At 35.9% G+C, this 140166-nt stretch overlaps 1 protein-coding gene across 2 annotated transcripts; it reads right to left on the bottom strand.

Annotated features, from left to right (window-relative positions):
- Positions 1 to 66693: 66693 nt before the first annotated feature.
- LOC120414943 (spondin-1) lies at positions 66694 to 139656 on the bottom strand. 2 transcript variants are annotated; one of them, XM_052707459.1, is made up of 7 exons: positions 139588 to 139656; positions 126291 to 126482; positions 80873 to 81181; positions 68507 to 70008; positions 68126 to 68447; positions 67901 to 68065; positions 66694 to 67838 (listed from the first exon to the last, which is right to left on the bottom strand). In XM_052707459.1, the coding sequence occupies exons 3-7, from the start codon at positions 81090 to 81092 to the stop codon at positions 67312 to 67314; spliced, it is 2736 nt and encodes a 911-aa protein (XP_052563419.1). In that variant the 5' UTR covers positions 81093 to 81181; positions 126291 to 126482; positions 139588 to 139656; the 3' UTR covers positions 66694 to 67311. The 2 variants fall into 2 exon arrangements, with proteins under 2 accessions (XP_052563419.1, XP_039432209.1); XM_039576275.2 differs by lacking the exons at positions 126291 to 126482; positions 139588 to 139656 and having other exon boundaries at positions 66694 to 67620; positions 67684 to 67838.
- Between the last annotated feature and the right edge of the window lie 510 nt (positions 139657 to 140166).

Below are 140166 nucleotides of genomic sequence, written 5' to 3'. Positions count from 1 at the left end.
AAAGTTAAAAAGTTCTTGAATTTTTTTGTAAACTTTTCGAAAAATATTACTTATGACACAAACTATATTTTGTAGATTTTATTATTTCTTTTTTATGAATAGAAGTCCTAAGGAATACCTACAATTTTTCCAAATATAGCGAATTGATAGGAAAATCAATCAAATTAGGCTTCATCCAAAAAGTACGTCACGCTAAAATCAGCCAAAATTTACCCCCCCCCCTTTGTCACGCTTTCCCTATACTTATAACACCCAATGTCACACTTTCTCAGACCCTCCCTCCCCCCTAGAGCGTGACATACTTTATGGATGACGCCTTATTCGCTCTACAGCATTGCCTTGGCTTTCTCGATTGCGAGATTCCTACTCGAAACTAAGTGTCCGAAGGCTTGATTGTTGAGGCAATTGCAACCCTCTTTTTACACCTAAACTTCCATCCACCCCGGGATTCGCTCTGACGACCTTTGGATTGTGAGTCCAACTGCCTACCAGCGACTCCACCGAGGCAGGACCCAGGGAGACGACTCCTACACCTGGATTGCCACCAGGACCTTCTGGGATCGAACCCAGGCCGACTGGGTGAGAGGCAACCACGCTTACCCCTTCACCACGGGTTCCGAAAATCAGTTGTCAGCAATTTATTTAACACCTTAAAGGCCTGCTGCAAACATTTTTTGAAAACTTTGAAGGATAAACTCTTAGACAGGATAAACTAGTGATGCAAAATGCCTTCTTTTGCCATAAAAAATAACACACATAGTTCTATCCTAATCAAAAATACAAAAAAAAAACATGTAAATTCCTCATTGTTGGGAGAAGAAATGTATAATATAAAGCATATTATTTAAAATATTTACCTTAGTTCATCTTTTTCAATGTTTTAAACTGTTTCCCATAAAGGACGCACAGGTCAAATTAAGCATCAGCCATTTATAATTTTTCACTATCAGCATTTTTTTATTCAAGATGTCAAAATTTATAAAAAATTCTGAACAGAATGAAAGCAGATATTGTTGAACAATTGTTTTAATAAGTCAATTCTCAATCAATTTTAATTTTATCAATTCTGATTTAGTTTCCTAAAACTTGGAAATCTCATGTCAAATTAAGTTTAAAGAATTCAAATTATGTTTCAATATAATATTATATTCTTTTTCGAAAACTTTTGTTAAAATGGAAATGATTTTGCACAGGTTCGTTGAACAATACAAAAAATATGTTTAGTTCCTAAAAATAACCTTGAAAAAATTTAAAAAAAAAAAATAACAAATGACCACCCACGTTTTCATCCCCCAAAGCTCCCACACCGGTTATTAGACCTTTCAAGAGCGATGAACTTTATGACTCCCGGCACCTCCGAGTTGCTCATTTGGATTTCATGCGAAAAACCACCCACCCAAGTGAAATGCCTCCAAAAGAACACCGGAAATAAGCCTCCCCTCACGTCGTCCCACCCCCAAAGCCAGTGGGCACTCTCCAAAAAGTGACGAAAAACGGTCGTTTTCTGTCAAAAGAACAAACGAAAGGTCCTCACTTTGGTCGGGCAAGGTGCAATTAAATTTTAATTGAAAGTTTTCCTTTTTTTTGGCGGGCCCGGCCTCTCATTTGCTTTCACTGCTTTGAATTTTGCTTAAATTGCCCGGCTCCGAGTTGATTTGGTTGTGTTTCTAATTTAGCTGGGGGTTTGTCCTCGCAGCCACCTCTCCGTAATGAGGTGGTCTTCTTCTATTTCCTGTAGGGCAAAAGATTTTACTGCGGAAAAGTGCTGCTCGCTCTGGCTGTGGGTGGGAAATGGAAATTGATGTAATTTAGAGTCTTATTGACAAACTTTAGTTGACGGTGCTTGAAGTGAAACATTTTTGACATTCTGATAGTTTGGTTAAATCAGAAGTTTTAGTTTGTTGTTGAAATAGTTTGTTTTTTTTTCATTAAAAATTAAGAGATTTGCCAGTTATAATTTTCAGAAATTTACTCAATTTAATAAAATCACAATTTGATTATTTTAAACTTCTTATTAATTTAAGAAAAAATGTTTTAATGAATTTATTTTGGAGGTTTCGCCTTTGCCTAGTCATCATCTTCATTTTAAAGTCGAATCCGCTCAATATTCATAACAATCTAATTATGGTGGGAGGACCCGTTGGCAAAGAACATAAACACGGTTGAGCTGGTGCTGATCCGATGTTGACTTTGTAAAACGACACCTCCCGCTTTTCCCCCTGCCAACACCTCTGTGCTCCTGTTGGATACTTTCACCCCTTTAGCAAAATGGACACCATACACGTGCCTGCTCTGGAGAAGGGTTTCGAAAAGGTTTAGGTAAAATTCTTTGAGATTTTTTCCTTTTGCAAATTTTCACTCCAGAAAATTTGAAAATATCAAAAAGTAATTTTAAGACCCTTCAAAATCCCCTTCCAGAATCGATGGGAATGGAGTCATCTGGCCAACTCACCCCGTGCTGGAACCATCATGGCCGAGGTGCTTCCGGGGAAAATGTAGATTAGTTTAATTACGCACGTTGTCACCTGCCGGCTTACCGGCATCAGCAGCGCGCATCGGAGTGTTAGAAAGCTTCAGGACTTAATTTCTACACATAACCAACCGGCAGTGCAGGCCCCGTTTCGGGACGGCCCGTTAAACGTAGGACATTTATGTAAATGAGTTTATAATTTAATTTGTCGGCCTGGATAGAACTAGGAGCAGCTTCCCGCGTGGTTCAATAGCCTGGGAGAGAGTTTGGAAAATTGGTCGGGTGAATATGGATGGTACTTGAAAGTTAACCTGTATTGTTATGCAATTAGAGGCAGTTATTTTAAATTAGCGAATGGGTTATTTTATTTAAAAAACACCACACCGTAGTGAAGTACAAGCATGGCCATTTAGAATACTGGGAAGCTTTTTTTTGGAAATAACAAAAAAATCAATTGTTAGAATAACTTACCTAATCACTTCATAGCTCGTTTTATTGGGCTCAAATTATAAAACAATCTCAAAAGTTGGTGAGATTTCTGTTTATCAAGTTTGTACGTCTGTAAAAATAATGCTTATCAAAAATTATCTTTGCTTTTGAAAATTGTAATAACCCTTGTATAATTTAAAACAAAAAATTAATAAAAATTAAACGATAATCAATCTCAGCTAAGTTATTCTCACGCTTAACTATAATTTTTTCATGAAGTCCTTCATAGCAAAACATGAACCTTTAAAGCTAATGAGAAGTAATCAATTAACAAATTCTCGCAGCAATTCATTGAAAAAAAAAAAAAAACAAATTATAACTTATTCAAGTCAAAGTTCCTTTCAGCTGTGTTACATCATTATTTTTTAGCAAATTTATTGCAATTAAAATTGGAAAAGAGAAAAAAATAATTGGGAAAACGCACTTAAAATTATGATTATGTGTCAACGTTGTTTGTGAATGTGTTGGAATTTGAAAATAAGTAAAATTTAACAAACTTCTGTAATCGAATGAAAAATAAATAGAATATATCTTCAGGGATTTTCTCTTATCAGATTCGGGACATCTTTGGCATTTTCCATTTTGCCTTCCTCGCTGAGGTCAGGCTTTAATCCTGTTCGAAAAATAGTTGTTCATAAGTGGAAAAGCATACCACATTTCGCTTCGTTTGATATCCATATTGCACAGCTTGAAAGTTTGAGTATTTTCGAAAAAAATCCGTTAATTTGTGAAAATATTAGTTTTTTTTTCAAAAAAAAAAACCTCTAATAGATTGAAAAAGCATACAAAATTTCGATTCGTTTGATATCAATGCTTGATATTTTGAAAATTTCAGTATTTTCGAAAAAATACGGTAATTTGTGAAATTTTTATACATCTTCAGAAAAAAAAAATATTTATGTGACAAGGCCAACCAAATTTCGCTTCGTTTGATACCCATATTGCATATTTAGAAAATTTTAGTATTTTCAAAAAAATACTGTAATCTGTGAAAATTTTAGTATTTTCCAAAAAAAAATCTCTTAAAAAAGTAAGAAAAGCATACACAATTTTCAAAATATGCAATATGGGTATTAGGATGTAACAAAAATGACTTTTTGGCGGGCATTCAAGGGTTTGTTCCGGTGGGCATACTAATCCCAAATCCAAAATATGAGCTTGATTGGACGTAACAGGAGCTGGCGCTCCGCCCTTCAATTTTAAATGGGATTTAACCCGTAAAAAAAGATTTTTTCAAAAATGACACTTTTTGAGGCATTTTGGCCACCAATGCGTTTACCAAAAACATCACTGGCGTCTTGGCCAGATCCTTGCGCATCTTTTGGTATATATAACATTGACATTTGGAGCACCCTGGAGCTCGGTACAGGCCTTCAAAGTTTGGCATTTTCTTCGAAAAATCGGCCCCGGCAAAATCAAATGGCGTCTAGGGCGTCGCGAGGCGCGACGCATATCTTTTTTGCCGGGACCGATTTTTCGAAAAAATGCCAAACTTTGAAGGCCTGTACCGAGCTCCAGGGTGCTCCAATTCTGGACATGTCATATTAAGGGAAATTGAATGTTGTTTTCGAATCTACATTGACCCACGTGTTTTTTAAACTTTGCAGGGTTATTTTTAGATTGTAATTATATTCTACAAAGTTGTAGAGCAGACAATTACTAAAAAAAATGATATTTAAATACCTCTTTTATCGCAAGTTCAAAAATGGAAGGGGTCTTACCGCCCCTCCGTCACGAGATATCAAAAAACGGACCTCGGATTCGTGATCAGGGACAAAAGTTACCCCTTAGAACAAAGTTTTACGCAAATCGAAGAGGGGTCGGGGCAACTTTTCCCGATTTCGTGTGAGTTGGTAGAGAATTGCCCATATTTATGCGACAAGGGAAAGCAAATTAAGCTTTGTTTGATACCCATTTTGCATATTTTGAAAATTTGAGTATTTTCGAAAAAATGCGGTGAATTGTGAAAATTTAAGCATTTTCAAAAAAAAATTTCTAATAAAGTGAATAAACATACAAAATTTTGATTCGTTTTACACCCATATTTGATTTTTTGAAAATTTGAGTATTTTTTGAAAAAATAAGTTAATTTTGAATATTTTAGAATTTAAAAAAACTCTAATAAAGTGAAAAATCATGCAAAATTTCGCTTCGTTTGATACTTATATTGCAAATTATGAAAAATTGAGTACTCTCGAAAAAAAAACGGTAGTTTGTGAAAACTTTAGTATTTTCAAAAAAAAAAAAAAACTCTTATAAAGAGAAAAAAGCATACACAATTTCGCTTCGTTTTAGTATGGAAAATTTAAGCATTTTCAAAAAAAAAAAATCTCTAGTAAAATGAATAAACATACAAAATTTTGATTCGTTTGATACCCATATTGCATTTTTTTGAAAATTTGAGTATGTTTTGAAAAAAAATACGGCAATTTGTGAAAATTTAAGTATTTAAAAAAAACTCTAATAAAGTGAAAAATCATACAAAATTTCGCTTCATTTGATACCCATATGGCAAATTGGAAAATTTGAGCAATGGTTTCTCTAAAATGAAAGATGTTATATTAAATTAAAAAAAAAAAAAAAACCCTTCTGGGTTATTGCAGATTCGAAAGTACATTTTACCTTGAGAATGTCATCAAATCGGACGTCAATTTTTACACATTTGTCTGTTGACAAGAACAAGTTTGTACCGCCCGTGTGGATCAATCGGACTACGCACTGGACTCACAATTCAGAGGTCGAATCAAGCGGCGGGCGCTCTAAAATTCTTTGTGTAAATATGGGTATTCGGCGCCGCCGCTCCGTGCCATACTTTCATACACTTATGGTACGTTCGTTTGAACAGCCAGTGCGGCACTGAGTGCCACACTCGTCGGTGCCAGTTTTGGTTCAAACGAACATTCTTTTTCAGTGTGCATGGAACTCGCATGAAACTGAAAAAAATATCGAGTGCGGCACTAGAGTTTCAGTTCCAAGATGGCAGCGAAACTCGTGCGGAACTAGCGCGAGTTTCTTCAAACAAACACTTTGACAACTCTAAGTGCGGCACTCAGTGCGGAACTAGCCCTCAAACGAACGTACCAATAGGAGCCCAGGGCGGCGAAGTCCTTGTAGATAAAAAGGAAGACACTAGTGGTTGGTACTAGCAATGGTGGTCGACAGCTATAAAGTCAACTTCGTTTTTTTCTGTTGGCAAGAAATTCCAATTTCTTCACGGTAGCACTGAAATGGGTGCTGAAAAGTTTAACTTTTCAACACTAGTTTCGAAAAGTAACCATTTTTTTTTGTTTTGAACGATGAAATTACTAACCACATTAATGTTTGACATAAAATTCCATTAGAGAAGCGTTTTTCGAAATTGCAAAAAATGTTGTAAGCAACTCGTTGCAAAAATTGATTTTTTCAGCACTCATCGTATTTATCCAACTCGGTAAACCTCGTTGGATAAATGTACGACACGTGCTGAAAAAATCTTCTTTTTGCAACTTGTTGCATAAACTACTATTCTAATATTTTTGTTGGAATTGCTCGAAAACTACCCAAATGTTTGAAAATCTCCACATCAAACACTGTAGCATGTCAATAAGATTCCCTCGAACAAGAGACACTGTTGGATGACCTGTTTTTGCTAAATCGTTGTTTTTGAGCATAATTTTAGTTCCATTTGACCCAATGTCACCCCTTCTAAGGGGTGAGATTGGGCCAATTTTCAAACTGTTGGCATTTAAGGTAGGGTTCATCAAAATCCACCATATTTTGGGAAAATGTTAGTAAACTATCTAAGAACAAATCTACGTTGAAAGATTTTCGCTGTTATTGAAATTGTTTTTGTTATTAAGAAATTACGAGAGGTGTATCGTTTTTTGACCCATAGTCACCCCCACTGACGGAATTATTTCCTTATACTTCTCAACTACAAATTGAGCAGCAGATGCTAATTACTCGCTAAAGTGATTATAGTCCTTCACTTGAGAGCCAACTCAATCTCAAATCGGAAGGATAATTTATCAGTAATTATCATTTCACTGGTTCACTGCAGCAGCCCCACCATACGCAGCTCTCAACAAGATTAAAGGGCACATCTGCTTGGCTGGCAAATAAATTCAATCAGCAGTCGGTCGTATTGATCGATGTGGATTGGGGTTCGAGGTCTCAAGATGAACCTCCAGGCCAAGAGGTCAGGGGGTGTGAGAATGCGATAAAGGATTGAATATTGAGTGACGGACTACCGCGCGTCGAGAGTTTATTATCCTCGAGTGATTTATTGCTGATCGGGGCCTGGATGAACTTAATGATCTAATCAATAAAGTGTGGCAGCCAACGTGCCAACAGCAGACATTGACTGTGGGGGGAGGACGAGGAGGACGTTCCCGGAAGGAACAAAGCGGAAGTTTGTTGCGGCAAAAGGATTAGCACGCTGATGAAACTGCCAAGCTGAGGTAAGGGTAGAACCATCTATGTCCGACTGTCTTCTATTGTTGGCACACTTTGAGGAAAATGTGCTCATAAAATAAGTCAATCAAAATTAAAGTGAAATAATAAAAAAGGTTCATACAAAAACATATTCATTAAGAAGATTGACATTTCCACCCTAGTTCCTGTGAATACACGTACAAACATAGTTTAGATGCTAAGGGTATTAAAATCTTGGCGATGGCTTATCGACTCCTCACGGTTGTTGGCTGTGAATTGAACGTAATGATGGTGTTTGAATAATTTAAAGATGAGTGGCGCGTGCAAAGTTTGAGGATTAGTTTGGAAATTTGTAAACCAACAGGAGCTATCGTGTCTGACAATTTTCATGGAAATGGGTTATTGCTGATTTAAAGTTTTCGAGAAAGGACAAGGGAAGGCAGCGTTACAAACGAACGACGATTATTGACTTTACTGATTTTTCGTTTTGAAGATCTAGTTATATTTTTAGGAAATACAATCAAAAAAAAAAAAAAAAATCCTGCGATAAAAAAATCGAGATAGAAAACATCTCCTGATTTTTTTAATGGCTTAGAACATTTCTAACATTTTTTGCTTCCGAACTTATGAAAATTGAAAATTTGTTTCCTTCATTGCTCTTATTTTTCTGCACAGAATCTGCAGCAGCCCGTTCCCATACTTTTATGTGCCAAAAGTTACTTTTCTCTCAGGGCAAAACCGTGCCCGTACTTTGCTGCAGGTAGTCTCCTCTCTCTTTTGCTGGGTATCTCTCTCTTTTTTGATCTCTTGCAGAACTTCTGCAAAAGAGAGAGTTGCAGAAAAGTACGGGGATGCGTTGCAAAAAAGTTTCCATTGTTTGCTGCAAAATTCTGCAGTAGCTTCAACAATTTTGCAATTCGGCGGGTACGCGATTTGATGCTTTTTTTTAATCACAAGTTTTCTGCTCCAGTGCAATTATAGCTCAAATTAGGAATTTTTCTAGTACTTTTGTACCCGACCCTTTCCGATTTCAATGAAACTTTGTAGGCATGTTATCCTAGGCTTATATAAGCCATTTTTTTATGTGGAGCTAGTTGCACTCGACAATTACATTTGAGATGGGAGTATGTTATTCAAAAAATTTTGTAATTCGTAATTTAAAACATTACTTTTAGGGAATTGGACGAGCTTTCTGAAAAAAAAAAATACACTGATAGAAAAATACACACCACTTCTTCGAGATTAATTGATTTTTACATTTTGAAGTTAAATTTGAAGGTGATCTCACGATGTCACGCCTAAGATATTACAATAAACAATAAAACGAAAAATGCAAAATGCTGTCAAATACCAACTTATGGGAAATTGGACGAGCTTTTCGGTAAAAATCTTTACGAGGCTGAAAAATCAAGTCTGTCATATAGTCTTATCTTGGGCATTTCTAAATGTTTGTCTTGAATTTCAATATTCAAAGTTGTTTGTTTCAAAAGTAGAGCGTCCAATTTCCCGGGGGTACTAATTTCCCGGGAAACGGGAAATTTTCAGCCAATTTCCCGGGAAATCCCGGGAAATTTTAAATTTAAAATTGTTTTAAATTGTTATGATCTTGGTTTTAATTAATATTTTGCTACAAAATTTTATAGGACATCAACATTAATGGTTTAAATAAGTGTGAAGATCAATTAGCAGCTTGACTGCATGTAAAAAATCATTCGACTACAAGAAAATGTATTTTGTATTTTGTATTTTTTTGATGAGATTTTTTTTTTATTCAAAACTGTGAGTAAAATTAATCCATAATCCACAATCATAAAAATGCATAATCATGCACAAATTATTTTTTTCATGACAAATACTGCACAGAAAAAAATATGTAAATTTCACCGTCATGTAAACTTTGTTTTCAATGTAAATGTGGTTTATGTAAAATTTAAATCACATGTAAAATGCTAAATCAGATGTAAACAGCGATCATGTAAAAACTAATTGCATGTAATTGGTAAATCTCATGTAAATAAATATTAATTTGCTGAGAGCTGTCGAAATGTAAACCTCAAAAACGTGTAAAAGTCAAATCTAATGTAAAATAATCGATAATGCTTAATGTAATGGAATGAAATCATGTAAATTTTCATTCCATTTGTTGATTTGACAGAAGCCAAAAACAAATCATTTCATTTCGATTCTGATCGGACAAGGATCGCGCGTTGTTTTTGTAGTTAGATTTTATTGTTTCATTAAATCAGGCAAAACAATGTTAACGGGCTAATGTGATTATGTAAACAAAGTGTCTATCATACTCACGTTAGAGTATGTTTACATTCGGAATGAGCAGAATAGACTCTTTGTTTACAAACTCACATTGGCCCGTTTACACCATTTTGCTTGAAATATTTTGGAGCTTATTGCAAACAGAATGCACATTTTAGTGCAATTAAGTGCAGACTGCAACAAACTTTCGTGGAAAAATCTGCAGAATGTAGATTTCCGCTTTTTGTAGTCAATGTTCATGTCCACAATCTTAAAAATTTCCCTATCCTCCTTTACCGAACCTACCACCAGCAGCCGCTTCTGTATTTTCTGGGTCGCGGACGTGTGCGGGCCACGAGCGGAAAAAGAACTGACGATGGCTCGGGCACTCGGTGTCACCTGGGGTCGCAACTGGACATTCGGCATCGCGGAGGATTTGAAGTTGCGTCCTGGGTTTGAAGGTCCGCTGCTGCTTGTCGGAATATTGTTGCGGGAGGATAGATTTGTCAAGTGCTTCTTGTAATCTCTTTTGGAATATAAGGCTCCAATCAATAAATGATTCCACTGAAAAAAGGTTAGTAAAATAAAATGTCTGAAAAACAGTTTTAAACATTTTCTTACAATTTCCACAACTAATTTTGTAATGTTCTTTACAGGAATTCTCGAAGATGACTCACACGAAAAATCGGAGTAAAACATTCTGGCGCTTTCACTGACAACAGCGCAAGCCCGTGCAGCAAAAGTTTAGAAATTAAATTTTGACTACACTGTGAATCAGCATCAAACTTTCTCCTGGTCGATTTTACACAATTGTAAAGGATTTTGGAGTTGAACTTGGATAACAATTGGGTCCTAAAATGAAGCTTAGATTGCTGATATTATTATTTACAGCGATAAAGCTTATTTTTCTGAGTACAATGACCCTTTGTAAGACCACAAAGAGTTTAAAATGGATTTTGAAATCAATTTTGAACAATTAATCTCGTGGTCCTTCTTGACAGAAAAGCTCTTACTTGACAGCTCGTTCCAAGGGGACCATAGTTGATCCATCGAAAAAATGTTGTCTTGTCAAAAAATGTTTTTGCTTTAAAATGAAAAAAAGTGATCAGAAATGGTTTTTGATCGTGTTTTTTACCGTTGTTCATAAAAATTTACATAGGGCTTTAGTACCCAATTTTCATGTTATCCAAGTTGAACACGATTGTCTGATACGAGAGTACAATTTTAAACTGAAAAAAGCGAAAATGTGTTTTTAGTTTTTAGTGCACGTCCGTGCCAGCAAATTTCAAATGTCAGCTGTTAAACTTACAAATAATAAACTAAAGTGATTGTTTGTAAGAATTTGATCCGTCCCTTAAAAGATTAGTTTACTTTAATATTATCGATTCCATTTCCAGCTTTTTCTGATGGTCACGAGTGATTTCTCTCTCTCTCTCTCGCAAACTTAACGTTTGGGGGTCAAGCTTTCCGTGAAACGAAAGGTAAGTTTTTTTTATTCATTATTTGACCACCAAAACTTAAGTAATTTTCAAGAATGGCGTAGATTAAGGTGGAAACCAAACACGAGGACAATTACTCGACTCGAGTCAGCGCAGGCACCGAGTCGATGTTTCCGGCCTGTTCTAGTTCGGAACGACCAACGTTAGAAATATTTTGCTTCCCATTGATTGCATTCTTCTGCCTCATCTGGATCGCGGACTTGTGCAGAACACGCAGAAGATCGATGATTAGAGATCGGCCACCTACTGCTTCGGCAAGGCATCGTGGAGGATCTTGTAGCTGCGCGGAGCAAGACTGAAAAGGCTGGGTCGAGGGCTGGGTTTTTGGCTCCGCTGCAGGCTGCCAGCAGATGCTTCTCGTAAGGCTTTTAAGGTGATATTTCTGCGAAGTATCACTTTTTTTTAAATACTTAACAGGTTTGCTCAAAAAGTCTGTAACCTTGACACATAAGTTAATATAGAATAAATCAGCATTCGGTATCTAAAAACATTCAGAAATTTTTTTTTTGCATATCAGAATTATAAAAAATAATAGAGCATTATATTTTAGGAAATTATTAAATAATGACCATTTTTAAAAGTCTGTGGAACACAAACAAGTCTGTCAAAATCTCTAATCTGTACATTCGACATCCCTAGATTGATCCCCCAGCACAGGCCCTTGCAGCAAAAGTTCAGATACCCAATTTTGACTACGCCTATGTGTATTATCTGGCAGAAAAGGAACGCAAAGCAAAATGTCAAAAACAAAAAAAAATCTATCAGATACAAACAAACAGAAAGTAAATAAAAGAAATTTGTCCGCTTAAATCGTGCCTGGTCGCTACCTTTTTCAACAGCAGAGTGATGTCCATCGGACCGCGATTGCGAGGTGCTCGAGTCTACCTGTTGAAACACCTGGTGTAGTTCCCAGACTGTAAAAAGGAGGAACTGATCCGCCACGGTGTCCAGACACTGCAAGACAACCAACCGAACGAGTTCGAGCTAAGTAACAAGGGTAATGTTTTGAAAAAGGACTAATTATTAGGAAGGAGTAGGCGGCTGCTGCTAGGGGCCGGAACTAGTGGTGGACAACAACCAACGGACATTGCCCAGTTGGGTGGCGGAGACTCTCTTGAGTCTGCCGGAGCAAGTTCACCGCGCTCGGAGGTAAGTTCCATTTGTTCTTTGCAATCCACTAACCAGAATTTAAAACTCACTTTTGTTCATTTTAGGTTTTTGTGTTAGCACGGAGACGCATGCAAGTTGTTGATGTTCACGTTCATGTCGCGTATGTGTGCCTTGGCCATGGCCAATATTGAAGTCAGAGTATCGGACATCCGTGGCCGTGGCATCTTTATCCCTGCGAGACTCGCAGACCAATGCCAAGTACATCAAGAACCCCGAGAGGCTGGTTGTTATTGGCGTGATCATCTTTAAGTTTTCGATTCTCAATTGCAAATTTGACGTTGGTCCACCGATGACTTTGCAAAACAATCAACTAGTAAGTAGAACTGTGGCATGCTATTTAGTCAGTTTGTTATTAATATTTTAGATTTTCAATTCTCTATAACTTATCATAACTGCAAAATTTCAAATCCTGTTGTAGCTTAATTGCAAGACTAACATTTTGTTTACAGTGAAACATAAATCTTCTAAATGAAACAGTTTTAATCTTTTGAACTGTTGGGGGAGTGTTCTAATCCTTGAGTTTGTGAATTATATTAGAAAAGCAATCTGTGCTAGCTAGCGATCTTCTTAAATACAAATCTGATGTTTTTTGAAGGTCCAATAAACATTTTGTTTTTGCCTTTTGAGTGTTTTGAATATCCCTGACACCAGGCGGTTAGAAAAACACCCAAAAAGCAAAAAAAAAAGTTTATTGGATTAAAAAAAAACTCAAGAAATATTGCTCCGTTGGATTTAGAATCCGATTTTAAAAACGGATTTTTGATCCAGCGGAGCAAAAAAATTTTTTTTGCTTTGGTAAATTTACATTATTTTCGATGGAAATTTACACGATTTCAACAAATTTTCATTGGAAGCATTTACAATGAAAAACATGTAAATTTCCGATGAAATCAATGTAAATCTACATCATTTATCATGATACCTTTTGGTACATGATAAATGATGTAAATCTACATGAATATTTTTTTCTGTGTGGTTTCAACTCTTGAACAAATGGTAAAACTTTTTAGTGTTGGTTTTACTCCAAACAACCCAATGTTTTAAAATATTTGAAGCAAGCTATGAATATTTTTTTTTGCATTTTTTGAGAACAAACAATACAAAGTAATTTTTCATTGATTTTTTTTGCGATTTAAATAAATTAACATCATTCCACAAAAAGTCTTCTATTTTTTCACATTTAACCCTCTAACATCTGTAGTTGCACCTTTTTGCACAAATTCGATTTTCATCTCATTTGATCATGGTAAACAAAAACAAATTTGGAGGTAAGGAGTTAACATTGTTTTGATGAAATAACATGAATCTATTAAAAAATTACCTAATTGTAATAATTTAATATTCATTAAGCAAAATCCATTCCCAGGTTATTTCATATTTATTTTTAAATTAACTATCGTAATTTTTAGCAAAAAACACATTTTTCAAAAAATCATAACTCCACGTTATTTCAACTGATTTTAGTTGTCTTGAACGCAAATAAAAGGTGATAAGTTGTTCTTTGTAGGAAAATAGTCTAAGAGCGAAAAATGTATCCTCACATTTGAAAAGGTCGAATGAAAGTTTAATATGCCGTTTTGACGGTGTCTGGACCAAAGAGCCCATTTATGCAAATATGTTTATCGGATTCCTTGGACAATTTTACGTAACATACTCATTTTGTAATTAAAAGTCCCAACTTGTGGTATCCAAACAAGTATAGGTTATCGCTAAAATGATAAAGTTATCGCAGTTTTGATGATTTATTTTTTTTCGTCATTTTCGTGATCACAATTTTTTTTTTCAAAAAATCATATCTTGGAATCTTATTTTTGAGTATGTTACGTAAAATTTTCCAAGGAATCCTGTAAACACATTTTCAGATATAGGCTCTTTGGTCCAGACACCGTAAAAACGCATTGATCTTTCGAAGCTGATGAAAAGCTTTTAATTATTTCGCTTGCTTTCGCATTTCACGTGAGTTAAAATTTAACCCGTTCTGTTTCTTTGATTAAGAAAAAAGGTTTAACATTTAATATTCATGCATGCCAAGTCTGAACTATAATTTTCATGCAGTAGATTTTTTCGGGCACAATTTCACACACACACACACACCCACAACGACAAACACACACTTGCTCACAATGCAGCACGCCGCCGTATGAAAAATACAATTTCCACGCGGTTTCACAATGACTTTATAAGACTTCGGGGTGGGCCCGGGTAATAAATTATGCACGTTGCACAATTTATTCCACGCGCCAGTGCAGTTTTCGCGCGGTGCAGTTGCACATTTTATGAGTTGTGAGCACAAGTCCCAAAGTGGGGTACTTGTGCGTGAGTGTGAGTAAATTTTTGTTTTTTTTTATTTCTCATTTTCTCTTTTTTCGGAGTCAGTTTTAACGGGGTTGATGTGATGAATTTTTCATGTATCAATAATTTTATCTGGTGGCCCAATTGGACGAGAATTATGTTATAATGAAATTTTCGACTCGTTGCGCCCAAATTGGCTTCGTGTCGCGATTCTTGTGATGGGGGGAAAAATGCGAGAAAAGCTTTTTTCCCCCGCAGATTATTTGATCAGTGCCACTTTGTCAGATTTCAGTCAGAAATTGATATAATGAATAAAATTGTCAATTTTGTGACACTTTTCAATGCGTTATTATAAAGTTTTCAAAAATCGATACCAATTTTAACCATTTGTTCATCGCCTCAGCCAACGATACGTTCTAGTTTAATTTTCTGCTATCGCGAATATTTAATCTACCGTCGCGCGGGAAGTTTTCCAACACCGCAAGCAGCGGGAAAACTGTGAATGGGGTTAAAGAAATGCTTTCAATATCGACTTGCTCAAGCCACGACGGAAAGCTTCTCCTTTCCCCAGTGCACACACACTTGTATGCTCTGAACCACATTACTCCATGTCGTCGATGGAAATTAAATGATAACATTTATCTTTTAACTGTAGCTTTGCGTCTTGCGCAAAAATCGCGCTTTTACACAGAAAAAAAAACCGTTATCTGCTTTTTTTCAATGTGATTATTTTAAATGTAATTATAAATTTTGTTTCATTTATGAAAATATGCCCTAAAAAATTTCTTTTTTTTCTCAGTGTATATCTTACAAAAATACGCATCAGAATGTGACACCCGTTGCCAATTTTCGTCGTAATCGAAAGTGGGAAAAGCTTCCGAACCGCAACATACTACCTATACCAAAAAGGCGACAAGAAGCGTTTCTTCTTGGTTGACGTGCTTTTTCCTTCCGAGAACCTACGACTGTGGCTTTGAAAATGAAATCAGGTCTTGGGTTCCAATATATATAATTCTGATTATTTGATTCTTGATGGAAATAGTAAGGATTATTTTTGAAACTTATTACAAATTGTGATTTTTCACGATTTCAGGTGACCTTTCGTCTGTTGTGTGCTATCTTGTGAATGCGACCTTATTGGTCGAAAATTAGTTCATGGTGAACTCGAAGTGTTCTGGACTTGCGCGAATGTCCGTGGATGAAAGGGAATGATATGTGGACTTTAATAGACTTGGACATTGTTGGTAGCACTGCTCTGACTGACAGTTCTATCATGACACTTTGGTAGACCGGCTCTTAACCCATAATAGACACTACAGTATGGCCCATAAAAAAATGCGACATGTGCATTTTTTCACAGAAAAAATGGTGCCATTCTTAAATTTATTTAACAATCTGATTTTTTATGTATTATGGTGTTAGTTTAGTATGTTTTGAAGATATCGTCATGATAATTTTTTTGCAGTTCACCAAAACTGTGTACAGGCGGTCTACAACTATGAATGTGTTTTTGGAACAATATTTACCCTAATTAAATAATTTATATTTCAAAAACGAAACAGTTTAAAATATCCAACAATGTACCGAAAGCATCATTAGAAGTCCTTCTTAAATACGCCCAATCAAGAAAGTTTTTTTTAATTTTGTTAAAATTGGTAATTTGTGTGAAAAATTACATTTTGGTTATTATTTTGTGTGATTCTGTCAAAATAAATCAATAACTTAAAACCGTTGTCGATGGCTCAAAAGCGTGCCCAGCGGCTCTATATTGTTAAAAGTCATATCAGAGCATCTGTTAGTATCAATTACCATCATTAGTAGCATTTGTTTTTTTCGTTGAAACATTGCAGGCTCCAAAAAATACCAAAAATTGATGCATTTTCAGAATCGGGATATTTTTGAAAAGTTCACTATTTTACTATAACTGGTAAATAGAAAGCGTAAAATTCGGTGGAACTTACTCTTACAACTCTCAAAAACAGTAACCTTGAAGGCTGTATACTTTTTAGTCCATAAAAATACCATAGGGTATTTTAACCATTAGTGGACCCCCTAGTAGAGCCGAAGCACATTTTTCCCAAATTTTCATTATTTTAAGCACTTTTTCATAACCCTTTGTACAAAACAATGAAAACTGAAGTCTTTTGAACAATTTTGACTATTTGTTTTATCAGTTATTTGTTTTTGAGCAGAAAAATAGTCAATTGAAAAAAAAAGTTTTTTTGCCTGTTGTGGACCCCCTTTTCCTATAGTGGACCCGGGTCCATAATCCGATTGTGGACCCGGGTCCACTATAGGCAAACTGTTATTTTTATATCAAATTTAACCGATATTTGATGTTTTGATGCACGGTGTAGGTCTAATGATAGATATAATGAATAAAAGATGGATTTTGCTCACTTTTCATCATAAAAAAATATTTTTTGTTAACAAATTTGGCTTTAAACAACAAAAAACCAAACAGACATTTAAACACATTTATTTCCGAAAAGATCAGAGAAAACGTCTCAAAAACCACTGTAAACATAAAAATAATTTAAAAAAAGTAATCTTGATGCAAATTTTTCCATATTAATTACATAAATGGTTGACCGAAACTAAACAATAGAATTGTTTACAGTTGCTGATAAAACCACGCATGTTTATTGGAAAAAAATGTTTTGTTATTGATTTATTATTATAAAATATCAAACTGCAATTATGGTGCTTCAGTTAAGTACAATTAACTATAGTTTTGATTAATTATAAATTATTACGGCTTCAGCATTATTGGTACTTTTAACATGAAAACAGCTATATTTATACTCATAATTGAAAAAATATGCGTTTAGGTTGATAACAACAAGCATTTATTGTATGTTTTAGAGAAACTTTTGCTTGAATACACAGTATTCATCATTTTTGAAGGTTTAATTAACAGGGGTCCACTTTTGGAAAAGTTTGGATTTTCGTTGTCCTATATTGGACTCCCCTGATTTTTGCTAGAAAATTGCATTTCTTCGCTTTATTTTAGTAAATATCCTTAAACTTACATTACTTCGACTTGCTGAAGTTAAATAATCAGTCAAAAAATGATTGGATGGTTAATTCAATCATAAAATATAAATGCAGTTTTGTTGTGAAAATGCTAGTGGCCATGGCTGATTTCAGATGTCGAACTCAAAACACTTATTTTGGTGAAAAGGACAATTCAATGTCAGTCAACATTGTTCTAAATGATGCTGAACATGCCAAATAAAAGATTTGTAGACAACAACACGCTTGAAATTGTGATTTTATTGAATTTTCCATTAAAAACCCTTCAGAGGGTCCACTATAGGAAAGGGGTCCACTAATGGATAACGTACCCTAATAGGCTATCCAGATCGACCAACATGAAAAAAGTATGTTTTTCTTTATATGGCCTGGGCGTAGAGCAAATTGGAAAATTATAAATTTCAATGAGCTGTAACTTATTTTATGCTAAGGGAATGGTTTTAAAGGCATTGATTGTTTGTTTTGAACCTATTTAACATGTACACATGCTACATACATCATAAATAGTAAAAATAGTCCCGATTTACACCTATTAACAATGTCGCATTTTTTTATGGGCCATACTGTACACCTGCAAGGTACTTTAAACCGATTTCAAAATGGTCGTGCTATCTTGTGACACGTCATAATTTGTTTTGAAGTTTTTTGAAATCTTCTTGAACATATTTTTTGAAAGACTGACTGGGATGAAAACCATTATTGAAATTTGAATAAGATCAATATTTAGAAAAAAAAACCTTGCTTGGCTAAAAAAGTTCTCTCTTTAGAAATATCACAAAATATATTTTTATTGGTAGTTACCATTTGAAAAAAAAAATAATTATTTTATCTGAAGTCCGTACTCATAATAACTGATAATCGATTTTTTGTCCATTCGACTAATTCTTTGTCAGATTTGATGTCAAAAACAGGAAAAATATAAAAAATACAAAAAACACAATTCGGTTATCCGATGATTTAAAAAAAAAAAAAATGGATAATCGAAACATCGGATAATCAAGCCTGGACATAATTTTAAACCAAATCATTACTTGTAAAATTACTAGACCGATTCTTCGGCTCCTTTTAAAAAAAAATCTCAAGTTTTTTTCAGCGTTTTGGTGGTGGTGGCAAAATAAAAGAAGACACCCCCAATGGAACCCAACATATATGGATAGATAATTGATTTTACTACATACAAATATCATGTAGGATGAACTATATAGTATCTGTGCTTCTCCTCAAATGAAAATGTAGCATTTCTTTGCGTGACGGGGCAACGAAAGGAGCAGATTTATGAAAAAAACTCCTCTCCTATTCAATGGCTTGCAGACCATATTTGGTCAATATTTTTGGATTTTAAGGTAAGAAAACGCATTCAAAGCACATTGGAATTATTAGCATAGCATAGCATAGCATTGGTGTCTACCCGTAGCTGCTACTTCGTTATTGACCAGGACCCCAAAACATTGCTCCGTGGACCACAGATGAAAAGTAGGAACCAATCATCACCCCTTCGCAATTCAAAGGTCCCTATCGTGCTGATCAATACCGACGCCGGCCACGACCAGAGGTAAGACACGGGGAAGTGGACGGGAATGTTAGCCGATACCTGAGTGATGTGACCGCTAAATCAGCTGCGTCTCCGACAAAGTATCACATGAGTTTTGAGGGGTTAGTAAGATGGGTATGAGGTCAGGATTCACTGTGGTAGGTGATGCGACCATAAGCAATTTGTTTATCGGTTGAAATTTTAAAAATCTTAGGCAGCCGGCTGCGGAAAGATAGCTAACTAGGGAATTAAATATAGTATTAATTCGACCGCGATTCTCCAGAAATTCTCCGTCGGCGTGCCTTCCGATCAACGGTGATGTAGGAAGGGCTTCATTCATTAAAATTATTTAATATCATAAGCCTTAAAACAAATTCGTCGACGTGCCTTCCGATCCTCGATGATATGGAAAGGACTTAATCCAGCAATACGACTTGCTTGTCTCAAAAATATGTACGTTTTTATTTAAAAAAAAACTATAAAAAGAGAACAACACAAAAAAACTCATCTGCCAACGAACGCGAGTGAAAAAAAAAAACAATGAAAAAAAAGAAGATAAAAAAACAGAACTGCACGTCCCGAAAAGCACCACACTACTGATGCCATTATTTAATTATAATGACCAATCACCCCATGCACTCGAACAGCGACACAAAAGAGACGGAAAATAACACGAAAAAACAGGACTGCGCGTCACACAGGCACCGCACTACTCATTCAAAGCACATTGGAATTATTGAATCAACATAAAAATGAAATCTTCCATTTAAAAAATCACATTGAAAATTGAAAAAAGTGACATTTTGGTGTAGATTCGCTAAGAATCGGTTACTAAGAAGACATTTCTTCGAATTTTCCAAATTTCATAGCATTGCACTTGTGTCAAATTTCACGGCCCTAGGCAAATATTACGAATTACACGGTTTCTGCGAAGTCGCAAAAAATCTCTAGAGCTAGTCTTGAGCTATAAGCCAACCAATTATCACAGGATAGCTCACCTTAGGCGTCATCCATAAAGTATGTCACGCTAAAATCGGCCAAAATTAACCCCCCCTCCCCCCTATGTCACACTTTGTCACGCTGGCTCTGACCCCCCTTAGAAAGTACGTCACGTTTTGTCGGACCCCCCCCCCCTCCGCACTATCTTGTTTTTTGTACAATTTAACACAGTAAAAAAATCATGGTAATATTACATCTGGGAAGGGGTATATCTTTTATGTCAGAAAAAGGGTGTAATTTTACCTCTGAAAATGAGTAATTTTACCACTTTTCTGGTGTAATGACACTTTTTGAGTCTAAATTGAGGTAAATTTACATCAATAAATCTGTAAAATTCAACTTTCAGAAATCACAGCTTCGAAATTTACACATTTTTTTACTGTGTGGCATGATTTATAAAAAGGATGATTTTGAAATTCGGAATTCATTCGAAAATGTTTTTAATTTTTACAGGTTGCGTTTGGATTTTTTAAATTTTGTTCAATGTTGTAGTGATGAAAATCACCATCACAGTTTTTTGAAGCATAGTAATCTATCATCAAAAACTCTGTTTCATAAAGCCTTGAATCGTGTTTCATTTATGAGTATAAGTTATCAAACAATCAATTTTTAAAGCTATATTCAAAAAAAAGTTCAATATTAAATAAATAGTCTAGCGTGACGTCACAGTCTCACGTACCCCCCCTCTCCCCCTTGTCACACTTTGTCACACTTGCGACAACCCCCCCTCCCCCCCTAGAGCGTGACGTACTTTATGGATGACGCCTTAGCTTGCAGCCCAAATATGCAAAATCGTTTAGGCCGTCCCAAATATTTTTTTGAAGTTTTCAACATATTTTTAAACGAGCCCAAATATGCTAAATATGATTGTTAATGCAGAAAAAGACATTTTAGATAGTTCTCATTTGCTTAGACTTCTATTTCTTTGAACATAAGTTTTGGAAAAAATATTTTTTATCCCCTGAAGGAGGAGGAAGGGGGGTGAGGGGCGACACAAACTTTGAAAAATATCGGCAACGGCCGTATTTTAAAAATGCGTTATTTTAATCTGCAAAACTCAAAAATGTAAATAACCGTTGAAGCTTTTTTAGTTTCTAGATTTTTTGACATTTTTGTCAATATAAGAGTCACGATTTGGTGGTTGAACTTTTTGTGGTTGACAACAATAGTAATTTCAAAATGGAAATAACGGTATTGAATTGATTTCACTGTTATTATTTATTATTATTATTTATTGTGTGTAATTCTCTTCCAACTCACACGAAATCGGGAAAAGTTGCCCGACCCCTCTTCGATTTGCGTGAAACTTTGTCCTTAGGGGTAATTTTTGTCCCTGATCACAAATCCGAGATCCGTTTTTTGATATCTCGTGACGGAGGGGCGGTACGGCTCCTTTCATTTTTGAACATGCGAAAAAGAGGTGTTTTTCAATAACGAGCAGCCTGAAACGGTGATGAGATATAAATTTGGTGTCAAAGGGACTTTTATGTAAAATTAGACGCCCGACTTGATGGCGTACTCAGAATTCCTAAAAAAACGTATTTTTCATCGAAAAAGCTCTGAAAAAGTTTTAAAAACACTGCCATTTTCCATTACTTGACTGTAAAAAATGTTGGAACATGTCATTTTTAGGGAAATTTATTGTACTTTTCGTATCTACATTGACTTAGAAGGGTCATTTTTTCATTTAGAAGAAAATTTTTCATTTTAAAATTTCATGTTTTTTCTAACTTTGCAGGGTTATTTTTTAGAGTGTAATAATGTTCTACAAAGTTGTAGAGCAGACAAATGCAAAAAAAATGATGTATAAACATAAGGGGTTAGCTTATAAACATCATGAATTATCACGGTTTTACGAAAAAAAAGTTGATAAAAAAGAGAGGTCGGGGCAACTGCTGTGTGAGTTGGCGGAGAATTACCCTTATTTCATTTATTTCAATAATTCCTCATATATCAATAAAATGTCGATACATTTTGGTTTACTGTAACAGATGGTAGACATTCATTTACTGTTTTCAATCACATTTAAACATGTGAAATTTTCAATTAGATTGAATTTTAAACAAAATATTTGTGTCATGTAATTGAGATCAATGTATGGACAAATAGTGAGTTTATGTTAACAAAAAATAGGTTTTCTAAATGGGTCCACGGGCCATACCTGAATTAGCATTTCAAAAAACATGTATAAAAATATGAAATAAAAAAAACTGTTTTTAATTTGTAATACAAAATATTTTTTGTCAGAGTGTACCTTTTTTGTTCTTAATCGTCCAAACCATATCCTATAATTTTACCCAAGCCAAAGATTTTTTAATTTTTTTTGAGATTCAGATAGAGAACATGATACACGATTTTTGGCATTGTGAGAAAACATAAGTGCAAAAAACCTAAATTTTAAAATTTGGTACAGAAAGTTCAATTTGAAACACAAATATTTTCAAACGGGTTTAATATGGCTGTTTAAATTCTGTTGTACACAGTTTTAAATTTTCTTTAAGATCAATAGGTGTCTCTATTTGATTTAAAACAAAAAAAATGCAACGAAAATCTTTCTATTGAGAGTATTCCTCAAATTATTTCTTAAGTCCGCTTTTTGATTATAATAGAGGGAAAACTGTTGAATTAATATTAACTATCAAATTATTTGGCGCTACAAGCTTTCTATGGAAATTTCTTGTAATAATATTTTAACATTGCAGTGAAATAATAAAACTTATACAAAATTTTACAATTTTCCCTGGATTTTTTGTTGAAAACATTCAGTTTCTCTGGATTTTGAAATTTGACGCCTAGATACAGATTTTCGAATATTTCCAACAAAACATTCCTCATCTAAATTAATTCCTCGGCGGGAACATTCCCTCCCCTAAATATCGCAAAACTATAAATAACCCACAGAACATTATTACGACAGTGGGTTTCTGCTTAAACCCGGAATGAGTTTAATATCCAAAGCCAAAGCAGCAAATCGCTCCAGGAATGCAGAAATGTATCTGGAAAATGTTTCGTGTGCAAAAAAGTGAGGCGAATCCCACAACAACACCTCCCTGCCCTCTTCCTCTGGTTGGTGCACGACGGGAAGCCATCTTTTGCAGCTGTCAGCATGACTTACGATTGCTTGCTGGCAGCAGCGGTCGGCCAGGGCAGCCAGCATTTTCCATTAGCTGCACTTGCACCCAGTCGGTGTTGTGCTCTCTTGGCATTGCTTTTGTTTATTTTCATGTTTTTTTTAGAGATTCTGAACCCGTTAATTTTAAATCATATGAATTAAAAACAGTTGATGATTTATTTTAAATTATACGAACCCTTGGTATTTGTGCATTTTGACATTTGGCGATTGCGTCAAAATTGAATAACATCAACGACTTGTTGGCTTGCAACACCAAGCGTGTTGTACCTATATTCGGACTGCTTGATGTTGTTGTGGGCGAGAGATCGAGATGCCTTTCAAGTCCAGCTGTTGGCAGCAATTTGTTGGCATGTCGAACACACCCCCCGTTTCGAAAAGAATGCTTCCGCCGGGGGGTAGGGGAATGCACACTTATTTTAAATTGTTGAAATTTGGGTTTAATTATTTTGAAATGAATCAAAACCCATAAAATTTAAAAAAAATAAAGTATTTTTCACGAAATAAACTTTGTTCATTTTTAAATGACACAACATTTGAAGGTTCCAGAATTGTACTAGAGGAGAAATCCGCGCACGACATCCCGGAGCTAGCCCAGAGAGCAGATAAATTTCAATTAAAGTTTTGAGAGAAAAACTTTTCCAGAATACCAAACCTGGGAATCTGCTGCAGACAGTCGGACAGACAGTCAGACAGCCAGACGAAAGACGGGAAGAATAGAGTCCCAGGGGGCAGCTAATTCCCATTTTTCATCGGTTTTGACTTGTCTGCGGAAAAGGCGAGAAACTGAGCACAAAAAAGAAGGAACCAGACAAATATCTCTTTACCAGTTTTACGTGACGTGTTTGTTTGTCAACGCTTTTGTGTGGAAAATTCGCGGAGAGAGATATTTTTGTTTTCAAATTTTCAAGTGTTGGAGTAAATTTTCTTTTCTTTTGAGAATGTGATTGCTAAAAAATATTTGAAAAGCGTGCCACTGATACACAGTTAACACTCTTTAAATTGCATTTGTGATTTTTACTTTAAATTACTAATTAAAGACACTCGACTTTGCACATAAATGTTCGGTAACCAGTGTGATAAGTACATACATTAACAAAGACAGAGAGAAACTGAAAATTGCCAATTCATCATTTCAATGCTGCGGTGTCCCATGATGAATATAAATACAGGTGAGCTTTCTGGGTTTCAGGAAATAAAACGGAAAATTAAAAAAAAGATCTCCATTGAATGAAGGCAAACCGAAATCCCACAAAAGCCATTTGCCCGCAAACGAGATCCCACACACCCACTCTCATTTGGCCACACACTCATTCACTACCGCATTTCTGATGTTGGTACACGGGTTTTTACACCCGGGTGTGATGAATAGAGGTTTTTTTTTATTCTTTTTGTGACATTTTCCCAACAAGCTGAACCGGTGTTGGGTGAAATTGTAAAACTGGCACCATAAAAGCGTGGAAATAAAACCGCACCATTTTGGTCCCGTGAAAGAGGAGTACTATCTCCTGATCAGTGGGGTTGGTTTTTAATGAATCCGTAGAGAGTATCAGTGTAATTGATTCACGTGGGTTTGCGCTGCGATGTGTGGAATTGATTTCGATTGCAGAAATGAAGGGGTTCTGCAGATCAATTAGGTATGATAATATCTCAGATTACTGTGTGGGAGTTTCATTTCAAAGGTTTTTTTTAGTTTGATGCATTGATTTAATTTTCCCTGTTATTGTTTTTTTTGATCAAATAAACATCGTATTTGTATTTTTTTACTCTTTCCATACATTGACAAAAAATATCATGATAGATTTGTATAAAACTATGTGAAGCGTTCACAAAGATCAAAGAAGCCATTTGTACATTGGTCCGTCTGTTCAATACTCCACACAGTTTTTGTCATTGTTCATACAAAATGGTTTGTATGTATTCGAAAATCTGTTTCCAGGAAGGTATCTCCGGATAGACTGTTTTTAAATATTTAATGGTATTAAAAATTTATTCAACAAAAAATTAATTATATTTTAAACAAAAATCTGATTTGTAATCAAGAGAAAATTTTTCAATCAAGTCCAAAACCCCCGATTTTTTCAACACTCAAACCATTTGATTTTTTAGGGATTTTGTAAGATTAATTGATTAATTCTTTCTCAAATTATAATGGATTTTTGAGAAAAAAAAAAACAGGTTGGGAACAGTAAATAATGACGTAACAAAAAAAAAAAAAGGAAGTAAAAAAATGGGTTATTTACCACAGCAGTTGCTCCGACCGTTTTCAAAACTCTGCCATTTTACGTTACTCAACTACATTTTGGAACATGGAACATTAGGGTGGAATCGAAAATTGATTTTTTCAGCAACACATTTTTTGAGTCCCTTTTAGGGTTCCAAAAAACCTTCCAAATTATGGGAGCGATTGATTAAGCCCACGATTGGCGCAAAGCGAATGAAATTTGTATGGAAATTACTATGGGAAAATTTGCATTTTCACATTTTTCAATTCACAGAATTCGTGTTTTATTATTTTATGAAACTAACACCGTAAAAGTATAGCCCTGGATGTCCTTAACAACTTTCTCGAAGACAGTATGTATTCCTAACAAAAGTTACAGAGCGTTAAAGAGAGACTTTTCTTACTACTAGGTATAAATCTTATTTTTTGCCAACACTGCCAAGTCAAGCGGAAACTTTTTAATACTCTGTATCTTTTTTGCGACGCACTTTAGCACCATACTGTCTTTGGGAGAGTTGTTCGGGACATGCTGGGCTATTCTTCTGCGGTGTTAGTTTCATAAAAGAATAAAACATGAATTTTGTAAATTCAAAAATGTGAAAATGCAAGTTTTCCCATAGTAATTTCTTTACAAATTTCATTCGCTTTGCGCCATTCGTGGGCTTAACCAATCGCTACCAAATGTTGGGGGGTTGTTTGGGACCCCAAAAGGGACCCAGCAAATGTGTTGCTGATTGGATTTTTATCATTTTCAATTTTACCATATAACTAGATTCCACCCTAGTGTAACAATGGTCTACAAAGTTGTAAAGGAGACAATTATAAAAATTTTGACGAGTTATCGCGATTTTTTGAAGTTTTGAAAAAGTTACTTTTTGCGTTTCTATTTATTTCGTCTGTCTGTCGTGGGTGACGATGAACGGCCATGATCAACGACGACCAACTTTTTCCACGCTTTTTGCCTTCCTCACTGAGGTAAGGCTATAATCCTGCTCTAAAAATGAACTTTTTATTAAAAGCTCAAAGACCCACCTTCATGTATACATATCGACTCAGAATCGAAAACTGAACAAATGTCTGTGTGTGTGTATGTGTGTGTGTATGTGTGTGTGTATGTGTGTGTATGTATGTATGTGACTAAAATTCTCACTGAGTTTTCTCAGCACTGGCTGAACCGATTTTGATCAAACCAGTTGCAATCGACTTGGTTTAGGGTCCCATACATCGCTATTGAATTGTTTGAAGTTTCGATAACTAGTTCAAAAGTTATGTATAAAAATGTGTTTTCACATATATCCGGATCTCATTTTAATGCATGTAAACGATGTCCGGATCCATCATCTGACCCATCGTTGGTTAGGTAATTGAAAGACCTATCCAACGAGTCTACAACATTGAAGATCTGGCAACCCTGTCTCGAGTTATGACCACTTAAGTGATATTTATGTACTTTTTTGAAGCCGGATCTCACTTAAATGCATGTAATCGATGTCCGGATCCATCATCCGACCCATCGTTGGTTAGGTAATTGAAAGTCCTTTCCAACGAGTCCACAACATTGAAGATCTGGCAACCCTGTCTCGAGTTATGACCACTTAAGTGATATTTATGTACTTTTTTGAAGCCGGATCTCACTTAAATGTATGTAAACGATGTCCGGATCCATCTTCCAACCCATCGTTGTTTAGGTAATTGAAAGACCTTTCCAAAGAGTCCACAACATTGAAGATCTGGCAAACCTGTCTCGAGTTATTACCACATAAGTGATATTTATGTACTTTTTTGAAGCCGGATCTCACTTAAATGCATGTAAACGATGTCCGGATCCATCATCCAACCTATCGTTGGTTAGGTTATTGAAAGACCTTTCCAACGAGTCCACAACATTGAAGATCTGGCAACCCTGTCTTGAGTTATGACCACTTAAGAGATATTTATGTACTTTTTTGAAGCCGGATCTCACTTAAATGTATGTAAACGATGTCCGGATCCATCTTCCAACCCATCGTTGGTTAGGAAATTGAAAGACCTTTCCAAAGAGTCCACAACATTGAAGATCTGGCAAACCTGTCTCGAGTTATGACCACTTAAGTGATATTTATGTACTTTTTTGAAGCCGGATCTCACTTAAATGTATGTAAACGATGTCCGGATCCATCATCCAACCCATCGTTGGTTAGGTAATTGAAAGACCTTTCCAACGAGTCCACAACATTGAAGATCTGGCAACCCTGTCTTGAGTTATGACCACTTAAGTGATATTTATGTACTTTTTTGAAGCCGGATCTCAATTAAATGTATGTAAACGATGTCCGGATCCATCATCCGACCCATCGTTGGTCAGGTAATTGAAAGACCTTTCCAACGAGTCCACAACATTGAAGATCTGGCAACCCTGTCTCGAGTTATGACCTCCTAAGAGATATTTATGTACTTTTTTGAAGCCGGATCTCACTTAAATGTATGTAAACGATGTCCGGATCCATCTTCCAACCCATCGTTGGTTAGGTTATTGAAAGACCTTTCCAAAGAGTCCACAACATTGAAGATCTGGCAAACCTGTCTCGAGTTATGACCACTTAAGTGATATTTATGTACTTTTTTGAAGCCGGATCTCACTTAAATGCATGTAATCGATGTCCGGATCCATCATCCGACCCATCGTTGGTTAGGTAATTGAAAGTCCTTTCCAACGAGTCCACAACATTGAAGATCTGGCAACCCTGTCTCGAGTTATGACCACTTAAGTGATATTTATGTACTTTTTTGAAGCCGGATCTCACATAAATGTATGTAAACGATGTCCGGATCCATCTTCCAACCCATCGTTGGTTAGGTAATTGAAAGACCTTTCCAAAGAGTCCACAACATTGAAGATCTGGCAATCCTGTCTCGAGTTATTACCACATAAGTGATATTTATGTACTTTTTTGAAGCCGGATCTCACTTAAATGTATGTAAACGATGTCCGGATCCATCATCCAACCTATCGTTGGTTAGGTAATTGAAAGACCTTTCCAACGAGTCCACAACATTGAAGATCTGGCAACCCTGTCTCGAGTTATGACCACCTAAGAGATATTTATGTACTTTTTTGAAGCCGGATCTCACTTAAATGTATGTAAACGATGTCCGGATCCATCTTCCAACCCATCGTTGGTTAGGTTATTGAAAGACCTTTCCAAAGAGTCCACAACATTGAAGATCTGGCAAACCTGTCTCGAGTTATGACCACTTAAGTGATATTTATGTACTTTTTTGAAGCCGGATCTCACTTAAATGTATGTACACGATGTCTGGATCCAACATCCAACCCATCGTTGGTTAGGTAATTGAAAGTCCTTTCCAACGAGTCCACAACATTGAAGATCTGGCAACCCTGTCTCGAGTTATGACCACTTAAGTGATATTTATGTACTTTTTTGAAGCCGGATCTCATTTTAATGTATGTAAATGATGTCCGGATCCATCATCCGACGCACCGTTGGTTAGGTAATTGAAAGTCCTTTCCAACGAGTCCTTAACATTGAAGATCTGGCAACACTGTCTCGAGTTATGACCACTTAAGTGATATTTATGTACTTTTTTGAAGCCGGATCTCACTTAAATGTATGTAAACGATGTCTGGATCCAACATCCGACCCATCGTTGGTTAGGTAATTGAAAGACCTTTCCAATGAGTCCAGTATTTTTCTAGATCTAAAAAATATCTGAAATATTTGTCCAAACCACGCATATTACCCATTGTTGGTAAAAAGTGAGGAAGGCATCAACCACATAGATGGATTAAGTTAGTTTTTTTTCGTAAAATCGCGATTCATGATGTTTATAAGCAAACCCCTTTTATTTATATATCAACTTTTTTGTAATTGTCTACTCTACAACTTTGTAGAACCTTTCCCTTAAAATGACAAGTTTCATTTTTTTTACAGTTTAGTAACGAAAAATGGCAGAGATTTTATTTTTTTCAAGAAAAATACTTTTTTTTCGGACTTTTGAGTACGCCATCAAATCGGGCGTCCAATTTCACATAAAAGTCCCTTTCAAGCTGCAAATTATTGAAACACTCCGCTTTTTTAGCATCTTCAAAAATGAAAGGGATCGGGGCATTTTTTCCGATTTCGTCTGAGTTGGTAGAGAATTACCCCTTTTCAAATGTTGTGGTTGATTATAAAACAAAATAAAATTGTGAAAGTTCATCTGAAATCGTTGCATTATTGCAATTTGGGTACGATTTTGAAATCTTTTTTTTTAATGTCACAGCTCTACGATCCAACCTAGTAACGAAGGTCAAAATTTTAGAATACAATTTGTTTAAAACTTCTAAAACAACCTGTTTTTAATGAAAATTTCAAATATTTTCTCATCTAATTGTTCAACAAGTCTGTTGTTGCTCTTTCACTTAGGAATAAAAACTTTTAGCTGCACAGAGCATCTCCTAATGAATAGAAAACTTGTCTCAAAAAGCTGCCAAACGCAAACATTGCTTGTGTCCTTTCTAAACTGCTTTTCAAACCCATTTCAAGTGGTCACCAGACCTCAAGCCAAATACCAGCATCGTCCCGGTCCCGAGCGTTTCCGGATGGTTGCCTTCATCGGGTGTACTTAATGGTCAAATTTATCCACATTGCATCATTCGGTGACCGGTCCTTCGGACGTCCGCAATGTCCACAATGTGCAAGTTGTGCACTTTTTTTGTGCTCATTCCACAGCAGGGACAGATAATCCCACAGCACTTTATTCTGTCGGTAGGATTATTTATATCACTTACTTTGCAAGATTCACCTCACATCCAACTGCTCCACTCAAAACGCCCACTTTTCACTCCCCTCCCAAAGCGGATATAACTTCCGGGGTTTCCAGCCTTACTGTTTTGTCTGCCAACGCATTAAACAGTTTGTTAGAATCCACTTGAAAGGAGGTTAAACGCCTTTTTTGAAGCTTCCGTAAATAACTGTGGTCAGTTGTTATATTTTAATGCACTTTACATTATTTTCAAATTTAAATTTATTAGCTATTCTTTCTGTTCTTTGTATTCTTTCAACATGATTTCAAGTGCAAACTAACAAATTAAAATTGAAATTGAGTCCTCGTTGTCGTGCTATCTTGTCGCACGTGCATTTTGGGCCAAATTAATTTACGAAAGCCATTTCGTTCAGCTCTCCTTCTGACCTTCAAAGATCCCCAATATTCGATATCAATCTTGAGAATTTCAACAAAAACAAAAAAAACTCCGTGCATTGTGGTCACTCTCAAATTGAAAGAAGTTTCAATTTGGTCGTGCTATCTTGACACACCCTGAACATTGCTGTAAGTACTGGTCAAAGGGATTTCAGGTCTGAATGCGTTTGACACACGTACATCATGAAGGAAGTCAAACAAAATGTGTTTGTTATTGTTTACATTGCGCGCTGCTTTGTTTATTCAATGTCAAACATTAAAACGCGTTTTTTTTTCGAAACGTCAAAAAGCGACGTGCGCCAGGAAAGCACGACAACGTCCAAGTACAAATTCTAAACTTCAATAAATTTCGCAAAATACGACATTATTTTTTATGCAAGATGCCTATTTTCTAAAAGTTTTCAAAGTTTTTCTTCCCTGAGATAGATGCCATTTTTTACATGCTCCTCTGTAAAAGCTCTCGCAAAGTGCCGGGACCAACCCCTCCGGAGGTGGAAATTAATTTTCATTTAAATGTGTTCCCTCGGTGGAAAGTTCGTACTTGCAAAATATGGGCAGTAAGGGGTAGGGGGCGGATGACCGCCCCCACCAGAATGAGCGATAACAAAATGCCAAGCCCATGGTTTATACCAGATTTATAAAGATTAGCGCCAAATCGTCCCCTCAGCGAGCGAGGGTGGGCTGGGCATTGGCTTTGGAGGCTGGACTTTATGGGCTTGGCATCAGTGCCTTAATCTATTATTAGCGAAGCGCTTTTAATAGTGTGCTTTATGGGTTTGTAGGTACCAACAGGACACGCAAACGGCTGTGTCCACATTGAACAACAACATGGCGCGTGGAATTTGAATAATTTATGCGGTGTTTTGTTGGCGTTAATTTGCCCAAAAAAGCAGGATTGCATTTTCTTTGACACGAAATGTGGATGAAATGGGACTGCCTTTTACAGTGATATAGCACATTTTTACATAAATAAATAAAAAAATACCGTTAACCTGAGGGAGTTCTCATGAAATCGCTTTTAACCCACATACAATGAAACCAACTTTCAATGGAAAAATAGCATATTAAAAATACTTCAAGTGAAGGCATCTTTTCCAACTCCAAAGAGCAAAGTTTTATTCGCATCAGAATAACAAAAACAAACAACCCTAAAAAAATCCGCAGCAAAAATGTATACCAGTTTATATTCACCGGAAAATTCCAAATTCCACACACGTCTCCCATCTCGACTAAATCAAAACGCAGAACCCCTCGAGAAAAGAAAGTCTAAAGAACCCTCAAGTGTATGTGTGTGCGCGCGCGCAAATAAGTCGAAAGCTGTTCGGATCATAAAATTTTAACTTTTCCCACTTTCATCGGGTCGAATAAAACCCAAGAAGCTGTTTCGGTTGCAAAATCCTCAACTCTCAACGCAAAGAAAAAAAAAATAGGGAAAAGTTTTGTTTAGTTTTTCATCCCCTTTTGTCAACTTTGCTAGACGAAACGAAATTTGCACGCGCAACCCGAAAGGTTCAAGTCTTGGGAAAAAGTCGTAAAACTCGGTGCTTCTGCCTGGGAAACCCAATTTGGTGCTCGCACAAAAACTAGAAGTGAAATTCTCGTTTTTTTTTCTGCGAAAGTTTTCCTAGCCAAAAGTGCCTTTCGTCTTTATGATACACACACTTGGGAAGGTTTGGGTGCACCACCACCACCGTCAGTTCGACTTCATAGCGCTGCGCGTTGTTTGCGGGGGTGAGATATCATATTGAATAGAAATTTTGTGACTTTTGGTAACAGAAGGCGACGGGGGGTACTTAAATGTTGAGTAAGTAACACCGAATGCGATAGTGGATACAGTTCGTTGCTCATTTTGAGGTAAAACATCCTCAAAAGCCATTATCTGATGACGATTGTGTAGTGGTAAGCGTGCGGTTCGCGTTTCTTGAGACGACTAATGTTTCATCTCACCTTCTGTCGGATGGGTTCAGTTAGGTTAGGTACTCGATTAAGCAAATCTGTTCTACACCCAAATGAAAAAAAAATCAAGATCTGCACAGCACAAAATCCGATGGTAGAATCGCATGCTAAAGCACCTTCGTCAAAAAGACATTAAACATTACACACTACATGTACAATTTTTGTAAACATAAAAAAGAGTTGCTACCGACGGGAATCAAACCCAGCACCAACATTGACGACTGTCGCCTCAGCACACTTGGCCATCAGAGCGATGAAAATGAAAAGGAAAAGTTTCTTAATATTTCCCCAAATTTACGAGCAATGTCTCGAATGTCATATGCTTTTGGCCAGTTCGTTCGGTTTTTTTTCTGGCCAAAACTATATGACATCGCGCTTTTGGTGCGATCCCTCTAAAATTCAAACCGCTGAAACGTTTTTTTGTTGTGAACGAATTTGGCTAAAATTTGGGGAAATATTAAAAAAACTATTATCCGGGACCGTGGTGTAGGGGTAAGCGCGGTTGCCTCTCACCCAGTCGGCTTGGGTTCGATCCCAGACGGTCCCGGTGTCATTTTTCGAGACGAGATCTGCCTGACCACGCCTTCCGTCGGACGGGGAAGTAAATGTTGGCCCCGGTCTAACCTAGAGGGTTAGGTCTCCCTGGGTCGATCCAATGCGCACCTTGGGGACAGAATTGACAACCCTAATTCCTTCTAGAATTTGTTCATTGGACCATCCCCTACACACCTGTCTTTATTCCGAGTGAATTCATGTTGACCCCAGACCTGTAGGAACGATTGATCGAAAAGCATAAAAATCCCATAGTAATTTGCATGTAAACTTTGAACCGCTGGGGACAGGCCAATTCTCAACCAAATGGACTGATATTTGGCATGAGAGTCTCTTTGGGTATCCTCTACTAGGGGTTTGCCTGATTCTGAGAACTTTTTTGTTTGGGTGAAACACCCTAATGCTCATGCTGAAACGAGTACAAAAAGATGAGAGATCATTAAACTTGATAAAGATGCAGTGAAAGAAGAATACTATTGGAATCAATTTGTCAAGGGGAAATCAAGGAAGAAAAATATGAAGACAAGCTTTACAAACTCAATAAATCATAAAATCATTTTTTTTTCAAATGAAGAAAATAATTACAAAAAAAACAACCAGTTATTTTGAAAAAAAAAAATGTGATGAAAAAAGTGGTTTAAAAATTTAAATTTGTTAAAAACACTGATTGATTGATGATTTGGTGTTCATTGCACTTCATGTCTCATTTATTTTATTTTAATAATTTTAGATTATTTCAATTAAAAATAGGAATATGTGAGGAGTTCAATGTTTGATGTTTTATATTTTAAATATATAACTAAATTTTCGTAATATTTTTTTTAATTTATTAATTCGTATTTGCAAGTCAACAAATCGTCAGCTGTGTGCTATCTTGTGACATATACCATTTTGGTCGAAAATGAGTTAATGGTGACGTTTTGCTATACTTAACAAACACTACAAGATGTTTTAACCCGATTTTGGAAACTCGCTTCCGTTTCCCGGATATCGCAATACACACTTGTGACATAGACCAATTTAATATCAAAATGATCGTGCACACTTGTGACACGTCATGCATGTTGTTGGAAAATGTGGAATTTTTTTCTTGATTTGTTTTACACACATATTTTCTAAAGGCAATGCAACCTTTTGTTTTTGAAAATATACTGATTAAGTTGGTTAAATTATTGATAATTGAATAATGCCGTCATAAGTGCAGTGCTTCTGGGGACGCGCAGTCCTGTTTTTTCGCGAAAATTTTCGTCTCTTTTGTGTCGCTGTTTGTGTTCAGATTATGTTCCACCAGTGCAAGCGGATGGTTGTTTATGTGCAAAGTGAAGAAAAAAATCAGGATTGTGCCTGCAAGAATGCTGAGTGAAGGGACGCGTTGGTTGGGGGAAATTATTCAATTATGGTTGTGTTTGTGTGCAAAGTGAAAAAAAGCAAAAAAAATGAAAAAAAAGAAAAAAAACAAATCAGGATTGTAAGATGGATTTTTGAGGTGTTCGTTTTGTGCTGTATTCGGGATCGTGAAAATCAGGAGTGAGTCACGCTGTAGTTATAAAACAAGATCGATCTTGAAAATTATTCATATTAATCGGTGAGTTATTGTGTGCTTCAAGCCCTTGTGTTGAAAAGACCTTCCCATAGCTCCGTAGCTCGGAGGGCTCGACGTCGGTTGTTTGTGTGTTAAGCCCTCTCCATAGCATCGTAGCTCGAGAGGCAACGAAAATCAATACCTTATTTAGCTAACAGAAAGAAGATCGGAAGGCACTTGATGATTGAGTTCGTCGCGTCTATTACGTAACAAATTCATGAACTAAATGATTATATAATTAAAAATCAGACTACGCTATCATTGCAGCATTGCGTTTAACACCTCATTTTAAAAATAAATATTATTTGGTTTAATCTTTCCACAGCCGGCTGTCTAAGATTAAACCATTTCATTAAAAAATTAACAACAGTTAAACGGGAAATGTCTCATCCGCAGCATCCGATTGTATGCCTTGAGAATAAAATATAATACCTTTCAACAAACACTATGATTTTGGGTCGCATCATCATCTTTTATGATGGATCCTGACTAAAAACCCTATCCTACTAACAAGTTTTCAGGTTCCTGGCGCTTGTGGGGTGTAAGCACAGAGTAAATCAGCTGCCCTAGTAGCAACCTGCGCTAACTAACATTCCTGTCCCTTAAAATCGAGATCTACAAACTGACATGGCGGGCGCCACTGGTGGCCAATGACTGTTACCTATTCGCAACTGATCTAGTTTTGGCAATCATGGTGTTTTATCTTTTCAGCGCATTCATACATGCTGTTGATAAGGGAAATACCACTTGATAGTCGATGTCTATGATCAGTAGTGCTGAAAGGATATTACGGTTCTGTTCAGCAACGGAGAAGGACACCCATGGGTGGTCTCTCATGCTCATGCTCATGCTCATGCTGATTAAGTCGGTTAAATTATTGATTTAAGCCTATTTTAGTTTGTATGGGAATTCGGTGCACATTTGTGACACGTAGTACAATTTTACTTTCGAAACACACTTGTGACACGTGCTTTTCAGATTTTTGTTTACATTATTTACTGTATCTTTTAACTGGTGTAACCAAATTAGTTGAACCTTGGAGCGTTTGTTAAGCGATAGTATACGAACCGATTGCTTCAAAAAGTTTGGCTCTATCATTCATAGTTTTGAAATTATTTACCAACAAACTTTAAAAATCGATTTTCTCGAAAAGTACTAAATGGACGTTGTCACAAGATAGCACACAACTGACGAAATGTGGGTTGGAATTTGATCTTTATCAGTTACAATATATGCAAACAATTTGGTTATGGGAAGACATTTCGTAGAATTGTTTGTACAATAAAAGCAAAGCAGACCATATGATATCTGTATGTGGTCAATTAAAAAAAGGAATATGTGAGGAGTTCAATGATTGATGTTTTATATTTTAAATATTTAATCAAATTTTCGTAATAATTTTTTTTTAATTTATTGCTTAAATATCAGATTTGTTTTTAATTTTTTTAAAATATTAAATGCATTCATTTCACGCTCAAGCAAAATTGTGTCCAATCTGTCTCTCCCTAAAACAATTACGAAAAAGCTTTACCTTTAGCTTTCAAAGTTCACTCTCGCGGTCCCATTAAAACTAAAAGTGTCCACAAATATCCGGACAAAACTAGACCCCACCCAGCCGTCCCAGCATGATTGCCAAAAACCCTTCAAATATCGCTTCGCTTCCTGGAAAGTTTCTGCAACCGGTCGGTCGGGTCCCATCGTGGATAACATCACCCCGGCCAAACGTGTCAAGTGTCGCCAGAAAAGTGCCCGACAGGATAAATGCCATCCTGATAAAGGACCGTTTCTCCATTCTGCGCGGGGCCATTTGGCCGGCCAATCCCGCCTTGGAGAACTGCTGCTCGGTTTGAAATATGTACGATTGCTTCCGGTCGTCGGACGCAATTTTGGACGCTGCCATGGCCACAACGCCCCCCTCGCTTTGTCCGGCCATCACACGCGCCGTGAGGGTTTGATCTCTGTCGAATGACCTGGCAGGGGTATAGAGTGCAGCATGCGACCGGATTCATATCTAACGGCTTTTTGGGGCGGTCTGGCACGGCCCGTCGTTGACAATCCGGAACAATTGCCATCGCGACAGGTAGCGGTATGCTCGGATGGATAACGATGATATCGTTCCGGTATCTGCCTTGGCCTCTGACCCCCCCTAGGGTGTGGTTGACCGGTAGTGCATGTGGTCTCGATGGAGCTGGGATGGCATCGTCAAATGAACGCAGCGCAGGGTAAAGGAAGGGGCTCATGTTGGTTTTTAGAGACGCCTCGTTAGTGTATGATTGAAATTGGCCCAACACAACTGGGGATGAGTTTTAAGAGGGAAGCTAGTGGATTCATTTAATATTTGCTATGCACTTCGGTAGATGACAGTTTTCCCGAAACTGTTTCATTTTAAACTTTTGTGCACCTACGTTTTTTTTAATTTGGAGTACGCCATCAAATCGGGCGTCCAATTTTACATGAAAGTCCTTTTGACACCAAGACAACTGATTTCGTGTGAGTTGGTAGAGAATTCCCACCTACAATTCACAGGGATTTTCTATGGGAAAACTGTTGATTTATACAAAATGGCATAAATTGATTTTATGAAAAAAAAAAAAACTTTAAAATTTACCAACAGTACTGTTGCATCGCTTGAAATGCAAGTCAACAAATGTGGGTTGGAATTTAATCATTATCTGATATATGATAACAATTTGGCTATGGGAAGACATTTCGTAGAATTGTTTGTACAATAAAAGCAAAACAGACCATATGATACCTGTATGTGGTCTAGTGGTTCAGTGGGCGAACTGAAAAATTGTTGGCACTTGATGACCACTTGCCTACATGACTTCAGTGTTTTGATGTTGATCGACAATAAATACCGCTTACTCAGTTTGTAGCCAGGAATGCAAACATTCAGAGCGTAAACAAATTATTCCCGGTGGTTTCGTGTTGCAGGACTTTGGAATCGAGTCATATTTCAAACAACTCCGTCTCCGAGCTGACTCCGAATCCAACTCCAGCCTACCAACTCTAGCCGACTCCGACTCTGACTCTGACTCCAGCTTCCAACAAATTGTTAACTCTGACTCTGACTCCGGCTCCACAACGTGATTGCCTGTTTTGAAGAAATTTTATGTAGAAAAATTTGTAAGATAATTTCGATTTGTTTACTCATCCTCAAATTAACATTTAATTTATTGAAAAAATAATAAATATTTAGTTTGTTATTTTATGAGCTATAAACATCAGGGTGACAATAAAAAATCGACTTCAGGGATACCCTCAGACTCAGTTCTCCTGCTGTGCTCTTGTGTGACGGACGTGTGGCAGCCGCGCGCTCGCGGCCTTGTTTACATTTGGAGGTGTCGTGTTTTGCGGGTCAAAAGTGCCGATAGTGGCCGTCGAGCGTAAACAAATTATTCCCGGTGGTTTCGTGTTGCAGGACTTTGGAATCGAGTCATATTTCAAACAACTCCGTCTCCGAGCTGACTCCGAATCCAACTCCAGCCTACCAACTCTAGCCGACTCCGACTCTGACTCTGACTCCAGCTTCCAACAAATTGTTAACTCTGACTCTGACTCCGGCTCCACAACGTGATTGCCTGTTTTGAAGAAATTTTAAGTAGAAAAATTTGTAAGATAATTTCGATTTGTTTACTCATCCTCAAATTAACATTTAATTTATTGAAAAAATAATAAATATTTAGTTTGTTATTTTATGAGCTATAAACATCAGGGTGACAATAAAAAATCGACTTCAGGGATACCCTCAGACTCAGTTCTCCTGCTGTGCTCTTGTGTGACGGACGTGTGGCAGCCGCGCGCTCGCGGCCTTGTTTACATTTGGAGGTGTCGTGTTTTGCGGGTCAAAAGTGCCGATAGTGGCCGTCGTGGTGCTTTCGGTTGACTTTCCGCCCCAACATTCCGAGGAATGGAGGCGAACGAGCGCAAAAGGAAGAAAAAGGACGATAGCAATGTGGAGTAGAATCTGCTCAACAACAACAAGTTCAGCCCGCTAGCGGAAAACAACAACAATGCCAGCCCAGCAGGAGGAGTGGACGTCCCGGCGGTTCCAGCACCCGGCCAGTCGGCAAGTAAACAAAAGCAACCACCTTTGGTGGTGAAGAACACCACTGATTTTTACAAGCTCGTGGCAATAGTGGAAAGTTGTGAATTTGGTTTCGACCCGATTTACAAACTAACCCGATTTGGAACCAAGGTGACCTGCTTCTCTGTCAATGATTTTGACAAGTTGCAAGAGCTCCTCAAGAAGAAGAAAGTGGAATTCTACACCCACGGCCGAAGAAGCGAACGATTTCACCGGGTCGTTCTTCGTGGTTTACCTGATGAACTGGAACCGGATGAGGTCAAGTACCTACTGAAGAGGGATCTCAAGCTGGACGCGCTGGAGGTGCATGTCATCAAGCGGAAGGAAAAGTCCACCGTGGACGAAACTCCGTACATTGTGGTCTTCCCCAAGGGATACACCAATCTGAAGAAGCTCTCTACAATGAAAGTTATGGCAACAACTATACTCTGGTGGGAGGCCTACCGGAACAAGCGGCCGAACGTGACCCAGTGCAGGAACTGCCTGCAGCTGGGTCATGGAACCAGGAACTGTCACCTCAAGGGGAGGCGCAACAACTGTGGGGGTCCTCACAAGACGGACGAGCGGTGTGCCAACTGCTCTGGAGCCCATGAAGCCACGGACCGCAGCTGCCCCAAGCGTGCGGACTTAATCCAGAGGCGCCAGCAGGCGGTGAAACCGAAACCGCCGGCAAGGAAGGCGGAGAAGCAGAGTTCAGCAGTTCCGGCGTTCACGCCGGCGGAGTTCCCTCCGCTGCCGGGCGCAGTTCCGGACGTGAAGCCAAAGGATCGCCCTCGACCCGCAGGAAGCAGTCAACAAAATAAACGGACCTAATAAAAATAAGTTATGAATAAAAAAAAAAGATACCCTCAGACTCAATCTTTTAGGCAAAAATACCTGTTCCAATTTTGAGCCAAATCGGTTAAGGTTTAAGGGTCGCTTTTTGAGCATGAGCATGAGCATGGTTGACTGCCAATGAGCTGCTACTCCGTTATTGACAGATCAGCTGAAGTTAAACAATGAATCAAAAATGATCAGTGGGAGCCAACCATTCGTTCACTGTTTAACCCCTGAAGACCCCGACTTTATTAGTCAATACCGGCGCCCTCCCAAGAAGCCTGCAGTTCAACAAAAGGGAGGAATGTTAGTCCGATAGTTGAAGTTGCAGACTCATCAAGCACATAGTTTTTCGCTATATACTTGTTGATACCGCTTGAGACCGTTGAATCCACAGCATCTCCTTCAAGCATCACGTGATTATTTTTTTTTTGGGTTAGTAGGATAAGGTATTGGCTTTTCGATGCCTCCCGAGCTACGATGCTATGGGGAGGACTTTCATAACAAACCCGTCGGCGAGCCTTCCGAGCAACGATGCTATGAGAAGGTCTTTCTAATTAGCACACCAAAACACTCGCGCACAGGTATTTAAATACTGAATAAATGTAATTTTTCATCACGATTACCCAGACGACATTGATGATATGGGAAGGACTTTTTCACAGTCATTTACAGTAACACTTAAACTTATTTTAATGCAACTATTCACACGACGTCGTGCCTCCCGATCAACGATGATGTAGGAAGGACTTGAGCAAGCCAATCAGGATGAAACACGAAATAAAATTCTCTTCTTTTCACACACAATGCCACATAATTGACCGCGCGTCGCCACCCAACTAATTGAACTGATTTTTTTTCTGCTTGTGGGCAAGCCAACCAGGATGAAACACGAAATAAAATTCTTTTCTTTTCACACACAATGCCACATAATTGACCTCGCGTCACCACCCAACAAATTGAACTGATTTTTTTTCTGCTTGTGGGCAAGCCAACCAGGATGAAACACGAAATAAAATTCTTTTCTTTTCACACACAATGCCACATAATTGACCTCGCGTCACCACCCAACAAATTGAACTGATTTTTTTCTGCTTGTGGGCAAGCCAACCAGGATGAAACACGAAATAAAATTCTTTTCTTTTCACACACAATGCCACATAATTGACCTCGCGTCACCACCCAACAAATTGAACTGATTTTTTTTCTGCTTGTGGGCAAGCCAACCAGGATGAAACACGAAATAAAATTCTCTTCTTTTCACACACAATGCCACATAATTGACCGCGCGTCACCACCCAACTAATTGAACTGATTTTTTTCTGCTTGTGGGCAAGCCAACCAGGATGAAACACGAAATAAAATTCTTTTCTTTTCACACACAATGCCACATAATTGACCTCGCGTCACCACCCAACAAATTGAACTGATTTTTTTTCTGCTTGTGGGCAAGCCAACCAGGATGAAACACGAAATAAAATTCTCTTCTTTTCACACACAATGCCACATAATTGACCGCGCGTCACCACCCAACTAATTGAACTGATTTTTTTCTGCTTGTGGGCAAGCCAACCAGGATGAAACACGAAATAAAATTCTTTTCTTTTCACACACAATGCCACATAATTGACCTCGCGTCACCACCCAACAAATTGAACTGATTTTTTTTTCTGCTTGTGGGCAAGCCAACCAGGATGAAACACGAAATAAAATTCTTTTCTTTTCACACACAATGCCACATAATTGACCTCGCGTCACCACCCAACAAATTGAACTCTTAAGGTTTAAGGGTCGCTTTTTATCGTAAAAGTCTATATGGGGAAAATCGCAAAAATCTAAGCAGAAAAACATCGCTTCAGTATTCTTCTGTCAGGTGGTGCAGGTCTCGCCCAAAATTGTCCAAGATTATTGTAGGCAATTCAATTCCCTACAACTTTGCCGAAGGGTGCAAAACAATCCGAGCTGATCCTGATTTGTTTTTTTTTTGAAAAAGTATTTTCTTATATACTTGCATCGCATCGCTAATAACACATTAGGATCAACTCGGATCACAGTTACTTATCATTGCCAAAAGAATCGAGTGAGAGGGTATCCCTGATGTCGATTTTTTTATTGTCACCCTAGTGTACATACATTAAAAAATTAGGGTTTTAATTTCCATGCCATATGACTTTTTTTGTTTTATAAAAGTTAAACAAATCTTTACGTAAATCGCCAAATAACAGCGTTTAAACTTCACCTATCCCAACAGTATAAACTTCACAGAAAAAAATATGTGAATTTACACCGCACGTAATTGCTGTTTCTTATGTAAACTCACTCAATGTAATGTTGAAATATGATGTAATGAGCAAAAAGTAATGGAAATTACTCCGATGTAAATCTAAATCTAATGTAAATCATGAATCTAATGGAAACGTTGAGCATGGAAACTTAAATCTGATGAATTTCTACCCGCGTTCGGCTTCCTGTAAATTCCTATTTAATGTAAATCATATATCCAATGTATTTCTGCCAAACGTTGACTTCAAAACTACCCGAACTAAAAATAGTTATGTTTGGTTCTCTTTCTATCGCTCTCATACTTCGCTGGCTCACTGCCTGTGCCTCGACCTGAACAAGTTGATGCTTTAGCCGCTCGTTTATAAAATGCGAAGATGGCTCAGTCGGCAGCGGGTAGCAGCAGTAACACCGAACATCCTACCCGTCGTCCGTTCGATTCCAGTCCAGCATTATTCCACTTGACCGTCGACGAGAAAGCGTCCCCTACCTGTGAAACAACTTTTTAAAATCAGAATTTCCTTTTGCTGCCCGCTTCAATCATTTTAAAATAGAACATAGGCCACACCCTTTTCCTACTGCAATCCAAGTCGAGCTTCTCATTCTCATTGGCCAATCAGAATTAGTTGATTTGAACTAATGTAAATTCCAAAACTAATGTAAATTCCAAAACTAATGTAAATTTTCAAAACTAATGTAAATTTCCAATGAATCTAATGTAAATTTCCAATGGACCTAATGGAAATATACATCATTTATCATGATACCTTTTGGTACATGATAAATAATGTAAATTTACAGAAATATTTTTTTCTGTGTTCTATTAACCCAACTTTTGATTAACTTCCTGATTAAAAGTTCGAGTCACGTGTGGTTGTCCCAAACCCCAAACCGCATTCGAGGGTGTGCTGTCAAACAGAAAACGAGATTTCCCACATATGCCATCAGCAATTTCCACCACTCTTTTTTCCGATTCGTGCATTGAGTTCAGCCAACCCCAAGGACCAATCGCAACCCGCAAAAGGCAAAAGTTTTTCCTCGCCCCTATATCAAACTGCCATCATCTTTATCATTATCGTCACCGTGAGGAAAATGGGTGGGCGAGGGGGAGATCGTCCCTTGAGACAAAACTACGACCGATTCTGCCAAAGTTCCCCCCCATCTGTCGACCTACCCCCCACATTGGGGCAATAATTTTTCACGAGCTTCGCACAAAAGCTCGCCCTTTCCCAAAGGGTAAAACTTTTGCGCTCTCGTCACACTTTATCGGCAAAAGTTTCGCCCGCCTTTTTCCACACACACACACACACACAGCTTTTGTGTGCCATTTGTGTGATTTCGCCTGCTTTGGAAGGGATGGCTTGACGATAGCATTTTCGCTAATTTTAGAAGCTAATTAACCATCCAACCAGGCTCCATTGTATGCCGAATTTGGACAATGCTGCACTCTGGTCAGCGGTTGCGTACTCGAAAATTTCCCGAGACGAAATGCGTTGAAATCGTTGAATTTGATTCGCTTTGTTTGTTGGTGTAATGCTCTGTTGATACAATTGTAAATAATGTCGGTATCTAAAAAAATGTTTTAAATTTGCTATAGATTTTTTTTACAGTTTTGGTTTATCAAGTTGAGGTGTTACTTTTGGTCGGTTACTGTAGAAGTAGAATTAGAGTTGTTTTTGCTGACATTTTTTCTTAAATCCAATTTCTATTAAAAGCATCAAGCGAGCACACAAGTGACGAGTTTTAGTCTAAAACCTCATTAGCGAGAGTCGTGGAAATGCTTGTAATTAGTTCGTTGGGTTGGCTTTCCGTTGGGTGCATACCAACTCATCAAGTTTCAAAATACGACGCAGAAATAACATGGTGCACAGTGGATCCAGGTGTGTGTGTGTGTGTGCAACCAACCAAACGGGACCACGCGGTCGCTTCTTACAAATTGAGTTGTTTCCATGTATTTTTAGCTCTCATTCTATACATGCAAATAACTCGCATAGGCATTTGGAAGGTGTTAGCTCTGCCGAGCTTTGGTGACCCATTTCTACGCTGGCTAGCCGAGCGCGAGGTACTTCAGCTTTGTCGACAAGCCCCGCCCTGAAGAACGTTTGGACCAATCGGATTCAAACGTTATTTAGAACTTCCGAACCCTTGTCAAATGGACAGGGACCCAGCGCGTATATAGTTGATGGTGGTAACAGTATTTCTAATTCCAGTCATAGCTCACCAAGTCGCGATGGCCTAGTGGTTAGCATTTTTGCTTACCAATCCAAAGGACGGGGGATCGAACCCCGACTCGAGCAACTTTGATTTTTCGTACATGTTCAGAGTTTCAAGATTTATATTTCCTATACTTTTCTCGTTGGGAGCAGATGGGAATCGAACCCAGGACCATTCGCTTACAAAGCGAACACCGTAACCAGTCAGCCACGGCCGCTCCTTAGGTGCACAGTGGATCCAGGTGTGACAAAAATAAAAAAATGAAAGTTAAATTTCAGTAGTGTTAGTATTTTTCTATTTTTTCTCATACCTTCAAAAACACTTTCCCAAATTTTGAGCAAGATTAGATGGAATTTGAATTTTTGGCGACTTTGAGAGTGCAGACATTTTTGTTATTTCTAGTAGCTGGAACTTCAAAATTCGCAAAAAATATTTTTTCTTAAAACTTGCATAACTTAGTCAATTTTAAACCAAATTTGATTCTTTTGGCTGCATTCAAAAGGTATTTAAAAGTTGTTTATTGTACTGTTCTTGGAACTTTGATTGACCCCTCCCCTCTTTTAAGCTATTCAAACGAAAGAAAGCATTAACTATTTTCAAGATTTTTTCGAATTTCAACTCTTCAGGAACAATTTTGTACGGGTGTGACCAAAGTCTCAGTTTCTGTCATGAAATTTAATGTACTTTTAGACTGTGTATAGCAAATTTTGCTCATACTTGCTCGAAAGATCAAAATTTGTATGTTTCTAAAAAAAGTCAAAGTGGAACTACTCTACTCTATTCACGAATCGGATCAAAAAGTCATATATTGCAATCGCCTTATGATTTTTCATCATTTTCAAGAATTCAACAAATGTACTAAAATAATAATTGATTCAGGATTTTTTAGTATACCAAGATTCCCCCCCCCCCACTCTCCGTCGTCTTTTTTTATGACTTGGTTAAATATTCCTGTTGGAATGACTGAAAACTTCAAGGAAAACTTCAACGGCGAAAATACTTTCTATCGTAAAATTTTACATGTGCTTGTGTGCTATCTTGTGACCCGTCTGCTGAAAAAGATAGGGCGTGTCACAAGATAGCACACAAGCTACGATGTGTATCTGCGTGGAGAATTATTGGAACATAGTTAATGAGCAATTGCAAACATTTTAATGAATACCGTCATCAGGGTGACATTGGGTCTGGTGGGTGAGATACAGTCATACAAAATTGCTAAAATTTGTATGACCCAATCTCAACCCCAGGCATAATGTCACCCCTGATGACGGTACATACTTTTTTTTTGGTACGATAGATTTTCATTTTTTCATTTTTTTTCAACTGTTCCAAAAAATCTTCCTAAGAGCAGTTTTTACCTTACCTATTTTTATGTATAGCTTAGTACATAAAAAGCAGAGCAGACCTTGGATCTAGTCGTGGATGAAGAGAAGAGGAAAGATGGGAAATTAAAAAAATAAAATTGAAATCTTTATTCTCAACTTTATAAATTAGAATGTATCATAAATTATTTCAATTAATAACTCTACTGCAAAAAAGTTAATGATTTATTAATTTTGTAGGTAGAATATTAGAAAGGGGAAGGAGATAAAAACTTGAAATCAAATTTTCGTTGGCCTCAACACAAACCTAGAGTTTTTTCGAAGGTGCTTTTATTTATATTGTTTCACCTTTAAAAAACTCTAGAAATTTCTTCTGATCTTTTTCTACCTAAACTACAGATACTACTAAAATTAAAATGCTATAATAATCTCATAGAAGCCAAATAACACTTTTCCTCAAATACCCAAATTTTGGAACACCCTATTAACTGGACCACCCTAACGTTACTACTGAACTGACCCTGATCAACTTTTCGGAAGATAACAAAGCTGTTATTTAAAAGTGTGGTATCTGCGAATTTTGTTTAACAAAATTTCAGTTATGGATCATTGTGATATGGTACCACCCTAACATTTTATTTATTAAGATTTACACACACACACAAAATCAAAATTCCAAGCTACTATTGATATAAAAAATACAATTTCAGCAATTAAAAAAATATTGAAAAAATAATAATTTATGAACATTTAGATTTAGATTTAGATTTTATTTCATGAAAAAATAAATGTATTTTTTGAGTTCAGCTTCTGAAAATCACCCTAATATGACATATTTGATAGAATATCTGAAATTTTTTAATTTTGTCACACCATTGTTCGGAGAGGATCCACTGTGTGGTGGTTTGTTGAGAGTGAACAGTGTTCTGTGCTGTTTGCGAAGGGCCTTCGACAGATCGGAAATTTGAAACAAATGATGGTGGCTGACGATAATGTATTTTTTGGGTTATTTTGTATGGTTAAAAAGGGTGTACTGTACAAAGTATTCTTTCATCCAAAATATTGAATTTTATAATAGATAAGGAAACCTAAACATAATTTCTTACACAAAAATATTTCTACTATCTGATGGAATGTTACCATTTTTTACAATACTTATATAGCAGTTTATAGTTAAAGCAAATTTTGAAACTAAAGTTCTCTATAATTTGAAAAGATTTATTTAATAAACATTTGGACATCGAGCACCTTAATATTAATACAACTGAGCAATTCTCTGAGTTCGCAGTTATTCATTTTTAAAAATTAGTGCTCAGGTTTGCCCACTTTTGAAAAAAAATATTTTGGAAAAGCAGAGAAAATTCTCTATATTATGCTTTTTTGAACTTTGTTGATACGACCAAGATACGACCCTCAGTTGCTGAGATATTGTCATGCAAAGGTTTAAAAACAGGAAAATTTACGTTTTCTAAGTTTCACCCAAACAACCCATTATTTTCAAATGCCGATATCTCAGCAACTAATGCTCAGATTTACAATGTTAAAATATAAAACAATTCGTAAAATTTCCCGATCTTTTCGAAAATAATATTGTCAAAAAAATTAAATCAAGACTAACATTTCAAAAAGGCCAAACATTCAATATTACGCCCTTTTAAAAGATACAGATTTTTGAATTATAATTATAAATAATAAATTATTTTTGTATGGACAGCTGCCAAATTTGTATGGTAAATTATATGGACAAACTAATGATGCATATTGGCTTCTTTGGGCATACCGAAAGCACCAAAATAGTTCCAGCCGGATAAAAAATACATGAAAACGTTATTTAATTTTGGTGCCTTCCTCAAATTTAAAGGGTGCTATCAAAAATAGACACAAAAGGGCAGTGTTTTTCAGTGTTTTATCAATTTGACTCATTATTCATACCACTAGATTGGGTAGTCAGATCTTCATATTGCAGGGCACTTATGTGCTTACAACTTATGATAGGGTAGTCAGATCTCCAATCCAATTCGTGCTCGTTGGAAAGGTCTTTTAATTACCTATCCAAAGATAGGTCGTATGATATATTTGGACAACGTTTTCATCAAAATATCTGAGCTCTGGCCTCCAAAAAGTGGATAAATAACACTTAAGTGCATATAACTTTTGATAGGGTTGCTAGATCTTCGATGTTTTTAACGCGTTGGAAAGGTCTTTTGATTACCTATCCAACGACAGGTCGCACGATAGATCCGCACATCGTTTTTATCAATATTTTCGAGATCCGGCCTCCAAAGAGTGCATAAATAACACTTAAGTGCTTATAACTTTTGATAGGGTTGTCAGATCTTCAATGTCTTGGACGCGTTGGAAAGGTCTTTTGGTTACCTATTAAACGATAGGTCGCATGAAAGATCCGGACAACGTTTTCATCAAAATATCTGAGATCCCGCCTCCAAAAAGTGCATAAACAACACTTAAGTGCTAATAACCTTGTATAGGGTTATCAGATCTTTAGTGTTTTGGACTGGGGCGGGTCTCGTGGCGCAGGGGTAGCGGCTTCGGCTGCCGATCCCGATGATGCTATGAGACGCGGGTTCGATTCCCGCCTTATCCACTGAGCTTCTATCGGATGGTGAAGTAAAACGTCGGTCCCGGTTTCTCCTGTCTCGTCAGAGGCGCTGGAGCAGAAATCCCACGTTAGAGGAAGGCCATGCCCCGGGGGGCGTAGTGCCAATAGTTTCGTTTTTTCGTGTTTTGGACTCGTTAGAAAGGTCTTTCAAATACCTTTCTAAAAATGTATAGCATTACGGCCTTTCTTACAAAAACCACCCTTTTTTTATTCTTGCGAACTTTAGTCAAAATCGTTTTTTAGCTTAACTTTTGAAGTACTTTACTCAACATAATGGTATGAAAATATGACCTATGGGAGCTATAGACAGATCTAAAAACACAGATCCGGACAAAATCGGTCAAGCCAGTTTCGAGAAAAGTGAGTGAGAAAAAAAATCTACGTCCATCCACACACACATGTCTGCAGACATTTGCTCAGAATTTGATTCTGAGTCGATAGGTATACGTGAAGGTGGGTCTACGAGGTCTATTTAAGACGTTCAGTTTTCGAGTGATTTTAAAGCCTTTCCTCAGTGAGGTGAGGAAGGCAAAACGGTTGACCGAAATCTCAGAGAATTGTTCTTAAGACAAATACTCTTAAGAAAAATGTTCTTAAGACAAATGTTAAAGGATTCAGGAATACCAAAATTTGTTATTGATACCAGACAAAGGTATTATTACGCATTTACCATGTTATTTACCCATGTTCGGGTCATCTGAAGGCTTTGGAAGAATATCACTTCGGATAATTGAATCTTCGAATAAACAAATAAAAAAATCTGTGTCTTATTTTTAGTTGGCTAACTTCGGTAAGACCCCTAAATTACTCAAAAGTGATTTTAAATCTGTAAATCCAAGATGGCGGCCAAAATGGCAGTAATAAAATGATGAGCAAATGCATGTGCTTACTGATAATCAATCACTCAATTTTTTTTATATGGGGTCGCAGTTTTTTGTTCATATTTCGATTATCCAAAGTTTCATATAAACCATTGGATAATCGAGCTTTTGATAACCGAAACTTCGGATGGTCGAGTTTGGACTGTTACAATACTTCATCCTAATGGGACAAATTGGACAAATTATAATGATCCAAAACGACTTTGTGGTCATGAAAAATCAAAAATGTATCAAAGAATTGTTTTCAAGAACAATCAAATTCTTCTGCAATCTTGCCATCGAACATTTGTTTGAAATATGGCCAAACATTGTCATAATCGTTTCAAAGGTTACCTTTGCTCGACATTGCCCCCATAACCCTTCGCTATAAATCGCGACAGCCGCAGATCGAATTCGATATAACCCAATCAATTCGAGGCAAACAATTCCGCCAAAGGTTCAACAACAAATCAAACGAAACTTTTGCGCTCGCTCTCGATATTTGCACAGAGTCCTTTTCCTGCAATAGCAGGGCGATGGTGGAGGGGTATGTTTTAACAATGTTCAAGTTTTTTTTATGTTCGTCCCAACCCTCAACAATACCTGAATATCTGAGTGAGAAACCAGGGGGAAAACTTCTTCCCTGCCAAGATTGATGGCCCTCGAAATGGAGCAACTTTTCGGTTCGTTCTGGACAGAAAAGAAGAAAAAAAAACATCGAGATTTTCATCGGACTGAACATTTTATCAATCAGGACGCGCCGCGTATCTTCAGGGGGTGTGAAACTAGAAAAATACTTTAAATGTAGGTGGGATGTGAAAATTTATGCGGAACAACGAGTGTGGGTGGCAAGTTTCCACTTTGCTGCTTGGGGTAGGGGAAAACTTTTCTCTCTGGATACACTTCATTAGCAGTGTTTGATTGGATGTTCCGTCGTTCGCTTTGTTTTAAATTAGCAGGAAAAGTTCGTTGAGTGCTTTATTGATTTGGAATGTTTTATGTTCCCGGGAAAATCTGGAAGTTGTTGATTCTTGTGAATTGATATTTGTGTCATCTGAGAAAACTTTTGTGCGATAATTAAAAAAGGGAAAAATGTGTTATTTCATTTTCCGATTCAGGTTGACCTCAATATGCCACCAAAATGGACAATTTAATCGTTAAACGCGTCACATCTTACCCAAATAGCCTTGCCGAAGGCAATAAAGACGACCCTTGCACACACACAGAAAAAAAAGTCAGATGAATTTCGCCCCATGGTTTCCCACTTATTTTTGCCCCATTTTGCAATCCCAGAACCGAAACCATCGCCATCCATCGTGGGCAAGGGAAAGTGCTTTATGTAGGTTATCAGTGCCACCCGCATTCGGTGACCCGGGGACTGAACCGGCCACACCGGATGGGACGAAATAAAAATTTTAATGAAAAAATAAACCCTTTTACGAACGGTCAGTTTGATGGCTGGGTCATTTGGTGAATGTGGTCGAATTTAATTGAACTTCATGGAAAAAGGTTGTTTTAACGATATTTGAAAACAGGTTTGATTGGTTTGCATTTTATTCAAAAGAAATTAAGGCAAAACTCAAATTATGGATTGTTGGGCGTTTCAGTTGCACAGTTTTTTGTCGTAGCAGAATTGCACAAAATTTCATCAAAAAACTTTAAATTACATTTGTACCAGCCTTCACGACTTTTTGCAAATTTTGAATTTAGAAACCACAGATATTTAAAAAGACATAAACACCTTTCGAAAAAAAAAATCATATTTAGCAAACTTTTGGTAGTATCACAACTGTAGTAATGTAGAAAAGCCATTTGTTGAATGTTGATGCTTTATTTTTTAATCGGCTAGAATTGTAAAATTTTGTTTTTTTGGCCCCCTTTCGACTAAAAAAATTAAAAAAAATCTTGCCTTATTTTTTTACAATTAACATTTTTTTATTGCTGGATACAAAAATTATATTTCTTCTTTTACATTCGTATCTCTGGTAACAGGTTTATTTTGAAACAGTTACCCAATTTTTAGACAAATTCTATTCAATTCAGTTCAGTTCCTAAACTCGACAGATTGCTTGCAATCGACCTATTTATCGTCAGCAATACGCAGAAAATCGTAAATTACTGTATTTTCCTTTAAATTATGGTTCATACCTATAAGCCAAAGAGTACACCCAACTGATTCTCCAAACATTTTTCAAACAAAAAAAAACTTTTAGGCTTTCTTAATTTTTTAGAAAACTGGAAATACATTTTCTTTCCTATTTTCAAAATGTTATTATTCTTGTTCAGCCAAAATCGAAATTTAAATAGAACGTTTGAATAGAGTTAAATCAAATTCAGTAAATATTACCAGGAAACGCTTTCCAATAATTAACGTGAAAAATAATTGCAACATACACTCGTGATTTCACACTGTTCCGAGAAGTGATTTTTATTCGTAAGTAAGGCCGTTGCAAATATTTTTTGAAGTTTATGTCCCTCGACTCTGATCAAAGTTGAAGGGTGGGGTTAAAAAAAGTTTAAAAATTGAAATTACAGGCCACGGTGTCAACATTTTAGCGAAAAAAGTGTTTCAATCATTAATTTCCAAAATTTTTTAGCACTGACGAAAATTTTATTTTTGCTTTGCGGTTTTATGAAAGTTTTTAAACGAGCCCAAACATGCTAAATATGATTATCAATGCACAAAAAGTCATTTTAGATTAGAGCAATTCTCTGAAATTTCGGTCTTGCGATTTTTTTTGTATTTTTAATTTAGCTGAAAAAATTTTGGTGCCTTCGGCATACCCAAATTAGACATATTGCATCATTAGTTTGTCCAAATAATTTTACTTAAAAAAATTTCAGCAGCCCATTCAAATTTTTTTTTTGAAAATTCAAAAATATCTATCTTTTGAAAGAATTTTTTAATCGATTTTTTGTCTTCGGCAAAGTTGTAGGTATGGATAAGGACAAGACTAAAAAAATATACACGGTAAATTTTTTTTGGTGATTTTTAAATTCACTTTTTGTCTCTCAAACTTGATTAGCAAAAAAGCACTATTTTTCTGATATGTTTTAGGGGACATCAAATGCCTGCTTTTTAGAAATTTCCAGAATGAATGTTCGAATCAATTCAATCAAAGTACTTTAGTAAAATTTTGGTAAAGTGCATCGTTTTCAAGTTAGAGCCATTTTTAGGTAACTTTTTTTTTAAATAGTCGCGGTGTTTCATTTTTTTTTAAATTAGTGCACATGTTTGCCCACTTTTGAAAAAATATTTTTTTGAGAGGCTCAGAAAATTCTCTATATACAGTCATCCCACATATTCGGAACGGTTTCCAGATTGGCCAATGTTCAAAAAATCATAGCAAATCGATAATTGAACTTAATGATTCGTTTCTACCTTTATTTGAAAGCTTTTCTTGCGATCTTTCGAATGCTGTATCGAACATCTGCAATTTTTTACTTTTATATGAAGTTTTTGAAGAATTGCATTGACCCTTGAAATCTACAAATTCGGAACACTTTTTTCTTACGAATGTAAACAAACTTTGGATCTCTCCAGGAGTACATATTTATTACCAAATAATGATTTCACACACTGAAACCAATGAAACTTAGGCTAAGTGATGTTTTTTACATGGTTTGATAACTTTTTTTTGTGAAAATATCAGTTAAATTCTGGTGTTCCACAATTGTGGGAGGCACAATAACATCCCACAATTATGGAACAAGCCATTTGGAGGCAGTGTTTTGATGCTATGGATAAAATAGTCTTAAAATTAAGTTTTCTTGTTAAAAAAGTACTACTTTTACTAGTGAAATAGCATGAGAATGTCCAAAAAAAGGTCCTAAAAATAGAAGGGTTGAGAGAAAAGCTGCATTTGTCGTGCTATTGACAAATTATCACAGAAGTGTTCCGAATTTGTGGGTGTTCCGAATATGTGGGGTGACTGTATTGCTTTTTCGATTTTTGTTGATACGACCCTCAGTTGCTGTGATATTGCCATGCTAAGATTTTGAAACAGGAAATTTGTTGTTTTTTAAGTTTCAACCAAACAACCCACCATTTTCTAATGTTGATATCTCAGCAAATAATGATTCGATTTTCAATATTAAAATATGAAACATTCGTGAAATTTTCCGATCTTTTCGAAAACAATCTTTTTTAAATCAAGTTCAACATGTGAAAAGGGCGTAATATGAAATGCCTGGTTCTTTTGAAATGTTAGTCTTGATTAAAAAAAAATTGTTTTCGAAAATATCTGAAAATTTCATGAATGTTTCATATTCAACATTGAAAATTGGACCACCAGTAGCTATCGAGATATCAACATTAGAAAATAGTGGGTTGTTTGAGTGAGACTTAGAAAACATCAATTTTTCTGTTTTCAAATCTTTGCATGGCAATATCTCAGCAATTAAGGAGTTGTATCAACAATGTTCAAAAAAGCAAAATATAGAGTATGTGTCAGCTTTTCAAAAATATTTTTTTCAAAAGTGGGCAAACATGGGCACTTAATTCAAAAAAATAGTAACTGGGACTATTTTCAAGAAAATTACCTGACAATGGCTATTACTTGAAAACGGTGCACTTTATCAAAAAATCACTAGAGTACTTTTTGATTGCAATTTCGATTCAACATCGAAAAATTAAGTTGAACCGGCTCCGTGGCTTAATGGTTACGGCTTCTGCCTCACAAGCAGAAGGTTCAGGGATCAAATCCCGGCCGGTACCTTTGAAATTTGGAATCAGGAATTTGAACTTTGAATATGAACAAAAACGAAAATGAATCAGGTGGGATTCGAACTCACACCTCTGGATTGGTGGTCTGGGACGCTAAGCAGTCGGCCATCAGAAGGTTTACACTCTAGCAGTGAATTGATCCGTAGTGTTGAAACATGTTATCTTCTCATATTAAATACGCGCTGATCCCTGATTTGCCTGACGGGATTGGAAGTCTAAATATAGATCGAGTTTCCTTCAGGTGCTTGCTTCTATGTTTAGGCGGGGCCGAACAATGCCCAGCGACCTCGGAATTGGACCGCAAGGAGCTCTGTCATTCTGAAACGGGTCGTTGGAAGCAGCGCGAGGGCTATCACCACCTAATACCCGGGACTGAGATAAATTGTATCAGCATTCGGCATATACAAAGTCTGATACAAACTATACTTTCCCATAATTTCGCTACCGGTTAGCGGGTATTGGATTGGACCACACACACACACAACATCGAAAAATTAAGTTGAAAAATTTCTGCGACCAATTTTCTGATTTTTGTAAAAATCAGAATTGATACGAAATCCATAACTTGGTTGATGTTCTTTTTACCCATTCTGCAAATTTCTGAAAAGTTAGCATTTGATGTCCCCTTAAACATATCAAAAAAAAAATTAGCTACAAATTTGCCGAAGACAACAAATCAACAAAAAAATCCTTCAAAAAATAAAGATTTTGAATTATCATACATCATTTTTGTATGGCCAGCTGCCAAATTTGTATGGAAAATTTTATGAACAAACTAATGATGCAAAATGGCTTCTTTGGGCATACCTAAGGCACCAAAAAAGTTACAGCCAGATTAAAAAAACATATTAAAATTAAACTTAAAAAAGACCGATTTCGTAGAGAACTGCTCATTATTCTCAGTTGATTTGACTCATATTTCCACCGAAAAATTTTTTTTTGTCCTCCGATTTTTCGGACCAAGTTTGAAGAAGGGGGGCGAAATAAACTTTGAAAAATATTTGCAACGGACTAAATTGTAATAATAACACTCAAACAAGTACTAACAGTATTACGCTTGCGGTTGTCAATGGGAGCAGGTAATCACAATGTCGAATTCAGCGAATCGATGATAATTTAAGTTTTGCTATAATTTTCATGAAAGCTGTCATAACAATAGCATTCCCGGTGAAGTGGAAGTTATGTTGACCGGTTCATTGGTATCTTGTTCTGGCATTTTAAAATATGCTTTGTTCAGACATTAAGCATGTTAACGAGTTTTGCGACTTTTTTTTTAATACTGTGCAGAGCTGTGTGAAACTTTTGTTTGTTTTGTCCTAACTCGAATATCAATCGGCATTTTTTCACATCACTGATTGACATATTCATTATCAAAGTACATCCCATTAATGCATCCTCGATGAACATGACAAAATTGGCTTAATTGAAACATCACATTTCAGCACCCCCCACCCCTCCAAAATGCCATCAACATTAATAATAGCCAATTAAAGGGTGGGCTTTTCGCGTGCTCAACAATCGGATTAGTGTCCAGCCCCAACCATCATAAATTGCTTTTTGGATGTCCAAAGCCTGCCTCCGCCCTGCATAATTGCTGGGCCTGACCAACTCATCAAATTCCGCCAAACGACACGGCAACGGAACATTAATCATCATTCCGCGATGCTCTTCAGCCAGGTGTGTTGTTACACGTGTACCCGACCACGCGTGGGCAGATGATGGCAGGTGGAAATCAATTAGGCAGAGCTGGGAACACTGTTTCCTCTCATCTCCGCTGCTGATGGGTACCTGTTCTCCGGAATCGCGCTTTTCGCGTTGGCAGCCAACCACAAACAGCGCATCTGCTGCTCGGCAATTTGTGGTTTTGTAATTGGGGTTGGAAAACATGATTTTCCATTGTTTGGAGCCCTGGTTTGGGCTTCCTGGTGGGGCCGTGATTGAGATTTAATAAAAAGTGAGGTTTTTATGGATGGGAAAATTACAAGAAAATTATGACATCGTAATTATTGAATTTTTTGGGAATGTAGTCAATAATGCACATTATCTATGCATTGTGTTTCAACAAGTTGAAACGCATGCTACAATTAGGCCAACATTCTGATGTGGGTTGGTGAAATCCTCCCAATCACAGGAATTCAAGTGGTGCTTCAATGATACTCTAGCGGTCAATCGACCCAATGCAAACAAAAATGCCTTAAATCTATGCACCGAACTCTGGGAGTTCTGTTGCAGAAAAGCTTTGCTTTTCGAAGTCCAAAAAGAAACATAAAAGTTTCTGAAAAGCCTAACTTTTTTGAGTTTATATTGATACGTGAATCATAGTAGTTCAGCCGTATTTTTTTTCTATTTTCAGAGAACTTCTCCAAAACTCATCCTTCACATGCCGTCTACACGGAGAAAAAAGAGTTCCCAAAATCGTGAACAAGCGTTCGTGAAAATGGGAACCACAAACAAAGTGTTCAAATCTCATGGTACGATTTTGAAAAACTTACCATGGCATTTGAACACTTTGTTCGTGGTTCCCATTTTCATGAACGCTTGTTCACGATTTTGGGAACTCGATTGTCTCCGTGTAAACTGGACTCATTTCGTTGCCATTTGCACTCCATCAGCTGCCACCATCACGAGTTCGCCCGTTCACTCGGATTCTAATTTACTGAACGACCACATGGTTTTAAAGTGGCTTCCCTGCAGGTCCGAAAATGTTTACTCTGGCCTGCGGTTCCCCGAGTTTGTCTTTGATCCGCCCCCTTGTTGAGCCTAGGTTGGGTCCATCATGAAACTTCCGCACAGGTTTATGCCCGTCCACCTTTCGGTTGAGCTTCCAACAGGCGAAAAGTGTAGGTACTCGTCTGCTACAGTGTGATCCCCGGGGAACCACCATTAAGCTGCGAGGGAATGATTTCCGGAGAAATTGGGATTTTAGCTGCGAGGAAAATGCACTTTCGAGACTGAGAACTAGGTCAACCTGGACGGGCATGACTCATTGCCGCGTGCCGTTGCGTGTTACCATATGATAATTCTCGGTAATCCGTTGAATTAGGGATCCCCCAGGGGGAGCCTTTTAGGCGGTGGTTGTTCCCGACTCGAGTGTTGTGTTACCGAGAATCAATTTAGCATCAAATAGTATTAGGCTTGGCATCACGGACATGATGTAGTGCGGCTTAATTTTCACTACCTATCCCAATTTCTTGGTATACGGTGTACCAATATTGAAACTTTGTTATCCTAGGTTTAAATAAGCCATTATTGTGTTCATGGAGCCAATTGCACTCGAAAACTACTTTTAAGAAGGGCGTTATTCAAAAATGTATTTTATATTGGGTAATTCTCCACCAACTCACACGAAATCGGAAAAAGTTGCCCCGACCCCTCTTCGATTTTCATGAAACTTTGCTCTACGGGGTAATTTTGGTCCCTGATCACGAATCCGAGGTCCATTTTTCGATATCTCGTGACGGTAGGGCGGTACGACCCCTTTCATTTTTCTGGTTTTTTACTAAGACACGTTTTTCGGTGATAGCTCGCAACCGTGAAGAGATAGAAATTTGGTGTCAAAGGGACTTTTGTGTAAAATTAGACGCCCGATTTGATGGCGTACTTAAAATTCCGAAAAAAACGTAATTTTCATAAAAAAGGAAAAAAAATAGTTTTAAAATCGCTGCCATTTCCCTTTACTCAACTGTCAAAAATCGAGAGACATGTCATTTTATGGGAAATTTAATGTACTTTTCGAATATGAAATAACCCAGAAGGGTATTTTTTTCATTTAGAACAAAATTTTTCATTTTGAAATTACGTGTTTTTTCTAACTTTACAGGGTTACACAGAACAGAAAACATAAATAAAAATTTTGATATATAGACATAAGGGGTTTGCATGTATTCTTCCATTCTGAGCAACTTTGCCTAAGAGCACAAAGCTCTATCTTCAAACGGGAAGTTTCTAGAGCATTTCAGGAATCAACAAAATAATTAAATTTATTCCTGAAATATTTCAGCAAAAACTTGTTTCTTCTTTTACAACCACTAGATCATTTTGTACATTTTTGAGCCCTTCTAGACAATTGTAGAGCTTGTCAAAATGAACATTTTTATTCTTGAAAAATGAATTTTGGTCAATTCTATCAAAAGTTATGAGCAAAAAACGATTTAAAAATGCTCATTTTCAAATTGAGATTATTTAAGTTAAACGAAAAAGACCCCCGAGATATTTTCAGCAAATGTACTCTAAAATGTGTACTTTCAGATGCTTCTAAGAGCGAGGTCAAACTCCACCACCTTTTCGAGTTATTCACATTTCAAAATGGCGTCTTTTTCGTCGTATTTTGGCTATAACTTTCGGTTCAAAGGTCCGATTTTTGCTCTCTTGGAAGAAAAATGTGTGTTTTGATAAGCTCTACAAATGTCTAGAAGGCACCAACTCGCTGTGACTTAAGCCTGAGTTGATAAATTCAAAAAACTCAATTTTTCATAAACACTTCAACCTAAATTACAAAAATGGCTCTAGAAACTTCCCATTTGAAGATAGAGCTTTGTGCTCTTGAGCAAAGTTGCTCAGAATGGTGTTCTCTACAACTTTTCTGAAGACACAAAAGTGCTATCTCGTCATCCCGCCGAAATAAAATTTCTGAACCACCCTAAAGTTTGGACCACCCTAATGCCCACCATACCAAAAGATGCCCCTATTGACCCTGATCATTTGTCCCCAAGACACCAAAGCTCTAAATCTTAACGTGTGGCCGCTATCAATTATGTCACGCTAGATTTCGGTTTCGGACCACTGTGCAATGGTCAATACGCACACTGCGATGTAAAATTGTCTGGAAAATCGAAACCCACTATCGGTTTTCGAAAATTTTGAAGTTTAGACCGCTTTTCAAAACAGTTATAGTAAATGATTTTAGTCTTTTTTATAAGAGACTTGCCATCCTGAATTTTTCGTGAGTCTTTTTGTAACATCTTGGGCTATTTCCCTAAAAAAATTTGCGAGAAAAATTGTGACATAACTTTTAAAATCTCATGGAAGTGACGTGTATTTTTCTTTCCGTGTTTTTTTTCAGAAAGCTTGTCTAGATTCTTACAAGTTTGTCTCTGATAGCCCGGGAGCATGTTGAAAGCTCCCATACAAACTGAGCGTACCTTGTTTTGTGGGCCCAGTGGGCCTAAGATGGCGGCCTTCGATATTATCTAGCCAAACTTTTGAAAATGGCGAATAGTTTAAATACATATAGTTTTTGCCTTGTTTTGGCTTAAAACGACAAAATAAGCATTTTGGAATTATTTTCTTTAAAGACATATTCAGAAATACGCCACGTTCAAATATTAGTCTAGAACAGTTGAAGTGAGCATGCCGCAAAAGTCGTCACGAAAATAAAATTCCTATGCAAATTTTGAGTTGCGTATTTGTTGGGCAGACTCCGACGAGGCCCACTTGCCACCTGTCGGTAAATACGCGCAACTCACGAAAGCTGTCATCTTAGGGTCGGGTTGATTTTTAATTACAAAATAACAACAAAGGAAGTTGTTGTCTTCTTATTCCAAAATTGTCAATCTTACGGATCCAATCCTGCATGAGGTTGTAAAAACAGTCAAACTTTGTTGTAAAATATTTTGTAGATAGTAATACTAAAATGTATGTAGCAAAAATCCTGCTGCAAAAACCTCAGGGCGATGTGCAGCTTTTGAAAATGAATCATACGTGAAAATTGCGGATCTTTTGGAGAAAAATATTAGCAAATTTTAAAGTCAATTCGGATATTTGAAAGGGCTTTTTCATTATTCTTGAATGACAAATTATGATAATATTGTTATCAGAAAGACAGAGAACAATTTACGTATTTTTTTTTTAATTTTAAAACGGTTGAGGTATCGGAGCAATTATTGTTCTGCTTTAACTGGCAGTCTAAATGTTAAAAGCATGACTTCAAATAGACTGCAATGAATCGATTTTCTTCTTCAGCAAATGATAGGGCCGCTTCCATGTCAAGATTAATTGCTCCAATGTACTGGGACCAGGTGCGTTCACCAGAGAACTGCCTTTCATCTTGATGTCGGTCACTTGCTCTGTGATTTATAAATAATTAACATTCTTCTTCGTTCCTGACCGTCCGACCAGCAAATCCTTCTCGGTATGTCCTGAAAGCCCTCCAGGTCTCCCAGAGAGTTCTTCTTGGCTTTGATCGAGTGCGGTGCTGTAATTGAATGCAATCACGGCCCATATATTCCAGCCCCCGATATCAGCTCAGCTGCTGCACTTGACAATCTTCCCTCATACATACCTTGACCGCAAATCATTCCGGATTGCAATCTGGGTCAGTTGCACTGTTGGGAAACGATGCTCGTAGATCTGTGAAAGTGGCTTGCTACCATTCACTCTGAAGTAATTTCTTAGACAAACAGAGGTGAGTCTCAAGCTAAATATTGAAATCGAAATACACGTATTAAACTTGGGTTAAAATTGATGCCATGTAATCTAAATTAGTTTCTTCACTTTTTGTGCACGGTAGGTCAGCCAATCACAGGACGGAATAAACCAAGATGACGAAGGAGTTTCTCCATGGTCGACAGCGCAAACAGCCGGAAGGCACTTGAATTTGTAACCAACCTCTCTGATCTTATTCATTTGCCAACCTACGGTCCAGTCCGTTTGAGAGAGTGTTGAATGGAGTGACGGACGTCTTGTCAGCCGGGGAATGAAATGTAGTAGGATCCTTGTAGCGAGTTGGAAGCTCGGTCAAGATTAGGTACCTTTGGAAAGGAGTGCGTTTAAATTGCTCCTTGATAATCATGGACTTTGAAGATTCCGAAGGAGCTTGTGGTTGTTGACTTTCGCTAAGGGCTATTCAGTGGTAGAGATTGAGTGTTGACGGTCTGAGATATTTACATGGATAATTTGAGCTGAATATTGCGAGCGTTATTTGCTTGGCAAATAATGATAGCGTTTTAATTAATTCCTACAAAATTATTAAGAACCTAAGATTATTTAATTTGTTTGCAAAACAAAAATACCGCTATGTTCGATTTCAAAGCAAACAATTTTCTCATATTTATCAAAAGACTACACACTTGTTTGATATCTACTACCAAAAATTCCTCCAACATAAGACAACTTTTCAAAGCTCCCCTTTCAATCACAAAAAGGCTGATCCAATAAAGGCGGTGGAAAACTTTCAAGAGACGGTAATATTTATTCAATATTCCGCTTCATCATCAATCCAAGTTGATCGGGTGTTGTTATCGTCATCCTCGTCGAAGAAAAGCCCCTCTCACGTTTGATTGGAAAAGTTTATCTCTTGAAAGGTTGGGCTGAGTGGAAAAGAAGGCTTCTTTCGGACGTGGGCTCTTCCCCACCAGCGATCTGTAAGTTTGTAGGGAGGTGAACTTGATAACCTTACAAGTGGCGCTGTATTTAGTGTGATTAGCCGATGTTTACTTAAAAAAATTTCTTTACATTTCAAACTTTGAAAGTCCTCATTTTCATTAGATGTTTGCAGGTGTTCTTAATTTTATTCAACATCGCAATTAATAGCTGCTTCACTCATATTAAACATGATGATATTGATCGACTTCTTACTATAACGGATCCAATTATTTTGAAACCAACCTGGCATATACATTTATAACAAAACAAAACCTTACCTGAGCATTTTGACGAAACCACCGTTCAATTACAGGAGCACGGGATGAATATTACATGTTGATTTTCCACGAACCATATTTCATTATTTCTTGTAGGCATGTCGAAAATATAGTCAACAAATAATGTGGGAAACGTATCATATGGGATTACGGCTCCTGGTTAAAGGGGATAGTATCATAAAGATTCTTTCAAAAACGAGATATATTTTTTTTATACGATAATAATTTTGATAAAAATAGAATCCTGTGCTCCATGCAATTTTACCATAAGATTGTTTGTTTTATATAAGAAAATAGTGTTCCGAATTTGCGGGTTTTTATTATTTTCGCACACAAAATGTTAAAATTTGCTCGACCGACATAAATCGAAAGGATCACGTGAAATTCTTTCAAATGAGGTATGAAGCGAATCACTACGTTGAAATTTGGATAATCTTCGATTTTTTATTATTGACGCTGATTATTTGATTATTAGTTTGTAATGATAGCGTGTTAGCGTTTATACTGAAAAATTGAAATTACAGACCAATAAAAAAAAAGTGTTTAAAAAAGGCATAATACACCTGTCCAGTTGTTTTGCAATCATTAATATCCAAGATTTCGAAGTATTGACGAAAATTTTATTTTTGCGAGAAAATAAAAGTTTTTGCTGTGCTGTACATTCTAATTTCATAACAGTTCAAAATAGTCTTATACCAGCCCAAATATGGTTATTAATGCAGAATAAGGCATTTTAGATAGTTCTCAGTTGATTAGACTTCTATTCCCATTGAAATTTTGATATTGTTTTGAAAAAAAAAGTTTTTACCCCCTGATTTTTCGGACCAATCTTGAAAGAGGGGGGGGGGGGGGGGAGGGGGGACTTTTTTGATACGACCCTTAGTTGCTGAGATATTGCCATGCAAGTGTTTAAAAACAAGAAAATTGATGTTTTCTAAGTCTCACCCACACGGTGGGTAAGAAGGGGATTATTATGCAACTTGCATGCACCTCGGAAATTCTTTCTGGAGGTTGTTGGGGGGACTATTCTGAGTCAGAAAAATCAACTCCCAAAATATTCTGTCGGTGAAAACTGATTTTATCTCGATTTGAAGTTTAAAAACCTAATATATCACCTAAAAACTCAAAAATACGTCTAAAAACTCGGTCTATCTCTGGACAAAGATGTACATTTTCATCTAGATATCAATTTTTAGTTCACAAATTATATTCCTGACATAGTACACCTTAAATCGATCCATTACTTGAGTCCCAGCGTCATCAGGAGGTGTAAAATAATGTTATTTCTAAAAAAATATTTTAAATTTGCTCTATTAAATAAACTGTCATGTCTGAAATCAAAAACTAATGTTGTAGCATTGTTGCAAACGAAATGAAGAACAATTTTGCAGAAAAAAGTATGACATTTTATCCATTAACAGTAAAGTTATGTCTATTTTTGAGGGAAAATTTCTGCCAATTTTCAAAATTCTTCTATATTTTACCCATTCCTGTTATAAACAGCTACTATGATCATACTCAGGAGGATGTAACAAAAAATATAATTTGGAGGCTGGTTACGGTGGGAATACTGAGCTAAAATTCCAAATATGAGCTTGATTGAACTTAACAGGAGCTGGCGTTTTGCATTTGAATTTTGAATGAGATTTAACCCGTAGAAATCACTTTTTCAAAAATGTAGATTTTTTAGTCACTTTGGTCACTGAAGCTTTTATTTTAAACATAATTGTTGTGTAGGACAGATCCTTGCGGATGTTTTGACCTATATAACATTGAAGTTTTGATCAAAATGAAATGGCGCGACGCTTATCTTTTCTGCTGAGATGTTTTTCTAAAAAAAAAAAAATTTTTTTGAGGGCCTGTACAGAGCTCCAGAGTGCTTCAATTCAATGTTCTATGTACCAAACCATCTGCAAGGATCTGTCCTACACGCCAATGATGTTGAAAATGAACGCTTCAGTGGCCAAAAATACTAAAAAATCTACATTTGAGCATGAGCATGAGCATGAGCATGAGAGATCACCCATGGTTGCCCCTCCGTTGCTGAACAGAACCGTAATATCCTTTCAGCACTACTGATTATATGCTTCGACGATCTAGTGGTGTTTCCCTTATCAACAGCATGTATGAATGCGCTGAAAAGATAAAACACCGTGATTGCTAAAGCTAGATCAGTTGCGAATAGGTAACAGTCATTGGCCACCAACGGCGCCCGCCATGTCAGTTTGTAGATCTCGATTTTAAGGGACGGGAATGTTAGTTAGCGCAGGTTGCTACTAGGGCAGCTGATTTACTCTGTGCTTACACCCCACGAGCGCCAGGAACCTGAAAACTTGTTAGTAGGATAGGGTGTTTGGTCAGGATTCATCATAGAAGATGATGATGCGACCCTAAATCATAGTGTTTGTTGAAAGGTATTATGTTTTATTCTCAAGGCAAGCAATCGGATGTTGCGGATGAGACATTTCCCGTTTATCGGCTGTTAACTTTTAATTGAAATGGTTTAATCTTAGACAGCCGGCTGTGGAAAGATAGAACCAAAATTATTTGTAATTAAATGATGAAGAATTTAACAGTGTACTTTTTGATTGAGCTGTTTTTATGAGTTTTACATGATTGATGTTTAGTGGAGTACTGATTAACGAAGCGAACGACGAGTTACGATGTTTGTCGAGCTGAAATTGTATGATAAGGTTTTGTTGTTGTTGCACACCGACGACGAACGCGAAAAAAAAAAAAAACCTTGCGACCCGACGGAAGGGCATCGCAAATCAGACTGGCTCAATTGTCATCGATGACAACCAGAGCCAGCCGCACCTTAACACACATACACGCACGCGAAAAAAAAAACGAAAAACACACCGACGACGAACGCGAAAAAACACTGCGAACCGACGGAAAGGCATCGCAAATCAGACTGCGGAAATGAAGAGAAAGAAAACAACATAAAAAAATAAATAAAACCTAATCACATCAAACCAATCACCCCATGCACACAAAGAGCGACACAAAAGAGACGAAAATTATCCCGAAAAAACAGGACTGCGCGTCCACCGAAGCACCGCACTTCTGATGGCATTATTCAATTATTATGCCCAATCACCTCATGCACACAAAGAGCGACACAAAAGAGACGAAAATTATCCCGAAAAAACAGGACTGCGCGTCCACCGAAGCACCGCACTTCTCAATACTAAAAAATCTACATTTTTGGAAAAAGTTATTTCTACGAGTTAAATCTCATTCAAAATTCAAATGCAAAACACCAGCTCCTGTTAAGTTCAATGAAGCTCATATTTGGAATTTCAGCTCAGTATGCCCACCGTAACCAGCCCCTGAATGATCGCCAAAATATAATTTTTGTTACATCCCCCTGAGTATGATCATAGTTGCTGTTTATAACAGGAATGAGTTAAATATCGAAGAATTTTGAAAATTGGCAGAAATTTTCCCACTAAAATAGACATAACTTTACTGTTAATGGATAAAATGTTATACTTTTTTCTGCAAAATTGTTCTTCATTTCGTTTGCAACAATGCTACAACATTAGTTTTTGAATTCAGACATGACAGTTTATTTAATAGAGCAAATTGAAATTATTTTTTTAGAAATAACATTATTTTACACCTCCTGATGACGCTGGGACTCAAGTAATGGATCAATTTAAGGTGTACTATGTCAGGAATATAATTTGTGAACTAAAAATAGATATCTAGATGAAAATGTACATCTTTGTCCAGAGATAGACCGAGTTTTTAGACGTATTTTTGAGTTTTTAGGTGATATATTAGGTTTTTTAACTTCAAATCAAGATAAAATCAGTTTTCACCGACAGAATATTTTGGGAGTTGATTTTTCTGACTCAGAATAGTCCCCCCAACAACCTCCAGAAAGAATTTCCGAGGTGCATGCAAGTTGCATAATAATCCCCTTCTTACCCACCGTGACCCAAACAACCCACCATTTTCTAATGTCGATATCTCAGCAACTAATGGTCCGATTTACAATGTTAAAATATGAAACATTCGTGAAATTTTCCGATATTTTTGAAAGCATTATTTTCAAATTTTGAAAATAAATATTTTTTTCGAAAAGATCGGAAAATTTCACGAATGTTTCATATTTTGCCTTTCTCACTGAGGTAAGGCTATAATCCTGCTCGAAAAATGAACTTTTTAAAAACAGCTCGTAGACCTATATTCATGTATACCTATCGACTTAGAAACAAAACTGAACAAATGTCTGTGTGTGTGTGTATGTTTGTGCGTATTCCCATTGGTGCTCAAAATGTTTGCCAAGTTTTCTCGGCACTGGCTGATCCGATTTGAGTCAAACAAGTTGCATTCAATCCGGTTTGGTGCCCCATACTGCATTATTGAATTGTTTGAAGATCCGATAAGTAGTTCAATAGTTACGTATAAGAAAGTGTCAGAGTTGCGAATCGGGTGCTGGAATTTTGGTGCCGGATCTCACTTATCTATATTAAAACTATGTTTGGATCCATCATCCGACCCATCGTTGGTTAGGGAATCAAAAGACCTTTGCAATGAGTGAAATTATTGAAGATCTGGCAATACTGTTTCAAGTTATGCCAACTTAAGTGATATTTATGTTCTTTTTTGAAGCCGGAACTCACTTGAATGCATGTAAATTATGTCCGGATTCATCATCCGACCCATCGTTGATTAGGTAATCAAAAGACCTTTCCAATGAGTCCAAAACATTGAAGATCTGGCAAAGCTCAGTCTCAAATTGTGACCGCTTATGTGACATTTGTGTATTTTTTTTTATTGAGAAATAGATAGAATTTGTGCCCAAACCATCATATCACCAAATGTTGGTAAAAAGTGAGGAAGGCACCAACCGCATAGGTGGATTAAGTTAGTTTTTTTAACACTTGCATGGCAATATCTCAGCAAGTAAGGGTAGTATCAACAAAGTTCAAAAAAGCAAAATATAGATAGTTTTCTTAGCTTTTCAAAAAAAAATATTTTTCTAAGGTGGACAAACATGTGCACTAATTAAAAAAAAATGAAAAACTGCGACTATTTTCGAAAAAGTCACCTAAAAATGGCTATAACTTAAAAACGGTGCACTTTTTCAAAATTTCGATTTTTTGAAAAAATCAGTATTGATTAAAATATTCATAAAAAAAAAATAAAAAAATATAAAAAATGAAATTACAAGCCTAGTTTTCAACACTTGGATGAAAAAAGTGAGAGTAAAATAATATAATGAAAAATAATCATCAATTTATATTAGTTATGGAATTTGAATTAATAAAAGTTAAGCGAAAACGTTTTAGCTGCACCACTTTGGACTTTCTTTCTTGTTAATTAAAACATCCAAGTTCCAATATGTATTGCCATCCATCGATCCAAATTTTTATTGTAACATCACTTTGATTTCATCTGGTTTTATGCAGGTGTGAATTACATTGTTGCTTTATTTATTTCGGCATGCACAAAAACCAATAGCTATATACAAATAAACTTCGTTCACTGTTTTGAATATTTTTTTCAATTGTGTGTGTTGTTTTTTTATTGTTCATTTCTCAAATTACATCGAATGTTCCAATTTGAAGCATTGTTTTTGGCTGCTCTAATGTGTGTACAAAAGTTGCTTCCCTACTTTACTTACATCTTGTGAGTGTGTGTGATATTTCTGGTTACATCTGTTCATTAGCCAAGTGGCTGTTAAAATCAACATTAATCTGCTCCTAAAACCACGTCACCGTTCCAAACTAAGTCTAGCTCGTCAAAATTCCGCTCATATGTGTTCTAACTTTGCTGGCGTGTCGAAACATCGCCAGTAAACTAAGTTGCGTTTTAAACTGCATCCGTGAAAGAGTGCATAAATACATGGTTGTGTGTTGTCTGTTTGTGTGTGCGCGCTAAAATAAGTAATATTGCGAAAAGTTGAAACATAATCTTCTCGCCTCCTTCCCCGAAAATTCTCCTCCTCCTCCTCAATTGCCCAGCAAGCAAGGCATTATATCACATTTCCGCTCCTCGAGCCGGTGCGGACAGTACCGGGCGTTCTCCGGGTTCAGCACGTACCGGGTGCGCTGCTGGACGGCAAAGTCGCCGCACGTCTTGCTGCACGGTGACCACGCCGACCAGGCCGAGTACTCGCACTCGATCGGTTCCGGCGAGTAGCGGGTGCTGGGGCCCCACGACGGGTTCGTGTCGTGCCGGGACGAGTCGCAGTGGACGAAGCAGCGCTCGAGCTTGCGCAGCTTCCGCGGGCAGCGCTGGCCACCGTTGGCGGGATGAACCTGGAATTTCGCGTCGTCGTAAGATCTAGGAATGTTTGGTAAATGGGGTTGTGGGGGACTTACGAGAATGGTTCTGCTCTTGGTGCGGAAGCCCTCGCCGCAGGTCGCGTTGCACGGGCCACGCTTCCAGTGGGACGTTTTGCAGTCCTGCTTGAAGTCGGCGGAGAAGTCGGAGCTGCTCTTCTGGTCGCGGATCGGGATGTTGGTGAATTTGCGATCTAGTTGGGAAACAATGAACGAATCAGCTTTCGGGATTTTTCCAGGTTGTCGTCCGACCTACCTTTACTGCACGTGTCCAGACAGTCCTCGCGGGACATAAAGTTGTTGTTGTTGCCTCCGCAGCCGGTGAAGAACAGGATCGAGCAGTCATTCTTTTCGCTGTCAAAGTACCACCGCGTCTGCGAATCCCGACAGTGACCCGGCTTCGGTTCCAGGAAGCAGAGCTCTGTATTAAAACAATTGCATTGAACAAACTACAAAAATAAATCTCCCGAATCCCTCTTACCCGGCACTCCGTACAGCCCATCGCAAGCCGGCAGATCATGTCCGCAGAGAACCTCCTCGACGGTGTCCATGCCGTAGCACGGATCGTTCGCGTCCATGATCTGCAGGCTGTTGTCCCCATCTTCTTCGTCCTCTTCCTCATCGTCGTCGTCTTCGCTCGGTCGTTGCTTCGTCAGGTAATAGTTGACGAAGCGCTTGTGGTGCAGCCGCGTGTTCAGCGCCTTGCTGATCGGCATCCGGGTTCGCATCCGCCGACCAAGGCCGCACGTCACGCTGCACGGTCCCCACTCGGACCACTGGGTCATCTTGCACATCGGGTTGTTCTGTTCAATGGGAAAGAATCGTTTAAAAAGTCGTCAACATGATCGTTGTCTCAACCTACATCGGCACTCCTAACAGCTTGGGAAATATCTCCAGCGCACTCCTCACTGCACGGTACAGTCTGCTGCAGCAGCGGTGGATTCGGCATCCGTTCGCACTTCTTGCGGGCTCCTTTCTTCTTGTATTTCCTTGAGCGGGTCTTGTTGCCCTTTCCGCAGGGTGTGCTGCACTCGCTCCACGGTCCCCACTCGGTCAGCTCGCACTCCGGATCGCTCTGGTAGCGTTCGTCCAGCTCCTGGCTCGTCTGGTAGTCGCAGTCCCGTTCGGATCCGACGCACGGACGGCGATCGAACAGCTTCTTCTTGCAGTCGCCTTGTTTGGCCTTGTTCGGGTACTTGTACGTGCGACGTCGGGTCTGCTTGCCCTTGCCGCACCGCGAGCTGCACTCGGTCCACTCACCCCAGGAATCCGTCTCGCAGGCCTGCTTGTTCTCGTTTTCTTCCTCGTTGTCCGAGTCGCAGTTCTTCTCGTACAGTCTTTGTCGCGACAGGTAAATCCTAGCCAGAGGCTTCATCTCGGCTCCACTTGGCTCGTAGAACGGCGATCGAGGGTCGTTCGGATAGTTGGACTTGATCCGGCGGATCGCATCCGGAGGATTCGTTGGCTGATCCGGAGAGATGTATGTCGGACCACTGTCGGTACCGGCGTCCCACGGGTAGAGATTCAATATCTTGTTCTCGATCCAAGAGCAGTTCGTGAGGCAAAGCTCCAATCCGGACACCCCGACAATCCAATCCGGTGAAGGATCCAGCATCGACACGATCGACACCAGATGGTGGTTGGAGTCCACCCGGAACACCGCAAACGTTTTCCCAGTCACATTCGGATAAGAGATTCCACGTGCCTTGATAATCGTTCGAATCTTGTCACTCTGATTCTTGAGTTCGCTCTCAAGCATTCGCGTCGAACCATGTTCCGCGACCTGCTTAAGTCCCTCACTTGCCACCTGTCCGTACTCCCAGAACCGGTAGTCCACAGTATGCGAAGCTCCAATCACGTCGCTGAACCTGGTCAACCACCCGTTCGACGGAAAATCCTTCGGATGGGTATGCCGAGACCACAGTCCCTCAAACGTCAACTCGTACTTGGCCTCATCACAAGCGCAGCACTCCTTCAGTACCGGCGGCTGCGTGTCCACCGAATCCGCTTCGTCCTCGCAGAAGATCTTGCTCAGCGGACCGTCGTCCATGTACCACACGTCCCGATGCTCCACAACGGTAGCCCGAATCGCAATGCACCCACTTCCGGCCGGAGGTGCAATCCAATTGACCTGAATCTCACTCTTCGGAATCGAACTGGTCTGGGTGACCGCGTTCGGGCAGCGCTCGCTGAACTTGGTCAGCGCATCGCCCAACAGGTGGAAAGTGCCCACGTTGTGCAGACCGTTGCCACCGTTGTTGCCCTGCAGCTCCGGACGGTTTAGCGACAGTTCCTTTTCGGCGGCCAGGAAGAATCCGGAAAATTTGTGCGGCACCTGCATCGACCGGATGCCGACCAGGCTGACTGGAAGGAGAAGAAATGAAATGCATTGAGAATTGTGCAGTGTTGGGATTCGAGTGAGAAGAAGGAATGGTTTTCTCACTCGCCACGAGCGCTCACGAGCACCTCGTGCTAGCCATTAGTTCCAAAAAAAGGCAATTTGTTTATCAGGTTTATGAATGTGAATGACACAATGGTAAAGATGTGTAACTTCAATAGTTGTGCTGTTTTTATTTTCGTTTCGATCTGGTTTTACTTCCAGCGAGCTCGCCCGTTTGCGAGCCGAAGAGAGAACGGGCAATCGGCGAGTTGCTCTTGGCAGCTCGGGACTCGCGGCGAGAACTCGAGAGAGATGATTTTTATCGCGAGAGTGCGAGAATGCCAACACTGGAATTGTGAATAACCAAAAAGTTTTATAAGTTTTTGAAAGAGTGCATTTTTAATTAAATGTCTTGCAACATTTTTTTCTTGTACAAATCCAACTAATAAAATTGCAAATTTTTCCGAATTTGTTCCAAAATAAAAAGATGACTATAATGAGTGTTATTCAAAAAAACAATAAAATCGAAATATTTTATGGTACTGAAAAAACATGTCCTGAAATGGAAAGGTCCGATACAGAAAACAGAGTTGAGTTAAGTTGACCCAAATAAATAAACCCAGTAAAAAAAAAAATTAAGGTGGTGCTCCTTACAATACGTCATTCAATGTTTGCCAGCGGTTTCTTGGAAACATGCTAGAAAAAAGAAAACAATAATAGCTCATTTTACCTTAAACACGATTTTTCCCTCATTTCACATGAAAAAGCATTTTACAACTCATCAACCGATTTCTGATGCTGTCATCCCCTTTCCCCAATCCTTTTTCTCCTCTCCCCTTTTATTGTAATTGGGTTGCTTGCTGATTTTACTCTTTATTTCATATCTCAGCGTTTTTTTGTGTTTTACTGTTTTAATTGACAATTATCCCGGGCGTGGAAATGACTTTTCCATTAAGGCGAACAAAGAGCTCTTTAACAGAGGGAAAATTGCTGCGCTGGTGCGAGTGTATTGCTAAAACGGATTTATAGCTGGACCAGTGGCGTCATTTGCGATTGATTGCTTTTGATCAGATAAAAATGTGATTTTCAATTATATTTGCAATAACTATTTTGAATACAAATCCTTAATTTAAAAAAATAAAGCAGAATTTAAACCTCAAACTTTTGCCAAATTGCTACGCTCATGGTTATTTTTATAGATTCGCATACCACCACGTAATCTCATTTCAATAAACACTAGCAAATGGTTTGTTTTATGTTGGATTCACCCTGGCAAGACCCAGTTCCTATCCTCCAGTAGGGAGCTGATGGCACCGACAGGGTAAAAATAAATGATCGGAAAGCAATAATGGTAATGACTTTAGTTATCCGGGAGAAAATTTGAAACGGAAGTGGCACTTGGGTAGAAATGGGTTTGTTTTGGGATGGAGCGGTTTTTTTTCTGTCGCTTTGGTAAATCGAAAGACAGGGACATTGCTGGAAGGGTCGTCGCTTATGGGATTTTGAATGGCTTTGATGGGGCCATTAAAGTTGTTCGAGTAAATGAAAATCAAATCCGTGGTTGAGGAAAATGATTTTGCAAATGGTTTTATTTTTATTTGCTTTTAGTGTTAATTCTGTCCATGTTTGTGCCATAAATTGTCAATTCTTCGAGAGAGTGCTGTGTTGTCACACTTGCATGTTTAGCAATAATGTACTATTTACCAAGGAAACTATGTCAGAAGAAAATTCTTGATTGACTAAAGCAGATCAATTTGATGATTTTTTAGCTTAAAAATATATGTTCAGCTCTGAAACAGTTTTGGAGATGCAAATTATAATTTTGTTGAAAAATTGCCTTTTTTAATTTTTGCATTTTTTAATCCGGCTGAAACTTTTTTTGGTGCCTTCGGTATGCCAAAAGAAGCCAAAGTTTGTCCATATAATTTTCCATACAAATCTGGCAGCTGCCCATACAAAAATGTTATGTGAAAATCATAAAATCTGTATCTTTTGAAGGAATTTTTTGATCGATTCAGTGTCTTAGGCAAAGTTGTAGGTATGGATATGGACTATACTGGAAAAAAAAACATGATAAACCGTAAAATTTTTTTGGTGATTTTTAATTTCACTTTTTGTCACTAAAACTTGATTTGCAAAAAACACTTTTTTATTTTTTTTTGAAGTTACAAGCCTAGGTTTCAACATTTGAATGAAAAAAGTGTTTTAAAATGAATTGAGCATCATTTTTGTATGGGCAGCTGCCAGATTTGTATGGAAAAATATATGGACATACTAATGATGCAAAATGGCTTCTTTGGGCATACCGAAATTCATCGAAATCCAACAAATCGAATATTGATTTTTTTTCTGAATTTCCTCAAAAATATTATTGGTTTTAATTAAAATTTTTATTGAAATACTAAGTCGAATCGAAAATGATTTTTTTTCAAAGTTTCGCCAAAAAATATTATTGGTTTAATTTTATATTTTTATGTAAGCACCGTAGAATTGATTGCAAAATTATTAATAAACATTATGGAACACAAAAAACCTAAAACACGAGAAAAAAAATATTTGTTTGAATTCATTAATTGAAAGCAAATTTGTGACAGGTGCAGAACTGTATAATCTATAAAGTATTTTGATACTTTTTGCTCTTAAATTTTGAAAATCTGACTTTTAGTTTTCAGAAGTGTTTTTTTTTCAAATAAAAAATGATTTAATAAATACATTTAGAAAAGAAAATTCTTGGCACAACAATCATGTTGAAAATACATTTGCAACGATTATCTAGATAGAGATAAATCATAATCTAAAATACTTCAAATGAATTTCTATGTTAAAAAAAAACACGGAAAACCTACAGAAAAACTATGCAAAAAATTCTGAGACACTTTGCAAATTTGTGCAAGCATTTTGTTACAGGGACATTGATAAACCCCGTGGATAAGATGTTGGAAATCTAAGGCCCACTTTTTCTCTTTGGTCATGTTTAGTTTTAATATTTTTGAAAATTCAGCTTGGAATTTAAAACCAATTGATTTTGCAGGACTTTGACTTGAAATGAACAATTCAGAGTGGTATTAATTGGAAAGAGGGAAAAAATACTTAAATGGCAATATTTTTTGGAAGCAATAAAATGTTAGTAGTAGGTTAAGTACTTCTGGTCTTGTTTGTACCTTCTTTGCAATCAGTTGCAAGTGAGTTGGAATGAGATTTTTTTTTAAGGTGTTACTGAAATGTTCATGTTCACCTAAATGAAACGTCTGTAGCAAATTTTTGTTATCAAACTTTTTAAATTTAAGAAAAGGAAGTATTCATAATTTCATCATAAAACCGTGAAGATTTATTTTTATGTTTATATTTTAAAAGTATTTTTGATATTTTTTTTTATTTGAAAACAAACATCAACTTGAAACTTTTAAATTCTACGAATAGAATCTGAAGTTCCGATATGAATTGATTAGCATGCCTTCCGGATTCCGATACAATAACAATAACATAATAAAATCATTTCCGGTACGTCCAGCAAAAGCAAACAAAAAAGGGCCTATCTTTGTATCATAAGGCAGATGATTTATTCCATCCCACATCCGCAGGTCTAGTCAAACAGAACGTTTATTTGCAATTCAAATCAAATCCAAACAGAGAGAACATATCGACGTGATAGTGCTATCTTGTCGCATTTTGACGCTCCAAGAAAAAATGGGCGTTTTAATGTTTGACAAAAAATGGAGCACGCAAAGAAAACAATGAAAAAACGTTTTGTTTGGCTGACCGATTTGTGTATTGTCCAGACATTTGGTTGCTTCAATCCCGAGTCATAATCAAAAATTCGTTTTTTTTTTACAGTTTATGTTGAATATCTCAGGATTGATATAGAATGTTGGGAATCTCAACTTGGTCCAAACTCGACATGCGACAATATAGCACGATTACGATGATATGATATATGAGTTTTGTTGAATCGGAATTCATGTTAACTGGAAAAACTCCAACAGATTGTTTGCAATTGACTTGCAATAGAAACACACATTGTGTTTTTACTGAATGAAAATATTTAATCATAAACTGAGGCCCTTGTGTACAGATCAAATCATTGGCTAAGATAACATTGTTTTGAGGCATCTGGAAGCAATTTCATGGCATTCGTTCATGATTTTACGAACTTAGTTTGAGCTGAAGACTAGTAGTGCTAGCTAGTAGCTAGTATGAGACCTGAAAGAGAGTATTTTACTGTTTTTAACCATTCATATTGCACACACAGAAACACTTCATATCGCCCAACCAGGGTTCATATATGACCAGATTCCGTTTAAGGTCATGGTAACAAAAAATTTTGATCCATCGAGAGTCGAATTCCTCCCATCAGCAATTCTGTGTGCAATCAGCGTTTTAAAAATGTAATTGTCAAAGAATGCTATTTAGTTGAGTGAATTTCGCTGAGAATAAAAAAAAATATTATAAATATGTTGTTCATATTAAAAATTAAAAATATGTAAAACCAAACGTTGATATTCAAAATTCGTTTTGTTAAGTATATTTTTATTCCAGAGAATTGTTCATATGATATCCAAAAAGGGGCCACCAGAGGAAAAAAACATATCCCAACTGGCTGGGCCAAGGCCATTATCATGCTCATGGTGAATTTTTCAACCAGCCCCGTGCGGAGGGAAAAACGGCCGGGAAAATCCCGAGGCAGACGCGGGGAAATTTACATACTTTTCATGATGAAGTGGGTCGCACATATTCCGCAAACATACTCGCACAAATATTCTCGGGAACTGTGAAAAAACGAAACCGATTTGCTCGAGTAAAAAGGTCAAAATTTATGACCCGTCAGTGCGAGGCGCACGGATTCGGTGGATCGGATCTCGCTAGACTGATGATGGTGGTGGTCTGCGAAGGGCGCCGCGGGGAAAGTAGTTTAGCTCGGCACTGGAACGGATCATAATCTGAAATTTAAATTTTTCCAATGCAGTTGGCGGTGGGCTTTGGGTGGAACGGGCGAACTTTATAGGAAAAGCTCTAGAGTTGACACCGCGCTGTCGGGAAAGTTTGTTTGGTAAACATGGGTGAAATTTATGGAGTTATTTTGCATTTTGAAATTGGTTTGAGGCAAGTTTTGGATGTTTTTGGTTTCAAGTGAACAAGTTTAATAACCAGGAAAAAGTTGGGGAGGATCAATTGCTCAGCATTGGAAATAATTTATATCGCGGAATGTTTGAGGACTTTGTAGAATATTCTATTAGTTTACTTCTATGTTTTATGGCCTCTGGAAAGCATGTACAGAAAAAAAGAGTTCTCAAAATTGAAAATCGTACCATGCGATTTGAACACTTTGTTCGTGGTTCTCATTTTCATGAACGCGTGTTCACGATTTTGGGAACTCTTTTTTCTCCGTGCAGTCAAGTTTATGTCAGTAATTTAAGTTAAAAATTTCGTTTAACACTTGTAGCACCAACGGGGTCAAAATTTAGGCGAAGCACGAAGGGGGTCAAAATAGTTGGAAATGTTGGAATCAACCGATTTGGATTATTATTGTTGCGTTCGATCCGGAAGAATGTCAAGAATCGTCTACAAAAAGGTAGATCCAACACAGATGCGGCTACCCTAAGTTACAATGATAAAGGCATTTCCAACTTTTATTCCATGTGTTTAAAGAGCCAGTGAAATTGCATTTCCAACTTTTTTGACCCCGTTGGGGCTACAAGTGTTAATAACACCGACCAACAAAATTTCTGCTCAGACTCAACTCGAGGGTAAGCATGAACTTTGGGTCCCCAGAAACACGTGCAACTTGAATTTTTTAAAAAAAATTAGACAGGCCGAATGGTTTTTCTCCAAAGTTTGTACGGAGAATTAGTGCGGTTCGGTTCTCCTACATATTGCATGAAACTTTTAGTTGTATGCAAGAGCAATGAACCGCCCTAATTCTTCATACAAACTTTGGAAAAAATAATTCGGCCCTTTCTTAATATTTTTGAAAAAATCAAAGTGCACGTGTTTCCGGGGACCCAAAAATTCATGCTACCTCACGAGTTGAGCCTGCACAGTCATTAATGTCATTTTTTTAGGTCAGTGTAATGATTAGAACTGCAAGATAAATTTAGAATCATGACCCTTATTATATCAAGAAACGCAACATTTTTAAATTACAGAAAATTTGCAATTCAGATTAGCATACATAAATTTCAGCACTGCTTCTATTATACATATTGTTTAGTTTAGGATCAAACCATCAGCTAATTAAGGAAACAAAATTTAAAATAAAAATTAAGAAGTTATGAACATGGTTCAAAATACTACATTATTTTCCAGAAATAACATAAACATTAATTGTTAGTTTAAATATGTTTTGATATTAACATTAGTTTGTAACTTATTGTTGACTTAGAAAAGATTTTTTTGCTTTGGAAAAATAAACTAATTTTTGAATTCAAAACACATATTGGAAAAAGAGTTATTTTAGGTTTCCTGTAAGTATTCACAAATGCTTACCATGTAAAATTCGGGCTAAAATTTCAAAATTGTTGTGATATAAACGAGGTGAATTAATCACAACAAAACTATTAAAACTTTATAAAAAACTGCTTCAAAAAAAATTAGAGAAAAACGTGGCGGGCAGTGGCCTCAAAGGAAGTGATCGACGATTACTTACTCCTCTCTCTCGATCCACGTCAGCATCGACGAGCATGACAGCTGTCACGCAGTGAACCATCGCAGACGATTCGTGGCATCGTCAGGGTGGTCCTCCAACAAAAATTAAATAACTTTTCGATTACGTAAATCAATTTCGTGAGCTCATTAAAATCGAACAATTAACTAGCTTTATCAATGTAACGGTTTTTGTCGGAGATCAAAAAAGGTCTTTTAGAACATAAAAAAATCTAATAATTTGGTTTGCTTTATCAACTCAAACATTTCAAAGAAATAGTGAAAATAACCAGTCAGTTTGACGAAATCAATTCAATTTGTACAATTTTGAAAGAAGCTAGGTGACTGTCAAGTCACCCCGCCTTTTATCAAATAAAAAAAAATGCGAACCTATTTTTTAAAGTGCTGTCTAAAAAACTTAATTCAAGAAAAAACCTTTCTATTTTTCGACTATTTATCATTCAGTAATATTCATAAAGTTATTTTCGATTTCAAATTTGATTTGGTATTTTAAGATGATTTTCTAAATTCAATTTGACATTTTTTTTCGATTTATCCAAAAAATCATAGTTTTTAAGAATCCCTATCTCCGGTATCAGATTTTGCTCCATCCTAAACTCTAGCTAAAAAGATGCTGGTTTTAGTCCCGTTAAAAAAAATTTCGAAGATGAAAAATATGTAATTTGCTGATTTAACTTTTAGTTATAAAAAGTAAAATATTAAGTTTAGGGTTTTTTTTACTTGTTCTTATATTTTTTTAAAGTCATAACAATGACCTATAATTTTATCGAAAACACCAAATCTATCAGAAAATCTTTTTTCAAGATACATATTTTCGGAAATTCAGAAGCCCATTTTGTTTGACTATCTCGCAACATTGTACAGTCATGCCTCGGTTTAGCACCGCATGTGGGGGATGTAAAACCGAGGCGTGCATAACTAAAGCACAGAGCTTATGGGATTTTGGTTATATGGGATACATTGACTATAATCGAATGAAAAGTCATGCAAACATAAAAAAAATAAAATGTTTTGGAATTTCGAAAATGCAATTTTTTACTCTAAAAAATATTTGTTATTGCAATATGGGTACGAAATGATCGTGTTTTTGTCATACATTTCGAATGTCATAATTTTTGTTTGAAAATACTGAAAATTTTCACTAAAATACGTATTTTCGAATAAAATACTCTAAATTTCAGTTTTTTTGGAATATGTTTATAAATGATCGGGACTTTTTCAAACGTTTGGATTGTGATAATAACAGTTTTTGAAAACACTCAAAACTACGCATTTTCGAAAAAAATAACCAATGATTTTTAGTTTTTCACAATATGGGAATCAAATGATCCGGAAATTTTCTTTCATTTTGAATGTAATAACAACCTTTTTGAAAATACTCAAAATTTTCCGTATTAAAAAAAATCAGTTGGGTAACAAATGCTCGGATTTTTTTCAACGTTGCGAATGCAATAAATTATGAAACTTTGAAATTTTGAGTAGTTTTTAGAAAGTACGTAGTGTGTGTTTGTGTGCGGTCCAATCCAATACCCGCTGCTGGCCGGCAGCGAAATTATGGGAAAGTATAGTTTGTATCAGACTTGGGTTATGCTGATACAGCTTATCTCAGTCCCGGGTATTAGGTGGTGATAGCCCTCGCGCAAACAGGGATCAGCGCGTATTTAATTATTGTTGAATAGAAGGCAAAATTTTAAAATTTTAGTTCAGATAGATCTAACCAAGTTTATTTTTTAGAAAGTACGTAGTTTTGTAAAAAAATTGGGTAATTGAAAAAATATATATAATAAAAAATTATTAAAATATCTGGATCATTTGATACCCATATTGTAATAAACTGAAATTTTGAAACTGAAACTGATTTTTTTCGAAAATACGTAGTTTTGTGAAAAGTTTGAGTATTAATATACAATTTTGTTTCAACTTTCGAATTATATAAAAAATCTCCATCGTTTGATATCCATATTGTTAAAAACTGAAATCTTGAGTGTTTTTTTTTCGAAAAAATGTAGTTTCGTGAAAATTTTCAGCATTTAAAAATAATATTTATTTTACATGTATGAAACATTCCAATCATTTGATACCGAAAAAAAAATACATAAATACATAGTTTTGTGAAATTTTTTAAAATTTTCAAAAAAATGTGTTATAAATATCGAAATGGAGGAATAAATTCCGATCGTTTGATACCCATATTGTAAAAAACTAAATTTTTTTTTCAAAAATACGTAGTTTTGCGATTTTTTTTAGTATTTTCAAAAAAAATTATAGCATTTGAAATGTTTGAAATATCCCGATCATTTGATACCCATATTGCAATAACAATAATTTTGAGTATTTTTTCGAAGAACATTGCATTTTCAAAATACTGGAAAAATACGTATTTTTGTGAAAATTTTCATGTAATTTTAAGTGCATTCGTGCTCTGGGCTTCAGTTAAGCACTGAGCCGTGCTTATCCGAGGCAGCTGAACGAATCAAAACCGGGGCATGACTGTATGGAATTTATCAAAGGGATGTTTATGGCAAATAAGTTGTAGATTTTAAATTTTAATTTATGAAGATATTTTGATGAGACAATTTAGTGCCATTTGTTGTTAGCTATCAAAAAAATATTAACATTATTATACTACAATTATTACAAATTCATTAAATATTTATGAGAACTTTAGAGAAAATGAGAAAATAGAAAAATATATTGCTTGGTTTTGTTTGTCTTCAGGTTTTAAATACACCAAATCAATAATTCGTTTAATGTTAGAATATTTAACGAAGCAATACTGGTGTTTCCAGTGAGGTTTTGTAGTTATTTATTTTGTTTCATTAATATGAATTGAATTTAACTATCGAGCTAAAAAAGTTAATCCTGAAACAATAACGAATTTCTCCTAAAAACTATTCTTCGAGCTCCACACTAAAGTGGCTTAACGACGTGCTCTAAATGTTTAAGGATCATACAATCGCAATAAAAATGAATGTTTTGCGAGCACACCAAACTTCAATATGGTTGGTATGTTTGCTTCTACTGGACATAGCAAGGATTGGATTTCCTATTTGCATTTTTATTTGCGTTCTGTTGTTTTAATGTGCCATAAAATCGATATGGGACTGCAAAAACTATCGGAGGGACACATGCTAAACAAATAGTTTTGTGTTGTTTATTTTTTGTGTCGATGGTGTAGTGTTTTTTATATCGTAGATATTTTGATATTTTTGTATCGTTATGGATCCACAGAACAATACTGCTTCAGCATTTTTATTTTTTGCAACCCCATTTTAATCTAATAAGCAACGTCGAATCGAATAAATTATTCAATTCCAAATCACAAACCAGATTTATCGAACCGGACAATCCCAAACGACCACGACATTTTAGTGCGTATCGGTGAGTTGTCCCACCGCATAAAATGGCCCCCTTGGGACCACTCACAAGACCAGGAACTCGGTTTTATTGCCCCATCACACCGCGGGCAACCACGTCGTGAAATTTTATGACGCGTTACTTATTCATCGACATGACCGTCTCGATGGGCTCTTCTGGTCCGATGTCCTGCTCTTTTGGTCATTGGGGCCGGAGTCCATCCCGAAATCAACTGGAGCATTGATTCGAACGACTTTGTGTTGTTTGGTGTCCGAGCAGTACCACAAAGATGTGATGTTGTTCTGATGAAACATTTGAATTTGGGTTACGTCGAACCCCTGACTCAAGGCGGTTTCAAAAACACCCAAAAAGCAAAAACTGGAAATTTGGTTTATTGGACCTTTGAAAAAAAAACTCCAGAAATTCCAAGTAAATATTTAACATCATCGATTTCAGGTTACATTTTTTACCAGCAAACCCTAATAAAATATTACCCTTGAATTGTTTTTGGGGTGATTGCTATAAACATGCTGCCCCACACGTGAGGTTTAGGTTTATGTCTTGACATATTTTTCACCTAAATGGATGAACATAAATTGTAACCAGGTTCGAACAGGCCATTAAACACGGCAGTAACGTTTGTTAACAGGGACTTTGTGCTCAAAGACATGGTGTAATTCTGATAAAAGGTTCCCATGGAATGAACATATTTTGTCGTAGAAATCGGATATTTATTTCACCTACTCTGTGAAATTTTAGTAAAGCTCGTTTTACTTTAAATTTGAATATGAACCATTGACATTGTAACAAAAAAAAATCAAAGGTACTCACTCGTGTACGACTCGCCCGGCACGTACTTGTCCGGGTTGCCGGAGATGCGCAACCGGAATCGCCCATCGGCGGGGGATTTGCTCGCGCCGGAACCTTCCGGCGTTCGGTCACATCGTACGGCCGACGCGGGGTGCAGCTGGCCGGCCAACACCACCAGCAACAGCAGAACCAGCGATGCGGTCTTCGTCGTTGTTATCGTTTTTATCGTTTCAGGCTTCATTGGATGTTTCGACTTCTACTCGGCTGAGAACTACATCCGGTCCGGAACAGGGGTTTGGACCGACTTTGGGATTTTTTTTTGCGAGGGTTCTGCAATAGAAGTGGGCGAGAGAGAAATAAATTCGTCAATAAATAAAACATGGCTTTGTTGTTGTCTACAAATTTTGGGGGCGTAAAAAGCTGAACGACGGGGCGACAAATTGATGCCTGATGATTGATGGTGTCATTTTTCTTTCTTTCACCCCCCCTCAGGGGGTTGGGTCGAAACCAAAAGGAATTCAATAAGTATCGAATTCCGTTCTTATATCGGAGTTTTTTATTCATGCATTTCGAGTCTTCAAGCATCGCCTCAGCAACAAAAAAAAGAACCTGAATCCCAATGGATGACAATGATTGGAAATGCTCCATTTCCATCCCTTTTTTCTTCTACCAAAGCGACAGAGAAAAATCGCTTACGATCATCACATGGCTTTGTGAGCGGTAAATTTTCTTCGAAACCAACCGAAAACCAGGACCAAGATGACACAAGCTGAAATAGAGCTTTCTTTGAACTTTTCGCATGTACGTCAATAAAGCGATTCTCTGCAAAATCATTGATCGTTTTTTAATCAACTCTTCACAGATCGCTGTTTTCTTGTAGCCAAATCCGAAAGTATTAAGTTTTTGAAATACAATTTAAAAATAAAACAAACATGATACAATTACAACACCTTGATCGATTCCCCAGAGACCTTCCCTTCAGCTTAAACGGATGTCTTTACCCCTACCCCCTGCTCCTCCTCCACAGGTCGTTCCGGGACAACAATACGGGTTGACAACGATGAATCGAGCAAAGGAAGAGATTACGTTTCTCCCACCTGGAACCTCCCGGGTGACTCCCGACCATCCTCGGTTAGGCTCTCTTGTCTTTGTAGTCGATGTCATTCATCCCCGTACACCACACAGATTCAAGGAAATCCTTCGAGGTGGACCACAAGCTATAGAGAAGAGAAGCCACACCGCGCCGCCGTTGTCATACCGATGCCACTTCCGATAGCTAGGCGTTGTCTTGCCTGTCGGTTGTGTGATGCCTCTTTGGTACGCTGTCGAAATCAGTTTGGTGCATTAGAAGAGATACTAGTTGGGGCATTGGGGTGTAATATGACTTTATATAGTTTGTCCATATAATTTTCCATACAAATTTGGCAGCTGCCCCAGTGCCCATACAGAAATGATTTATGAAAATTCAAAAATCTGCATCTGTTGAAGGGTGTTCTTGATCGATTTGGTGTCTTCGGCAAAGTTGTAGGTATGGATAAGGACTACACTGAAAAATAATGGTACATGGTTAATTTTTAGGTGATTTTTAATTTAACTTTTTGTCACTAAAACTAGTTTTGCAAAAAAAAACACACAATTTTATTTATTTTGTTTTTTTTTTATATGTTTTAGGGAACATCAAATACATCCTTTTCAGAAATTTCCAGGTTGTGCAAAAAATCTTTGACCGAGTTAAGAATTGTATAAAACTGATTTTTTCAAAATCGAAATATTGGTCACCAAAATTTTTCAACTTAATTTTTCGATGTAAAATCGAACTTGCAATCAAAAAGTACTTTAGTGAAATTTTGATGAAGAGCACCGTTTTCAATTTTAAGCCATTTTAAGGTAACATTTTTTTGAAAAATAGTCGCAGTTTTTCATTTTTAAGTGCACATGCTTGCCCACTTTTGATTTTTTTTTTGAAAAGCTGAGAAAATTCTCTACATTTTGCCTTTTTTTTAGTATTGTTGATACGACCCAGAAAAAATCTAAATATCACCCAAACAACTCACCATTTTCTAATGTCGATATCTCAGCAACCCGTGATCCAATTTGCAATGTTTAAATATGATACATTCGTGAAATTTTCCGATCTTTTCAAAAAAATATTTTTGTATTTTTAAGGGGTTACATACATGTAAAAAATAACAAAATTTCATATTCCTGAAAATTTATTAAATCAACTTAAAGGATGATTTTCAATCACTCCTAAAAGTTTCATGAAGATATTTTATGATTCAAGTAAGTTACAGACGATTTAAGTTAAAAAATTTGACATGCTCAAAGCGAACTGTCAAACTTTGCAAGCTTTTTTGCACAACCTGGAAATTTCTGAAAAGTTGTCAGTTGGCATAACATATATTTAAAAAAAATGTGTTTTTGTGAAAATCAAGTTTTAGTGACAAAAAGTTAAATTAAAAATCATCAAGTTTTTTTAAAGTGTATCATTTTATTTCAGTGTAGTCCTTATCCATACTTACAACTTTGCCGAAGGCACTAAATCGATCAAAAAATTCCTTCAAAAGATACAGATTTTTGAATATTCATATATCATTTTTGTACGGACAGCTGCCAAATTGGCATGGAAAATTTTATGGAAAAGCTAATGATGCAAAATGGCTTCTTCTGGCATACCGAAAGCACCATAAAAGTTTCTGCCGGATTAAAAAATACAAAAAATAAAATTAAGGAAAAAAGCACAATTTCGTAGAGATTAAACAAAACAAAAATAGATAATTATTCAGTTAACAGAATCTACATTCGAGGTACAGTCATCCCACATATTTGGAACACCCACAAATTCGGAACACTTTTATGATAATTTGTCAGTAGCTTTTCTGTCGAACTTACAATTTTTAGAACCTTCATTTGGACATTATCTTGCTATTTCACTAGTCAAAGTAGTACTTTTTGAACAAAAAACTTCATTCCAAGACTATTTTGTCCAGAGCAGCAAAACACTGCCTCCAAATGGCCTGTTTCATAATTGTGGGATGTTATTGTGCCTCCCACAATTGTGAAACACCTGAATTTAACTGATATTTTCACAAAAATGTTATCAAACCATGTACAAAACATCACTAAGCTTGAGTTTTATTAGTTTCAGTGTGTGAAGTCATTATTTGGTAATAAATATGTTCTCCTGGAGGGATCCAAAGTTTGTTTACATTCGTAGGAAAAAAGTGTTCCGAATTTGTGGTTTTCAAGGGTCAATGTTTTTCTTTAAAAACATGATATAAATCGTAAAAATGTACAGCAAGTCTATACATCAATCGAAAGATTGCAAGAAAAACTTTCACATGAAGGTGAAAGCGAATCATTAAGTTCAATTATCGATTTGCTATGATTTTTTGATCATTGGCCGATCTGGAAACCGTTCCGAATATGTGGGATGACTGTACGTCAATTTTCTTCAAACCCAAGTTATTGTAATAAATCATAATCATGATTTTACTTTAAATTTTGTTCTTTGTTTTACCCCAAACAACCCTTCTCAAGTGCAAATGAAGATAGATGCACTGGTGATGCACTTTTCGACAAGACCATAATTCCTGGACATGGAGCAATTGTTTCTAGCTCTTTTGTACGAACACTGTCAGGCTGGTATCGTTATTAATATCAGGGATGATCGAAAGCAGGATGATTTAATTTTGCGGTAAAGTTAAGTGATAAAGAGCTGGAAAATGCTAAATGATTTCAATTGGAATCAGATTTGTGACAGAGAAAAAATCGTTAAATATCATTCTTTGCAGCTTGAAAATGTTTGACGAGCATGGCATGGTTGACTGCCAAATGAGGTGCTACTCCGGTCATGACAGATCAGCTGCGGTTTACACAGAAAAAAAAACAATTCCTGAAATAGTGAATTATAATCATGTCCCACGAAGGAATTTATTCATGAGTATGATGCATTTTCACTTTAAATGAACATAATTCACGACTTTGAGAATTAACTTTTTTCCGTGTAAACTGAACCAAAAATGATCATTGTTTATTTTTGATTTATTGTTCTACCAGTGTGATAGCACTTCAGAAAACCCCCCAATAAATGCATAAATAAATGATAAATACAATCAAATACAGGTTAATCTCTTAAGGGGCTGCTCTACAGCATTTGGAAAAAGTGCCGTGAGGACCACTGATTTAACCCCTCAAGATCCCTATTTTATTTGTCAATACCGGCGCCTTCTAAAACGCCTCGTGGCGCGGTGGTTAGAGGCTTCGGTCCATCTGCATAAAAGAGGTTTTGGGTGACTCACCACACATAACCTTCGGATGCCTAGAAATGAGCAGAAACTTGTAACCGAGCCCACAAAAGACCCGGGGGTCGTTAAAGTAGATTGCTTTGCTTTTGTCTTCCCAAGAAACCCGCAGTTCATCAAAAGGAGGGAATGTTAGTTCAATACCAACATACTCATCAGACATGGAGTTTGTCGCTTCCTGACGACACCGCATGAGACGCTTGAATTCGCAGCATCTCATCCAAGCATCACGTGAAAAATATGCTTCTTTTTTATGTTAGTAGGATAAGGTATTGGGGTTTCGATGCCTCCCGAGTTACGATGCTATGGGGAGGACTTTAACACTATAGTCTCGTCGCCAACCCTTCAAGCTACAATGCAATTTTTTTCACCGCAATTAACTCGAACTCAGCGTGCATTTCAATATACGATTATTCACAAAATAGTGAAGCAGAGGAAATTTGGACATTTCACGCAACAATTCATATGTAAATACATAAAATTTAAAAACGCCGTGCCTACTGTTCAACGATGATGTAGCAAAGACTTCTTGAAAACACCAGACAATTATGGATTACAAAGGGAACACTAGCGTGCACAGGGTGGGGCAACATGGGGCAACTGCCCCACCATCCTCAGAAATTTGTTCTAAATTTGGTCAGGGGATGTCCACAAATGACGTATTTTTCAAAATGTCCATATTATTGCTCCACCTTCCTCAAAGAGCTGGGCACGCTAGTGAAAGTAAGTAAATCTTTCCCTGTTCCTGAGGGGAACTCCCTTGAAGAGTATCGGGGCCGGCATTTACAAAGCGGATTCAGTGGCAGTTTCATTCTCAACATAATGTTAACATGTTAAGGTTAATGTTAACATTCCATAGGTCGCCTCCCTAAGGTGTCGTGATAAGGTCCAGTTTGTGACGATACACTACCTTCCCTTTACTAAGCAATCGATTCCAGAAGGGAAAAGATCACCAGTTGTGTTGGTCCGAGCCGGGATTTGAACCCCGATCTACCGCTTACGAGGCGGAAGCGTTACCACTGGGCTACGTGGCTCGGTCAAGGGAAACACAAAACAATCACGCGGTAACGCTGCTAATATTACATGCATTAGACCACGACCGCGAGCCTCCACTGCAAACCATGCACACAACTCGCTGACCAATTAGACGAATACGAAATTGTTGTCAAACACGGGGATGGGAATCTCTTTTTCCTTTTTTTTTATTTATTCAGATTTTCTTTCCCATGTACATTCATTCAGTTAAAATATTATTGAGTGTCCAATCACAATCGATGACTTGCACCTTAATTTTAAATACTAGCAACATTCATTTATTCATATTGTAGCTTTCGCTATTCTGTGATTTTAAATGTAGAAGGTCCTACATTTACAAAAGGGAAAAGGGATACCTTAAAACTAACTTAAAAACTATACAAAGAGAGGATCAATGCAGCTGGAGACTGCAATGATTTTTGTCGAAATGCATCAATTATCTTATTGGACATAACATCCAAAGTGTCAACTTTGGCTAATTGATGAAGTTCACTGGTGCTGAACCAGGGAGGAAGTTTCAGAATCATTTTCAGAATTTTGTTCTGAATCCTCTGAAGTTTTTTCTTCCTGGTTAAGCAACAGCTTGTCCAGATGGGCACAGCATAAAGCATGACAGGTCTGAAAATTTGTAAATAAATTAACAGTTTATTCTTGAGACAAAGTCTAGAATTCCTGTTTATAAGTGGATACAAACATTTAATATATTTGTTACATTTAACCTGGATACTTTAAATGTGATCCTTCTAAGTAAGGTTTTTGTCAAAAGCAAGTCCAAGATATTTCACTTGATCCTCCCACTTTAAAATTACCTCATTCATCTTTATAATGTGATGACTTTTTGGTTTAAGAAAATCAGCCCTTGGTTTGTGAGGGAAAATAACAAGTTGAGTTTTTGCAGCATTTGGAGTAATTTTCCATTCTTTCAAATAAGTATTGAAAATATCCAAGCTTTTTTGTAATCTTCTTGTGATGACACGAAGGCTTCTACCTTTGGCGGAGATGCTTGTGTCATCAGCAAAAAGTGATTTCTGACATCATGGGGGCAAATCAGGAAAGTCAGAAGTAAAAATATTGTATAAAATTGGACCCAAAATGCTTCCTTGAGGGACACCAGCACGTACAGGCAGACATGCATCCGCTCTAACTTCTCTTTTAGAAGAACTTGTTTGGCATTTCACGTAGAAGATACCCAGCATGTTGTGCCAGTGATTAGAATACGCTAATTACGCTTGTCTTCAAGGCTCCGATGACCAGAGAGTTTATTATGTAATCTCCAAACTCGCGCTATAGGGGTAATTCTCTCCAAATTCACACCGAATCGGGAAGTTGCCCGACCCCCTCCTCGAATTGGCGTGAACTCTTTGTCTTTTGTCCCTTGATCCGAATAGAGGTCCGTTTTTTGATATCTCGAGGACGGAGGGGCGGTACCCATTCCATTATTGACCTGCGCGATAAAAAGAGGTGTTTTTCAAAATTTTGCGTCTGAAAACGGTGCTGCGAGATAAGCAAATTTGGTGTAAAGGGATTTTATGCTAAAATTTAGACGCCGATTTTATGGCTCCGTACTCAGAATTCCAGAAAAACACGAATTTTTCATTGAACCAAAACTAAGAAAAGTTTTAAAAATTTCCCCTTTTCCCGTTATCGACCTGTTTAAATTTTTATTTGGGATCTATGTCATTTTATGGTAAATTTATGTATGTTGAATATACATTGACCAAGGAGGGTCTTTTATCTGTTCAAAAAAAATTTTTCAGTTTTAGAAACTTGCGAGTGTTTTAAACTTTGCAGGTTTATTTTTAGAGTGAAACAATGTTCTACAAAGTTGTAGAGCAGACAATTACAAAAATTTTGGTATACAGACATAAGGGGTTTGCTTGTATACATCACGAGTTATCGCGATTTTACGAAAAAAAGTTTTGAAAAAGTTACTTCTTGCGTTTCTCTTTGTTTCGTCGTCCGTGTCTGTCGTGGGTGACCATGAACGGCCATGATCGATGACGACCAACTTTTTCAAAACTTTTTTTCGTAAAATCGCGATAACTCGTGATGTTTACAAGCAAACCCCTTATGTATATATATCAAAATTTTTGTAATTGTCTGTTCTACAACTTTGTAGAACATTGTTACACTCTAAAAAATAACCCTGCAAAGTTAGAAAAAACACGAAATTTTAAAATAAAAATTTTTGTTCTAAATGAAAAAATGACCCTGTTCCAAAATTTTTTACAGTCGAGTAATGGAAAATGGGAGAATTTTTAAAACTTTTTTAGTGTTTTTTTCGATGAAAAATACGTTTATTTGGAATTCTGAGTACGCCATCAAATCGGGCGTCTAATTTTACATAAAAGTCCCTTTGACACCAAATTTCTATCTCATCACCGTTTCAGGCTGCAAATTGTTGAAAAACACCTCTTTTTTCGCATGTTCAAAAATGGAAGGGGTCGTACCGCCCCTCCGTCACGAGATATCAAAAAATGGACCTCGGATTCGTGATCAGGGACAAAAGTTACCCCTTAGGACAAAGTTTCACGCAAATCGAAGAGAGGTCGGGGCAACTGCTGTGTGAGTTGGCGGAGAATTACCCATACAGATTTCCTAAAATCTAAAAATTGCTACTGTGTTTTAAATAAATTAGTCGTTGCGGAGAAATGATTTTTGAAAACTTTTTTTTTTTTGAGAAAATTGTCGGCATTGATCACCCTAATCACAAAAAATACGGATCTAATTATTTTACCCAAAGAATTCCCATACCAAATTTGAGACAAATCGGAGCACTTTTTATATGGATTCTGCTAATTCAACTTGGAAACGCAAAATCCTTAAACAGTCTTCTTGATTTTATTTGGCGGAGTTTGTTAATTTTTTCGCTCAAATTGCCCTATTTTTGATATTTCAAACAAAACATTAATTAGAACGAAAAAACTCATCGTTTGTTTTGCCAACATTCATCATTATTTTTTTAACAAAGATCATTCATTTATACCAATTAGATTATGATAGAGATAGATAGCATGGTCATAAACATTTGGAAGAGTTTTTTAAATAATATAAATTCTTAAAAAATCTTTCATCTTGATTGTTGCTTGGGGTTTTCTTGTACACACCGAGAATTAGAGCATGTAAAATGTACCCCATTTCCGGTGCATCTTCAGCTCACAAGCTTTCTCGCCTTTATCGCTTCAGTGCTGCTCGCGTTCCTCATAAAGCATGGTTTAGCAGCCACCAACCAACGCTACAGTATCAAGCTTCTCAACCCAACATTGTCATGTGGGGCTTCCTTTTCCTTGCGGGGACGCATTCTCACCTCTTCAATGACACCTCGGGAAACACAGCAGAGATGAGATGCTCTGATTAATGCTGATCATGGAGAGAGCCTCGATTTACGATACGGCACGTAATCTTGCCGTTGAGAGGTTTACGGCTTAAGAAGATTGATGTTTTAACTGCGGTGTTATTACTCAGAACTTTTTTGGAATTCCTTCCAAGCTAGCGTACTCCTTTACAAATGTTGATGAACAATTTCATTCCCGGAAGAAACCCCGGTTATTTGTCCCATCAATTCCAATCGTTTACGCCGGACGCGGTCCAGTTGAGCAATGGATCCTACTGTGAAAATCAATTTTCACGAGTCATCACCACTGTGAGCTGCTGTTGTTGATACTCGATGACAGGCCGTTCGATTTGCAGAACTGCGCTATTTTGAGGGAAATGAATATTATCGATTGCGTTCGATAAAACGCCGAGCTGGCAAGGTCGCAGTGCGTGTAACGTATCGATACAGACAATCAGACGAGAAGTTTTTTAAAGTACAGATTCAGCTTTTTAACGGTCAATTTAAAATGTCTAAAACGGAACATGGTCCACTTAAAGCGTTTCAAAAAGATGGCTTAAAAGAAGAGCGGATTTAAAAAAAAAATCCAATGATTTTTAAGTCTCTTTGTATGTAGTATCAAGTTGGCCAAATTTCATGAAAAGCGAACCCCTTTCTGTCCCTAAAGTGATCGCAACTAACGACGACTCGCAAGCCACGAGCATGAGAAATTGATTGCTGTTTTATGAGCTTCCGCGCATTTCATGCATGAAATTGAATGGAGCTCTCACCCACTTTCTTCACTCCTTCCCAGTGATGACAGAATTCCGCAAAGCTCAATTCACTTTCGGCACGTGGGCTTTTGCTGGCGGCTCTAAGCTCGTATGAAATATTCGATTACCCTCCCCATTGCTGTCAACGAATTGGAACCGTTTTGCAAAATCTGCACCGTCGTCAGCACCGGCACCAGGTTTCCAAAAACACCTAGAGGAAACATAAATTCCCCCGATGATGATGACGTAGTTCTCTAATGAACCACCACTGGCAAAACATTGCGCTCATTAGTGCAGTTTTAGTGCAGCAGGGGAGAAATGAATTGTGCCGGAAAATACAAATTTCCAAAATAATTTGGCAGTTCCGTGACTAAACTGGCGCCTTCCGCGTTCTACCTAGTTGCCACCCTCGTTAAACTATGCGATTCTCACATTTATGGCGGGCCAAATTGGACGGTGTCGCTGCATGGAGGCTGTACACTTGGAATGTCGTGTTGTAAATATTACAAATAAGGTTTTTAAAATTTTACATGAATTTGCATGTAACTTTTTATTGAGGTGAAAATTACAGGCTAATTAGACAATACTAAGATAAACTCATTTTCATCGATTTGAATTCTTTGTGAGGCTGTATCTCAAATACTAATAGCCCGATTTTTGAAGGCTTGGAGAGAAAATGGTAAAAAATGTGCTTAGCTTTTCAAAAAAGGGGTGCTTTTCTTTAAAAAAATATTTTTGATATGCAAAAAAAAAACTATAAGAAATTCAACTGCGTGTAAAAGGCCTGGATGTGAAATAAATTTGTCATTTTTTGTATGTAATATTACACCATGAGATATGTAGCCTAACAGTATGGGACACTTTCTTCTACATCGGATTGATGGCCGAGCAAATTAAGGCGCCAGTCCTTACTGTGTACACAAGTGTCTTTTTTCACAAAGATGATGTGCATTCTTTTTCATGCGATTTTACCATACACAGCTAAAAAAGAAGTAATCCAGCTGCGTGTAAAAGACCTGGGTGTAAAATAAATATTGCATTATTTTATGCAATTTTATGTAATTTTACACCCTGAAACATGTAGCCCAACAGTATGGAAAACCTACTTGACCGAAATGTCAAGCCCATATATTATGTCAAGCCCAATATATGCGTTTATCCTTTCAACTTTACATCGGTCTGATGGCCGAGTGGGCTAAGGCGCCAGGCCTTATTGTTGGTGCTGGGTTTGAATCCCGTCGGTTGCAACTTTTTTTTTGTGTTTGCAAAAATTTTACATGCAGTGTGTAATATTAAGTGTTTATTTTGACGAAGGTGATGTGCATGCTTTTACATGCGATTTTACCATCGGATTTTTTGCTGTGTAGGATTTTTGCTGTGTAGCTACAGTGGACTCTCTCTGTGTTGAGTGCGGGAGGTATCAAATCATAGAACGAATAATTCAAAGCATACTTTTGAAGGGACTGGAGAATTTATTGACAGGTAGAGCAATATTGACAATTAGAGAGTCGACTGTATTACTTAAAAACGGTACATTTTATCATAAATTTGTGATGTACTTTTCAATTGCATTATTTTTGCTTCACTGCTTTAACTAACAAGTATCAAAAAGAATTTTTTTCCAGCACAAATCATACATTTATCCAACAAGGTTCATCGAGTTGGATAAATACGACGACGAGTGCTGAAAAAATCATGTTTTGCAACAAGTTCCATACAACATTTTTGCAATTCCGAGAAACACCTATTGAGTGGAGTTTTAGGTCAAATGTTCGAAACAAGTGCTGAAAAGTTTAATTTTTCAGTATCCATTCCAGTGCTGAATAGAACTTTTCAGCAATTATTTTGAAAAGTGTTGTTATTCGATCCTGTTATTTTTGGTTCGGTAAAGTAGGCGTTTTCGCTGTCCATGAATGACAGGAAGAGTAAGTAGTTTCACGATGGAATTGCAAAAAAAAGATTTTTAATAACTTTTTTTAGCCGGGATCGATATTTCCTAAGAAAAACATGTTTTACAAAAAAATTATAAATCATAAACCAGATTTTTCACCATTATAATGGCCCAGAAAAAGTATTTTTTAGTCCCCAAAAACATCAAAAAGATTTGAAAATTGAAAAAAAGGGAATTAACTTTTAGTGATGAGTTTTTCCGTGAACCTATTTTTCCGAAAAGTCAAACTCACAACTTGCAATTTTGCCCAAGACACAAATTAAACAGATTTTCCCGTACAGATTTTCATATATTTGTATTTTGTACAAGGGACCATCCATAAACCACGTGGACACTTTTTTGGGATGTTTTGTGAAATTATGGAAATTTACAGGTCCTTTATTAGACTGGTACAAATTTTATTTAAAGTTTTTACCAACCCCCCCCCCCCTCGCACATCAATATTAAAAAAAAACTAAAAAATTTCAATATAAATTTAAGTGCAATCAGCTGAAATTGATTTAAAATGCATTCCCCTGCGTTTAATCTAATCTAATCTAATCCAATCAGACCCTATCGCAGCCAATCTTTCGAAGCGATCCTGGAGAGTGCCCTTGGTTAGATTACGCCTAGCACTAGAGGTGAGCAAAATAAAAGCGAGCCGCTCAAAGAGCCGGTTCACTGAAAAGAGCGAACGAACCGTGGCTCACAAAAAAACCACGGTTCCTTTTTAACTTCTTTTGAAAGAACTGTTTCAAGATGACATAATTTATGTTATAAATATAATTAATTGAATTAAAAAAATGTATTACTAAATTTGTTTTTGAGAAATGAAAAAGCAATTTCAAATAATTCAATGCTTATAAAAATTCAACCTAAAGGTAAATGATTGTCTGAACAAAATGAAGAAAACTTTTTATTGTTCAACTGATTGTACATTAAAGTATTACCGGAATACAAGTTTGAGCATTTTAAATTTCATAATTTGTTAAATATTGACAAAAATTTACTAAATTGTTTAGAGATTTTGGTGTAAAAATAAATCATTTTGTCTGATTAAACTTGTAGAATGTAGAAAAGAGGTCACAGAATACTTTTTCTGAATAAAATATTAGCACTACTTCAATTCTTGCAGAACTACACGCAATATAAAATAGTCAATATATAGTTTATATATAATATAAAATAAATAGTCAATTTCGAGCACCCTAGATTTAAGTTTGAATGTCATTCAATTACTCTAGTGTTTAGGTTTGAGTAGAAATCTTGACCACCAAAATCTATAGTTTTCAAGGGCATCTTCTCTTTTTCAGTTTTTGTTTTATCAAATAATTTATAAAAAGTCCAATATGAAATAGCATATAAAATTACACGATTCTTCAAAATATACCTTTTAAAAGAGAGCATTTCTCTACGAAATCGGTCTTTTTTCTTAAATTTTAATTTTTGTAATTTTTAATCCGACTGAAACTTTTTTGGTGCCTTCGGTATGCCCAAAGAAACGTAATATTGAATGTTTGGCCCTTTTAAAATGTTAGTCTTGGTTTAAAAAAATGAAAATATTTTTTTTTGAATAGATCGGAAAATTTCACGAATGTTTCATATTTTAACAATAAAAATCAGTTAATAGTTGCTGAGATATCGACATTAGAAAATGGTGTGTTGTTTGGGTGGGACTTAGAAAACATAAATTTTTCTGTTTTTAAACCTTTGCATGGCAATATTTCAGCAACTAAGGGACTTATCAACCTATCAACAATGTTCAAAAAAGCAAGATATGCAGAATTTTCTCAGCTTTTCAAAAATATTTTTTTTAAGGTGGGCAAACATGTGCACTAATTTAAAAAAATGAAAAACTGCGACTACTTTCAAAAAAGTCGTTTAAAAATGGATTTAACTTGAAAACGGTGCACTTTATCAAAATTTAACTAGAGTACTTTTTGATTGCAAATTTGATTTTACATCGAAAAATGAAGTTGAAAAATTTTTGTGACCAATTTTTCAATTTTATGAAAAAATCAGTATTGATTCAAAAATTCATAACTCATTCAAAGATTTTTTGCACAACCTGGAAATTTCTGAAAAGTTGGCATTTGATGTCCTCTAAAACATATAAAAAAAAATAAAAATAAAAATAAAAAAATTAAAAATAGTTTTTTTTGCAAATCAAGTTTTTGTGACAAAAAGTTAAATGAAAAATCACCAATTTTTTTTTAACGTGTATCATTTTTCTTTAGTGAAGTCCATATACATACCTTCAACTTTGCCGAAGACACCAAATCGATCAAAAAATTCCTTCAAAAGATACAGATTTTCATACAACATTTTTGTATGGACAGCTGCCAAATTTGTATGGAAAATTATATGGACAAACTAATGATGCAAAATGGCTTCTTTGGGCACCAAAAAAGTTTCAGTCGGTTTGAAAAATACAAAAAAAAAAACGAATGACTGAAATCTGAGAGAATTGCTCAAGAGCGGCTCTTTTTAAAGAGCGAGCGAAAATGCGCGGCTCCAAAAATAGAGCGGTTTTGCCCACCTCTACCTAGCAGTCTTATTGAGATTTATTAAAATTTGTAGTGCGCCATTGCATTCGAATGCATTGAAACATCACAAGCGTTAAAGCGGCCAGGCCTATTGCGTAAAGCCGTATCGCAGAGATGATTCGTAATTGGGTTGAGTTTGAGCACTGAGTGTTCGAACAACAACACAATTCTGAATCGACAGGGGAGGAAGAAGCGTGGGGACACATCACCATACGCTCCGAGATTTTGTTTGTATTCGTTGGGAGAACCATGCTAAGAAGGTTTGGTACTCCGGGACCCTCTGGGATGAGACATTGTATTTCCACGAATGCCCTGGACACTATTTGCCGTGGTTATAGCGCCACAACTCGCTCTCTGTAACAGTATTCTTAATTCCAGTCCTAGCTCACCAGGTCATCATGGCCTAGTGGTTATCATTTTTGCTTACCAATCCAAAGGACGGGGGATCGAACCCCGCCTCGAACGACTTTGATTTTTCGTTCATATTCATCATTTCAACATTCCTGTGTTCTAAACTTTCTCGTTGGGAGCAGATGAGCATCGAACCCAGAACCACTCGCTTACAAAGCGTACGCCGTAACCAGTCAGCCACTGCCGCTCCCCTAAAATGCATTCCCCTGCGTTTAAAATCATTTTAGCATATTTCAGTTGATTTAAACATCTTTTAAATTTTGGAAAATTTTCGATGTTTTGTATTTTTTTATTTTCGTCAAATCTAACTTTTTTGAATACTAATGATTGCAAAACAACTGAATTTGTGCAAAATGCATTTAAAAATACGTTTTGCATTCAAATGTTGAGACTATCCCGGGCAGACGGTAATAACAAAATTCATGCCATTTCAATAACAAATACTGTTAAAATAACAAATGTTGTTATGGAATATTCATGCAAAATCCATTTTCGCATAAGAGTTTAATAACAAATTATGTTATCATATCAAAATTTGTTATTGGTCTGATATTGGTTGAAAGCCAAAACAACTTGGGAATAACATTTTTTGTTATGGAAGAATAACTTCAACTGTTATTGGGATGATCGGATTAGTTGTTAAAATAACAAAAAATAATAACAAAGATTTGTTCGAGAATAACCAAAAATGTTATAGTCTGTTATTACAATAACAATTCAATAACAAAAAAATCATAACAGCGAATAACAAATCATGTTATAAATAACATAAAATGTTATTGGCCCAGTATTTTAAAATATCAAAAAATGTTATTCCAACGTTATTTCCGTCTGCTCGGGATGGCTCGTTATTTCAATTTTTATATTTTTTTTCTTGTTTTGCCCCCTCGACCCCGGCCAGAGCCGCAAGACAAAAACTCGGAAAAATATTTGCATCGGCCTTATTATTCTGATCGATTTGATGCCAATCAAAAAGCTTTTAAAATGTTGGAATATTCATTCTTTAATACATGAATTGTCTGGTAAATTAATTACATTCTAAAGCATTTTGTTTACGTAAACTTTACGTAGCTTTTTTTTGTAAGTTTGGTTTGCAAAACTTTAAAAATAAATTTGTTTGATCCAAGGGTCCTGATTGCTCAAAATCAACCACTCCATTCGCGAGCACAAATAGCAGGCAACGCGATACTGCCCTGATGAATTCCTACTGTTTGTCACTTTGAAACCATTCGCTCCCGAACACTCTCTTTTCTACTCTCCTTCTCTCTCTGATCGGCTCAGTCTCCGAACGGCTCAGGCAGGCCGAACGTCGCCGATCACTCTGAACTGAAAACATTTTTTCTCTGATGCGCTGCGTTATACTCATTGATTTGGGTTGCCTAAAATCAATGTTATCAATTAAATTGTGCATTTATTTTGATTTCATAACATTATAGGCACCAATCAAAGAAACATCCACCAAGAAAAAATCAAATTGATGACAAACTGAGGGCGGGAAAACAAAAAGACTGCCGCGCTGGCGTTTTGTGAGAATGGCTCTTCGCTGAGCATGGTAGTGTGTGAGTGTCGTCGAGCGACGGAGTAGGCAAAAAATTTCACGATGTATTTGTTCGCTGAGTGAACAGTTCGGGCCACTCGCTGACTGCTTGCGAGTATCATTCGCTCATGAATGCTAGCGGGTTAGAATAGGCGACGAATGGATAGGCGATGAGTGAGTGGTTTCTGTTCATTGAACCGAAAATCAGGACCCTTGGTTTGATCACTTTCTACTTCGATAAAGATGCTTTTTTTAAACTGTTATTGAACGACAATGTGCTGATATGCCTATAATAGCTGTTTGATGGAAATGCATGTCGTTCTCCTTTTTTTACACTCATATGTTATAATGAATTGCTTATAAAATCCTTTGGGAACCCTGATATTTTTTAAAGCATATTGTTACAAGTGATAACTTAATTGAAATTTGATTTTTAATTTTGCGATTATAATAAAACAAAATAATAATTAACGAACACCTCCAAACCCACTGTGTGTCCCAAAAGTTAGCGCACATCAACGGCTTTAATTAACGAGAGAAGGTTTGCGTAGTCGAATAAATACTACCGCTTCACTGTTGATGTTGCTCAACTCGCCGTGGTTTGTTTGAGCGCGAAATTCCTCTAATCAGTCCTGGTTCGTAGAAATCACAGAAAACGTGCTTCCTCCTCCGTACTACTCAGTGCAGTTTTCCGTTGCACTTCCTGGGAGCTCGTTTTGTTTTTGCCCCACTGCACGATTCAACCGGGGTGCAAATGGTACTCAGTTGGCACAAGGGGTCAACAGCTGTTTGTGTTGAGTTCGTTGAAGCATTTCGGCGGATGCAGAGAAGTAAAACTTCCCCGTGGAGTGAATCTATGGAATTGAATATGGATTAAAGTTAATTCAAAAGTATTCTTTCTACAGTGAAACAAATTTGTCACACCTGCATCATCTCAAGTGGATTGCCACTTTGTATCGTTGCCCCGAAACATAATCCGGTCCGTCCACGGAACGCGACATACCAACATGTTAAATTCCGAGCATCTGCCGAAAATGGTGAGACATGCACGGCGTGGAATTCCAAGCCAACTCAAGACAACCCAACCGAGCAAAGCTATTTATCCGAGATGGATTGTACATGACCAGAATTCCAAATTATTTCAGGTCAGACCCCTGGCAGGTATTCAAAACAGACAACACCAGGGGGACGGTATTATCGCCGCGGCGGTGATGGTTCTCATCCGTCATAATGGCATTAAAGTGGATGATGTTGATTGACAGCACGTGCGGGGAGCAGTGTTGCCATCTGCTGGATTTAGGCTTGAACCGTTATAGTGTTAATATGGTTAGTGAAAATTGTAAAACATGTTTTTTGAAAAGATTTTTCTAGAACAAAAGGAATCAAACGAAAATACTTTTCAATAAACCCCCTTCTGTATTCATCCAGATTTTCTGAGAACGCCATGAATGAACTTGTGGAGTGCCAACAACAGTGTGGGAGGATATTGCGTTCTGTTTGTGCCGATTAATTTGCCAGCTAATTAGCTCGAGGCAGCTCTGAATGGAATTATTAATTAGTCGTCTGTGGATTATTAAGGATTCCATCGAGTGAGAGAGAGAAAAAAAAACCGTCCAAGGCTAAGCTAATGATTGGCACGTGCCGAAGTTCATTGATTGCCATATTCATTTAAATCAATTGGGGCAACATGAAATAATTGAATTAACGAGAAGACAGTTATATAAATATAATTAATGTTGTTTCTTATATGAAGTTAAACACCTTATAGAAATTACAACAGATGGAATTTGAAATTGTAGTCAACAATGTTGAACAACTTTTCAAATTCTACCTAGTCAATTATTTTTTTCTTCAAAACCGGGACCGTGGTGTAGGAGTAAGCGTGATTGCCTCTCACCCAGTCGGCCTGGGTTCGATCCCAGAAGGTCCTGGTGGCATTTTTAGAGACGAGGTTTGTCTGACCACGCCTTCCGTCGGATGGGCAAGTAAATGTTGACCCCGGTCTAACCAAGAGGTTAGGTCGATAGCTCAGTCCAGGTGGTGTAGGAGTCGTCTCCCTGGGTCCGGCCTCGGTGGAGTCACTGGTAGGCAGTTGGACTAAAAATCCAAAGGTCGTCAGTTCGAATCCCGGGGTGGATGGAAGCTAAGGTGTAAAAAGAGGTTTGCAATTGCCTCATCAATCAAGCTTTCGGACACTTAAAATCTCGCAATCGAGAACGCCAAGGCAATGCTGTAGAGCGAATAATTTGATGTTTTGATTAATTTATTATGTCAAAAACCTATTTTTTAACTTCTAAATAAATGGATTCTCTTAAGGTCATGTGATTAACTTATTTAGAAATATTAAAAAAATACAACTGCACAATTAGTTTTTCTAAACAGTTTTGTATTTCATTGTATTTCAATAAGCACACGTCTTGAAGAAAAAAAGGGTTCTCACAACCATCCCAAATCCACCCTCTGACAACAGCCGACAAGCTGCTGACATCTGCACGATGCTGTCACATACTGTACTGACAGTTGATTTTGATGTCAAACAAAGATTCCATGAACAGTAAACAATACAATCCCATTGAATGGTGTACAAAGACGCCATCAAACCATGACAGCAATCGAATTTGCCCTCAATTTCGATTATCCAAAGTATTCCGACCCTATTTTCGACCCAACGCTCGTTTTGTGCGCTCAGTCGTCTCACCTGCACCAGATTAAGGCTCCATAAATGGCCCGTCAACCCTACCGGTGTCCATCAGCCATATCCATACCCGGAATGATGCCGTCAGTCAACCCATACAAGAGCTGATTCCAACTCACTTAACCTGTTGTTGTTAGTGGTGGTTATATCCCAGGACACTGAACAAGAAGAAGAAAAAAGAAGAAGAATCAACAGCACGGTTCGGCCAAGCGGCACTAAGCTTTGGGTCGGAACGTGGAGGGATCACATCGTTTAAGGGGGAGACATGGAGGAAAAGCTGGTGGAAAAACCACTTCCGGTATTACATTATTTTCTCATATCTCATATCCTGTGTGTGAGTGTGTGGGGCGGTTTGGTTAAGGATGGACCGATGATGATGTGAAAGAGCATTGAAGGATTGTGCGAAACTTATATGTCGACGTCATAAATTTGACTAGCCATGGGAAAACTCGGTGAGGTTGCCTTGAACCTGAGCTTTTAAAGCTTGAACTTACTTACTATAGCTTGTACACATTTAAGTCTGAAAGTAGGGGAACTTCTCGTATGTTTAGCAGGTTAAGCACTCGCTCCTAACTCCATCCAATTTGCTAATTTTTACTATTTAAACAACTAATTTTGCAAAACTTTTGATAGAAACTTGCTTCCTCACTTCTCATGGAGCTATTTATCACTCGATTTCAGTTGAAAACGCTTATAATTAGCTTTAATTGAATGTCAAAGTTCTGACCTGCCAACTTTAGAGGTACGCTGGAATAAGATGCTGTTCCCCTAATATGTGCACAATCATGCAGAGCAGTTCTCTACGAAATCGATCTTTTTTTAAATTTTAATATTTGTATTTTTTAATCAGGCTGAAACTCCTATGGTGATTTTGGTATGCTCAAAGAAGCCATTTTGAATCATTAGTTTGTCCATATAACTTTCCATACAAATTTGACAGCGCTTCATACAAAAATGATGTATGAAAATTCAAAAATTTGTATCTCTTGAAGGAATTTTTTGATCGATTTGGTGTCTTCGGCAAAGTTGTAGGTATGGATAAGGACTACACTGAAAAAAATCATACACGGTTAAAAAAATTTGGTGATTTTTAATTTAACTTTTTGTCACTAAAAATTTGATTTGCAAAAAAACACTATTTTAATATTTTTTTTAAATGTTTTAGGGAACATAAAATGCCAAATTTTCAGAAATTTCCAGGTTGTGCGAAAAATCTTTGAATGAGTTATGAATTTTTGAATCAATACTGATTTTTTTTCAAAATATCGAACTATTGGTCGCCAAAATTTTTTAACTTCATTTTTCGATGTAAAATCAAATTTGCAATCAAAAAGTACTTTAGTAAAAATTTGATAAAGTGCACCGTTTTCAAGTAATAGCCATTTTTAGGTAACTTTTTTTGAAAAAAGTCGCAGTTTTTCATGTTTTTAAATAAGTGCACATAGCCCACTTTTGAAAAAAATATAATCTTTGTGGGATCCTTCGCAATGACCAAACTGCCCACCATTGAAAAAACGGCTAATATCCACTTTTGGCAAAAACGAGATATTAGCACCAGGTGGTAGAGGACGTTCCAACGCATCTTCTGGAACTTGAATTTTACTGAAATAGTGTCTAGACTTGACTGCCGATGCGAAAAACCAAACGGCTAATATGCCACTCTTATGGAAAATTGCCTTGACGGAGATTTTGTGTCAAACACTAAAACGCGTTTTTCTCGGAATACTTGATTTGGCATAATAGCCGAATTTTCAATTATGGGCAGCAAAGAAGCCATTTTGTGTCATTGGTTCACCCATACAAGTCTCCTTACAATTTTGGCAGCTGTCCATACAAAAATGGTACGTAAATATTTGAACAGCTGTAACTCTTGAGTGGATTTTCTGATCAATTTGGTGTCTTCAGCAAAGTTGACTGTTCACACGGAGAAAAAAGAGTTCCCAAAATCGTGAACAAGCGTTCGTGAAAATGGGAACCACGAACAAAGTGTTCAAATGTTAGGTACGTTTTTCTAAATCGTACCATGGGATTTGAATACTTTGTCCGTAGTTCCCATTTTCATGAACGCTTGTTCACGATTTTGGGAACTCTTTTTTCTCCGTGCAGAAAAAATAGGTATATGAAAAATTACTGATTTTTCACAAAAAAATCTGATAATCCGTTTGCATTAATTTTTAAATTTTTGTGATATGTTTTAGGAGGCAAAAAACCACAACTGTGGAGCCATTAAGAAATATGGACGTTGAAAAATATTTGCAACAGCCTAATATTTTTTTTTTTAAAGTGATATTTGGAAAAAATAAGTCAAAAACTATTTTAGTAAATTAAAAAATTACAGATTTTACAGATTACATATTTTTTTATGAAGTGCACTATTTTCAAAGTATAGCAACTTCAAATTCAATTTTTACTGTAAAATTCCACTTTTTCGATTATTTAAAAAGTGTCCATGATTGTCCATTCATAATAATATTTTTTTTTAAATGTTCAGATATTTTCCAATAAGATTGCCTAAGAAACATTGAAGGTTGGACATCTTATTGGTGAAATGCAGTGAATTAAAGAAAAAGATAAAAAAAGGTTTTGAAGTCTCGTTCAAACATTCCCACATTTTCTAATGCTAATATCTCAGGATCTAATGATCCAATTTTTAATGTTATAAAATTAAACTTTTGTGAAATGTTGTAAACATTCCGAATTTTTTATTAATTTGTTTTTTTGCCAAATATTTAATATTATGCCAATACGAAATGTTAGACCTAGTTTTTTTTTTAAATATCACAATAAATTGTTACAAAATCTGTCAACTTCTCTTCGATTGCAATATCGATATGAAAACCCAAAGTCAAAAAATAATTTTTTTTTCCAAAAAACTTACTAATTATAAAATGTGGATTTTGGGAAATTGATTTTGTTTTAGGTTTCTAACGACGAAATACCGAAAAGCTTAAAAAGTATTAAAAATCGATAATTTTGCCATTATGGTCAGTTCTGAGCACAGATATAGATTTAGCGAGAAATATTGAATGAGAAAATATATAATTGAGTAATTTTCGATTTTTTACAAGTTAGACATTATCAAATTAAGATGTCTCAACTTGAGACTCTCAAGTTAATGTAATATCCTTCGGTTTTTCGAGATATTTGAGTTTTGAATTTGTTTTTACCTTAAAATTGCTATTATTTTTTACCTTTAATTCCAAAATTAGTTTTCCAAAATCGAAATGTTTGTTTTTAAATGCTCTAAAAGCGTTCAACTACTGATTTTTGAGGGTTTGCTCTGAAGCTATTCACAAAATTAGTCTTGGAAGGCGTATTTATGTTTCGAGATAAAGTTTCGGTATCATCGACAAAGTTGCTTGGATTGGCATGGCCAACACATTTCTAGAAGAGAAAAAAATCTTATAAGTATTAATGCAAAGTCATATTATAAAAAAAAAAAAACGAAATCGTTAACACGGGTCCCCCACAGACCGTTATTATGAAAAAAAATCCACCCAAACCCATGATTTTCTGGGACCATTCTGCACCTCTGGGTCGAATTTTAATATTTGCAACGATTAAACCTTACAATTCAACCTTATCGAGCTTTTTATACAATCGTAAATTTTTGTACAATATCACCCCTTGGTTTAAAGTCACCCCATTTCAAGTTATTTTTGTGCAATCTAGTATTCCTTGCCCTAAAATTCCCTGATGTAGGAGTTTTTTTTTTAGATATTTTTGTATAAACTTGTAAATAATGTACTTTAGTCACTTGCTTTAGGCTTAATCCGGCTAAGTCAGTGCCGTTAATCGTTTTTATATCATTCTGATACATGTTAGTACAATATAAAACCATGACCAGTCTCGTTTTGGAGTTTAAACTTTGAAACTTTGATCTTTTCCTACGCATTTTACATGCGATTTCTCCTTTATTTCTACTCGAAACACTAAAACTGACCGTATTCAAAATTTCTACTGGCAAATATTTTGAAACTCGGCCCAGAGGTGCAGAAAGGTCCCAGAAACCATCCCCAATCATTGGTTTGGGTGATTTTTTTTTCATAATAACGGTCTGTGGGGGACCCGTGGTTAAACAATCTTATTTTCAACCAAGCCAAAAGTGTCATGAATCGTTCAGATTTATTGCGTTGTACTTTTTCGTCAAGGTTTGAAATATCCTTCATTTGCCATCACAATTTAATTTTTAATATCGATTCTAAGCAAAACAAACCCGAAACTGTGCCACAAATGAAGCAGAACTGAAGTGAACCCAAATAAAGGCCAAAATCATGGCGCAAAATGGGGAGCGCAAATGAGCCTTTCCGTTTTAATCAACGTGACATGGTCACTGAATTTGGCGCAAATCAATGCCAAATTTAGCTGAACGAAATTGACACGGGGAACCCCGAAAAATGGTTCATTATTTCGACTCGCTCAGGTGGAAATGGGCTGGGTAAAGCTCACTCAAATTGAAACTAAACATGGTTCCGTTGCTGGAGTGGAATATGAGAAAACTTAACGGCAGAGCTTTTCTTGGAAGCACATTTTCATATAACTGTCACTGCTGATGCCAATCGGCAACATACACTCTCCATTCACACCAGCAGTTGCAGCACAGCCCGGCAAGTTGCCGCAAAATGGGAAATTTAATTAAAGAAATTTTTCCACAACGGCAGTCCCTTGCTTTTCGTCGCCATCCGATCCACAAGTGTCAGCCGATGGCCACCCAACACAGTTAAAAAAATCTTGATTTTTTTTAGTGGAAAAAATAAATATCTCAGTTTAATTTTTAAAAAGTTTCTAATTTAAGGAAATTCAAGTCTCCCAATGAAAAAATCTTCAAACTTTTAATATATTTTTAGCTGTGCTCCCTGATGTGGTGTGTTCCATGAAATGGAGCTTACTTTTTGACTCCTCTCCGCTCTGTGTGTGTGTGCTTTTTCAGTCTTTCCCCCTTTTTTGGGTAGCAAAAAGCTTTTCACCCACAAAAAAGCACGCTCGCTTGCTTGCTTGGTGCTGGTGGTGTTTCTGCTCTAAATTCGCCTGGAATGCTGAACCAAAAAGACAAAAAGAGCAAAACTCACAATTTTTGCTCTATGGCTGCTTGGTTTGCAAACATGGGCATGGTGGTGTTGCAAAAAGTTCGGGCTTTAGGACGCGGCAAACAGAACAATTGGGCACTACTGTTGGGAAGGGGCTTCCGTTGATATTGTAGGACTTTGTTTTGGAAACTTTTTTTGTTGTTGCGAAAACGAATTTTGAATTTACTAAAAGTGTTGCATTAGGTTTAAAAGCTGTGTTTTTATGTGTGATAAGTATTATTTTGATTGCTAAACCTAATTAAAAGCCATTTTTGAATCCAACGGAATCATTCATATATTTTAAGAAAATGTTCAAAATATTTCTCCAACGTGTCCAAAAGATAGAAGATCTGACAACCCTATCAAAAGATTTGATAACTTAAGGGTCAATTACTCACATTTTGAAGCCGGGTTTCAGTTATTTTTATGTTTATTATATTAATGAAAAGAGCTATAAATTTATAAAAAAATACAGTTTTGACTCAAAGACAAAAAAATGCATTTTTTAATTTGATTTGCAATCGCTCATTTGTCCAAAATGGGGTCGCAGAACTCAAATTTGATGTTAAAAAAAATAAAAAATAAAATATATTTTTTCATGACTCGATTCTTCGAAATCCCATACAAACCTTCGGATAGTCGAATTTCGGATAATTGAAACCTTCCGGATAATCGAGGCATCCGCAGTAGGGTAAAGTAGTCATAAATGAGACACTTTTGCTTTTTCGAAACTGGTCTTAAATGCGTGAATCACGCTTTTTCTAGTACTTCGTATCTTTTGACAGGAGCGAGATAGCAGCATACTTTCTTCGGCAAAGTTTTAGAGCCGGTTTGCCGAACCTTTTCCCCTGCGGGCCACATCTGATTTTTTTGGAGCAGCGGCGGGCCTAACTAGTGTTTGATAAAATTTTAAAAGTATACAAACTAATAAAGTAGCGTAGCAAATTAAAATTATATGTCTTCAATTTAAGAAAGAAATACAAAGATACACAGACAAAAAATCAATTCCTTTAATCGTGAATTGTGTTCATGAATTTGAGAACCACGATGGAATTTATCCATGAGTATGGTGAATTTACACTATAAACATGAATATATTCCTTGGTGGTTCTCAAATTCAAGGATTTCGATAATTAACTTTTTTCCGAGCAACTATCAAAAATGCGAGAATTTTATTTATTTTAATTTTTTTTCAATTGTATTAAATTGTATTTTCACTGAAATAAACTTACAATGAAAAACCCTGATATCATGAACATTTTGAAAACATTCAAATTTCATTGGTCGTTGCCAACTTTTATGAAGTTTAATTTCCTCAACACAACAATATATAAAAAAATCGATTAGACATTGTGAAATTTATTGAAGCGAAATTTGGATAAAAGTCTTATTTACATGAATAAATTGGCAAACAAATTATTTACAATTATTTTAATATGTTTGTTTATGAAAAACGAAATAAAAACAGTGTATTGAATAGTTTTGAATGTGTTATTCGTTAAATTTCTATAAACTATAGTAGTTTACAGATGTTGATTGATGTTTATTAAACATTATATTGTCGCTTTCAGATTTTTTTTACTAATTTTGAGATTTTTGTCTTATTTTTTTAATATTTGTAGCTAGTAAAAGATTTTTCAGCATGATTAATTTACTTTTTTGTAGCATTTTTCAATCACAACTTTTTCGCGTAAAAGTTGTTCTTAGAAATATTTTTTTTTGCTTACTCATATAATCAAATATCAATTTTATTCAAATTAAAAAAAAAAAACAATTTGAACTAAACACAGTAAAAACTTTTAGAAATTCATCAATTCCCACGAAAACAGCATGAAAAAAAAACATAATTGCTCGGATCGGGCTCAAAATTTTTCTGGGGGCTCCCTGGCCGAAACGCAAATGAAAGGTCATAGGTATTTCAAAGAAAAAATGTGAGAAGTTGCAAAAATATAGCCTAAGAATTTTAATTACCAGCCTAGGTTTCAAAATTTGGATGAAAAAAGTGTTTCAAAATGCATTTTACACGCGTCCAGTTGCTTTCCAATCAATAGTTTTGAAAATATCGATGAATTGATGGAATTTTTTTTTTCGCAAAGACTGTACATTGGCACTTATTTTATGAAAATTTAAAATGTTGTCAAAAGAGCTCAAACACAGGATTTTCTTAATATAAACGCAGGAAAATGCATTTTTGGTGGTTTTCTATTAATTTAACTTTAATTTTTATTCAAATTTTGAAGTAGTTCGAAAAAAATATTTTTTGGGCGACTTCCCTTCAAAAGAGGTGCAGCCTAAAGGGTTAGTCATTGAGCAATTTCCAAGGGCAGTCACGGGCCGTAGGTTGCGCAGCCCTGCTATAAGGTGATAACGTTGATTTTGTCCCGTTTCAAATGAATTTTTTATCTGCAATACTTTTCAATGCATGTTTTTCAATTTCAATGTGATTTGCGTTGAAAATTCAATTGTTTTTGTTTTCATTGTTAGTTTCAAAAAGAACCAAAATATTTATGAGATGCAGCTCTTTAAAAATTCAAAGCAATTTAAACTGTAGACTACAACTCATCTTTTGGGCCACAAATTCTCTTTGCTTGTAGGTTGCTCAACTGAAAAACTCAGCGTCAAAATACGTGCGTTCCAGTCGAGTTTCCCTGCATACTTTATGCTTGTTACCAACCAACTCCGCCGGGTCAAGTCGAACACACACACACACACACACACGTTTTTGTGCATCGTCATCAGCACCATCGGAAGCAAAAATTTCCAAAGCTGCTCCTTTCCGAAAGGATTCCGAACACCAACACCTCACGGATAGAAATCCTGTCCGGGAAATCGACAACATTGTTCTCGATTCGTTCTGACATTCGTTTCAGAATGTTGTCGATCAGTCGTCCGGTAACATTTTCAACAAAATCGAGAACAATGTTGTCGATTTTGAGTGGTTACGGTTGGTGACGCCTGGTTCAAAACAAAACGCACGCAGCCATCCCGAACGGTTTAATCGGTTTTTGAATTGACCGTTGGTTTTGGTTTTTGAATTGACCGTTGGATATTTCTTTGGTTCAGTAAAACAGTTGATTCGTTTTTTTTATTTATTGAGGCAAATAATACATAATTAATTTATTAACTAATCTTTGTGTGTGTGTATGTGTGTGTGTGTGTGTGTGTGTGTGTGTGTGTGTGTGTGTGTTAAGAATTTTGGAATTTGGGAATTTGGGATTTTGGGAATCTGGGAATTTGAGAATTTGGGAATTTAAGAAATTGGGAATTTGGGAATTTAGGAATATAGGAATTTGGGAATTTGAGAATTTAGGAATTTGGGAATTGGAGAATTTAAGAACTTGGGAATTTAAGAATTTGGGGATTGAGAAATTTGGGAATTTAGGAATTTGAGAATTTAGGAATTAAGGAATTTGGGAATTTGTGAGTTTGGGAATTTAAGAATTTGGGAATTGGGGAATTTGTGATTTTGGGAATATGGAAATTTGGGAATTGGGAGATTTGTGATTTTGGGAATTTAAGAATTTGGGAATTTGGGAATTTGGGATTTGGGATTTTGGGAATCTGGGAATTTGAGAACTTGGAAATTTAAGAATTTGGGAATTTGGGAATTTAGGAATATAGGAAATTATGAATTTTGGATTTTGGGAATTTAGGAATTAAGGAATTAATGAATATGGGAATTTGAGAATTTGGGAATTCAGGAATTTGGGAATTTAAGAATTTGGGAATTTAGGAAATTAAGAATTTGAGAATTGAAGAATTTGTGAATTTGGGAATTTAGGAGTTTAGGAATTTAGGAATTTAGGAATTTAGAAATTAAGGAATTTAGGAATTCAGGAATTTAGGAATTTATGAATTTGGGAATTTGGGAATTTGGAAATTTGGGAATTTGGGAATTCAGGAATTTGAGAATTGAGGAATTTAGGAATTTAGGAATTTAAGAATTTGGGAATTTGGGAATTTAGGAATTTGGGAATTTAGGAATTCAGGAATTTAGGAATTCAAGAATTTAGGAATTTGGGAACTTAAAGAATTAAGGAATTTAGGAATTAAGGAATTTGGGAACTTAGGAATTAAGGAATTTAGGAATTTAGGAATTTAGGAATTCAGGAATTTAGGAATTTAGGAATTCAGGAATTTAGGAATTTAGGAATTTAGGAATTTAGGAATTTAGGAATTTAGGAATTTAGGAATTTAGGAATTTAGGAATTTAGGAATTTAGGAATTTAGGAATTTAGGAATTTAGGAATTTAGGAATTTAGGAATTTAGGAATTTAGGAATTTAGGAATTTAGGAATTTAGGAATTTAGGAATTTAGGAATTTAGGAATTTGGGAATTTAGGAATTTAGAAATTAAGGAATTTAGGAATTTAGGAATTTAGGAATTTAGGAACTTAGGAACTTAGGAATTTGGGAATTCAGGAATTTAGGAATTTAGAAATTTAGGAATTTAGGAATTTAGGAATTTAGGAATTTAGGAATTTAGAAATTAAGGAATTTAGGAATTTAGGAATTTAGGAATTCAGGAATTTAGGAATTTAGAAATTTAGGAATTCATGAATTTAGGAATTTAGGAATTTAGGAATTAAGGAATTTAGGAATTTATGAATTTGGGAATTTGGAAATTTGGGAATTCAGGAATTTGAGAATTGAGGAATTTAGGAATTTGGGAATTTAAGAATTTGGAAATTTAGGAATTTGGGAATTTAGGAATTCAGGAATTTAGGAATTTAGGAATTTAGGAATTTAGGAATATAGGAATTTAGGAATTTAGGAATTTAGGAATTTAGGAATTTAGGAATTTAGGAATTAAGGAATTTAGGAATTTAGGAATTTAGGAATTTAGGAATTTAGGAATTTAGGAATTTAGGAATTTAGGAATTTAGGAATTTAGGAATTTAGGAATTTAGGAATTTAGGAATTTAGGAATTTAGGAATTTAGGAATTTAGGAATTTAGGAATTTAGGAATTTGGGAATTCGGGAATTTGGGAATTCAGGAATTTGAGAATTGAGGAATTTAGGAATTGGGGAATTTAGGAATTAAGGAATTTAGGAATTTATGAATTTGGGAATTTGGAAATTTGGGAATTCAGGAATTTGAGAATTGAGGAATTTAGGAATTTGGGAATTTAAGAATTTGGGAATTTGGGAATTTAGGAATTTGGGAATTTAGGAATTCAGGAATTTAGGAATTTAGGAATTTGGGAACTTCAAGAATTAAGGAATTTAGGAATTTAGGAACTTAGGAATTTAGGAATATTGGAATTCAGGAATTTAGGAATTTAGGAATTTAGGAATTTAGGAATTTAGGAATTTAGGAATTTAGGAATTTAGGAATTTAGGAATTTAGGAATTTAGGAATTTAGGAATTTAGGAATTTAGGAATTTAGGAATTTAGGAATTTAGGAATTTAGGAATTTAGGAATTTAGGAATTTAGGAATTTAGGAATTTAGGAATTTAGGAATTTAGGAATTTAGGAATTAAGGAATTTAGGAATTTATGAATTTGGGAATTTGGGAATTTGGAAATTTGGGAATTCAGGAATTTGAGAATTGAGGAATTTAGGAATTTGGGAATTTAAGAATTTGGAAATTTGGGAATTTAGGAATTTGGGAATTTAGGAATTCAGGAATTTAGGAATTTAGGAATTTAGGAATTTAGGAATTTATGAATTTAGAAATTTGGGAACTTAAAGAATTAAGGAATTTAGGAATTTAAGAACTTAGGAATTTAGGAATTTAGGAATTCAGGAATTTAGGAATTTAGGAATTTAGGAATTTAGGAATTTAGGAATTTAGGAATTTAGGAATTTAGGAATTTAGGAATTTAGGAATTTAGGAATTTAGGAATTTAGGAATTTAGGAATTTAGGAATTTAGGAATTTAGGAATTTGGGAATTTAGGAATTTAGGAATTAAGGAATTTAGGAATTTAGGAATTTAGGAATTAAGGAATTTAGGAACTTAGGAACTTAGGAATTTAGAAATTTAGAAATTTAGGAATTTAGGAATTTAGGAATTTAGGAATATCGGAATTTAGGAATTTAGAAATTAAGGAATTTAAGAATTTAGGAATTAAGGAATTTAGGAATTTAGGAATTTAGGAATTTAGGAACTTAGGAATTTAGAAATTTAGGAATTTAGGAATTTAGGAATTTAGGAATTTAGGAATTCATGAATTTAGGAATTTAGGAATTTACGAATTTACGAATTTAGGAATTGAGAAATAAAGAAATTTTGAAATTTTTGAATAATTGAAGTTTTGAATTGTTAAATTATTGAATTTCTAAATTTTTGAATTTTTGAATTTTTGAATTTTTGAAATTTTGAAGTTTTGAAATTTTGAATTTTAGAATTTTAGATTTTTTTTTGGAATTTAGGAATTTGAGAATTTAGGAATTTGAGAATTTGGGAATTTAAGAATTTGGGAATTTGGGAAATTAAGAATTTGAGAATTGAGGAATTTGTGAATTTGGGAATTTAGGAATTTAGCAATTTTGTAATTTAGGAATTAAGGAATTTAGGAATTTAGGAATTAAGGAATTTGGGAATTTAGGAATTTAGGAATTAAGGAATTTAGGAATTTAGGAACTTAGGAATTTAGGAATTTAGGAATTTAAGAATTTAGGAATTAAAGAATTAAGGAATTAAGGAATTCAGGAATTTAGGAATTAAGGAATTTAGGAATTTAGGAATTCAGGAATTCAGGAATTTAGGAATTTAGGAATTTAGGAATTTAAGAATTTAGGAATTTAGGAATTTAGCAATTTAGGAATTTAGGAATTTAGGAATTAAGGAATTTAGAAATATAGGAATATAGGAATTTAGGAATTTAGGAATTGAGAATTTAGGAATTTGGGAATTTAAGAATTTGGGAATTTGCGAAATTAAGATATTGAGAATTGAGGAATTTGTGAATTTGGGAATTTAGGAATTTGAGAATATTGGAATTTAGGAATTTGAGAGTTTGGCAATTTTGGAATTTAAGAATTTGAAAATTTGGGAATTTAGGATTTTGGGAACTTAAGAATTTGGGAATTTAGGAATTTGGGAATTTAGGAATTTGGGAATTTGTGAATTTGGGAATTAAAGAATTGGGGAATTAGGGAATTTGAGATTTTGGGCATTTGAGAATAACGGACTTTGGGAATTTTGGAATTTGAGAATTTGAGAATTTGAGAATTTGAGAATTTTAGAATTTTAGAATTTTAGAATTTTAGAATTTTAGAATTTTAGAATTTTAGAATTTTAGAATTTTAGAATTTTAGAATTTTAGAATTTTAGAATTTTAGAATTTTAGAATTTTAGAATTTTAGAATTTTAGAATTTTAGAATTTTAGAATTTTAGAATTTTAGAATTTTAGAATTTTAGAATTTTAGAATTTTAGAATTTTAGAATTTTAGAATTTTAGAATTTTAGAATTTTAGAATTTTAGAATTTTAGAATTTTAGAATTTTAGAATTTTAGAATTTTAGAATTTTAGAATTTTAGAATTTTAGAATTTTAGAATTTTAGAATTTTAGAATTTTAGAATTTTAGAATTTTAGAATTTTAGAATTTTAGAATTTTAGAATTTTAGAATTTTAGAATTTTAGAATTTTAGAATTTTAGAATTTTAGAATTTTAGAATTTTAGAATTTTAGAATTTTAGAATTTTAGAATTTTAGAATTTTAGAATTTTAGAATTTTAGAATTTTAGAATTTTAATATTTTAGAATTTTAGAATTTCTGAATTTTAAAATTTTAGAATTTTAGAATTTTGGAATTTTAGAATTTTAGAATTTTAGAATTTTAGAATTTTAGAATTTTAGAATTTTAGAATTTTAGAATGTTAGAATTTTAGAATTTTAGAATTTTAGAATTTTAGAATTTTAGAATTTTAGAATTTTAGAATTTTAGAATTTTAGAATTTTAGAATTTTAGAATTTTAGAATTTTAGAATTTTAGAATTTTAGATTTTTAGAATTTTAGAATTTTAGAATTTTAGAATTTTAGAATTTTAGAATTTTAGAATTTTAGAATTTTAGAATTCTAGAATTTTTGAATTTTTGAATTTTTGAATTTTAGAATTTTAGAATTTTAGAATTTTAGAATTTTGGAATTTTAGAATTTTAGAATTTTAGAATTTTAGAATTTTAGAATTTTAGAAGTTTAGAAATTTAGAAGTTTAGAAGTTTAGGAGTTTAGAAGTTTAGAAGTTTAGAAGTTTAGAAGTTTAGAAGTTTAGAAGTTTAGAAGTTTAGAAGTTTAGAAGTTTAGAAGTTTAGAAGTTTAGAAGTTTAGAAGTTTAGAAGTTTAGAAGTTTAGAAGTTTAGAAGTTTAGAAGTTTAGAAGTTTAGAAGTTTAGAAGTTTAGAAGTTTAGAAGTTTAGAAGTTTAGAAGTTTAGAAGTTTAGAAGTTTAGAAGTTTAGAAGTTTAGAAGTTTAGAAGTTTAGAAGTTTAGAAGTTTAGAAGTTTAGAAGTTTAGAAGTTTAGAAGTTTAGAAGTTTAGAAGTTTAGAATTTTAGAATTTTAGAATTTTAGAATTTTAGAATTTTAGAATTTTAGAATTTTAGAATTTTAGAATTTTAGAATTTTAGAATTTTAGAATTTTAGAATTTTAGAATTTTAGAATTTTAGAATTTTAGAATTTTAGAATTTTAGAATTTTAGAATTTTAGAATTTTAGAATTTTAGAATTTTAGAATTTTAGAATTTTAGAATTTTAGAATTTTAGAATTTTAGAATTTTAGAATTTTAGAATTTTAGAATTTTAGAATTTTAGAATTTTAGAATTTTAGAATTTTAGAATTTTAGAATTTAGAATTTTAGAATTTTAGAATTTTAGAATTTTAGAATTTTAGAATTTTAGAATTTTAGAATTTTAGAATTTTAGAATTTTAGAATTTTAGAATTTTAGAATTTTAGAATTTTAGAATTTTAGAATTTTAGAATTTTAGAATTTTAGAATTTTAGAATTTTAGAATTTTAGAATTTTAGAATTTTAGAATTTTAGAATTTTAGAATTTTAGAATTTTAGAATTTTAGAATTTTAGAATTTTAGAATTTTAGAATTTTAGAATTTTAGAATTTTAGAATTTTAGAATTTTAGAATTTTAGAATTTTAGAATTTTAGAATTTTAGAATTTTAGAATTTTAGAATTTTAGAATTTTAGAATTTTAGAATTTTAGAATTTTAGAATTTTAATATTTTAGAATTTTAGAATTTCTGAATTTTAAAATTTTAGAATTTTAGAATTTTGGAATTTTAGAATTTTAGAATTTTAGAATTTTAGAATTTTAGGATTTTAGAATTTTAGAATGTTAGAATTTCAGAATTTTAGAATTTTAGAATTTTAGAATTTTAGAATTTTAGAATTTTAGAATTTTAGAATTTTAGAATTTTAGAATTTTAGAATTTTAGAATTTTAGAATTTTAGAATTTTAGAATTTTAGAATTTTAGAATTTTAGAATTTTAGAATTTTAGAATTTTAGAATTTTAGAATTTTAGAATTTTAGAATTTTAGAATTTTAGAATTTTAGAATTTTAGAATTTTAGAATTTTAGAATTTTAGAATTTTAGAATTTTAGAATTCTAGAATTTTTGAATTTTTGAATTTTTGAATTTTAGAATTTTAGAATTTTAGAATTTTAGAATTTTGGAATTTTAGAATTTTAGAATTTTAGAATTTTAGAATTTTAGAATTTTAGAATTTTAGAAGTTTAGAAATTTAGAAGTTTAGAAGTTTAGAAGTTTAGAAGTTTAGAAGTTTAGAAGTTTAGAAGTTTAGAAGTTTAGAAGTTTAGAAGTTTAGAAGTTTAGAAGTTTAGAAGTTTAGAAGTTTAGAAGTTTAGAAGTTTAGAAGTTTAGAAGTTTAGAAGTTTAGAAGTTTAGAAGTTTAGAAGTTTAGAAGTTTAGAAGTTTAGAAGTTTAGAAGTTTAGAAGTTTAGAAGTTTAGAATTTTAGAATTTTAGAATTTTAGAATTTTAGAATTTTAGAATTTTAGAATTTTAGAATTTTAGAATTTTAGAATTTTAGAATTTTAGAATTTTAGAATTTTAGAATTTTAGAATTTTAGAATTTTAGAATTTTTAGAATTTTAGAATTTTAGAATTTTAGAATTTTAGAATTTTAGAATTTTAGAATTTTAGAATTTTAGAATTTTAGAATTTTAGAATTTTAGAATTTTAGAATTTTAGAATTTTAGAATTTTAGAATTTTAGAATTTTAGAATTTTAGAATTTTAGAATTTTAGAATTTTAGAATTTTAGAATTTTAGAATTTTAGAATTTTAGAATTTTAGAATTTTAGAATTTTAGAATTTTAGAATTTTAGAATTTTAAAATCATAGAATTTTAGAACTTAATACTACTATTACAATTTTGAAATTTTAGGCTATTACAATTTGAACATTTTAGACTTTAAGAATTTTTAGAATATTAAAATTTTAGAATTTCAATCCTTAAATTTTACAAAATTTTATTGTTTAAAGATTAAAGAACTTTAGAATTATAGAATTTTAGATTTTAGTGTTTCAGTATTTTTGAATTTTAGAAATTATAAATTTCAAAATTTTAAGTTTCGAATTTCAAAATTTAATAATTCAAAGTTTTACAATGTAATATTTTTTGAACTTCAAAATGTTAAAATTTTTAAATTTTAGGATCTTTGAATTTTAGAATTTAAGAAGTTCTCAATTTAGAAGTATAAAAATTAAGAAATTTTGAAATTAAGAAATTGAGATGTTGAAAAATTTAGAATTTTCGAAATTTTTAATCAATTTAAATAAAAAAATATGGAATTCAAAAATTTCTGAACATTGGAATCATAGAATTTTAGAATCTCATATATATAAATATAGAATTGAAGAATTGAGGAAGTATAAATTTTGAGAATTTCTGTTTTTTGGAAATTTAGAATTTTAGAAATCTAGAAATGTAGAAATTCAGAAGAGTCTTGAATTTTTGAATTAAGGTTATTAAAATTTGAAAAGTATTGAGTTTTGGAATTTTAAAATTTAAGAATGAAATTTTTTGGAATTTAAGAATTTTATTATTTTGTAATTTAATAATTTTAAAATTACAGAATATTAGAATCTGAGAATTTTAGAATTTGGAATTAAATAATTTAAAATTTCAGAATTTGGAATTTTAGAATTTAATAAATTTGAAATATCTGAATTATAGAACATAAGAGTTTTAGAATTTAATAGTTAAACAATTTCAGAATTTTTGAATCTATTTTGAATTTTTGAATTGTAGAATATTAGAACTGAAATTTTAGAATTTAATAATTTTGTAATTTCAGAATATTAAATATTTTTTTTAGAATTTAATCATTTTAAAATTTGTCGAATGTTATTTAAGAACTTTGGATTTTGGAATTTTAGAATTTTAAAATTTATTTAGAAATGTGTGTGTGTGAATTTCAAAATAAGCTTAAGTATCCTAGAATTTTAGAATTTAAGGTCTTGAGGGTTTTAAAAATTTAGAAATTTAGATTTTTAGAATTTTTTAAATAAGAATTGTAGAATTGAAGAATGTGAGATTACAGTGGAAGAGTGTAATGTAGTGTGTGAGTGTGGGTATTCAGCGCCTTCTGCACGACCGAAGCTTGACCGCGATCGGCTCCAGGATCGGCCAACGGAGCTCGAGTTCGGTTGATGCGACTTGTCCCGGGGCGCCTTTCTTGTCGTCGTGGTTCAATTTGATGTGGCTGCAGATCTGAAAGTGGACGGCGTCGCAGCCTGTGGAGGGAGGAAGGTCGATTAGATCGATCGATTAGGAGTTTTGGGGAGAGGAGGAGGAGGAGGAGGAGGAGGAGGAGGAGGAGGAGGAGGAGGAGGAGGAGGAGGAGGAGGAGGAGGAGGAGGAGGAGGAGGAGGAGGAGGAGGAGGAGGAGGAGGAGGAGGAGGAGGAGGAGGAGGAGGAGGAGGAGGAGGAGGAGGAGGAGGAGGAGGAGGAGGAGGAGGAGGAGGAGGAGGAGGAGGAGGAGGAGGAGGAGGAGGAGGAGGAGGAGGGAAAAAAATTACAGCCCAGATGTCCTGCTGCAAACACCGATTACAAAGTCGTTCCGGTACCGGGCTTAAAAGTGCTTTTGGAAGTGGCGAAATCATCTGTCCGGGAGAAGTCAAATGCGATCCGCACCGTTGTTTCTGACAAAAGTGCTCGGAAGGATCAGTACAGGTTCAGTTCTGGAATGAAAGACGGAACCGTTGCCAACAACCACCCTCGAGAACCTCACCTCCTCCTCCTTCTCTGTTTGAAGTTTCAAAGGGACGTCAATCAACGGCAGCACGGCAACGGCTCGTTGTTGATTTCCTCCCGCTGGCCAACATCTTCCTCGGCGGCCGTGGAGCAGGATGAGGAGGAGGTTCCGGCGATGGACCGCTTTCCATCTACTCGAGGGTGGTCGTTGGCAACGGCTCCGTCTTTCATTTAAGAACTATACCTGTACTGGTCCTTTCGATCACTTGTCAGGCGGCGGTGCGGATCGACTTTGATTTTTCGCGGACAGGTGATTTCACCACCTCCGAAAGCACTTTTAATATCGTCCCGGTTGACCGGAACGATTTTGTTGGCGGTCTTTGCAGCTGGACACTTGGGCAGCAATTGTTGCTGCCGAACTACACTTAATTTGGCACTCTCCGGAACCTGTTTTCGGGACACCGGCAACTTTTTTTTTTCTCCCGAATCACAAACAAACTGTCACGACGTTTGGGTTGACGTTTTGATTTAGGCTGCGTTTTGACAGTTGTTACGCTCCGTAAAATGGTGACGGAAAAAGTTGCGTTTTCGAAAACAAAAGTTGCGCTTTCGAAAACAAAAGTTTTCGAAATCGAGGAGAATGTTTTCATTTTTGAAAACATCGTAAACGAAAATGAAAACAATCGATGTTATCGATTTTAAAACAATTTGTTTACGAATTTTCGGACAGGATTTCTATCCGTGCTGAAGTGGCATAATCATCACTTGGGTTCCTTATTTTTTACTCTCTCTCTCCCTTGCAAGGGTTCTTCCACCTCGAGTACTTCTTGCCGAGCAGAACTCGAGCTTTTCGCAGAAACTTCTTATTCATATTCCAACCGGCACATGCATTCATGCAAATCAAATCAAAGTGGGAACTCTGGTAGCGATGCTGCAAGGGAACAAGTTTCTACCAGCAGTGCTTGCTCGAAAGTGGAGGGTGGTAGCCCGAGATAGGGCTTGTTAGGAAAACGATATTTCTGCACTTTTGAAAGCGTTGTGAAAAAAATAGGAACTCCCTCTGAAAAGCTATTGAAAGTGGAGAGGAATTTCCAGTGCCGGTGAGCTTTCATCGTCGTCGTTGTCGTGGAAATTCCGTAGATATTTGCGTCGTCTAACGAGGTGGATCAGCAAAAGCGCTGGGGCCGGTGGAAAGTGATTTTTCCTACTCAGCAACTTGTACCAAGTGACTCATAAAATGAGAGATTCCTGATGCTGGCAACTAAGCGAGAAGCGCCAGACATTGGCCTTTGAAGCACAAATATAAGAGTGCGAACCATAATGGGGATAGGTGGGAGCAGTGCCATCATCAGTTCAAGTCGCTGCCAAAGTCATCCAGACTCGACAAGAAATCAGGTTTTTTTTTTCATTCCGTTTTGTTTGACTTTTATCCAGATAGGGACGACCACCTGAATGACTTTAAATTAAATTGTGTTGAGGAGCAAGTTTGTTGAACGAACATGCACGGAAAAATGGTGGTTCGCAAAACTGAGAACAAATATTCACAAGGTTGAAAAGCACCTGATTACATCTGATTTAAGTTCAAGTATGTTTCCATATTTCTATGGTGTTTACTGAAATTATTTATTTTTAAATACAAGTTAAACAAATGGATCAAATATCAAATATACTGAAGTTATCATTACTTTAGGCAGGGTTGACAGCTGTAAGTAAATACACAATATTAGCTCAATGTGATCAATCTCTGAAGTTGCTTTTAAATGAATAGTTATGTCAATTTTAAACCTAATGACTCCTACCGATTATATGTTCTGTAATTTATATTATTATTATTTTAGAATATTATATATAATTCTATTCACAAATGAATATTTCGATTTCAATGGAAATTTTTTTTTACTTTTTTTAACATTTTTTATTTTGAGTTGTTTGTTACGTTTTCGGATACCTAAAAAATCATTTCAGCCATGATTCTTGTGGGGAAAAATCTGGTTTGAGAGAGTTTTGAAAAAGAAAAAAACATTTTTAAAAGCAAAATCGATTCGCAATCAAATGTACTCAACATAAAGCCACTTTTGAGTTTAGGTTTTATTTAGTTTTTCGTTATTTTTGTGTTTTGTGCACTTCTGTAATAAATATCTGTGAAAAGTTGGATAAATGTCCTATAATTTTGCCTTTGGCACTTTGAAAATCTGGCAATTAGTTTTTGAGATACAGTCCTACAAAGAATTCGATTCTAATTGGACTGTAATTTTCAATTGACGATATCACGGAAACTTTTGGTTCGATTTTCAATGTTAAAATGGTATCTTTTGTGAAATTTTCGGGTCTTTTCAATAAACATAAATTTTAATTTAAAATGTAACTTTACTTTTGAAAAAGTCTAAAAAAGAATATTTAAAAATTTCACGAAAATGACAAAAAAATCACTTAAAAAATCCAAAAAAATCGCAAAAGTGTCAATTTATAACATTGAAAATTGGACCAATAGTTTTCGAGACATCGAGATATAGATAGTTGAAAATTTCAGACTAACATTTTAAAAAGGCGTAATATTGAATGTTTGGCCCTTTTGAAATGTTAGTATTGGTTTAAAATTTTGAAAATATTTTTTTCGAAGAGATCGGAAAATTTCACGAATGTTTCATATGTTGATATTGAAAATCGGACCATTAGTTGCTGAGATATCGACATTAGAAAATGGTGTGTTGTTTGGGTGGGACTTAGAAAACATCAATTTTCCTGTTTTTAAACCTTTGCATGGCAATATCTCAGCAACTAAGGGTCGTATCAACAAAGTTCAAAAATGCAAAATATAGAGAATTTTCTCAGCTTTTCAAAAATATTTTTTTCAAAAGTGGGCAAACATGTGCACTAATTTAAAAAAAATGAAAAACTGCGACTATTTTCAAAAAAGTCACCTGAAATGGATTTAACTTGAAAACGGTGCACTTTACCAAAATTTCACTTAAGAACTTTTTGATTGCAAATTTGATTTTACATCGAAAAATGATGTTGCAAAAATTTTTGCGACCAATTTTTCGATTTTTTGAAAAAAATCAGTATTGATTCAAAAATTCATAACTCGCTCAAAGATTTTTTGCACAACCTGGAAATTTCTGAAAAGTTGGCATTGGCATTGTCCTCTAAAACATATCAAAAATTAAAAAAAGTTAAAAATATTTTTTTTTTGCAAATCAAGTTTAAGTGACAAAAAGTTAAATAAAAAAATCACCAAATTTTTTTTTACCGTATATCATTTTTTTTTCAGTGTAGTCCATATCCATACCTACAACTTTGCCGAAGACACCAAATCGATGAAAAAATTCCTTCAAAAGATACAGATTTTTGAATTTTCATACATCATTTTTGTATGGCCAGCTGCCAAGTTTGTATAGAAAATTATATGGACAAACTAATGATGCAAAATGGCTTCTTTGGGCATACCGTAGACACCAAAAAAGTTTCAGCCGGATTAAAAAATACAAAAATTAAAATTTAAGAAAAAAGACCGATTTCGTAGAGAATTGCTCCCTAACAAAAGCTGTAGCTTGAAAATGGTACATTTTTAAAATAATTTTTAGTTTTATTTCACAAAAAACCGCATTACTTCGATGATTTGAAGGTTTCGGGACAAAAGAGTTCATGTTTGTAAATATTTTTCCTTGATTCCTTGTTATATTTTACATATAAATGTAATATGATGTTACATGATAACATATAACTGCAATAACTTTAAAATGTAAGCGACGACCTTAACTTTTTCGGATATCAAAAGTTGCCTATTTCATGTACGACAGTTTCAGTCCTTTTATCCTTTTATTACAACCTATGTTACATACAATTTCCATAGGAATCCGATAAAAATATTTTCAGACACAGGCTCTTTGATCTCGACCCCTTAAAAATAGAATTTTGTCTGAAAAGCCTTTCTAATAACCTTTCATTTGCATCCAAGACAGCTAAAACAGGTTGAAAATGGGCGGAGCTATGATTTTTTCAAAAACTAGGTTTTTGCGAAAAACGAAGATTTTTTTTTAAGGATCACCCCAATACGGCGTATGACATCCAAGCCAAGCAAAAAAAAAATGTGTCGAAATATTTAGGTCAAGAAAAAATTAGAGATCAATCGGAGATCTATTTTTCGAATCATGTTGTATTATAATTTTCAGTTCTATGAAAAAGATTTGTGCTTTTCCCAATTTTTAGAAAATATCCTCTCAACCTAATTTCTTCCGACCTTTTGTCTTTTGACCTTTTGGCTTTCGACATCCATTTGATTTGGAAATTGGTAATTTAAACAATTTAATTTTCTTCAAAGGTATCTGTCGTCACATGCATAAGTTCAATATTTTGATTGTGAGTTAGTTTTCAGCAATATTTTTTTGCATTGCTTGACATTTTTTTTTATAAAAAAACAACCCCTTGTTTAAACGTCGTTCCCGGGTAGAAATCCCTTTTACGGAGTTACTGCTTTGCTGCAGAAACATCACGAATGGCGGCGAGCTTCCCGTTCCCCTCGGTTGGCCCCAGCTCGCGTGGCTGGGTACATGCCGAATGTCACGATAAAAGGAAACGCTTGTCGAAAGGCTAAAGTCCACGTGGATGAAAGACCGTCTGTGGGTGGATTTGTGATGGGTTGGTGGAAGCTGCAGAAGAGAGCAAATATGGCAGCCTTTTCAAACTCAAGATGATTATTATCGTGCATCGAGGTACATCTGTGTGTTGCCAGCCAACCAACCACACTCACGTACACCACCTCAGAAGGCTTGAAGGAATAATGCAATGCTTGCATTTCCAGTAATTGGGACGAGAAATGCTGTAATTCATTTTGCATTCATAATCAGGCTCTTCCACATTGCAGTTTCATGCTGAAATTGCATGAATTCCATGAAAGCTTCTGGTTTCGATGAAAGGCACAGGTACTTTTCATTTCCACAGAAATTCGTGCTGAATGCAAAAGTATCCCGTCATAAATTATTTAAGTCAGATTTTCTGAAATGGTACTGTTCATTTCCAATTAAACACACTTTTATTGAGTACGGCTTATTTGCTTGCTTTTTTCGACGAGCTTTTCCTTTTATTTCAGACTCAGCAAGCATAAAATATCAGGACAGTAGATAAAGCAGCAAATAAGCAGCTCTGTGACATTCTGTGTTTCGCAGAAACACAGGGGGAAACCACATCGACTTTTCGATTTCTGGGTTTGGTTGGTTGAGCAACTCGTTGTGATAGCGCTATCGCGCCACATGTGAATTTTGTGAACAGATCAAATTCAACCAAATTTCGGGACAACTCACATCAAAATTTTATCCTGTTTTTTTTTTCATTGACATGTCGAAAAGCGACGTGAGACAAGCTAGCACAATCACAACGAACTGACAGTTCCGACAGTCTTTCTTTGCACATGGAGAAGAGCCGTGTGTGACACGTGGTGTGGCTGGAGCTTTCCGTACGCCCACACTTATGGCTGCGGGGAGAAGTTGCCCTTGGTTCATTGAATATTTCCTGTCGGAAAGTTCATATGGGGGCACTTTTGGTGGGCTGGATCCGTGCAAACAACCTCGGGGTCCTGAGACCCGCAGCTGTTGATGGTGGTGACACACAGTTGGTGTGGTTTATTGGAGGGACACAAGTTGACATTACTTTAATAGTTATATTTTCTTTTAACAATGCTTATCAAATTGAATGAGTTCAAATTTGGAATTTAGCCTGGTGGTGAGTCAATTTTTGATTTAAGGGGATAGCTCCAAGGAAGCCCGGATTTAGACCAGAGCGTAGAGTAATGGATGGTGCCAAAACTGATACCGGAGATATAACAAACTCAAAAATCATGTTTACACGCAAATCAAATTTACCATCGAAAATGACTAATCATTTTTGCCTTTCTCATTGAGGAAAGGCTATAAAATCACTCAAAAATAAAACTTCCTAAATACATCTAATACCTTCACGTATCGAGAAATTAAAAGTGCAACATGAAGTTAAACTTTCTGTCAAGGTGCTGTGAAGTTTTCCATGACAGCTGCGAAAGTTTCACTCCATGTTACCGGCTCACATTTCTCTTTTTAATTTCTCGATATATTTCGACTCAGAATCATCTTCTGAGCAAATTACTGTGGAGATGTGTGTAGACATGATTTTCTTTCCACACGCATTAATCAGAACTGGCTGAATCGAATTTGGCCAGGTTTCCCATTTTATTCCTTCTTAAGGGTCCAATAAAACCCTATTTAAAAAATATTAGGTTAAGTCAAGTATTTTGAAAGTTGTGCTATAAAAATTTTATACAAAACCTCAAAAGCCAGAATCGAATAGAGTCTGCATATTTTCTGGAAATGTCTGTATCAGGTATATTTTTTTTATTCATAAACTTATTTTTATCAGTTCCTTTTCGGTGCTGGTACCTGTTTTGGACCAAGTCGGCTCAATAAGCCGTAAGGCCGTAAACAGTGCAAATCTGGATTAGGACAATTTAGGAGTTGAACTACTTGGTAAATGTGAGGAAGGCATCAACCACCTAATTGTGGATTGATAAACGTTTTTTTATAATGTGCACCGTTTTTTTTCATTTAGACATTCTTTATTAAGGAAAACAATCCCAGCAACATTTTTTTTCGAGAGGTTGAGAATAAAATTTATTGTTAGACATTGTTGACAGGGTTGTTAAAATATCAAAATATCAGCTCTCAGCAACTACAAATATCCCGACTGAATATTCATGCCTCAAATACAACTGCTCTTCTCTCCTTATTGAAACTCTCAGCGCCGAATATAGCCGAACCCGTTTTCTCGTTTTCTCTCTCATTCCCACTTCCACGATCATCATACCGCAACAGCGTTTAACCACAAAACCAATTCCGCAAACGAAGTTTAACGGGACGTCATGCGTGGTCGGCTCCTAATCGCCATCTCACGTTCTTTCATTGCAGTTTTCAGAGAGATTAAGAGACTCTGCGTTGAGAGCGCATATAGCGAAAAGGGGAGGAGTTATAGAGAGAGAATTACATCGCTGGGAATCACTAGACACAAGAAGAGATCTCACAAGCTATAGTGACGGCCGCTATACCCTCGGATGTTTTTGGTGCAGAGATAATCAATTGATAGCTTTTCTATCACTCATTTGCAACACTGATTTGGCATTGGGGTTGTTTTTGCCTCATAAACAAAGAACCCCAAGTTTGGTGACATTTGGTGATCCGCGCTCGTGGCACTCTTTCTTTTTCTTAGATTTTTGAAAAACCTCATTCCGACGCTATCGTGCTATCTTGTCGCACCCGCCATTTCGACGTTCCGAGAAAAACGCGTTTTAATGTTTGATCTTGAATAAACAAAAAAAGAAAGCACACAATGTAAACAATAACAAACACGTTTTGTTTGGCTGACCATTCTTTGCATTGTCCCGAAGTTTGGTTGAAGTTGATTGACGGAGTCCAGAGATATTATAACAAGTGTTTACGATAGTCGGGCATGTACGTGCGTCAAACGCGTTCTGACCTGAAATCCTTTTGGCCAGTTTTCACACTTACATCAATTTTCAGGCTGTGTCAAGATAGCACGACCAGATTGACACTACTTTCACATGAAAAGTGACAAAATTCACGGAGTTTTTTCGGAATTCGTTGGATGTCTCAGGATTGAAATCAAATTTTGGGGATCTGTGAAGGTCAAAAGGAGAGGCATTGTTAGCTACACAAAATGGCGTTCTTAACTCAATTTGGCCCAAAATGCACGTGCGACAAGTTAGCGTCGTGACGATTTTTAAGATATCACGTTTTTAAGTTAGAAAGTCCTGTATTGCTTAGCAAATGTTTAACTTATCAATCCATTTTCTACAAAATATTCTGTTAGAGCATAGAAGGCCTTGAAATTTTAGGATTTTTTTTAAATTTCGATACAAAAACAATTAAATGTTCCAAATAAAATGTATGCCTGGAAAACGAAAACAGGTTTTTCTGCATTTGTAAAGTCCTTAAATCTGTTTTTTTAAAGGTCCAATAAACCAAATTTTCAGTTTTTGCTTTTTGTGTTTTGAAATACCCCTGACTCAAGGCGGCTTCAAAAACACCCAAAAAGCAAAAACTGAAAATTTGATTTATTGGACCTTTTGGAAATAAAACTCCAGAAATCATCCCAAAAAATCAGAGAACAAACAATGTTTTTTTTAAACTATCAAATTCTGATGGAAAATTTTGAAAAAAAATTAGGCATTACATGGGTTAGAACTTTTTTCACATTAAAACATGTGTGTTGCGTTACGACTATCATTTTTAAATGTCATTATCACTCAAAGATTGCTTCCAACTTTCTCCTGAGAAAAACTTCTATTTCTATCTTTTCGGCCGAATTCCTCGCTTTGCTTACGCTCTGAGTTCGGTAAACATTTTTAAGGCAATATTGAAATTCAATCTGATTTGTTTGCTCTACTTCAAGCCATTGTACATCGTGGCGGTATATAAATCAAACCCCGGGAGAAATGTATTCTGCCAACGAAAAAAAGATACCACACTGCGAGTTTGGGGGGTGAGGAAACCAAATCTGATGGAGATTTACTGTTTGTGCAACGAGAAGATGGATGAAGCTTGCAGCCGGGGCGGAATGAGCGGGCAGGGATTTAACGTCAAAATAGATGTGTATCATAACAAATATACCGAGAATGAGTTTAAATCGCAATATGAGATAACATGAGGCGTTGACAGGGGTGAAAGCATATGAAGGAAAAATAAACTTCGGGTTTTGAGCATATAACATGAATTGATTTATGTGCTAGGGTGGTTTAGGAAAAAGGCTGAGCTTTAAACGTTGGAGTCGATTTAAAATTCATAAAACCGGAAAGCTTAAGGTGTTTTTTTGGACTGACCTCTAAACGGTCGAACCTTCCAGACGTTGTAAAGGTATCTGAACTGTGAAACATGATCATTTTTGTCGAAAGCTCTCTCTCCCAGCATCCTTTTAATTAACCAAAGTAATTAAAGCACAACATTTTACTCAAAAGACCACAGATTAAAACGAGTCGGTTTGTAGTTCTCAGCGGTGAAGAGGCCTTCCACCGAAAGAGATTATAAAACTTTATTTCCACCTTCATGCGAGTATATAAACATACGAAAGGCCTTTCCCTAGGAATTTAATTGAAATTTCCACCCCAAGCTAACCCAAACTTACTACAGCGGGCCCAGTTAGTAGCGGTGGGCCGCAAATTGTGAAAACGACGCCGAGCAGGGAAATTTATGGTCCTATTTTGACCCAGACACCGTTTTTGTTCCGGATTCCGGCTGAAGCGAAGGAGCAACTTTGCCGCAGCATTGCAGATGAATGTTGGATGCTGCTGATCGTTCATTGTGCTGTTTGTGGAACTTGTAAAGTTTAGAAACTTTTGTTGTCAATACGATTCAAAGCGTTTTTGGAGATGAAATATTGGTTCTTTTGTCATCAAGTTTGTTATCCTGAAAATCTTCGTAATTTTTTCAAGCAATGATAATTGAATTACAGTCTCAAATAACCAAAGACGAAAACAAACACCACCAACTCAACACCAAAGCCATCACTCTGCACAGTGTCACCAAAAGCATCAAATCTAGAGAATAAACATGTCCCCCCCACCTGTATATATCCGGTTGAAAAGTAAGCTTCGCTTGAACTTACCTGAACCTTCCGGTTGTGCTGTGCTAAAAGTCTGGTTTTCCCTCTTCTTTTCCACTACTGGTTGCTTCAACTTTTCACTGGAGCCGGAAAAGCTCGTAATCCAATCGTGCGTTGCGCGTCGGGTTGGGAAACGGAATCCCACGAAAGAAAAGTTGCTTTCTCACTGTCTACGTTGGGGGAAAATCCTTCGCTCTGCCCAAGAAAAAAAAAGTATACGGGGGAAAATAATAATAACAATAACGAAAAGCAGATATCCAAATGATGCTTGCTCAGGCACTCCGGCCGTACCGAGTATTATCCTTTTCCGTTTATCTCGTTTTTCACCTTATTTTTTCCACATTCAAGATTCTCACAGAGTCTCGCCGGAGAGCAATGCCAATCTTCCATTTCTTCGAGTTGGAAGCTTCTTTTTTATGACATTTTGTGTGCACTTGCTTTCAACCTTGTTTTCCTCGGCGATGATAAAACTGTACAACCTTATTTTACGGTTGAGAAAACACTCCGTACCTTGCACAATTTGCTTCTCGATTTTCCACCCCTTTTTTTCGCCGAGTAGAGAAAGTATTATTTTACGGGTTTTTTTTTTCATTCGAAATGATGTTTTCCTCACGAAATTCCGAGCACATACTCAACTCGACAAAACAGGCTCATCCCCATGCCGACAAGCGAAGGCTTTTTTGCTTCTTCCAATTGGAATCTATTTCTGCAGGAATTGGGGTTTGACTATGTGGTACTCAATGTTGATCAGTTTCAAGTGATTGAATTCTGTGGGCGGGAGGGGATGGGTGGCAATATCAGCTTATCTTCCACAATGTTGGAAATGAGAAGGGACGATCTGGATTAGAAGTTATTGGAAAATTGAAGATTGGCTTGGAAACATCGAGAGCATCCGAGCGCTTATTGTCTTATTGTTGATAGGGCTTATCGGGGAAATTGTGTGTTTTGTTTGTTTTGAAAATACTGATAGTCAATGGAGATACGGGGAGAAATAGAAATCGTTAATGGATAACAAGTTTTAATTTACTTTTTCTGAAGCACCAAATTACTGAAGCATTTAAACAATTGAACATCAATATGGCTAAATATTTTTCCTCTTTATTGAATAGGGCAGAGAATTACCAAGAAGGTTAAATCAGTCAGAAATAAATGAATTAACAACAACAAAAAATTGTATAAAATATATGTCATCTAAATTTTTTCTGCTTTCTTTATATTATTTTGCATCAATATTCATAAGTATAAAAGTTCCCGGGAGCCTCGACCAATTCTCCCGAGAATCGAGAGTTCCAAAAATGGCAAATTTCCCGGGAAAATTTCCCCGAGATTTCCCGCTCGTCACCCTCTACTCTTTAGTTGTCACTCTACACATGAAAGATATTTCAAAAATCAAATCAAATCAAATTATTCGCTCTGCAGCATTGCCTTGGCGTTCTCGATTGTGAGATTCCTACTCGAAACTAAGTGTCCGAAAGCTTGATTGTTGAGGCAATTGCAAACCTCTTTTTAAACCTAAGCTTCCATCCAACCCGGGATTCGAACTGACGACCTTTGGATTGTGAGTCCAACTGCCTACCAGCGACTCCACAGAGACTGGACCCAGGGAGACGTCTTCTACACCTGGACTGAGCTATCGACCTAACCCTCTAGGTTAGACCGGGCCAACATTTACTTCCCCATCCGACGGAAGGCGTGGTCAGACAAATCTAGTCTCGAAAAATGCCACCGGGACCGTCCGGGATCGAACCCAGGCCGACTGGGTGAGAGGCAACCACGCTTACCCCTACACCACGGTCCCGGTCATGTTTGTTTCAATCGTGATGATGTTTCAATCGTGTCGTAATACCTTACCACAGCATGAAAATTGTAAGTGTGACAAAGGGCAAAGGGATTTCAGATCAGAACGCGTTTGACAGACGTACATGCCCGACTAATGAAAACATTTCAAAATTTCAGTTTTGTACAATATGGATATCAAACGTTCGGGATTTTTCAAACATTTTGAAAGTTGTCACACAATTTTATGAAAATATTACTTTTAGTAAAAAAACTACGTGTTTTCGAAAAAAATCTCAAAATATCAGTTTTTCACAATATGGGTATCAAATGATCGATATATTTTAATAAATTTTGAAAGCTGAGCAAATCCAGCTCAAATCAGAAATTTTTCTGGTGCTTTTGTACCCGATCCTCTCCGATTTCAATGAAACTTTGTAGACATGTTATCCTAGACCTATATAAGCCATTTTTGTGTATATGGATTCAATTGTACTCGAAAATGACATTTGAGAAGGGCGTAAGTTTAAGTTAGTTATTTTTGTATTCTGTAATTAAAAAATGACTGTATCTCGAAAGCGTTGCATCGTACCAAAAAGTGGTCAAAGACAAACTTGTAGGAAATTGGACGGGCTTTCTGAAAAATACACGCCACTTCTATGGGATTTTTCAATTTTTATGATAAAAAGTTAAAATTTAAGGTGAAGTCACGATTTTTTTTGTTCAAATTTTTGAGGAAATAGCCTAAAATGTGACAAAAAGACTCACGAAAACTGCAGGATGGTATGTCTCTCCTAAAAAAATACAAAAATCATTTACTAAAAATGTTTTTTTGAAAAATGGTCTAAACGCCTAAATTTTCAAAATCGATAGTGGGAATCGATTCTCCAGACAATTATACATAAAAGTCTCCATATTGATCATTTTCCTAAGTCCAATCCTTGCGAAGTTAAAGCGGTTTTAAAATAAAAATGTTGAAAAAAACAGCTTTTTTGGTGGTTTTTGGCATTTTCTATATGACAGACTTGAATTTTCAGTCTCGAAAATATTTTTACCAGAAAGCTCGTCCAATTTCCCATAAGATTGCCTTTGTTAGCTTTTCAATTTGACTCGTTTTAATATTTACGTAAGATGATTTACTATCCAGATTTCTACCACACTGAAAAAAATATTCTGTTTTCAGTTATGAGCAATGTAATTAAGCTTATATCTGTAAGCCCATGCATCCAATTTTTAAAACCGCTGTAACTTCGCAAGGATTGGACTTAGGAAAATGGTCAATATGTAAAATTGTCTGCAGAATCGATTCCCACTATCGATTTTCGACAATTTTGACGTTTTGACCATTTTTCAAAAAAAAAAAACATTTTTAGTAAATGATTTTTATATTTTTTTAGGAGATACATACCATCCTGATTTATTCGTGAGTCTTTTTGTCACATTTTAGGCTATTTCCTCAAAATTTTTGAATAAAAAAAAATCGTGACTTCACCTTAAATTTTAAGTTTTTATCATAAAAATTTAAAAATCTCATAGAAGTGGCGTGTATTTTTCTCTCAGTGTATTCTTTTCAGAAAGCCCGTCCAATTTCCTACAAGTTTGTCTTTGACCACTTTTTGATACGATGCAACGACTTCGAGATACAGTCATTTTTTAATTCCAGAATACAAAAATATCTGAATAACTTACGCCCTTCTCAAATGTCATTTTCGAGTACAATTGGCTCCATATACACAAAAATGGCTTATATAGGCCTAGGATAACATGTCTACAAAGTTTCATTGAAATCGGTGATGGTCGGGTACAAAAGTACCAGAAAAATTCCTGATTTGAGCTGGAATTGCTCTGTTATAACATTTTTTTTGAAAATGCTCAACATTTTCACAAAATTTTCTGATTAAATACTCAAAATTTCAATATCTTAATTTTTTTTTATTTAAGAAATGTTTGAAAAAATTCCGATCATTTGTTAACCAATTGAAATTTTGAGTGTTTTTTTCGAAAATACGTGAAATCTTTCGAATTCAAAAGGTATGATAAAATTCCAATGATTTGAGATTTTGAGTATTTTTTTAAAAATACGTAGTTTTGTGAAAATTTTCAGTATTTTCCAAAAGTTTTATGACATTTGAAATGTATTACAAAACCATTTGATACCCATATTGCAATAACAAGTATTTATTTTAAGTATTTTTAGTATTGTTAGGTTTTTTTAAAGTAAAAAAACTGCATTTTCAAATTACAGGAAAAAAACGTATTTTTGTGAAAATTTTCATGTTATTTTAATAATAATGGTTAAATGCCATCATCCCGATTCCAAAACAATATATTTTTTGTTGTTTGCATGATTTTCCATTCGATTATAGTCAATGTCTCCCATATAACCAAAATCCCATAAGCTCTGTGCTTTGGTTTTGCATCCCCCATATGCGGTGCTAAACCGAGGCATGACTGTAATTACAACTCGGAACTTCGACAACCAAATTCAACCAAACTTCGGGAAAATGCATAGAATGGTCAGCCAAACCAAACATGTTTGTTATTGTTTACATTGCGAGCTCTCGTTTTTGTTTATTCAAAGTCAAATATTAAAATGCGTTTTTTTCGGAATGTCCAAAAGCGACGTACGACAAGTAAGCACGACGGCATCGAAATGGCGTCTTGGGCATCGTGGATATTTTTATTTTAAAGTATTTAAAAATAAAAGAATTTAATTGAAAATCAAGAGAATGCATCTTTTTGATAGGCCTAATTTTTTTCCTTAAACAAAGGGAAAATAAAAAAATGTGGCATGAGAGGGTTGATTCTTCAATTCCAATGTTTACATAATTAATAATATATTAATGATGAAAGCATACCTTCCTCATTTGTATACGAGTCTAAGCAGATCAAATGTTTAACAACACATCATCAAATCAGTTGCCAGCTCAATCTAGCTCTCTTGCGAATCCTGGAACTTGAAGCTTCTTTTTTTCTTCAAACATGTCTGCCAACTCTGTCCCGGATACTCGCAATCGCAAACCTCCCGCGGCTAATTAACTTATATATTAATGGCATTAGCATAAGGATTATGCTACCAACGAGACCATCAAGCGCCAGCCCAGTTCCTACGCTGGAAAGTCGGACTGAATCGGACTCGGAGGCCCGTTTATGCAAATGTTTGCCTTCGAAATCCACCCGACTGGCGCGCGCGTTCCTTTCACCGAGCAGCGACGGGCGGATTCTTTTAATTATTTATAAAACATGCTGAACCGAAATGGAGAAAAAAGATCGTTGAGGTTTTTTCCCGTCGAAAGCCATCCCCGAAGAGGAATCTCCACTGTTGGCGCTTTAGGACAAGACAAAAAAGCTTATCTCTCTTGTGGTCGCTGTTGTGCTATCTTGTCGCACGTGCATTTTGGCCCAAATTGAGTTAAGAACGCCACTTTGTGCAGCTCACAATACTTCATCTTTTGACCTTCACTGATTCCCAAAAAATCAAAAAACTCCGTGCATTTTTGGACCTTTTTTTTTGTATTTCAGGTCAGAACGTGTTTGACACACGTACATGCCCAACTAACGTAAACATTTTTAATTATTACTCGGGACTCCGGCAACCAAATTCAACCAAACTTCGGAACAATGCACCAAACAAAAAATGTTTGTTATTGTTTACATTGCGTACTCGACTTTTTGTTTATTTAAAGCGCGTTTTTCTCGGAACGTCAAAATGCGACGTGCGGCAAGATAGCACGACAGCGTCGTTGTGTGATTAAATATTTTCCCCCAGAAATAAAAAACGGCGAGGATGCGGGCGAAAGTTTTTACCATCCTTGGGACACATTCACCACAAACTGTCTTAATCTTGGCGCTGGTTTAGAGTGCCATCAGGGGGTTTCCCGTCGCCGCTAGCCAGCCGTTGTTGGTTCTTTGATTTATGCTTTTTGCTGGGGATCTAATGGAAACCCGCTGAAGCTCGTGTACGTTTAAAAAGATGATGTAGGAAAGGGATTTTGCTTTGCTCAAAAATCAGTTTACCAGTTAACTGGTGCTGAAAAAATCGTGTTTTTCAATAAGTTTTTTTTATTTGCCGGCAATATAAAGCCAAACTACAAAACAGTATCGAAAATGGTTGAAAAGTTGAACTTTTCAGCTCTCAAATGGATGATGAATAAGAAGAATTTTGTCATTCAAGAATGACAGGAAAAGGAAGTAATTTCGCAACAGAAAAATGTTGCAAACATATTTTTAAATATTCATAATTTTCAACAATTGAAATTACTCTCAGGTTTTTTCACAAGCCTCCCCCAAAATCCAGCAAACACTTGATCTAATTCCCGAGTTCTTAAGCTGTCGAGGTGTGAGACAGCAATTTGTTTTGTACTTTTTCCCGCCATTTTTTTTGCCGAGCACAGAATAAAGAGTCGCAAAACTTTTTTCCAGCTTCCATGGAGTGGTTCTGGAAAACTTGGCTTTCACAAAAAAGTGAAAGCTCTTTATCTCATTGTAAACCCACCCTAAAGCCGGTTAAAAACCCATCGGCGGGAAACTTTTTTTTTCCGACGACAAGCCTGGGTGCGGCATAATTGATGCGAGATGAGTTAATAGAAATTTTTGCAACTCCTAAGCTTAACAGAAGCTTGACGGGGACATTTGGCTGACGTGTGACGCGAGAGTGACAAAAATGGGATAAAATTTTGAGTTTTGTTTTGGTGTAATTTTTGGAGTATTTTGGCAATTGAGAAAACTTATCGAAAGTTATCATGAAAATACACTCATTCAGTCTGAGTTGAAATCGTTGTTGTTGCTACAACTATGTTGTAATTGAATACACAAATGGCGTATGATCAACGTCAATGTTATTATTGAAGGGCAGACAGTTGAATAAATGAAGGATTTCCTGCAGATTAAATTTCCACGAACGTCAACTAGATGCAGGTCCGTACTTTCCCATGGTCAGGGCCTTAACAATAAGCTTCAATGAAAATTAATTGAAGCCATCTTGAATCGCATTACAGATTATGCTTTTGTGATGATAGCTCTCAATTGAGTGCTTTTGCCCTGTATCTCAAGTGCAACATATGCTTATGCTTCAAACTTCGCTGTCTTGAACAGAACCAAAATCTTCAATCTATATTACCTTCTTGACTGGCCATTTAATCCAAAACTTCATCCATTAGCCGGTACACTATCGGTTTAATTAACAGTAAAGCTGAAAGTCATCACCGTAAGCGATGAAATCGTTGCTCCGTGTATAGTGTTTCTTGGCCAACAGGAAGCAGTTCATGAATATTGTTTACATTGACTGCGGAAATTGTTCGACCGAAGTAAATCACCCAGATTGGCTGTTAGATACCATTACTGGATGAGAAATCTTTGTTGCCTTTAAGAGGTACAGTCATCATCAACAGTTACAAAATTTTTGTTTTAGTAGAATCAAATTAGGTAAAATGTGAAATTTGATGAAAACAAATAATCAAATAAAAAGAAGTATTTTCAAATCGAGGGAGAGCTGTACTAGAACAGTTAATGTTTGCACCGGAATGAAGCAGCCCCACCGGGTCCAGCCGAGAGACAGCACGTCACGCTACAAGTTTGTTCCGGTGCGCACAAGCAGACACGTTCCATCCAGTGTTTGAGTTGCCTGCCGGTTGAGCAGTCTACTGAAGGGGTCGTTCATAAATTACGCAACGTACTACCCAATACAATTTTATACCTTGAAAAGCATCACAACTTTTGAACCATCCGTAGCTCTACAAAACAGCGTTACGTAATGGATGAACGCTCCCCAAAGTGAAATTGAGCATTCCAAGAACTTTGGACAAACTCGCTGCACCGGATTTTCCAACTGAGCACACAAGACAAACTAGAAACGGTTGTCTTGTAGTTTTAGTGTACCAGTTGACACGGAAAATCGGCGAAGGATGTCTTCCGAGTGCGACAGATGAAGTGCTGGGCGACTCCATCAAACCATTCCGTTTATCACACTAACGAATGTCATATTGTTGAGGAAATTTTTATTACGATGCGGTTGCATTGTGGACGTTACCTACAGTGAGTCAAATATTTGTCCGTACCCCCCCGTACGGAAAATGTTTGTGATATGAAAGTACATAAAATTCGACTAAAGTGCCATGTTTTATACATCAATCGACGCGGCAGAATGTCCTCTTTAAGACACTGTCATTGGATTTGCAAAAAACTTTTTCTTAAAAAATACAAAAATAGTTTACTGAAAAAAGACAAATAAAGAGGTCAAATAATTGTCCGTACCCCTAATAAAAGTACAAAATCTGATCGATTTAAGTGAATTCATTTATGAAATGTTGTTTCTGTGTCAAATACTAGTACCTCTAGCCAGTTTGTGACAACTTTGAACTTCTGATAACTTTATTAAGTTAGTTTATATTAAAAATTGGATTAAATTTAGTTTTTTTTATGTAAAACTTATCAAAATATTAGTTTATAAACAACTATTTTTATAAAATTGCTATTTTATGTTGTAAGAGTCTCTATTTAACAAGTTTTAACAATATTTGTTCGAAATATACATTGTTTTCATCTTTTTTATTGACATTTTTCGACCAAAAATACTGTTTCGGAACAATACGGTTAAACAATCCGGATTGTCCCGGAACCGGTTTAACCCCTCGGAGGGAAATTTTGTGGTGGTCAGATAGAGGACAAAAAAACCCACCTCTTGCAATTTAAAGCATCCAATTTCGTCCACTATAGCCCGATTACGAGTCCCTAGTCTGAAATTTGAAATTTTCAAATTCCCCAAGCAAAACATTCTGTCCCAGGACGGTACAAAAATTCTCAGTACGGAAAGTGAAAATTTCAAATTTCCACCTGAAATCAACATGAAATTCAAACTCATTGAATTGCGCGAATCCCAATGTTCGTCGCCGTCGTGCTAACTTGTCGTACGTCATTTTGGGCCAAATTAAGTTAAGAACGCCATTTTGTGCAGCTCACATTGCCTCACCTTTTGACCTTCACAGATCCCCAAAATTCGATTTCAATCCTGAGATATTCAACGAAATCCGAAAAAACTTCGTGCATTTTTGTAACTTTTCATATGAAAGTAGTTTGAATCTTGTCGTGCTATCTTGTCACTCCCTGAAAATTGATGTAAGTGCGACAACTGGCCAAAAAGTTTTCAGGTCAGAACGCGTTCGACGCACGTACAAGTTAAACTACCGTCAACATTTTTAATTATACCTCGGGACTCCAGCAACCAACTTCAACCAAACTTCGGGACAATGCTCATTATGGTCAGCCAAACAAAACGTGTTATTGTTTACATTGCGTGCTTTCGTTTTTATTCAAGGTCAAACATTAAAACGATTAAAACGCGTTTTTCTCGGAACGTCAAAATGGCGGGTGCGACAAGATAGCACGACGACGTCTTAATCATAATTTTCTATGTATTGCTTTCCTTTTAATAATAAAATTTATAAAAAATTACTTAGCACAAAAATGTTATGTTCAGTCAACTTATTACCTTAAATGGAATCAATCCATAACGCTAATTGCCGTTGCACAACAAATTAATTCTCACAACAAGTTCAAGATCGCACTCGTTGGCTCCTCTACTCAATTCCATCTAGCCCAAGCTTTGGGAATCTCCCCCCGGCAACTGAATTGGTTCAATTCAATAGACTCCCTAACACGCCGGCCATCGTGTCGGAGCACGTGTTCGGTCCACAAACCGCGCATCCCGAGATGACGCATTAATTGCCTTGATATGAATTGAAATGACCCCCGCACCGGGGAAGACTGCAACAACACGTTCGCGGAGCCGGCCGTCCGTCAACCGACGCGCCACTCGTACTCTGATAAGAGTCGCACGAATACGCCGACGTTTGAACTTTCAAGATCCTCTCCGTCCGTGTGGACGATCGTCGCTGGGTTTGTCTGCACGCGGAGGGTTGTTTTGTGTGAGTGCACCACGATCGGACTCTCGTGAATCGCGTGAACTCATTCGTGACCCGCGAGGCGTCAGGAATTGCGATGTTGATTTGGTGCATTTTTTTTTTAATTTTGGAAAACATTTTGTTATGAAATAATAGTCAAAAGTCAAGATATTTTTCAGTAAAGTTTTGGGCCAGGCCTTGAATAATTTTCAATTGATCTTGAACTACAAAATTCGATATTTTTGAAGATGATGGTGGATTCTGACTCTCTGAACATGCTCCACTCGACAGAAATAAATTTTAGTAAATTCTCTGCCAATAAATATAATTGTTAATATCCCTCCCTTTTTTGTTACTCTCACAGATAAACGTGAGTGCGCATGGTTACTTAAGATGATTGTATACCATTTATATTCAAAATTTGCAATTTTATTTATTGGCAGAATAATCACGTTATTTTAATTCTTTCGATTGGAGCGTGTTCAGGGATCCTATTATACCTTGAAGAAATTAAAGCGTTTCAAATAATGTAATTCTTTTGGGACAGAAATGTTTGTTAGATTAGCTCTACAAATTTCTAGAAGACATCAACTCGATACAACGAAATCCTGAATTGATAAATAAAAAACTCTTTTTATCAAAACCGTTTTAACTTAAATTACAAAAATGGCTCTAATTACTTCCCGTTTTAAGATAGAGCTTTAAAGACAACGTGTGGCCGCTATCATTTTTTTTTATCCTTGATTGTTGTCGCATTGCAGACTGGATTTCGTCATGTTTATGTGTTATCACTAAAAGGTCCTTAAAAAATATAGTCCTAAATTTTAATAGATTCTCATTCAAGAATACGATTCACATTTATTGAAAATCTAGTTCGTTTCCAAGGATACTAAATGACACCAGAAAAAAAGCAGATTCTTAATTTTTTAAACTTTCATTTTTGAAAGGGTTCAAATGGATGAAAATAAACATTTTTATGCATGTTTATATTGTGAATTTGTCTCAGGAACACGAATATGATAAAATTATCCCCAGAAAACGGGATCTTAGGGGACCCCGAGCTAAAAATTACAACCAAACATTTACTTAAGGTAAAAGTGTTTATTTAATATGTTAAGCTGCCTTACCCTAAGCGTTCTCAGTCTCAGAAGGTAGTCCCAGCAGCCATGCCAGATATACAGATAAATCTGTAGTTGACAGATTTTTCGATCCCAAAAATCACAAAAATCTGTAGACACAGATTTAAAAAAAAATGATACTTAATAGTTTCAACTATTCAGTGATAGCTTAAATATGATTAAAAAGCTTAAATCTATTGTTAAAAATATAAAAATGTCTTCTTTGGCTTCAAACTCAACATGATACAGATAAAATACAGATTTATTTTAAAGAAAACACAGATCTGTCATAAAATAATCTGGCATCGCTGAGTCCCAGATGTCCCCAAAAAGCAGCAGGTTGAATCGAGTTGATAACTGGATGGAACACTCTTTTATTTGAGTTTGAAAATTATGCTATTTTAACACTAAAATACCAATAACGTCACATTTTCTAAGCCCTTTCAGATGCATTATGAATTTTGAAATTAAATTTAATTTTGCCTAAGTAAAAGCAATTTTAATATTTTTACGTTTTTCAACCTTCAGACTTTGTGTCCCGATTTACCCCATTTCCCGTTGACCAAGAGTGCTCATATTTTGGCAAGATGCTAGTTTTATATGTACATTTCTGGTAGATTGGTGAGGTCCAAACTGTTCGTGGACTCGCTCTTAAAAATTTCAAAAAAGTACTAAGTTATCGCAATTAGCGATTCTCATAAAAAATGCCTTAACAAATATAAAATATTGATTACTTGTTTAAAAAATAAGTTTTTATAATTTTGTATTTCACGTCAAATCATTGCTTGGAGTCTCATCAATTATGATCTGTATTTATTATAAAATTTTGATTCATAACATGAAAAAGGAACGTGATTTACTGCCAAGAATTAAAAAAAATCTCTGTGAAAACAACATAATCCGATAATTGTTTCTGAATATTTTAAGATGTGTTCAAACCTTATGCTATTTCTGATTTTTGACCGAGAACAATGTTGAGTTTTGGCTTGTATTTATAGGTTTCCTAATGTTATAAATCATCGAGATCTTGATATCTTGTCGCACGTCGATTTAGGGACAAATTGAGTAGAGGATGTCATTTTGTGTAGCTTTCTTGATATTCTAGAAAATCAGTGAAAATCCGTGAAATGTTGTCACTCTTCATAGAAAAGTAGTACCGATCTGATCCTGCATGTGTGACAACTTGAAAAAAAGAATTTTAGATCGCATGTCACTTTTGCATGCACGTCTACTATTTTCTATTTTGATTAGAACTCGGGACTATAGCAATCAAATTCAACTAAATTAATACAAAATTAAAAAAAAAACATATTGGAAGGGTGAGATTTGGGATGGTTGAATATACCCTCTTTTTAAAGTAATTTTACCTTAAAAAATATGTAAAAATGTTAAATTCAATGGAAAATGTTGTAAATTTCACCAGTTCACAATGCAAAGAAACGCAGTAAAATATTTTTTTCTCAATTGTTTTGTTTATTCATGGTCAAACATTAAAACGGGGATTTCTTGGAACGTCAAAACAAATTCTAAATAGCACGATCTATATAATAAAAAAGACAATGTTTTAACTTGTTTTATTTGACTTTAGGGTGCCGCTGGGTAAAGTATGTCTAACAATAAAACAACATAGTAATACAATGACGGTTATCAAAAACTACTCAGAAAATATTTGAAAACTTTACATGACAACCGATTAACAACAATTGTATAATTAACAATTGAAAATATGTATCACAGAAACAAGATATGTTCAGTTTGTCATCGTAAAATGTTTTATAAGGGAAAAACTTGAAATTTAAAAAGGACAGAAATAAAACTTCAATTCACATCCATTGTTTCTTAAGCATTCGGCATTGTAAAATTTCTTATTTTCCGTAAAAAAAATCTCCGATCAACGGTGCAAACGTCATTTCACCATGACATACGCGATTTCTTGTTTGCAAGTGATTTTCCTTGCCTCCGTTCCGTTTCTTCTTCGCTGTTTAACATTATTTTTTGCATCACTACCCTCTGATAATTCGAACAATTAATCGCAGCACCATAGCAAGAGCACACTCATTCTTGTTTACGACTTACTGGGTTCTGTGTGTGTGTGTGCGTGTTCGCGCACGCCAGACAGAGATAGTGGTTAAAAAGTGTGTATATATTATTTTCAAATTCTTTTTTTCCCTTTATTATCAGCAGCAAAAATCACAACTGCGGTGGTTGCCCACGGCTTCACAAACACGATCCTGGGGCAGAAATTCTGAATGCGATTTTTTAATTTCACTTTTCCTCGTAATTTTCCTCTCTCAGCATCATTTCATTTAATTTCATTCACACTTTTTTCCTCTGAATGATTCCCCAGGTAGCGCACGAACACAATGCGAACTTTCATTGGGTTCATCAAATTTCAGTTATCCCAAATCGAGCGTGGAGGTCAAGTGCACTCACTTTACACACTGTCGTAATCCTGAGCAAGCAATCAAAAAAGAATTAAAACGGCACCAAATTCCTCCTCAAACCAACCTCCAAATTCCTCACCACTCTCACACACAAGGTCGGAAAATTCGCGTCCGAACGGTTCGGCGGTCAAAAATAAACTGAACACGGTCCCACCGGGAACGTTGGTCAAAATATTGCGAATCTTGAGATTCTTTTGCGGAGAGCTGAGCGTAAGCAGAGGGATGCTGCGTGAGAGCGTGAGAAAGTGAGCTAAACGGGAGCAAAAGCCGGCGTGCTCGGGGAGGAAAATCTTCTCTGTTTTGATTTCGTGCCATGGGTTTGTGATGGAGACGGGAGGGGTGGTGGAGTTTTGTTTTGACCAAGTTTTAGTGAGAAGGGAGGAATTGATTCAATGCGGTGGGGAAGCGTGGTCGGGGGAACAGTGTGTGGCAGCGATGTTGGGACGGTGTGTTTATCACAAAATTAGGGCGTGAGAAAACAATTTGGTTTATGCTTTGGATTGTTTTTAAAATGAATGAAATACTATTTCAGCAATTCCCCAACCCTACCAAGGAAAAAACAAAAGTCCACGGATCGGGCTCAATTTTTTCTGGGGGTTCCCTGGCCGAAATAATTAGACCCATATTTTTTTGTTTGGCCATA

This window comes from Culex pipiens, chromosome 2, assembly GCF_016801865.2.
Source record: "Culex pipiens pallens isolate TS chromosome 2, TS_CPP_V2, whole genome shotgun sequence".
NCBI lineage: Eukaryota > Metazoa > Arthropoda > Insecta > Diptera > Culicidae > Culex > Culex pipiens.
The sequence above is the reverse complement of the archived record's forward strand: the minus strand, read 5'-3'. Positions and strand labels throughout refer to the sequence as shown.

Bases quoted from the DNA above. Each gene is read 5' to 3' on its own strand.
- LOC120414943 (XM_052707459.1), bottom strand. From the start codon at position 81,092: ATGAAGCCTGAAACGATAAAAACGATAACAACGACGAAGACCGCATCG. The intron at 70,009-80,872 runs GTGAGTACCTTT...TTCTCCTTCCAG, and splicing joins GCCGGGCGAGTCGTACACGA to TCAGCCTGGTCGGCATCCGG. The intron at 68,066-68,125 runs GTAAGAGGGATT...GTTTTAATACAG, and splicing joins TGGGCTGTACGGAGTGCCGG to AGCTCTGCTTCCTGGAACCG.